At 46.3% G+C, this 135,360-nt stretch overlaps 2 protein-coding genes, 2 long non-coding RNA genes and 3 other non-coding genes across 9 annotated transcripts; 4 read left to right on the top strand and 3 right to left on the bottom strand.

The window, feature by feature from the left end:
- Positions 1–23,454: 23,454 nt before the first annotated feature.
- On the bottom strand, positions 23,455–29,910 carry LOC122697849. Of its 2 annotated transcripts, none has more exons than XR_006342184.1 (3): positions 29,692–29,910; positions 28,734–28,860; positions 23,455–26,414 (listed from the first exon to the last, which is right to left on the bottom strand). It is a non-coding gene; the product is annotated as an uncharacterized LOC122697849 (long non-coding RNA). The 2 variants fall into 2 exon arrangements; XR_006342185.1 differs by having other exon boundaries at positions 23,455–25,063.
- A 19,679-nt stretch (positions 29,911–49,589) lies between these two features.
- LOC122697622 lies at positions 49,590–59,192 on the bottom strand. The gene is made up of 3 exons (XR_006342120.1): positions 58,888–59,192; positions 52,862–52,982; positions 49,590–49,995 (listed from the first exon to the last, which is right to left on the bottom strand). It is a non-coding gene; the product is annotated as an uncharacterized LOC122697622 (long non-coding RNA).
- LOC122697621 (desmoplakin) lies at positions 57,324–101,455 on the top strand. Of its 2 annotated transcripts, none has more exons than XM_043908591.1 (24): positions 57,324–57,898; positions 69,870–69,972; positions 71,215–71,363; positions 72,835–73,009; positions 76,329–76,457; positions 77,347–77,397; positions 78,289–78,450; positions 79,188–79,292; positions 80,979–81,074; positions 81,393–81,518; positions 82,058–82,210; positions 83,325–83,479; positions 84,638–84,764; positions 85,555–85,756; positions 86,143–86,369; positions 87,047–87,213; positions 87,646–87,784; positions 88,783–88,976; positions 90,518–90,680; positions 91,787–91,870; positions 92,433–92,540; positions 93,130–93,228; positions 94,226–96,520; positions 97,501–101,455. In XM_043908591.1, the coding sequence occupies exons 1-24, from the start codon at positions 57,705–57,707 to the stop codon at positions 100,735–100,737; spliced, it is 8,640 nt and encodes a 2,879-aa protein (XP_043764526.1). In that variant the 5' UTR covers positions 57,324–57,704; the 3' UTR covers positions 100,738–101,455. The 2 variants fall into 2 exon arrangements, with proteins under 2 accessions (XP_043764526.1, XP_043764527.1); XM_043908592.1 differs by having other exon boundaries at positions 57,330–57,898; positions 94,226–94,723.
- TRNAE-UUC lies at positions 80,690–80,762 on the bottom strand. Its single transcript has one exon. It is a non-coding gene; the product is annotated as a tRNA-Glu (tRNA).
- Positions 89,697–89,769, top strand: TRNAG-UCC. Its single transcript has one exon. It is a non-coding gene; the product is annotated as a tRNA-Gly (tRNA).
- LOC122697896 lies at positions 91,927–92,029 on the top strand. The gene has a single exon (XR_006342226.1). It is a non-coding gene; the product is annotated as a U6 spliceosomal RNA (small nuclear RNA).
- A 3,402-nt stretch (positions 101,456–104,857) lies between the features above and the next one.
- SNRNP48 (small nuclear ribonucleoprotein U11/U12 subunit 48) lies at positions 104,858–119,113 on the top strand. The gene is made up of 9 exons (XM_043908590.1): positions 104,858–105,061; positions 108,188–108,301; positions 108,561–108,621; positions 109,429–109,503; positions 113,994–114,182; positions 114,665–114,786; positions 116,362–116,450; positions 116,754–116,918; positions 118,913–119,113. Exons 1-9 carry the CDS (start codon positions 104,903–104,905, stop codon positions 118,959–118,961), a joined length of 1,023 nt encoding a protein of 340 aa, XP_043764525.1. The 5' UTR covers positions 104,858–104,902; the 3' UTR covers positions 118,962–119,113.
- The last annotated feature ends 16,247 nt before the right edge of the window (positions 119,114–135,360 follow it).

Genomic DNA, 135,360 nt, shown 5'->3' with positions numbered 1-135,360 from the left:
CTACAGTCCATGGCGTCGCACAGAGTCAGACATAACTGGGTGACTGACTCACCTGAGATCCCAGAGCTGCCATTTCCCGCATCTTTTAAGGATCCCAGGCTAGAAGTCAAGCTGTGCTCAGCTTCCCTCATTGGTAACATTCAGCCCTTTCAGGTCAGCCAAGTTGCTTACCACTGGTCCATCGTTTCCAGCTTCCGAAGTTTTATTTTGTCTCCTCTCTCATTCTCCCTGGCCCTGCGCCAGTTTTGTTTCTTTGGTTTTTAGCATTTCAGGAGGAATGAAATGAGCTAGGTTTGCTCGTCATGTGTCTTTATCCAGAACCGCATCTCAGACTCTAGCAGGACTGTCTGCTTAAGGAAGGATATACAAACACAGCAGAGGTGGCCTGGCCATCTCTAACTTCGTTGGTGTGAGCTCCTAAGAGAAAATGAAGCAAAAATATTATATTTGGATGAATGGGTAATTCTTTATTGCTATGTTATTCTAAGAGTCTTTTCAAAGCCAGCCAAGGAAAGTGAAGGAGAGGTAGAAATAACATCACGGACAGATTTCAGGTCTCTCTCTCTCTCTTATTGATAAAGCTTTGAAGATCATACATATCTTCACTTATAATAACAAAGACAGAAACATGAGAAGACAGGCTTACATGGTGGGCAGAGGACCGACAGAATTTTATTATTCACATTGTTTAGAATTGCCAGCACATGGTGAAAATAAAAAGCAGTTTTTGTTGCTGTTTGGTTGATCAGTCATGTCTGACTCTTTGCAGCCCCTTGGACTAGTAGCCTGCCAGGCTTCTCTGTCCATGGGATTTCCCAGGCAAGAATACTGGAATGGGTTGCCATTCCCATGACTGCAGCCTCCCAGGCTCCTCTATCCATGGGATTCTCCAAGCAAGAACACTGGAGTGGGTTGCTATTTCCTTCTCCCAGGGATCTTTCCGACCCAGGGATTGAACCTGCGTCTTTTGCATCTCCTGCATTGACAGGCGGATTCTTTACCAGAGAAGTCCCAATAAAAAGCAGAGGGAGTTTTAATTGGCTTACTACTGTCTTTAAAATCATTGCAGACAGAGCTATCCCTTACTGTCTGCACCTGAGCTGACGTCTCCCTCTCCTAAGACAGCGCTGCTTGGAGGTTCTGGTTGAGGATCCTGGGGAAAGAAAATCTGTTGTGATGATGTGGAGATGTCAGACTTCAGGCAGAAACTGGCAAGTTTCTGGGCTTTCAGAAATTTTAAAATTTCAGAAACTGTAAAAATTATCGGTGGTTCTTCATATTATTTCATCTCTGTAAAATCCTGGGGGTGGAAAGAATGTGTTCACCTTCACTTAGCCCTGCATTTGATACCTACTTATTGAGCCCCGATTGTGTGCCAGCTCTGTGCTGAGACTTGAGGGGGGCAAAGCTATTTAAGACTTGCCTCATGGCCCAGCTGGAGAGAGGGGCATCTTTTTAAAAAACGCCCTAGAGGTACGATATGGTATGTGAAGGTTTTCTCCGCTACAAGGTCTAGAAGAGACCCAGGGAAGAACGGCATTGATTTCGCCTGGGGGCGCAGGTCGCCTTCAGCTGGAGAGGGCGTTGAGTGAGCCCAGGGCTCCGGGCAGAGATGGGCTGTCCCTGTGGGAAATGAGATCATTCAGGACGGCTACTCAGGACAGGTGTCGGAGCCGAGGTGCGTCAAAAGGATTTAAAGTAGATTTTTAAGGCGAGTGATTTTCAAAACCAGGCCCAGGGCAGGGGCTACCCTCTCACTACTCACTGGAGATCCCAACACAGCCGTTCTTTGGTCCTCTGAATCTCCAATTTTTTTTTTTTTAAAGCTCTCAGGTCCAATGACATACACACACTACCAGGTGTAAAATAGATGGCGAGTGGGGAGCTGCGGTAAGACATGGGGAGCTCAGCTCGGGGCTCTGGGACGACCTAGCGGGCTGGGGTCGGGAGGAGAGGAGATGTAATACACACACAGCCGATCACACTGTCGCTCAGCAGAAACAGTTAACCTGCAAAGCAGCTATGCTCCAATTAAAAAATAAATAACATTTTAAAACGCTCTCAGCTCTGTTAACCAGGCTTAGGAACCACTGGTTTAGGCAGTACAGTCCCACCAAAGGAATTTACACGGTCAGAGAACATAATCGGATTGTCATCTGAGAAATATCCCTTTGACCAACATGTGGAATTCGGACTGGGCAAGAGCCACTCTGGAAACGAAGGAGCCGCTTTGGAAGCTGACAAGGAAGTGGGCCATGCGGAGGCAGTGGGGCTCAGGATGCAGAGAGTCCCGCTTGACAGCACGTAGAGATGCAGCTGTAGAGACAGGAGCAGAGGTGGAGCATCTCGCTGACTCCCAGGACCCCGGCCCTGGTGGCAGGTAGCAGGGGAGACAGCAGTTCAAGCCATCAAGATAGAAAAGGAGGGCGGGATCAGGTTTTGGGGGAGAGAATGAGATGCTTTGGGGGATTAATGAGTTTGCAAGTGTGTGAAGGGATGTGAAGATCCGGGAGTTGCCACTTGGGGGTAGGGGCAGGAGGGGGGTTTGACATTATAGGAAAAACTGGGGTTGCCTGACAGAGCGTGAGGAGTCAAGACAGGAAGGGAACACTGCCTTCAACCTTGAAGGCAGGTGGGACAGTGCCCAGGAGCAGTCCGCAGGACTGGAGGAAGACTCCAGCTGCGTCACCCAGACGGAGTGAGTGAGTGTTGGTGGTTCAGTCACGTCCGACCTTTTGCAATCCCATGGACTATAGTCCTTTTGCAGCCCCATGGACTGTAGCCCGCCAGATTCCTCCATCCTTGGAATTCTCCAGGCAAGAATACTGGAGTGGGTTGCCATGCCCTTCTCCAGGGATCGAACCCTGGTCTCCTACATTGCAGGCAGATTTTTTACCAACTAAACCACTAGAGAAGTAAAGAGATGGAGGGCAGCCTGAAAGAAGGGGGTGGTCTCCCCAGGGCCGCCTCCCACTGAAGGCATCCCGGGAGCAGGGAGCCGCAGGTGCCCAGAGGAGAAGGGTGGGGAGCAGAGCTTTGGGTCTCCCTCAATTACTTTTAATCTCCTTGCACATTCAGTTAGGACTCAGCAGCGTTTTCTCCCAGAGACAAAAGCTGGCGAGTGCTTGGGGCCTGGGTGGAGCGTCCCCAGCCCTTTGCTGAGTGCGAAGCTGCTCCAAGACTTCAGTGTCCTGGCTTTGAAGGAGCTGGGCTCTCCAGCCTCTGGGAAGAGGCCAGCCCTGAGCTGGGCAAGGCTGCGTACGTGTCTTGTGATTCTGGCAGCACCGCCCAGTGCTCAGAAATCACCGCATGCGTGCATACTCAGAAATCACTGCGCATGCGTGCACGCGAAGTCGCCTCAGTCGTGTCCTGCTCTGTGTGACCCCCATGAACGGTAGCCCGCCCGGCTCCTCTGTCCATGGGGATTCTCCAGGCAAGAACATTGCAGCGGGTTGCTATGCCCTCCTCCAGGGGATCTCCCCAACCCAGGGATCGAACCAGCGTCTCTTATTTCTCCTGAGTTGGCAGGTGGGTCCTTTATCACTTAGAGCCACCTGGGAAACCTCCGGAAATCACTGCCGACCCTGCAAAAGAGAGAAATGACATGTAAAAGGGGAACATGCGTTTTTACCCTTATCCTATGCGCTCCACTTTGTGTGTTTTCAGTGTAAATGAGACTTTATGGTTATTAAGGAAGGGTAATCAGGCCCCCTTTTATGAGATAAAATAAATTCTATTTTATGAAAATTTTTCCAACCACCAATATATGGTGGGTTTTGTTCTTAATCATATATCAGGTTTGCCAAGGAGTTCATTTGGGTAACTCGTTGGCCAACCCAGTATGTGTATTTCTATTGAAGTATAGTTGCTGTGCAATATCATGTAAGTTACATGTGTACACTATAGTGATCCACAATTTTCTTTAGTGATTCACAGTTTTAATAGGCCAATCTGTGGCTCAGATGGTAAAGAATCTGCTTGCAATGAGGGAGACCTGGGTTCGATCCCTGGGTTGGGAAGATCCCCAGGAGGAGGAAATAGCAACCCACTCCAGTATTCTTGCCTGGAGAGTTCCATGGACAGAGGAGCCAGGCAGGCTGCAGTCCATGGGGTTGCAAACAGTCAGACACAACGGAACAACTAACACTTTCCCTTTTTTTAACCTCATTTATAGTTATTATAAAATATTGGTTATGTGGCTTCCCTGGTGGCTCAGTGGTATAGAATCCACCTTCCATTGCAGGAGACGTGAGTTCGATCCCTGATCCAGGACGATCCCCTGGAGAAGGAAATGGCAGCCCACTCCAGTATTCTTGCCTGGAAAATCCCATGGACAGTGGAGACTGCAGGCTACAGTCCCTGGGGTCACAAAAGAGCTGGACACGTAGCGACTAAACAACAATGTCTCCCATGTTGTGTGACATGTCCCTGTAGCTGGTTTTGTATATAGTAGTTTGTCCTCTCAATCTGCTAGCTCTGCGTTGCTCCTCCCCTTCCCTCTCCCGACTGGAAACCACAGCTTGTTCTCTAGGTCAGTGAGCCTGCTAAAGATTTAGCGGTTCTGATCAGAAGAATGCAGGCCTCATTAAGGTCACAGATGAATGACTCTATTCAGCATTCCCTGTAAAACAGGGAAAAGCAATCCTCTGTGCTTTATGGAGCTATTTTTTGGATGGATTTTGGATAGATAGGCAGGAGCTAGGAGGACACAGTCTTCCCTGGCAGCTCAGCTGGTAAAGCATCTGCCTGCAATGAGAAGACCCCGGTTTGATTTCTGGCTTGGGAAGATCCCCTGGAGAAGGGATAGGCTACCCAGTCCAGTATTCCTAGGCTTCCCTGGTAGCTCAGCTGGTAAAGAATCCACCTGTAATGAGGGAGACCTGGATTCGATCCCTGGGTCCAGAAGAGCCCCTGGAGGAGGGGATGGCAGTCCACTCCAGTATCCTTGCCTGGGAAATCCCATGGACAGAGGAGCCTGGAGGGCTACAGTCCACGGGGTCGCATTCCCCGACATGCATTCACTTACTCATTCAGCAGGTATTTATTGGCTGCTTACTCTGTACAAAACAGCGTGTATGGAACTCCACCCTGCCCACAGGGACATGGAGAGCTGGGGAGGCAAGACGAGACACGCACACCAAGTTTAAAAAAGCCACCCAGAACAAGGCTTAGGCAGTGACTCCCCAGATGAAAGGCAGGGGGCAGGAGCTTCCGTCCTCAGGTCCGTCTGGTCTGGGGAGGCTGGGGGAGGAGGCAGCCTTGCAGGGTGGTGGCCGGCCGCTCATGAGCTCGCCACGAGCTCGGTGTCCACCGCCTCTGCTCTAGGATGGCAGGGACCGCATCTCCCTAACAGTTGCTGACGGCAAGCAGTTCGATGTGCCTGGTTTTCTTCCCTGTCCCCTCCACCCCAGTGATTTCTGCCCCCCAAGAGCCCTGCTCCCGACACCCTCTGCGTGCTGCATTTGAACGGGCTGTGTCTTTACACCATCTGCACTGGCTGTGTCGCCCCATGAGGACGTGGTGGGGACTTTGTAAATATTTGCTGAACAGGGAAATAAAGAGCATCATGGTCAGAGAGTAGAGTGTGGTCTGAGCGGAGGCTGGGAAGAGCCTGGGATGCTCAGAGGAGAGGGAGTCAGCCCGCTCGGCTGGGGTGGAGGTGTGAGCGGAGAACGGTGAAGGCAGACGGGACGTCGTCGGGGTACGTCGTACAAGTCTGTGCGTCAGGCTCAGGGTCGGGACGTTGTCCTGCTGGTCCCGGGAACGCGTGAGAGCTGGGGGTGACTGACGGGGAGGGCGGAGATCAAGCTGGGTCTCCGTGCAGGGTGGACCGCGCCGGGCACCGGCAGCAGTGAGCCCTGTGGTGGGAGACCCGGAGAGGCAGGGTGCTGGCCGCTCCCGGCAGACGGGGATACAGAGGCCGTGATACACAGCTGAAAGAGGTGTGTTTCTGTGTTCCCATAAAGAGCACGTTAGCCACGGAAAGGGCAATGACATAATTTAAAAATCCGGCAGGTTTTATTCAGGCCGTACCAGCATGACCTGAAAGCCTGACCTTTGGCCCCCAAGGACCTGTCTCCGGTCAACCAGGCCTGCCCTCCTTGGAAGTCTCTCCGGAGGCCGGATGGACGCGATGGCATCAGACTCGGAAGCGCCTGAGCCCTTATCTTTCGTGTTTACTCTGACTCCCAGGGAAGACTCCAGGCAGAGAGGTCACTCTGAAGGGAGCCTGTGGGGTGTGTGTGTGTGTGAGACAGAGCCTGCCCTCCTGCTTCTCCAGATCTTATCTGCAGCTGCATACAGTCTAGTTGCTGCTGATCCTAACCTCCATTGAGAGAGTCTCCGGAGCCCAGTGAATCTGGGCTTGAACAGACCACAGTTTCAGGCTCGTGGGAGCCGCGGGGCAGGCGGGTTTCAACAGACCTCTTGGCCTGCCGGTAAACAGCGAATGGTAAATGTGACTATTCAAAGACAGCTCCCGAGTGCCAGCTTTTAATTTTCTTTTTTCCAGGATGAATTAGTTTGGAAATAATGATTACATATGTTGGCAAACAGAAGCAGAATGAAAAAATGCCGGGTAAAGGAGAAAATGATTAGGGACTCCCCTGGTCGTCCAGTGACTGAGACACCGAGCTCCCGATGCAGGAGTCCTGGGTTTGGTCCCTGGTTAGGGAACTGGATCCCACATGCTGCAACTAAGACCTCGCATAGCCAAATAAATAAGTAAATATTTGTTAATAGAGGAAGAAAATTTAGTTATTTTGTTGGGGATGGGGGAGACGGGGAGGGACTGGGCTTTTGGAGAGAGAGAGGGTGCAGAAGACCGAGAAGGCAGGAAGGGATAGAAGAAACGCAGCAGGTGGGTGACAGTGCGTGGGACAGAAAAGCAAAGATTTGACTTAAGTGAAATTTTGACCTTTTCACATTTGCACTAGAATTTATTTTAAATGTGTATTAAAACGTGTACAGAAAACATTCATTTTGTAGCTGGACATGCTGCCCAGTTTTGATATTGAGTGTTAGGAAATCTGACTCAGCTTGCGCCAGAATTTTGCATTTCTACAGTGTTATTCATGACACGAGATGGTTGGATGGCATCACCAACTCAATGGACATAAATCTGAGCAAACTCTGGGAGATGGTGAAGGCTGGCGTGCTGCAGTCCATGGGGTTGGCAAGGAGTCAGACACAACTGAGCGACTGAACAACATTCATGACATCCCCGAAGTGGAAAAAAACCCAGCTGTCCATCAGCAGGTAAACAAAGCAAGTATATCCGTAGCATCGAATTTTTTTCAGCGATAAAAGGAAATGAAATTCTGACACATGCTACCACATGGGTGAACCTGGATATTTTGCTGAGTGAAAGAAGCCAATAAAAAAGAACCACGTGTTGTATGATCCCATTTACACAAAATGTCCAGAGTTGACAGATCCATAGAGACAGAAAGCAGGTTAGTGGTTCCCGAGGACTCAGGGGAAGGGACCCGGGAGTGCTAACAGCTAACGGGTTTTCCTTCTGATGAAAATATTCCAGAACCAGACAGTGGTGATGGTTGTACAACTCTCAGTCTATACTAAACATCACTGAATTGTACACTTTAAAATGGTGAATTTTATGATATGTGAATTACACCTCAACTAAAAAGACAAAAGAATCCTGCAATTCTGCAACTTCACTTCTGTTTTGGCCCTACTCTTCTTGTTTTGTTGCTATGTAAATCTTTTCCACCTGGAAACAGTATCAGTCACATGTTTCAAAATTCAAAAGACTCAGAAGAATATCTTACTCCCCTTCAATCCACCCCCAGCTACTCAGTTCCCCTCTCCAAAAGTTAACTTAAAAAAAGCCTTTATTGCCAGGAATTCCCTGGTGGTCCAGTGGTCAGGACTCCATGCTTCCAATGCAGGGGCCGTGAGTGTGATCCCTGGTCGAGGAATTAAGATCCTTCATGCCGAGGTGCAACCAAGAATTAATAAATAAATGAATAAAGTGGCAACTTTTTTTTTTTTTAAAGGGCAGCATTACCAGTTTCTTATGTGACTTTCGCAGGTTTTATGTACACAGGCAAATATGTATGTAAACCTTGCCCCTCCCCACTTTAAACAAATATTGATATCCTGTGGCTCTGTGCCTGGCTTCTTTCACTAGACAGCGCATCTGGTTGAACTCTTTCCCACCTCAGGGGGAAATAGCTGAGCTCCTTCTGAACTGCCAGAGGTGACTGGGCACCGTCAAGGGAGAACGGCAGCGGGAAAGAGCGGCAGGCAGGGCTCAAGCAGAGACAGGGAAATTAAACCTTACAAAACGCTGATGAGAGGGCTGGTCAGTAGAAATGCCATCAGGCCCGCTGTGTTCACTAGCTGGCATTTCTCAGCGAGGCTTCTCCCCTCCCCCAGACACTGGGGGTCGGTCAGAGGCCCTGTTCTTCTTGGTGATGACACTTAAAAGGAATGGCTTTCAGGTCTTTGAGAAAAATCGTCCTGGGTTGTAATAGAAACACCTGCATCTCAGAAGGACAGGGGAAAGATTTACAATTGTAAGCTTTTCTGTTTTGTTTTGATGTTTTCAGTAAATTCCCCAAGAAAGAGAGATCATAAGCCTATCAATAAGGGGTTGGCTGGGTAAATGGTAAATTTCTTTGGGCAGCTTTGAGCTTTTCTAGAGAACAGCAGGGGGGTGGGTGGGGGCGGTGGGGTCTTTCCAGGGATGGGGCCTGAGACTGCCATAGCCAGCTAAAGTTTGGGCAGGTCTCTGAGAGAGGGAGTTGAATGGAGTCTTTGCAGTTCTCAGGTCAGTGGCGTTAGGTACCTTCACACTGTTGTGCAACCACCACCGTCACCTCCAGAACTTTCTCATCTTCCCAAATGAACCTCTGTCCCCATCAAACACTAAATGCCCATTCCGTCCTCTCCACCGTCTCTGACAACCACCCTTCAGCTTTCTGTCTCTATGAATTTGACCACTCTAGGCTCCTCATTTAGGTGGAATCATATAGTATTCATCCTTTTGTAACAGTGTGCTTCACTCGGTATAATTGCCTCCAGATTCATCCATTTTGTAGAATATGGCAGATTTTCATTTCGTTTTGTTTTTCTATTTCTTTGGCTGTGCTGTGTGGCATGCTGGATCTTAGTTCCCTGACCAGGGATCAAACCGGAGCCCCTTGCACTGGAAGCATGGAAACCTAACCACTGGGCCGCCAGGAAGTCCTGAGTTTTCCTCTCTTAAGGCCAACTAATTCCGCATTGTGCATATAGACTACATTCTGTTATCCACTCATCCATTGATGGACTCTTGGGTTACTTCCACCTTCTGGCTTTTGTGAATAGTACTGCTGTGAACATAGGTTTGAGACTTCGATTTCAATTGGTTTGTTTGTTTATTTTGCATTTTCAGGGCTGGCCACCTGTTAGCTCCTCAATACACACTTGCTTAACATATTTTTTGAGGGAGTTCTCTGGCCGTCCAGTGGTTAGGGCACTGCACTTCCACAGGAGGGCTCTGGGTTCGATCCCTGATCCCTGGTTGAGGAACTAAGATCCTGCAAGCCACGCAGCTCAGCCAAGAAAAAAAAAAAAAAGAAAAAAACCTCTTCCTGTTGGGATGGAATGATGCAGAGTGTGAGGGCTGTGAAAGTGCCCCTTCTGGCCTCCCGATTCTATTTTAGTTTGCTTTCCTTTTCTTGATTTAATTTTCACATAAAAAAGGCAGAATGAATAATGGTCAGTTTTGTTTCATGAAGAACGTTAAGTACCTCTGATTGTAGTCTAAACGGCGCTGGGGAAGAAGCAGTGACCCTCCCCCAAGACTCAGGCCATCTAAGACCTCCCTGGCCTGCAAGAGGTTCTGAAAGAACCTGGAGCAAGCCGCCTAGTAGGTTCAGGCAATCCGATGACGGGGGGCGGGGCGGTATGGGGAGGGTGTGGGGAATCAGGCACAGATGCCACGAGGCCCCAGGCTCTGGGACTGGGTTCAGGCACAAGGCTGTTCATTAGAACCACCAATGAGAGTGGGCAGGACTCAGCCGAGAGGAGCCAGACTGAGGCTGGAGCTGTGAGTCGGGGGTTGGGTCCAAGGGGAGCAGACGGAAGAGCCTGGACAGTGGGTCCAGGGGGTCAGGTTGGAGTGAATCAGCCAGCGAGCCCTGACTGCTTGGGTTTGAGCAGGTTGGCTTAGAGCCAGAGTTAGGTGTGAACAGCCTCCACGTTATCATTTTAGGACAACAGGAACCAGAGATAGGCAGGCCACTGCAGCAAGCGTGATAAATAAAAAAATCGTGTTTCGTGGGATAAAAAACAAAAAAGCACAGGCCATACAGGAAAGAGTAAAAAAAATGAATGAGTTAAAACTTAAAAAAAGAGAAAAGAAGAAGGAACTTACCTGGCGGTCCAACGGTTAAGACTGCACTTCCAATGAGGAGTTCGATCCCTGGTCAGGGAACTAAGATCCTAAATACCATGCAGTGAGACCAAAAAAATAAAAAAGCTAAAAGACAGCATAAACAAGCAGAGACTCAAACAGATATCTGTGCACCATGTTCACAGAGGATTATTCATATTAGGCAGAAGCTGGGGACACCCCAAGTGTCCAGGGACAGAGAAATGGGTAAAGAAAATGTGCTGTATGCACACAGTGAATACAATAGGATTCAGCCTTGAAAAGGGAGGAATGGAAAGTTATTGTTTAATGGATATTCAGAGCTTCAGTTCTGCAAAATGGGATGAGTTCTGGGTTGGATGTATAATAGTTATACAACAATGCGACTCTTACTTTCCTTGCAGTGTACACTTACAAATGATTAGAATGGTAAATTCTCTATTATATATATTTTACCACGATTTGAAAAACAGGAAGGAAGGAAATTTAGACATATGCCTCAACACAGGTGAACCTTGAAGACCTTTTGCTGAATGAAATATGCCAGTCACAGAGGGACAAATGCTGTTTGATTCCACTTATGTGAGGTCCCAGAGTAACCAAATTCGTGGAGACAGAAATAGATCAGTGCTTGCCAGGGACTGAGGGAGGGAGGAGGGGGACTTCGTGTTCAGCAGGTGAAGACCTTCAGTTTGGGAAGATGGAAAGCATCTAGGAATGGATAGTTTTGAGAGTTGATAGTTGCATAACACTGAATATATTGATGCCATTGAAACCTACACTAAAAAATGGTTAAAGGGGTCAATTTTATGTATGTCTATTTACTACAATGAAAAAAGAAAGGATAACAAAAACAAGGGGAAAAGATAAGCTCCAGACCAGGAGAAGATGTTGGTTAAGTTTTTTTTTTAGTTAAAGTATGTATTATTTATTTATTTATCTTGACTGGGCCAGGTCTTAGTTGCAGCACTTGGGATCTTCCCGGTGTTGGGACACATGGAATCTAGTTCCCTGACCAGAGGTGGAACCTGGGCCCCCTGCATTGGGAGCACAGAGTCTTAGTCACTGGACCAGCAGGGAAGTCCCTTGGTTAAGTTTTTATATCTGTCTTCATTTAGTATCCTGACTGGAAGCATGAGGTTTCTGGATCAGAGAAGAGACCGATGATTTGCTGACATTGTCAGTCTTACTGCCAACTCCCAGCAGGCAACACGCCGAGGGCAGATGGGCCCGGGAGGGGCTGGTACCACTGGGAGGAGCTGGAGATCCAGGGCTCTCAGAGCTGTAGATGCCAAGGGCTCACCCGTCCCTCCTTCCCACTCTGGACACAGAGGGAGAGACCTTTGCTCTCTGACCTAAAGCATTCCACTCTGGGGAGAGGAGAGGATGCTCTCTGGGATTTTACAACCACTTGGAATGTAAACAAATGGCTCTGGGCTTATCACCTTTAGAAAACGAAGAGAAAATGAGTCTGGGGAGAAGGGAGCCTTTTCTACCCTCATAACATGTTGCTCAGAAAGCTCCAGACACTGCAGGGAACCCTGAGAAATCCAGGGAGCATTGTCTTCCGACAATATCAGCAGTATATAGAGTCGAAGAGGATCCCTGTGCAGGATATGGAGGGGCTTCCCCGGGGGCTCAGTGGTAAAGAACCCGCCTGTTAATGCAGGAGACGAGGGTTCCATCCCTGATCTGGGACCATCCCCTGGAGAAGGAATGGCAACCCACCCCAGTATTCTTGCCTGGGGAATCCCGTGGACAGAGGAACTTGGTAGGCCACAGTCTATGGGGTCACAGAAGAGTCAGACACAACTCATCAACTGAGCACACACATTAACACAGAATGTTGAAGTAAGTCCTGCAAATGAACAAGGAGAAGGGAAGCAATCCTATTTAAAAATGTATAAAACAATGTAAATATGCAATTTCAAGAAGAAGAATCCCAAATAGCCAATAAGCCTATGAAGACGTTGTCTGAATTACTAGCAATTAGAAAATACAAATTAAAATGGGCACCAACCACATGTTGATATCTTCCCCCAAATTAAAGAAAAACACTAAGCAAAACGTTGTGTGGTCAAGTTGTAGGAATCTGTGAAAAGAGTGAAAGTGTGGTCCCACTCATATGAAAGGTCCAGACCAGGCAAATCTACAGGGAGGGAAAGCAGGTCGGTGGTTGCCTAGGCCTGGGGAGATGGGGAGGAGGGAGGTATGGGGGGACAGCTAAAAGGAACCGGATTTCTTTCTGGGGTAATAAAAATATTTCACAGGTTTTTTTTTTTTATTGTTGTTATTGTTGTTTGGTTATGCTATGAGGCTTGTGGGATCTTAGTTCCCCGACCAGGGATGGAACCTGTGACCCCTGCAGTGGAAGCACAGAGTCCTAACCACTTGACTGCCAGAAAAACCCCCCAAATATTTTACAATTGACTGTAATGATGGATGCACAGCTCTGTGAGTAACCTCAAAGCCATTAAATTGCACACGTTAAATGTATGATTTGTATGGTCTCTGAATATATATGTCAATGAGGCTGTTTTTAAAGAGGGAGGAAGATTCCATTTTCTTCCAACTAGATGGGCAGAAACTGTAAAGTCTGACTATTCAAAGTGTTGGTAAAGACGTGGAGAGATAGGAGGCCTCCCCTCTGCCTGTAGAAGCATAAGCTGGTTCACTTTGGAAAGAAAGCTATGCCATTCTGTGTCCCAGCAACTCTGCTTCTAGGTAATGAATCTAGGACTTGCGCATAAGGGGACTTCACAAATATGTTCATGGCATCCTCATTTGCAAGAGTGAAAATTGTAATTGACTTTAGTGCCCTTGGCCAGGAGAGTGGGTAAATAATTGTTTTTAATTCATGCAATGGAATACTGTACAGCAGATTAAATGAATGAACACACATGTCAACATGGATACATCTCATAAACATAATTTTCAGTGAAATAAAGTTTTTTAAGAAACTGCATACAGTGGCATGCATTTATACAAAGCCAAGCAAAAGATAACATATATGTATTATCACTAACAACTGAAGTCACAGGATAAAATATGCAGGGGAACGACAACTAGCAAAAGTCATGGTCATAGTTAGCTCTGGAAAAAAGAAGAGAAAAGGGATTGGTAGCGAATACTCAGGGAATACTAACTCTACCTGGACATTGGTTTCTTTTGAAAACATTTCATGTCAATATTTGATAAAGCTAGTACCTACATATTAGCAAAATCACCTGCACTTTTCAGTACATTTGAAATATCTCTCAATATTAAAGAAAAAGGTGAGTGAAGTTTTATGTTGGTGGGCTGTAGGCATCTGTGGACAGAGTGAAAGTTTGCTGTCTAGGGGAAGTCAGCGCTGGGGAGGTTGCCCCCTAACCCTCCAAGCCAGCCCCTTCATCCAGCTGGGGAGGGGGCAGTGGAGTGTGTTGGGGGCAACATCAGCTCCATCTCCACCATCCTCCCCTCGCCAAGGCCGGGGGGTGGGGGGTGGGGAGAGGCAGGGGGTGCAGGGAGGGGCAGGGGGGCGGGGAGAGGGGCTGGTGGGCAGTAGATGTTAGCAGACCCATGTTTGTCCCCGTTCTTGCTTTCGGGCCAGTATAGCCCAGGCAGGGTTCCTCCTGCGGTGACTGTCTCCTGTTCCTGGAGGCTGGGGGTTGAGGTTTTAGGCTTGGGAAGGTCCTAGACTCAGCAATACACCTAATTACTAAGAAACTGTCCTAGAGCCTCAGCTGTCCTTTAGTTTATAGCGTGACTGGCTGGAAGGCTTCAAACTGAGTCTGTTACGATCCCTCCAGCATTCCATGGACGTTGAGAAGTCACTGCTGGTTATCAGCGTTGCCTTGACAACCACTGGGTGCATGAATAACTTGGCAGAGGTGAAGGGTCATGTCAGACACTGATAAACATACACAGTAAAATTTCCTATGTGTGTGGACTCTGTTCTTGAGATGCATGGATGGTTGGTTTGAAAGGTAGTTTCTTTTCACTTAAGTGACCTCCTACTAATTTTATTCTCTTTTTCAGTCTATTACATTGCTTAGCAGACCATTTTACCTGGTAGTACTCTTTGAAGGAGCATGTCTTTTAACTCTAAGTACAATCGGAGATAAAACCACCTCCCTAGTGTATATAGGCTTTAAACAACTACATCATCATCATCCCAGTACTGTGCTAACATGAGCATGGTTTGCAAATCAGACTCTAAAGAGGCAGAATAATTAAACTCAGAATAATTAAAAAGCAAAAGTGAAAGTCGATCAGTTATGTCCAACTCTTTGCAACCCCATGGACTATACAGTCCTGGAATTCTCCAGGCAGAATACTGGAGTGGGTAGCCTTTCCCTTCTCCAGGGAATCGTCCCAACCCAGGGATCAAACCCAGGTCTCCTGTATTGCAGGAGGATTCTTTACCAGCTGAGCCACAAGGGAAGCCCCAGAATAATTAAAGGCTCAGATAATTAAGCTCCCAGAAAGGTGTTGAGGGCAGCAATGGATGGGCTCCATGTCTGATTGTTCGAGATATGCAGTGTCCACGAGTGGCTGTCCCGGCTGGCTCCCTGCTATTCAAAGTGTGGTCTCTGGACCACCAGCAGCAATTAAGAGTTTACTAGAAATCCAGAGGCTCAGCCCTCTCCCAGGCCTGTTGGATCAGAGTCTGCATTTTTAGTACGATCTCTGGGTCATTTTTCTGAGTGTTAAGTTCTGAGAAACACCCCATCTTATAACCTGAGGAGCCTGCCTTCTGAAAAGACACTGATATTGTAAGAAATAAAGCTTTCAGAAGAGGACACTCCTGGGAGAGTGTAGGAAGCAAAGCTATTCTATTTCTTAAGGGGTTTTTTGGTTTGCTTTTTTTTTTCTCTTACTGTGGACTGTTTCAAAAATCTTTATTGAATTTGTCACAATACTGCTTCTGCTGTTTATGTTCTGATTTTTTGGCCATGAGGCACGTGGGGTCTTAGCTCCCGGACCACATATCGAACCCACGCCCCCTGCATTGGAAGGTGAAGTCCTAAGCACTGGTCAACCTGGCAAGTCCCAGAGCTGTCCTAAAAGCCACGCAAACCAAAATTCTCCAGGCTCTCCTCAAGCTTTGGGTGGCTATTTATATATTTTGTACAAAGTTGTTATTCCCTTTCCCCTCCATTGAGAATATGAAAGAATGTTAGTCACTCAGTCGTGTCCGACTCTTTGCAACCCCGTGGACTATGGCCCGCCAGGCTCCTCTGTTCATGGGATTTCCCAGTCGAGGATACTGGAGTGGGTTGCTATTTCCTTCTCCAGGAGATCTTCCTGACCCTGGAATCGAACCCGGGTCTTCTGCATGGCAGGCAGATTCTTTACCGTCGGAACAACCAGGGAAGCCCCTGAGAATATGAAGCCGATTCCAAAAAATAGCCGGAAAAAGGGTGAGAGAGGAAGGATTAAACATAATGTGAAAGTCTCACATCCTTGTTTTTCATAATTTTACTTATTTATTTGTGGCTGTGCTGGAGCTTTGTTGCTGCGCCGGAGCTTTCCCTGGTCGCAGGGCACGGGCTTCCAATTGCGGTGGCTCCTCTTTTGCAGGGCATAGGCGCTAGGGCACACGGGCTTCAGTAGTTATGGCACATGGGCTTCGTTGCCCCGCGGCATGTGGGCTATCCCTGGGCCTGAGATCGAACCTGTGTCTCCTGCGTCGGCAGGCAAATTCTTAACCACTGAGCCCCCAGGGAAGCCCCCGAGTTCTTACTGAAGCGTCTTCTTACGTGATGCCCGTCACGACCGTGATCCTCACTGTGCCTCAGCTTCCCCGACTTTGAGAATAGCCCAGTCATTTCCCAGGGCCTTGCTTGGACTCAGAAGCCAGTGTTTAAGGCCTTTGTGGTCCCCGGTGAGAGGCGTGGCCCCAGCTGGAAGCATCACTGGGGCCTTTGTGGCTGGCGCCTCGCTCAGCAGCCTCCTTGCTCTCTGGCCCGGACTGCCCACTTTTATCTCTGTCCCTGGCTTGTCTGGGAAAAGACCTGCAGGCCACGAGGGTGGGGCGAGGGGGATAAAGCAGCTTCCAGCATGGATGAGTCAGAAGAAGCTTCATTTGTGGCTGGCAGATCCTTGTTACTCACAGACCCGTGGGTGAAAGGAGCAGGAATTTTTCCCTGTGCTTCCGTGATGAGAGGGGGCCCACGGCCTCTGGGCCCCAGCCCCCGGGGGTGGGGCAGATACACAGTGACGTGGTCAGGCAGCAGATTGGTCTTCACACATCTGACAACACACAGCGATGGAGGTGAATAAATGGCCATGACTCGCAAAGTGGGTTTTAGACACAAGCATGCAATGAAAGGTCTGTACATCAGGGGCTTCCATAGAATCTCCTGGAAGAAGTGATGGCAAACGGGCAGCTCCCAGAGCAAAACACATCCCAGGTGTGCCTGGCTTCAGAGAATTCGGTATATGTAATCTAAGCATCTCAGATTAGTGAGGGGGAGGTGGTGTGATGCCTGACGTCATTCAAGAGACTTTGCTTTACAGCAGGACTCAACTATGGCTCTTTTTTCAATTGTGGAAAACATGCAATAACACAAACCAGCGGCATGAAGTCCCTTCACATTGCTGCCACCGTCACCACCATCCATCTCCAGAGCTTTTCCATCTTCCCAACTGAACCTTGGGGCTTCCCAGGTGGCTCAGTGATAGAGAATCCACCTGCAATGCAGGAGACCCAGGTTCGATCCCTGGGTCTGGAAGATTCCCTTGGAGAAGGAAACGGCAACCCACTCCAGTATTCTTGCCGGGAAAATCCCATGGACAGAGGAGTCCGGCGGGCTACAGTCCACGGGGTCGTAGAGAGTCAGACATGTCTTAGCGACTGAACAGCAACAAAAAACTGAACCTCTGTCCGCATTAATCACAAACTCCATCCCTCCCTCCCTCCCCCAGCTTCTAGCGACGTCCCTGCTTCTTTCTTCCTATGAATCTGACGACGCAAAAAACTCATACCTGTGGAATCATACAGTGGTTGTCCTTCTGCGACCAGCTTATTTCTCTGAGTATAATATCCTCAGGGTTCAGCCATGTTGTGACATGTGTCAGAATTGCGTTCCTCTTTAAGGCCAAATAATATTATATTCCTTTATGTGGATAGACCACAACTTGCTTATCCATTCGCCTGTTGGTGGACACGTGCGTTGTTTCCACCTTTCGACTCTTGAGAATAATGCTGCTGGGAACATGAGTGGGCTTCCTGGTGGCTCAGTGGTAAAGAACTCGCCTGCCAGTGCAGGAGAGGCAGGTTCGATCCCTGGGTCAAGAAGATCCCTTGGAGAAGGAAATGGCAACCCACTCCAGTATTCTTGCCTAGACAATCCCATGGACGGAGGAGCCTGGCGGGCTACAGTCCACGGGGTCTCAAAAGAGTCGGACACGACTTAGTGACTAAACAACAACAAAGGAACATGAGTATCCAAATAACTCTCCAAGTCCCTGCTTTCGATTCTTTGGGGGGTAATGCTCGGCAGTGGAATTGTTGCATCATCTGGAATTTCTATGTTAAAATGTTTGAGAAACCTCCATATCGTTTTGGTTTCAATTTATCCACATCCTTGTGCTCAGTCGCTCAGTCGTGTCCGACTCTTTGCGACCCCGTGGACAGCAGCCCCCCAGGCTCCTCTGTCCATGAGATTCTCCAGGCAAGAATACTGGAGTGGGTCTCCCATATCCTTCTCCAGGGGATCTTCCCCATCCAGGGATCAAACTCCCATTTCCTGCATTGCAGGAGGATTCTTTACCACGGAGTCAACCGGGGGCTTCCAGCTCCTTGCCAACACTTATTTTCTGTTTTGGGTTGTTTTTTTTTTTAACGGATCATCCTACTGAGTATGAAGTGTCTGGGTTCTTTTAAATAGCAACATTCTAAAATATAATTTTGTTTTTCAAAAACATCGATACCCAAGTTTTAGACAATTGGAGAAGATAGAAGAATATAGTAAAATCAGTAGAATTTGCTACCTAAACTTTAAAGGTGGGTTGAAGTTTAAGGTACAGAAAGTGAAGCTAATCACTCTTCTTGCTGTGTGATCACATTCGTTACTGTTGCTTGTATTAATCTCAAGCTTTGATTCCATTCCCTCCAGAGAGGAAGCCAGAGTCTGACAAATGTCATTTAAGTGTTTGTGGACATTCGTTGAGCACTTGATAAGGTCCACATGCTGATACATGTGGAATGGGGCAAGGTGCCTGCTCTCTGGTATCATCTCCTGTCTTTGGAAGAAAGAAAGAAAAGAAAGAGAAGTCGCTCAGTTGTGTCCAACTCTTTGCGACTCCATGGACTGTAGCCTACCAGGCTCCTCTGTCCATGGGATTTTCCAGGCAAGAATACTGGAGTGGGTTGCCATTTCCTTTTCCAGGAGATCTTCCCGACCCAGGGATTGAACCCGGGTCTCCCACATTGTAGGCAGACACTTTACCGTCTGAGCCACCTGGGAAGCCCCTGTCTTTGGAAACGTTGCCATTTAAAAGAGGCAGAGTAAAACTCTAGATCAATTTCTAAAGCATCAAAAACAGTAAAGCATGTCGATTTAGGAAAGCCTTACTTGCTTTTTGTTATGTTAGGTGCAAAGTTGAAGAGTTGCTTTTTCAGTCCTTGTTCCCCAGGTCCAAGGGGTCAAACAGCACTGAAAACAAGTATTCAAAACCCCAGCCTGCAGTCCTGTGGGGTCCTGGCCCAGGAGCTGGGGTCAGGTGGCTGGACCACACCACAGGCTGTGATGGGAGCACCCGGGCTGGTGGCATGTGGGACAAGCTGGCCACCAGGCCCAGTCGTGTTATCCCACGTGGATGTGGGTCAAGAATGAGAAATCTGCTTTTGATTTATCTGCTAGGCGGCTTTTGGGGGGAGGGAAAATGATTTTACATAAAAACTCTAAAGAGAAGTTCACCAAAACTGATATTGGCAATTACATTATCTATTTTTTAAAGATCTTTCTTGATGTGGACCATTTTTGAGGTCATTACTGAACCTGTTACAATACTGCTTTTGTTGTTTACGTTCTGGTTTCTTGGCCGTGGGACATGTGGTCCATCTTAGCTCCCTGACCAGGCATGAACCCGCACCCCCTGCATTGGAAGGTGAAGTCTTAACCACTGGACTGCCAGGGAATTTCCTAAATTATCTCTTGGTAGAGGGATTGATATGTTTCATAACTTCTTCATATTTTAGAATTTTGTAATGAACAGTACTAATTTTATAATCTGAAAAAGATGCTGTTTTTAAGCATAAAAGGAAATATCAAAAAAAGGCAGAATAATGAGATGATTATTGCTTCATTCAAAAAGATAATAGAAAATAGAATACTGGCAGGCTTAACATTCAGAAATGACCGTGGAGAGCCAGGATCACACACCACGCTTAATTCTGTCACAAACTGGGGACGGTCCTCGGCATTTTCTGTAATCCATCATAAACTCGAGGAAGAAAGGATCTGAAAGAGTCCCTGTGATAGCGTGCTGGCCCTGCACATACCGTCTCAGGAAGAGGACAATGACGTGCTCAGACTCACTCAGAGTTATGTTTTTCCTACTGTGTGAGCTGTCCTTCTATCTTGAAAGTTTTGCAAGTCTCAGGTAGGAAGTGGCATATGAGGGCAGATAAATGTTGAGTTGTAATTCCTAGCTGTGACATTTTAATTCATAAAAAGAGAAAGATTTAATGCCTCTGATGGGAGTATGACACATTCTAAAAGAAAGGAAGTCACTAAGACCTGAAGTAGACGCTGGAGGTTTGGTTGGTTTGACTGGGAGGAAGCTAATCTTCTAAAAGACACGCATGGCTGCTCTGAAATTCAACTTCCATGAGTATTTGTGGGTAGGTAGGGAGAGAGGTGGAAATTGTGTTTGGGGTATATATTCTTGTTTTTAACACAATTTCTTCTTCATCTTTTTTTTTTCCTATGTTCCTGAATTGAAATGTTCCTTCCTCAAATAAAAGATGCTATTTTTCTATGGCCATACCTCATGGCCTGTAGGATCTTACTTCCCGAACCAGGGATCAAACTCATGGCCCCTGCAGGGGAAGCACAGAGACTTAACCACTGGACCACCAGGGAAGCCTCTAATGCAATTTCTTTATATGGGCCTCATGAGAAGGGGGCCTGATTGTCTGAAATCTCTAGACAAGAGAAGTGAAGTGTTGATCCTGCAAGCTGCGGCTTGTGTTGGCAGGTGAATGAATGTGCTGCCGCAGGTGGGGGTCAGAAGCTTGCTGTGTCCCACACCCATTCCTGATTTGCAAGAAAAAAGCCAACCCAGAAGCTGGAAGGAATCCAGAAGACATGGACCAACCCACAGCTGCTCCCTAGAGACAGGTGTGCCCGCTCGCTTCTCAGGCTTACTAAGTCTTAAGATTAATGAGGGGTTGCTGGCCCAGGAGGCCATTCACGGAGGCAGGCTTGGTCCTGACCAGCAGCGTTGCCAGGCCGTCAGGACACACACACAGAGCAATCCCTTGTGAAATCCCCTACATCACCTTTGCTGACTTAGAACGGTGTAGACCCTCTCGGTCTTTTCAGGCCAAAGGGACTCAGGAGCAAACACTCCCAGGGGGATCTTCCTTTCCTCGTCAAATCTTCAGAATAAATTGTGTGTGTGTGTGCTCAGTTGGGTCTGACACTTTGTGACCCCATGGACTGTGGCCCACCAGGCTCCTCTGTCCATGGGATTCTCCAGGCAAGAATACTGGAGTGGTAAAGTCAAAAGGGACCTTGAGATTAGCCAGATTAGTGAAAACATTCACCTTAATTTACTTTGAGGGGCTTCCCAGATGGCACTAGTGGTAAAGAATCTGCCTGCCAATGCAGGAGAGGCAGGTTTGATCCCTGAGTCGGGAAGATCCCTTGGAGTAGGAAATGGCAACCCACTCCAAGCTTCGAGATGATTTATTGTGTGTGTGTATGTGTGTTAGTTGCTCAGTCGGTGTCTGACTCTTTGCAACCCCATGGACTGTAGCCTGATGATTTGTTACATGGCCACAAATAATGTTACTGAAAAAGTGTATGTGCTGGGGTCTGGCTGCTCGCCACCCAGAAAGCCAATAAACAGGCCGGGTTGGTGGAAAAGAAAGTTTATTTTCAGAAGCCGGCACCCAGGAGAGGGAGGTGGACATCTGTCCAAAGGCCAGCTCTTCCCGCCCATTCTGGCAACCAGTGGGGCAAGAGCTCTCACAGACGGAAGGAGGGGCCACGTGCAGGAACAGACGGTCGGCTCTGCCAGTCATCTTCAGGTTGGTCAGCGGTGGCGGACCAGGGTCATCTTGTTGTTTTAGGTACATTTAATCTTCGGATCCAGGGTCCATGGGTTCCCATTTCTTTGAGGCCAAGTCTCAGAATTGTGGCAGCTTGTGTCGTGGGTACGGTCTGGTCACCATGTAGCTAACTGCTTCCACCTGGGGTTTTAGTATCGATAAGACAGCTCCCTGGTTATGGTTCTGAGTATTATTCGTAGTCCTTGAGAAAGAACTGAAGGTCCTTGATGATGCTTAACGACTACATTATTACTATTTGATCTCCTTTGACTGTTTTCCTTTGTTTCTGCATTTCTCATTTCTCTGATTAAACTTATTTTTCGACTAAAGTTTTCCACAGACAAAAGGCAGGCAGAGGACGTGGAGGGGTGAGGGCAAGGACCATAGGGTCCTGCTCCATTTCAATAACTGCGACAATCTCTGTATCTCAGCTGAGAAAAAGTGGAAGTTGCTTAGTTGTGGGGTCTTCGCTTAGTCATGGGGTCTTTGCAACCCCATGGACTACACAGTCCATGGAATTCTCCAGGCTAGAATACTGGAGTGGGTGGCCTTTCCCTTCTCCAGGGCATCTTCCCAACCCAGAGATCGAACCCAGGTCTCCCGAATCACAGGTGGATTCTTTACCAGCTGAGCCACAAGGGAAGCCCAAGAATACTGGAGTGGGCAGCCTATCCCTTCTCTAGGAGATCTTCCCATCCCAGGAATCGAACTGGGGTCTCCTGTATTATAGGCGGATTCTTTACCAACTGAGCTATCAGGGAAGCTCATCTCAGCTGAGAACCTCTTTGTTAAACTTTACCACAGGGTTTTGCTTTTGCTCTAGGAACAGAGGATATAGTTTCTACTCTATCATGAGTGGGGTGGGTGGAAGATGATTTGAAATTGGATATGAGGTATTTAGGTATCTCTTTTAGAACCAAATTTTTGTTTTTATTTATTTTTTGTCATTTATTTTTTTGGGGGGTTGTGCTGGGTCTTCATTGCTAGGGGGGCATTGAAAACGGGAATACCTGTTTTCAGGGGACCCGGTTTCCCCCTTTGTGTTGGGGGATGATAACAGCGAGACTGTCACCTCCTGGAGGCAGAGATAGCAGCAGCATCCATTGCCCTGTCGTGATTTCCTGATGTAGCTGCACTGGACATCCGTGTATCTTTAGCTGTGGCGGGCGGGATTCTCCCAGCAGTGGCTTCTCTTGTTCCAGAGCACGGTCTGTATGGCGCGGGCTCAGTGCTCGCAACACACAGGCTTACTTGCTGCGCAGCCTGTGGGATCTTCCGGGATCAGGCATCTTAACTGCTGGACCAGCAGGGAAGTCTGCCACGTTTTGATCAGAGGGAAATAGGAAGTGAGAGGCAGAGTGCCCCGCCCCCACCCCGTGTGGCCCCCATCAACCCGGGGCAGCTCTGGGTGGTCTCAGCTCTGTGCCGCCTTGAGTAGCAGAGATAGCAGAAGGCGTCAGGAGAGGGAGTATTGATAGATTCCAAGGCGGGGAGGTGGTCAGGGGTGCGAAGAGCATTGCCAGCAGCAGCTCCTTGGAGGCGGGGAGCCATCCCCCCTGCAGGGGCCTGGACTCTGGTCTAAGAACTGCCCGTCCTCCAGACTGCTTTACCAAGGGGCACGTCCTACCTGCCACACACTGCTTCCACATCTTCTCCTTCTAGACCCAGGACACCAGCCGCCCACAGCAGGGCCCAGGGTCTTTCAGCTCCACCTCTGACTGGCCCTCTTCTGCCTGGCTTACTTGTGACAAACAGAACTTTTAAGTTGGGGCTGGGGGAGTGGCAAGAGAGACTCTTGTTTTAAATGATCAATTATTAATTAATTTATTTGGTGGTGCCAGGTCTTAGTTGGGGCCCGCAGGATCTTTGGTCTTTGTTGTGGCCTGCAGGATTTTTGGTTGCAGCTGGTGAACTTTTAGTTGCGGCATGCGGAATCTAGTTCCCTGAGCAGGGATCGAACCCGGTTCCTCTGCATTGAAAGCAGGGAGTCTTAGCCACTGGACCACCAGGGGGAGTCCTGAGAGACTCTTATTTTGATACTACTGGTTCTCTGAAGAGTATCCCTGAGCATTAAAAGTCTCAGTTCAGTTCCTCTTGGGACCGCTCATTCGAACGCTATTGTCTTTTACAATCCAATAACTCAACTTAACGTTGTGTATGTAAAGATGAAGATGAATTACCTGTTATTACGTTTGATGATAAAATATAGAAAGCCCTGGCCCTATCGTGTATTTTCAGTCTCACCTGCCATGAATTCGCACTCACCTTCATAGCAAGATAGATCTACAGAGTTGTCCCAAGCCCACTACTCCTCATTCTGTTTTGGGTTTCTTTGCACATGCTTTTTGCTCTTTCTGGAGTGTTTGCTTGACTTTTGTAAGCCATGAAAATGCCTATTCATTCTTCAGCATTTGGTTTTGATTTTTCCAACCCCCATGAAGACCATCACCATCCTTCAACCCCTCTCTTCTTTTTGTGTCTTTATCAGACTTTATTTTAATGACCTACATAAATGCCAGTCTCCCATGCTACCTTATGAGCTCCTTGAATACAGGATTGTATCCTTTATTGTTTATATTTGTTTTTCCAACACAGGACTGTCCTTTGTTCATGTGAGTGTGATCAACATTTCTGCAATTTTACACTGAAAGACAAAAAAAATTAATGAGGGGAATTCCTGAACTTCTTTTACTCCAACAGGTTAATGATCTTCTCCTGGGGTTGTTTCCATCTTAGTTATTGGTTAGAATGGAAATTACACCCTTTTGGGGACACTCCCAGAAAAGCTAGTAAATGTTCTCAAAGTCTTTGTTTATCTATAGGATGGCATAATGCCATAAATGAATAATTACATGTGTGAAGTATATAATATGTTGTGTAATTAAAGACGTGATGCTAATAGAATCTACCTACCTACAAAAGCTGCCTCTTAGCAAGTCATCTTTAGGGCCAGTTGTGCAACGTTTCTGCGGAGTATATTCCAAGTAGAACAGAGAAACCATAATAAAGGACCATCGAGACTTCCCTGGTGGTCCAGTGGTTAAGACTCTGCGCTTCCACTTCTGGGGGCATGGTTTTGATCCCTGGTCAGGAAACTAAGATCCTGCATGCTGTGCAGAGTGGCCAGATAAACCAAATCAAACAAAATAAAGGAAAATCAAGCAAAGTAATGAAATCTACACCACATGAAATCTAACCAAACGTCACTTATGCAGAAGGATGTGTGTCTATTTTCATACTCACACGAAAGGCTCTCTTTTCATTTTTCATTTGTGCTTTTCAGGAGGACCTTTATCACTTAGGAGGTTTAAATATTCAAGGACATGTCTGATTTGCAGGCAGCTCACTCTTAAATTCAATCATACAGATCCCTGAAAATCAGCTTCCTGATCCAGTTGAAGGTTTAGCATCATCTAAATAAAACCACAGAGATATTCCAAGAGGCTGGAAGTACATAAGGGCCATACATGCTCTCTTTTAAATGTGTCTCTCTTTGAAAGCTGAATGTAAACTTCAGTATCTGGGATGCCATTTTCTTTCCTCCTCACCATCCCCTCTTCACACTTCTTTGTCCGTCTCACAGGGAGCTGGAATTCTCTGTATTTCACAGACACATTTTGAGCATCTACAGTGTGCCAAGCACTGCCTTGTACATCACCTCAATACTCATGCTTTTCTAGAGATGGGTCAGAAAACGGCAGCCCCAGACCAGTGTCGGGGGCAGGGGGCAGACGAGGGTGCAGGCAGTGCTGTCCTGGTGCGAGCTCAGTCGCTCAGTCCTGTCCGACTCTTTACGACCTCATGGACTCTAAGCCGCCAGGCTCCTCTGTCCCAGGCAAGAGTACTGAAGTGGGTTGCCATTTCCTACGTACAGATGGTGAATCCCAGAAGAGGAGGAGGGTTTGAAATCAGATCCCTGTGCAGAGGTAGCACAACTCTATGTAGCTTTCTCTCTCTCTTGTTTTTTAAAAATATCGGTTTATTTATTTAGTGTTGGCTGTGCTGGGTCTTCATTGCTGTGAGCAGGCGTTCTCCGGTTGCGGTGAGTGCAGGTTACTCTATGCTGTGATGCACGGGCTTCTCACAGTGGTGACTTTTTTGGTGGAGTCTGGGTTCTATGGTGTGTGCGCTCAGTATCTGTGGCTCACGGGCTTAGCTGCCCTATGGCACGTGGGATCTTCCCGGACCAGGGATCAAACCTGTGTCTCCTGCATTGGCAGGCGGACTCTTTACCACTGAGCCACCAGGGAAACCCTGCCAACTCTTCTTTTATTTTAAAAAATGTGTTGGTGTCAAATATATTTACCAGAAAATTTGCCATGTTAAATCATTTTAAGCATACAGGTCAGTTGCATTAAGTACATTCTCTATGTTGAACAAGGATCACTGCTGTTTTCAAAGCTCTTTCACCACCCTCAGCAGAAACTCTGTAAGCATCAAGGGCAGAGTGCTACCTGAAAAGTAGCAGTCACCGAGGGCTGTGTGGACAAGGCTGTGTGTAACCCGGGGCTTCAAAGATGGACAGGATTTCCACAAACAGGGAAGAGGAGAGAGGCAGCCTGGTAGGTGTATAAATGGTGTGATGAGGGATTGTCGTTCAGTCGCTAAGTCATGTCCGACCCTTTGAGACCTCAGGGACTGCAGCACGCCAGGCTTCCCCGTCCTTCACCGTCTTCCGGAATTTGCTCCAACTTGTATCCATTGAGTTAACAATGCCATACAACTGTCTCATCCTCCAAGACTCAGTGGGAGTGAGTTTAACGCCTGTGTGAACCAAGAAGAATCTGTTTTGGGGTAACTCACGTATCTGGGAGAGAAGAGAGGACCCAGCTACAGAGCCAGGACGGGGCTGAGTTGAAACAGCCTTGAAGCAAAAGGGATTGTCTGGAATCACTGATGTCCGTGGACCTACATGCCCCCCTTACACAGCTTCCCAGGTGGCACTAGTGGTAAACAGCCCACCTGCCCGTCCGTGCAGGAGACGTGAGACGCGGGTTCCAACCCTGGTCGGGAAGATGCCCTGGAGGAGAGCATGGCAGCCCCCTCCAGTATTCTTGCCTGGAGAACCCCTTGGACAGAGGAGGAGCATGGTGGGCTGTAGCACACAGGGTCACAAAGAGTCAGACACTCCTGACGAGACCTAGCACGCATGCGCGCACGCAGCTTTGGTGAGCACCGCCTTTCCCGTTTCCAGAGGACTCACTGTTCTCCAGTTGGAGCTGGAATGTGGTCCCCAGAGAGGCTTCGGCTGGGGCAGGTGCCCGGAACAACCACGAGGCACACCCCTTCGTCTCCTGCTTTTATTCTGTGGCCTCCACCCTGGTCAAGGCCCCCGTCACCCCGCACCTGGAATGACTGCATCAGCCTCTCATCTGACCTCCCTGCCTCCAGCCTCACCTCTGCGCCAGCCCACGGGCAGCCCCACGCCATCTGCTGAGCCTGAAGCAGCATCGCCCACAGGGCGTCCCTTCGCACCAGCATCTTAGTGCTGGAGCGGGAGGTCTCTCTCCTGCAGTGAGCGTCCCAGAACTCCCCGCAAACAGAGCAACTGCATTTGCCTCACTCATTTGGTTCTTCAACTGTTTTCTCACCATTCATCACACCTCAGGTGTAGCCAGAGTGGTGGCTGATTTGTGCCCCTTCTAAATCCATAAAGTCTTTTTAAAAAATAGATGTTAATCACTCAGTCGTGTTCGACTCTTTGCAACTGCAGGGACTGTAGCCCGCCAGGCTCCTCTGTCCATGGGATTCTCCAGGAAAGAATACTGGAGTGGGTTGCCATGCCCTTCTCCAGGGGATCTTCCCCACCCAGGGATCGAACCCAGGTTTCCCACAGTGCAGGCAGATTCTTTACTGTCTGACTCATCAGGGGAGCCCCTAATGTTAGGTCCATGAATCAAGGTATATTTTTAAATATATACATATCTTTTAAAAATATTAATGTTTTTAAAAATATTTATTCATTTATTTATTTGGCTGCATCGGGTCTTAGCTGTGGCAAGTGGGATCTTTCAGTTGTAGCATGTGGGATCTAGTTCCCTGACCAGGGGTTGAACCCAGGTCCCTGCATTGGGAGTGCAGCGTCTTAGCCACTGGACCACCAAGGCAGTCCCTGGAACTCACACTTTCTGTGGGAAGGACCACAGGCGCCACCTACTAGAACTGCCAGGTTTTAGAAATGCAAAAACAGAGGCCTGTAGGATTTAATGACCCCTAGGGTTGGCTCAGATGGTGAAGCATCTGTCTACAATGCGGGAGACCTGGGTTCGATCCCTGGGTCAGGAAGATCCCCTAGAGAAGGAAATGGCAACCCACTCTAGTACTCCTGCCTAGAAAATCCCATGGACGGAGGAGCCTGGTGTCCATGGGGTCACAAAGAGTTGGACACGGCTGACTGACTTCACTCACTTTCACTAAGATCATTCCCAGGGATCAGATTTGACCTCTGGATTGGGAAGATGCCCTGGAGGAGGACACGGTAACCCACTGCAGTATTCTTTCCTGGGAAATCCCATGGGCCGAGGAACCTGGCCTCTGGTTCATGGGGTGGAGAAAGAGTTGGACATGACTGAGTGACTGAACACACATGTGCTCGCACACACACACGACTTAGCGACTAAACAAGAAGATCATTCCCAAGGTAAATGCTCAAACTAACAGAAGAATTCAAACCTCCAGGTTTATCCTCATTCTATCTCAGCACTGCTGAAACGGAGGGATCACCAGCCCCGCCCCCCCCCCCCCCCCCGCCCCGGTTACATGGGTTCTCTTCTGTCCAGTCATTTTATTAATAAGGAATCAAGAGTCAGAACTAAGTGTAACCGTGGAGGTCAGTTGATCTAACCTCATCTTATAGTTGAGAAAACCGAGGGCCAGCGTTGCCTGGAAGTGTTCTGCCCGCGATCAACGTTTCCTGTACCTGAAGTCACACAACATGCAGCCTTCTGTGTCTGACTGTTTGTAAAACATCACTCACAGTGTCTCCTTCAGTCCCCCTTACGCCCGCAGTGACGCACACACTCCTTCCCACGGCCTCAGAGCTCCTCCCAGCTGCCCCCCAGGCTCGTCCTCTCCCCTGCTCACCACGCTTCTGTCGCTTGTATCCAGTTTTAGATCCCACTTCTCTTATCACATGGGACTTCTTTTTCTCGAAGTTCCCTTAGTTTGATGATCTCCAGGTCCATCCACATTGCTGACCTCTGTGCTATTGCTTAAACAAACCACATAATTTTTTTGTTTTAAATTTATTTTTATCGTATAGTACATACAACTTATTTTGTCTTAGTTTAACTTAGCTTATTGAAGTATAGTTGGTTTACAGTGATTCAGGTATACAGCAAAGTGATGCAATTACACCTACAAATACATATTCATTTTCAGCTTCGTTTCCATTATAGGTGATTGCGAGATTGAGTGTCGTCCCCTGTGCTATAGAGCAGCTCCTTGCTGTTGATCTGTTTTATACAGTAATGTGTATCTGTTAATACCAAGCTCCTAATTTATCCTTCCTCCCTCAGCCCTGCCTTTCCTCCTTGGTAACCATAAATCTGTTTTCTGTGTCTGTGCATCTTTTTGTTCTGTACATAAGTTCATTTGTATCATTTTTTTAGATTCCACATATAAAGGATATCAAATGGTACTTGTCTTTGTCTGACTTATTTTGCTTGGTATGATCATCTCTAAGTCCATGGCAAATAGCATTATTTCATTCTTTTTAAGGCTGTTATTCCATTGTGTATATGTACTACATCTTTTTTTACTCATTCATCTGTCTATGGGCATTTAGGTTGTCTTCATATCTTGACTATTGTAAACAGAGCTGCGATAAACATAGGGGTGCATTTTTTTTTTAATTATAGTTTAGTCTGGATATATGCCCAGGAGCGGGATTGCCAGAGCATATGAGCATAAGCTGACTTTGGTTTTTACGGTACCTCCAGGCTGCTGCCCACAATGGCTGCACCAGTTTGCATTCCCACCAACCAACAACAGGCAACTTTAACGCGTCAGCATTTGCCCAAACCCAGCTGACCGCCCTCACCGAGCACACAGTCCTTCGGCATCCTGATTACAGCTGGCCTCGCTCCAGGTCGGGAGAGGCCCTCCCTCCGAGAGGGGCAGCTCTGTCCAGCAGGCCTTTGGACTAGAGCTTGCTCTGAGACTGTCATGGCTTCTGAGCCCGGAGCCCAGGTCCGGATGCTCCCGGAGTCCTGGTGGAGCTGCGGCTGGCTCACCTGCAGGGCTCCAGGGGGCCGTGACTCATCACCACATAATTCCAGCCCCAGCTTCCCAGGGAGGCTGGAAGCAGGGAAGGCCTGAGAGGCTGAAGCAGACGGAGGGGAAAGCGGCACGCCCAGGGTGGGGCCCTGCGGGGAGGTGCCCGGCCTGACTCACCCCCGGCTTTCTGCAGGGGCAGCCACGCCTTGTGCCCAGGTTCCGAATGCCAGGTGGGGGATGTGCCTGCACCAGGCTCCCTCGATCAAGTTGCAACAGGTCTCCTGAAAAGAGCATTCCCATTAAAGTGAATGGAGTCAAAACAGGCTGACCTCTCTGGAAACACAATTTACTTTCTTTTCTAAATGTTTCCTAAGTGCTCGGGAGACCCAGGTTCAATCCCTGGGTAGGGAAGAGTTCCTGGAGAAGGAAATGGCAACCTGCTCCATACTCTTGCTTGGAAAATTCCATGGACAGAGGAGCCTGATAGGCTACAGTCCATGGGGTTGAAAAAAGTTGGACACGACTGAGCAACTTCATTTGCAGAGATGCCTGAGAGTGTAGAAGAGAGAGAAAAAAAAAAAGCAGACCTTGACATCAAGGAAGCTGGGAGCTAGAGCGATGGTGAGGTTTTATATGATCCATCCTGGCAACCTAAAGAAACCAAGTTGAGTGCAGAGAGGAGGGGAATGGGTATGAAGCCTCACAAGTTCCTGCACTGTGATCAAGATCTTTCCATTGTGTGTACTCATGAGCACAGCTGCTACTGACTTAAGAAGAAAAGTTCTGGAAGGGAAAGGCTTGCTATATAATTAATTTTGAAAACCTGAGGGGTGGCTGCTATTAAAAAAAAAACCCTCCCAACCTTGAAAGCAAGTGGGACCGGCATGTGGACAGATTGGAACCCTCTTGCCTTGGTGGTGGGAGTGTAAAATGATTCAGCCCCTGTGGAAAATACTTTGACAGTTCCTCAAAAAATTAAGCATGGAATTATCATATGACCCAGCAATTCCACTGCTGGATATATACTCCAAAATAAAGCAGGATCTTAAAGAGATGCTTGTACACCCATGATCATAGTAGCATTTTTCACAGTAGTCAGAAACTAGATATATCCCGTGTATTAATAGGTGAATGGATAAACAACATGTAGTCTGTACATACAGTGGAATATTTTGTGTGTACTCAGTTGCTCAGCTGTGTCTGACTCTTTGAGACCCCCATGGACTGTAGCCTGCCAGGCTCCTCTGTCCGTGGAATTTCTCAGTCAAGAATCCTGGAGTGGGTTGCCATTTACTTGTCCAGGGGATCTTTCCGACCCAAGGATCAAACCCACGTCTTCTGCATTGGCAGGTAGATTCTTTACTACTTAGCCACCTGGGGAGGCACCATGGGATATTATTTGCCTTAAAAAGGGAGAATATTCTGACATATGCCATGACATAGATGGGCCTTGAAGACATTCTTCGAAGTGAAATAAGCCAGTCGCAAAAAGATAAATACTGCACAATTCCATTTGTATGAAGTACTCAGGGTAGTCATATTCATAGAGACAGAAAGTAGAAGGGCTGGGGGAGGGGAAATGGGGAGTTGGTGTTTGGTGGGACAGAGTTTCAGTTTGGGAAGATGAAAAGTTCTGGAGATGATGGCTGCATACCAATGTGAATGTGCTCAATGCCACTGAACTGTACACCTAAGGATGGGTGCAATGGGCGACTTGATGATACGTGTATTCTACCATCATTAATCTATACACACACACCTTGGGGACAAACCTTCAGGATTTGAATCCCTGTTTCAAGGTTTGCCAGAAAGATGAGCTTGGTCAGATTACTCAACGAGCATGAGGTTTTTGCCATCTGTGGAATGGGCTGTTTCAAGGTCTGAGTGAGACACTCAGGCGGGGCTCTTCGCACAGACCTTGGCCGACCCTAGAGGCTCAGTAGCAGTGGCTATTGTCCTGTTGAGGCTTCGGGCATCGTGGCTGAAGGTCAGTGAGAAGCTGGCCATGGGCAGTCTTGTTTAACGTGTCCTTTTGAGTTTGATCCCCCAAAGAAAACAATAAACTCCCACCACATCTATGTACACCTCTGAATACACGCACCACAAAGACGCACGTGGAGTACAGACGAGCCAACGTCTCTAGTCAGCGCGTTTATTGCATGTATTCTGTCTTCTCTGCTGATGTATCAGAGTCTTGCTTTACCCTTAGGTACATGTGTGTAAGGCAGAGAGAAGCCTTGCGATTATGGACCCCACTGGACATTCGTTTTCTAGGAGGAACAGCTGGAGTCGTGTCGGACGGGTTAAGGCGCCGTCCGCATAAGTCTCAGAGCGAGGCCTGCAAGAATGAGCCGGTGTGCAGTTACGGTGGCCACAAGGGCAGAACCCCACCCAGCCCCTAGCCCCCAGAATCACACTCTCGGAGCCCCTAAGGCCTTCATGTGCTCTCTGGTGCTGGAGGCCCAAGAAAGTCAGACAAGGAGAAGAGCAGGGAAGATGCTGAGGAGATGCGCCTGTGCACCCGAGGTTTTTGAGACAGTATTTGGGCTGAAGTATGAACACGTGCATGTGTGATTTTGCAATTCCAGTAACTATTTCCGGAACAGTGGTTCTTACTTGGGCTCGGGGGGCATGTTATGTGGGGACTCTCTCCTTCTGCTCTGCACCTCCAGGGGACACGCAGCCAGATCTGAAGTCATTTTTGTTTGTCACAGTTGGTGTCAGTGGTGAGGGTGACAGGGTCTTGGGGGTCTAGGGGAGGATGGGGGTGCCCCTGGGTGGGGGTGCCCCGGCATCTAGTGGGTAGACCAGTCTGTTGCTGTTCAGTCACTAAGTTGTGTCCGACTCTTTGCAACCCCATGGGCTGCAGCACGCCAGGCTCCCCTGTCCTTCATTATCTCCCGGGGTTCGCTGAAACTCATGTCCACTGATGACGAGATGAGAAGTGAAGGTGCTCAGTCGTGTCTGACTCCTTTCAACCTCATGGACTGTAGCCTACTGGGCTCCTTCATCCATGGGAATTTACAGGCAAGAGTACTTGAGTGGGTTGCCATTTCCTTCTCCAGGGGATCTTCCCCACCCCACCCCACCCCCGCCACCCCGGGATCGAACCCAGGGCTCCTGCATTGCCGGCAGACACTTTACCCTCTGAGCCATCAGGGAAGCCCAAGAGAAAGGCCTCGCTGGGATTCAAACCCAGGATCTCCTGTTTACCAGACAGGCGCTTTAACCTACGAAGCCAGGAAGCCCCCATTGAGTCGGTGATTCTGTCCAACCGCTTCATGCTCTGTCATCCCCTTCTCCTCCTGCCCTCCGTCTTTCCCAGCATCAGGGTCTTTTCCAATGGGTCGGCTCTTCGCATCAGGTGGCCAAAGGCCTGGGGCCCCAGCGTCAGCATTAATCTTTCCTGTGAGTATCCCTGGTTGACTAGAGATGCTGCTGAAAACCATACAGTGTTGAGGCTTCTCCACACTACATTGTCAGCAGGTCCCAGGTTGGGAAATCCTGCTCTGCAACAGCCAGAAGGGATTAAAAGAAATCATTTCCTAGCTGAGAGGAGGATAGAAAAGAGCTATTAAAATTGGATGGTTAAAGGGCATTCCATCCCAGATCAGCTGTTAGGACTCTGACATTTCATTGCTGAGGGCCTGGCTTCCATCCCTGCTGGGGAAACTAACATCCCGAAAGTCAGGAGGTGCAGGCAAAAAAAGAAGAAAAAAAAATTCAATGGTTATAGAGGAGGCCCAGAGACAAAGAATGCCTTTTTTATACAATTTGGTGTTTTTAAAAGTTCTCACCTTTTTCTTAACACACACACACACACACACACACACACACACACTGCTGACCAGAGGCTATGTATTACATTGATTTATCTTTTATTCTTCAATAGAGATATTAACATTTAAAACTGCATTTGGTTAGGAGGGGAAATTTTCTTTATAAACTATTCAGGGCTTCTTTATTTAGACTTTCATTGTATTAGTCAGAACTTGTTTCTTATCTTGCTCAACCTTCAAAAGAAATTTGTCCAAACATGAAAGCCTTTTAAGCTTCACAGTGAGTTATACCTGGGAAACTGCTTTATAAGCCACAGATTAAAGTGTGAAAAAGGTTCGGAAAAAGATGAACTAAAACATCGTGGAAAATGATGACAGAATATGAGGCTCCCCCGTGGGGTGGAATGCGAAGACATGTCTTCACACGTCCCCCCAAACACCACCTTCGACAGAACAAACAGCAAATCAGAGGCAGGTCCTCAGTCTGACTGCCTGGGTTTCTATGCTGTTGTCAGAAGACAAGCTGGGTGTCGCTGGGCAAGTTACTGAACTTTTCTGGGCCACTATTTTCACGTCAAAAAATAGGGATAACAATAAGATGTTCCTCAGGACTTCCTTGGAAGTCCAGTGGATAGGACTCCACACTTCCACTGCAGGGGTCGGGGAACCAAGACCCTGCAGGCTGCATGGGGTGTCAAAACAAAGAGCAAAGCCCCCAAAAGCAAAACAAACAAAAAAGCCACAACAGAATGTGTCTCATAGGGCTGTTGGGTAGATTAAGTGAGACAGCTAACACAGGAATGCGCTGAGCCCAGCGCCATGGCCAGCGCAAGGCCTCTACAAGAGTTAGCTGTTATAGACGGGATCTGAAGGCAGGACAATGATACCTTTATAAAGGCTGGGGAACAGAAGTGATTTGCTTTTAAATATAATCAGTTTTTGATGTCTCTCTGGTTCAAAACAATTCTTAAATTGGTTTTTTTTTTTTCTAACCCCATTTTATTTTTTAAAATGTAATTTATTGATTTGGCTGAGCTGGGTCTTCACTGCTTTTGTGTGGGCTTTCTCTGGGTGTGGCGCGCGGGAGAGCCTCTCTCGTTGGGGTGCTCGGGATTCTCACTGCAGGGGCTTCTCTTATTGCAGAGCAAGGGCTCCAGACCACGGGTTCAGTAGTTGGGGCACAGGGGCTGAGGTGCTCCGAGGCATGTGGAATCTTCCCAGGCCAGGGATCAAACCCATGTCCTCTGCCCTGCCAGGTAGATTCTTAACCACTGGACCACCAGGGAAGTCCTGTTCCTTTTATTTTACTTGATTTTATTGACTTTTACTTTATTGATTTTTACTTGATTTTTTATTGATTTATTGATAGTTGAGTTACAATGTTGGTAGCTTCAGGTATATAGCATAGTGATTCAGTTATATATATATATATGTAATTTTTCATGTTCTTCTCTCTTAATAGCTATTATAGAATAGCGAGTCTGCTCATTATCTGCTGATTTTGTAGTGTGTATATGCTCAAGTAGTTTTAAAACTGGGCAAAAGGTAATTAATTTTCTTTCCCTCTCTCAGAAAATAATAAGCCATCGTGATAGTGGCAACAATGAATGCTTACAAAATTAGAAAAGAGGATTCACAAAAAAAGAGCCTGAGAAAGAGTATTTAGATAATTTACTGCAAAAGGAAGTTTAAGAACAGGTTTTGTGTTTATGCAAATTCCAGGTGCTCAGTAAACATTTATGGGCAAATAAAGCTAGGAGGTACTTCTTGGAAGAGGAGAAGCAATATGATACGGGAAGGCTGGGTAGTGAAAATGGACAAGTCACTGGGTAGGAGAGATGCTGACGGACAACGTCCTGCAAGAGTGTTAATGCGCTCCGGCAAGGATGCTGAGGGAGTGGTTTTTACCCCTGGCTGCACACTGCGGGCATTTTTAAGAATCCTAAATCCCAGACTGATAACATCAGACTCTTGGGGGCTCGAACCTGGGGAATCTGTATTCTGGAGTCCCTATCAATTTCAACCTGCAGCCACGGCTGGGAGACAATGCTCTAGACAATTTTTTCTCAAACTTGAATGACATGATAGTTGCCTGTAGATTTTAATTAGAACTTTCATTAAAACTGGTTCAGCGGGGTGTGTGTAAGGGGAGGGAGCAGAGGGAGGAAGCAGGAGGCCACGGTGCCACATTTTTAAGAAATTCCCGGGAGAGGTCCATTCTGCAGTTCTGGGGATCCCATCTGGAGCTGCAAGTCTCAGAGGCTTTGAAAATGAATCCATGTAAACTCAAGTATGTTATCATTCTAAACTGCCTCCGTTCTTCTTTGAGAGGAAATTCATTCCTTCAACAAACGTGTGAAAACCTCGTGTATCCTCGTGCTTTTGGAGGGCAAGCTGTTTACCTTTCGTCTTATAACAGACGGCATTTAAGTTAGGAAGAAAAGAAAACCTCCTGATTGTGTTGTTTTCTGATGGCAGTGAAATGGGGTGGATATTGACGGGTATTCGGGTTGGAGAATATTAGGAGCAGGAATTTCATTTCAGAAAAGTACCGAATGAAGAATATCTGTGCGAAGCAATAGCAGAGGCGAGAACATTCAGGAATGAGGCGGAGGCAATGGACAGGTGAGGAGACTGAGTATTTAGGTTTTTTAAAAGGAGTCTGTAGATGGTGCTGAAGATTTGGAGGTATCCGAGGGAAGAGACCTTACATTTGAGGTTTTACTTGGACACCTCCGTTGGCCCCTTTTATTCATGGGGCTTAGCAGGTAAACCAAACACAGAAGCTCAACCGTAGAATTTCTCTAAAATCTCATCCCAGTGTCATTTGCATCTTCTGACTTTCAAACCACGTGCTATTTGCATCTGATTTACAAACGTTGTGGCCAACTCAGTCACGGCCAGTGCCCGGGAAAGCCAGAGTGTGAATCTTTCTAAGCGATCTTCCCCTCACATCCCCACATATTTAACATTATCAAACAAATGATGGCTGCCCAGCATGAAGGATGCTTAATTCAGGGACTTGCCTGGTGGTGCAGCAGTTAAGACTTGGCCTTTCAGTGCAAGGGGTTTGATCCCATCCCTGGTCTGGAGGCTAAGATCCCACATGCCTGGCAGCCAAAAAACTAAAACATGAAAGAGAAACTATATTGTAATGAATTCAATAAAGACTTAAAAAATGGTCCACATCAAAAAAAAAAAAAGTGCTTCATTTATCCCCATGTCAGAATTAGCAGCAAATGGATGGATGGCCTAGTTATAGGAGCTTCATGTTCATCGGTCACGCGTCTGATACCAACTTTGCTGAGCCTGGCAAGCACATCCCCAGGACTGCCAAATCCCCAGCTGCTTATGAAAGCACCAGACCTGCTGGATCTTCATAAAGCAGGACAAACCTGCTGTTCCTGACCGCGTGCCAACAGGTACAGGAGTGCCTTGGACCATCACTGCCCCAAGCTTGAGAGCAATTACATTTTTAAAAAGGAGGCTGTGTTCCTTTATCTCATGAAAAAAGTAATACTTGGATGAGACTTCCCTGGCCGTCCAGTGGTTAAGACGTCACCTCCAGTGCAGCGGGTGTGAGTTCAATCCCTGGTTGGGGAGCTAAGATGGCACAATAAGCCTTGTGGCCAAGAAACCAAGACATAAACAGAGGCAATATTGAAGCAAATTCAATAAAGGCTTTATAGGTCCTGTTAATATGGTGACAAATTCCTTCCCTGTCGTGCATGTTCCAGATGTGGGATTATGCAGCCTAGACAGCTTGGCTAGCCTACTTGTTCGCTTATTCTTGTTCAATAACGTAGAAGGGGAAAATTGTTTTTCTTAGTCATCTTCCCTGATGCTGGGAAAGATTGAGGGCAGAAGGAGAAGAGGGCATCAGAGGATGAGATGGCTGGATGGCATCACCGATGCAATGGACCTGATCTTGGGCAAACTTTTGGAGATGGTGAGGGACAGGGAGGCCTGCTGCAGTCCATGGGGTCACAAAGAGTTGGACACAATTGGGCAACTGAACAACAAGTCTTCTCAAATCCGTTCAGGAAAATAGCTCTCCTTGGGTATGAACTCCAACCGGTGGGCCATATTCTCCATGATCACATCCTCAGTTTCTCCCCTACAGACCACAGCGTCTGGTAAGTTAGTTGTCCTGTTCTCCAGAGCCTTGAGCCTGAATCACTGTTAGACTCAGTCAAGAGTGATTCTGTCTGTGATAGGAATTAGTTAAGGTTGGTAGAATTTGTTCATTCCCACTCTCGAAACATCTTTGGGACTATGGAGATCCCAGGCTTAGGAGGGGTAGCCTCTACTGCTCCAAAAGGGCCACCTGGGCGTTTGTAAATAAGGTAACATTTGCTTGACTGACTATCTTCCACCCTCGGGAACTTTTCATGCTAAATGCTCGTTATTTCTTAGGCTCGCCCTTCCCTTCTCACCTGTCCATTAACACTAAGCCTCATCAGCCAAGTCTATCAGCAAGCCTTTATTATCCGTGGTCAGCTCTGGAATTTTAAGAATGGCCATGAGCAGGTCCCTGAAGTTTCCCTGGGAGGTGACTGATACAGAGATTCAAGGTTCATGGAGCCCATGAGCAGTGGTTCTCATCTGTGGTGACAGGCTGGAGTCACCAGCTTTTGTGCTGAGGCTGAGCCTCAGACCAGGTGAATCCACACCTGTGAAGATGGGATTCCGGCTTGTAGCTTTTGAAGCTCCCCCGAGTGATTCCAGTGGGTACCTGGCTTGGAGAACCAGAGCCGTGGAGAACTGATTTTCATCTAACTGGCTTCACCTGGGGATAGTATTAAAACATTTAAATGCCTAGGCCCCACCCTGGAATGAATGAGTCGAAATCCATGGAAAAGGAGTCCAGGAAACGCGTATGTTTTCCCAGCTCCTTCAGATGACCTGATACAGAGCGTGTGGTGGGAATCACTGCCATCAGCAATCTAGCGAATGAGAAAATCTAGATTTGAACCCATTTTGGGCTCTTTGGCTTTGCAAGCCATGCATGACTGTAAGATGATGAGTTAGCTCCAGGAGGCCACATGGGGGAGCGGACACAGCCCTGGGCTGGGTGGGAAGGACCCTGAAGACCATGACTCACGTCTTGCTGTGTGATGTCGGATAAGTTCCAGAACCTCTCTGGTCAGGAGCCCAGATCTGCCTTCCTGTGATTTCTCCCACGCCTTGTGTTTTCAGACTTTCTTTTTTTTTTTAATTGATGTCCTATTGGTTTTCATTTGGGAGCAGCATATAGCATGATGATCAATTTCTATATGGTTCTTAATATAAGTATTGATACATTATAAGGTGATGTAAGTATAATTCTTCCAGTTTTTCTATTGACTTTCCAGCTTAAAGTTCAGCAATAAATTGTTCTTTAAAAGAGGCTCTTGGGACTTCCCTGATGGTCCAGTGGTTAAGAATCCTCTCTGAAGGGCAGGCGACTTGGGTTCAGTCCCTGGTCGGGAACTAAGATCCCATATGTCACAGAGCAACTTAACCCGAGCACGCCACAAGTAGAGAGTCTGTGGGCCCCAAGGAAAGACCCGCGTGATGCAAGGAAGATCCTGCCTGCCAAACCTGAGACCCAGCGCAATCAAAACAGACACACATACACACAAAACAAAAAGGAGGCTCTCAAAGGACCTTGAGGGCGTTCTGCTAAGTGCAATAAGTCAGACAATATTGTATCATCTGGCTTATCTGTGGGATCTTAAAAAACAAACTCAGAGAAGCAGAGTAGCGTGGTGGTTCCCGGGACTGAGGAGTGGGGGAAATGGGGAGCTTTTACTCTGAGGGTACAAACCCCAGGTACAAGATGAATAAATTCTGGGCATCTAACATACAGCTTGGTGACGACAGGTACCAGTCCTGTATTATAGGTCTATTAGCGACAGAGATGGGATTGTCTCTGGGCAGGCAGTGGGGTGTCCTGTTGTGGAATTCAGGTACATTTAACTTGAAAACCTCACTGCTTTTTCATGCAGTGATGCAAAGACTTTTAGTGCGGAGTATGAAAAAATGACAAAAAGCCTTTAAGAGTTTTTTTTTTGTTTTTTTTCCTAAATGGGAATGACTTGTCCCTTCTGCCAATTCTTGGAATTGGAGAAAACAAGGTTGAGGGCGGATGCTGGAAGAGAAGGCTTTGGGAGCTACTGGTTCTTACGGTCCTGCCCCTGCCGCTGGGGGGTGGTGGGGATTAGGAGAGGGGTGGCAGCCCCAGTAGCAGGGACCTGAGCGCCCCCCGCCCCCCGGCCCGTGTTCAAACGTGGTCTGCCGTCTTCCTCCAGGAGTGCCGGTGGGGAAGGAGAGGGGCGTTTCCTTCTGAGCAAGAACGTGGTGGGGAGGCAGCTGTGTTCCGCCAGGTCACCCCGCCGAACCACCAGGCGCTCAGCCCCATAGACACACCCACTGAGCCACCCTCTTAGGTGACCCATGACCTTGACTAATGGCCACTATTCTGTATTCACTGTTTACCAGCAGGTGAATAAGGCCTTTAATCACACCAGAGAAGAAAACAATTAGCAAAGTACTGGCTAGATGACTGTGAGACCTGCAGAGCCTAGACGTTTATCTGGCCGATCGGTTTGGGCTCCACAGAAAGTGTAGCTCCACTTTAATAAGGCAGGCCGTGTTCCCTCCTCTCCTCCTGGGGACGCGCCAAACACTTGCCTCATGAAGACGCACTCTACTCTTGACTGTTGGTTTCTAACCACCAGTCACCTTCTTTAGAGAGAATGTATATAGTTTTGAAATTGCTTCTTCTTTTATTCAGATTCAATTGCCAATGAAATAGCCTTGACATTTCTCTGTAGGCATTTTCAGTAAATTTTCGAGTATAATATACATACATTGTGCGTGCACACTAAGTCACTCAGTCGTGTCTGACTCTTTGTGACCCCATGGACCGTAGCCCACCAGGCTCCTCGGCCCAAGGGATTCTCCAGGCAGGAATACTGGAGTGGGCTGCCAAGCCCTCCTCCAGGGGATCTTCCTGACCCAGGGATTGAACTTGCATCTCTTAAGTCTCTTGCATTTGCAAGCAGGTTCCTTACCACTAGCGCCACCTGGGAAGTCCCCATATAAGCATCAATACATGCAAATCATGAGTATACAGGTGTATGAATTTTTATACCCAGGTACACACTGTGTCTCCAGGCTGAGACATGGAACCTCACCTTCACCCCAGAAAGCCGCTGGTTACTTCCCACCCAAGGTAAGCACCACCACTCTTAACACCAAACCACTGTGCTGCGCTCAGGCGCGTCCGACTCTCTGCGACCCCGTGGACTGCAGCCCGCCAGGCTCCTCTGTCCATGGGGAGTCTCCAGGCAAGAATACTGCAGTGGGTTGCCATGCCCTCCTCCAGGGGATCTTCCCAACCCAGGGGTTGAACCAGGGTCTCCTGCACTACAGAAGGATTTTTTTTTTACCAGCTGAGCTACCAGGGAAGCCCACCAAACCACTAGTATGGTCTAGTTTTGAACTTTCCCATTTTCACAGTTAACCAGTTTAAACTGGTCCAGTGGATAGAGCTTCCTTGGTAATATTTTTATGTCTGCTGTTCTTAGTCGCTCAGTTGTGTCTGACTCTTCTGACTCCATGGACTGTAGCCTGCCAGGCTCCTCTGTCCGTGGGATTCTCCAGGCAAGAATACTGGAGAGGGTTGCCATGCCCTCCTCCAGGGGATCTTCCCAATCCAGGAATAGAACCCAGGTCTCCCACATTATAGGCAGATTCTTTATCATCTGTGCCACCAGGGAAGCACCCCCGCCTTTTTTTTTAATGTCAGCCATCATAATTCTAAAGATGCTATTTTGCTTCAGCGTGTCCCACCGGCCTGATGCAAAGCCATGGAGCTCACAGGATGAAGCATCTTTCCCATAGGTGAAGTCAGTCTTTTTGTTTAATCCTTTTGTCACGGAGGAAGCAAGATGTGCTGTGAACATCTCCAGGCAGCTGGTGCCTTTCATGGATTATTTGTGGGTCAACTTCAAGCCAAATATGTTTGCAAATTTTGTGCGCTTGTAGACTATGCATGCGAGTGTGCACACAAATGCACTGGCATTGAGGGTGCACAAATACCCTTTTTCTGTTTTGATCTCTTGTTTTCCTTTTTCTGTTTTGATCTCTTGTTTTCCTTTTTCTGTCCTCAGAAGACCACCTTCTCCACTCCATGCTCTCCTAGCACACAGACACTCCTCAACAAATCCTACTCTCCAGTATTCATCACCACGGCACACACTGCCTTGAACTGGTTTTACCGTTTATCACCAAAAGGCATAACTTTTATCACACATAAGTTATCACACATAACTTCAGAGGATACCTTTTTCACTTGTGCTTTTGATATAAACACCAGGAAATCCAGACCCGGGAGGGGAAAAACAGATAGCAAAACCAACCATCAGCATGTGTGACTTTTTGATGACCAGCCTGAGGGTCAGGCCTGAGTTTTCCATGAATGAGGGGATCTGTGGTTATGCATTTGTTTGTTGAAGGCACAGGCGCCATGTTTATTAACTCATTTATTCATTTCCTGAGCCCTTTTATGTGCCAGGCTTTGTGTTAGAGGCTGGATTTTCCAAGGAGGAGCTCTGTGCTTTACACTCAGGGAGACCTCGCCATAGATAATGCATCTGACCATGGATCAGAAGATTCTAGGTTCAGCTTCTGGCTGGCTCAAAACCCTTTGCTCTTTCCTGGTAGCTCAGCGGTAAAGCATCTGCCTGCAATGCAAGGAGAGGCAGGAAATATGGATTCGATCTCTGAGTTGGGAAGATCCCCTGGAGGAGGGCACAGCGACCCACTCCAGCGTTCTTGCCTGGGTAATCCCAGGGACAGAGGAGCCTGGTGGGTTACACTCCACGGGGTTGCCCAGAGTCGGACAAGACACAGCACGCACGTGTGCACAGACTGACGTGTGATCTGTGTCAGGAAATTCGGTGTACAAGAAACTCTTGATTTCCTAAAATAGAATATTGGTGCTTTTAATGATGCCCTGTATATTATAGCACTCTAAATGCATTTTCGGATAAAGATAAGAGTATTGTGCATGTTTCTCTATAATAAATCAGGACAAATTCTGGATTGGTTAGATTGTCATAAATCCAGTTGATTATTACTTTATAAATTAAACCCAATCTCTTTGCTGGTTAATTAACAACAATGCGTTATAGTCCTCCAGGGCTTGCCTCCCTGGAGGTAACGGCTGGCTCACACTTAGCCGACCTCTGTCCTTTTAGCTCTACAGCAAGAGTGAGAATCACCCATGGACATCTCCGTGTTGCTGTGAGATTTGAAGTCTCATGTAGGTGGTCCAGTGGTTAAGACTCTGTACTTCCAATGCAGAGGTCGTGGGTTCAATCCCCGGGTAGGGTGCTAAGATTCCATATGCTTATGGCTCCGCCAAAACAAAGACAAGTTTCTGGTTTAAAAAAAAAAAAAAAAAGGTCTCATGTCAGAAGAATACCTAGACCTCTTCAAGGAAGTACTCAGTAAGTGTATGAAAAACATGTTGAATAGTCTTTTCGAGTTGTGCAATAAGTTGTCAGTTGTGTGTGTCAAATGATTTCCTGCAGGTCCGTGGCCACAAAGAAGAGTGACAATAAGAGGTTGCCCAAGGGCGCGGGGTGGAGGGTGATTCTCTTCTTCCAGAGGCACACATCTTGTCAGCAGCTGACCATTGGATCATTTCCAGCTGACAGAACTCATACCTGTCAGCTCGGCTTCCTCTGAGGCCTGGAATGCAGCGAGGAAAGAGGCAGGCCAAATGAACTCGCTCAATGGGATTTAAGTTTATCTGACGGAACTCACTGCTGGAAATCCCTTTAACACCTGCAGTAATTATGCTGTGTCCTCTGTGGGCTGAGATACCACGCCCAATCCCGCAAGGCCCCATTTTGTATCCTTGTTGAATACGGAAGAGACATCAGTATCGGAGTTCAGCCCCAAATTAACATTCCTCCCCATAGAGAATTCTAGACCCAGAAGCGACGCATGCCCCTTTCCAAGGTGCCTTCACCCTGCCCACTCTCCGCTCAGGGTCAGCAGACTCACAGATCAATGCTTTCTAGTCTCTGGGACGGGACGCCTGAGAAGGAGAGGGCTTCTGTCACGGGTTTTCCAATGTTGTCTGTAGCTGCGTAAATCGCGCTTTCCACCTATGCATTGTTGTTTAACCGCTCAGTCATGTCCGACTCCTTGCAACCCCAGGGACTGTAGCCCACCAGATTCTGCTGTCCATGGGATTTCCTGGCAAGAATACTGGAGTGGGTTGCCATTTCCTTCTCCAGGGGATCTTCCCAACCCAGGGATTGAACCTGGGTCTTCTGCGTCTCCTACATTGGCAGACGGATTCTTTACCACTGAGCCCTAGGGAAGCCCACATCTATCTGTACTATTTTTCAAAAGTAGGAAGATGTGATTGTGATTCATAAAACATAAATTTGTTTCAAAACCTCATTATATGCATGGAGTGTTTCTCATTATGTACTTCCTCCGTCGGTTGCTAAAAGAAGCATGATTTTGCTTATGTGCAGATTTGCAATTTTTAATAATAAAGTAGTCCTCATAATTTAAGAGTTTGGGGGTCACTGTTTGAGAGTGTTAGCAGTCTATGTTTAACTCACGGACGACTTCCTCCAAGCTGCATAAAACGTTGAGGTGTCGTCATTGCAAAGCTGCTGTCACTGGGATCTTTGAGTCCTTTTCTGTAAAAGTCAAAATATTCTTTTTTTGTGGCACTCTAGCTCAGTAGTTGAAGCATGTGGGCTTAGTTGCTCCACAGCATGTAGGCTCTTAGTTCCCCGACCAGGGATGGAACCCATATCCTCTGTGTCACAAGGGTGATTCTTAACCACTGGACCATGGGGGAAATCCCCATTGCATTATTCTTGACTGCATCCTTTCCTGACTCCTTCTGTCTAGCTGGGGAAATACAATTTAAGCACATGAGAGATTAAAAGTTCTGAAAATGCAGAGAGAAAACATGTGGTATTTGATCAATTATCAAAAGCTTTGAGCTCAGAGAAAAGAGTGGGAAGAGGGGAAGGAGACAGAAAGAGCTGAGACACAATGTCACCCAGGAGTTCAGACATTAGGGCAGGTTTTTATAGACTCTGCTGATTACCGTTGGAGTGACCATGATCAGATTGCCTGACCCCAGTGAGCCTCTGTTCTACTGTCAATAAAATCAGGATTATAATACCTCCCTCACAGTGTTATTGTGAAGATGGCTTATGACAATGTGTTCTAAATGCTTTGTACTCCACCTGGGACCTGGTATGTGCAAGCTAAACGGTGGCTATTATTTGTTTTATTGGATTGTCAATCCCATCAGCATTGAAAGGATGACATTTATTTATGCTTCCCCAGAACCCGGCACAAGGCCTGACTCATAATAGGTACTAAAAGAAAATGTTTGCTGAATGAAAGGATGGAAAGATTGTAGGATGAATTTTATTAATGAGCCATGTGAGCTGGGAGGGTCTCATGGAGAAGCGAGACTTAAGGTGACTCGAGCAGAATGCAGAGAGAAGGTGGGTGAGTGTTGCCCTGGGGGGTGGGCAGGAACCGAGGCACAGAAGCAGAGAAGTGCAGCGTGGGTAGAGGGTCTGCAGGTTGTGCAGGGCTCTGGGTGCTGAGGCTGGGGGTGTGCGTTTTGTCTGCTGCCAGCAGGGAGTCAGTGTGATCTCGAGATGGTGAATAAGGTGAGGAGGGAAACTTTCAGAAGGTTAGTCTGGAGCAGGAAACTGATATCCACACCACGTGTCCATTCCGAGCAGACGGAGTCCCTGACCAGTATAGTCAGTCAGTTTAGTCACTCAGTCATGTCCGACTCTTTGCGACCCCATGGACTGCAGCACGCCGGGCCTCCCTGTCCATCACCAACTCCCGGAGCTTATTCAAACTCTTGTCCATTGAGTCAGTGATGTCATCCAACCATCTCATCCTCTGTCGTCCCCTTCTCCTCCTGCCTTCAATCTTTCCCAGCATCAGGGTCTTTTCCAATGAGTCAGTTCTTCACATCAGGTGGCCAAAGTATTGGAGTTTCAGCTTTGGCAACAGACCCTCCAATGAATATTCAGGACTGATTTCCTTTAGGATGGACTTGTTGGATCTCCTTGTGACCCGAGGGACTCTCAAGAGTCTTCTCCAACACCACAGTTCAAAAATATCAATTCTTCAGCACTCAGCTTTCTTTATAGTCCAACTCTCACATCCATCCATGACTACTGGAAAAACAATAGCTTTGACTAGATGGACATTTGTTGGCAAAATAATGTCTCTGATTTTTAATATGCTGTCCAGGTTGGTCATAGCTTTTCTTCCAAGGAGGAAGCGTCTTTTAATTTCATGGCTGCAGTTACCATCTGCAGTGATTTTGGAGCCCCTCAAAATAAAGTCACTCACTGTTTCCATTGTTTCCCCCTCTATCTGCCATGAAGTGATTGGACCACGTGCCGTGATCTTAGTACAACTATGGAAATAGGGAGAGACAGTTTAATAACATAATAAAAGAGATAATGGGGCTTCCTTGGTGGCTCAGTGTTAAGGAACCTGCTTGCCAATGCAGGAAACACAGGTTTGATCCCTGGGTCTGGAAGATCCCCTGGAGAAGGAAATGGCAACCCCCTCCAGTATTCTTGCCTGGGAAATCCCATGGACAGAGGAGCCTGGTGGGCTATGGTCCATGATAATGCAAGAGTCAGACATGACGTAGCAATAAACAACAAAGGAAAAAATAAAGCAGAGATTAGGGAGAGCCTAGCTGTCTCTGTGTCTTACCTAGTCTCTATGAATTCTTCATGTGGTCATTTAAACCATTTGCCAACATGCATACTGATGATTCTGAGATGTACGAGATGACATTTTAAAAACCATGGCAGGTGAATGTTTAGCTACAGAGGTGACATTGAAATTGGAGGGTCGGATTCCCGAGGAACATGGAAAACGTGGCATCAACAGAGTCAAGGAAGAGAGGTGATCTGAGGTCCAGGCGGGGCTTTTCCATCTTGGAGACTTGGGAAGATAAAACAGTACTTCGATTAGGGTGGGTAGTGGAAATGGGTTACTCCTAGAGAGGAAAAACTGAACCGAGCAGGTAAATGGCCAAGAGAGGCTCAGCTGCAAGGAGGAAGGTGAACTGGTTGCCGAGCAGGGGGAGCCGGCTGGGGTGGGGACACAGGGTTGACGGACAGAGGGGTGAACAAGAGCCGGGAGGCGGGTGGGAGGAGCCAGCTAAGGCCCCGCCTCCTTCTGCCGTCACCCGGGCTGGCCTGGGCCCGCCCCTCCTCACTCACATCCCCTGAGGAGGAGGAAGCAGGTGGAGCCTGGAGGTGGCGCTGGAGCGGGCTCCCTGCCTGTGTTTCGTTTTCAGGAAGGAGGTCTGTGTGTCTGTGGAGGAAGTTACTCTTCCCGATGAAGGAACCATTTCTGGAAAGGGATACAGGTGAAAGAGAGAAAGAAAGAAGAAAGGAGAGAAAAGAAAGAAAGAAAAGGGCCTTCCTTTCCCCTATTCTTAAGGGGAGTCCATTCATTCATGGACCATATTTATTAAATTGAAAAAGCCTCACTTTCATTTTCGTCCTATAACTGCCATGTTTACTGACTGCTGATTTTTATTGCCACAAAACTCTCTGCCAGCCACAATATACTTGTTTTCTCCGGCATTGGGGGAATGCAAGAAGGATGTTTAGGTGGAACCCGCCTCCCCTGCAAGTTTTTTTAAAAAAAATAATTTTATTTATTTATTTTTACTTTTGGCTCATTAGAAAAGACCCTAATGCTGGGAAGGATCGAAGGCAGGAGGAGAAGGGGACGACAGAGGATGGGATGGTTGGATGGCATCACCGACTCAATGGACGTCAGTTGGAGCAAGCCCTGGGAGTTGGTGATGGACAGAGAGGCCTGGCATGCTGCGGTTCATGGGGTCGCAAAGAGTCGGACACGACTGAGTGACTGAACTGAACTGATTTTTGGCTGTGCTGGGCCCTTGTTGCCGCGCAGGCTTCTCTCTAGTTGCAGCGAGCAGGGCCTACTCTCTTGTCGAGGAGCACCGGCTCCAGGGTGTGTGGGCCTCAGAAGTTGTGGCTCCCAAGCTCTAGAGCATAGGCTAGGGAGTTGTGCCCCATAGGCTTGTTTGCTCGAGGCATGTGGGGTCTTCCCGGGTCAAACCTGTGTCAGATGGATTCTTTACCACACAGCCAACCAGAAGCATTCCTGCCAGTTTTGTGTTTGAAAAATGATAGAACATCCTGATAACTGAAGGTTTCATAAAATGTACAAAGAACCCAAGTGGCTTTGGACCTCTTGACCACAGTTCCACAAACAGCAGATGGTGGAGCAAGACTTCCAACAATCAGAGGGGAAATTATTTCTGTTCTAGATTTCCATATACCCAACCAAATTATCAGCTAGGTATGTGCAGCAGTGGGAAAAAGAATGCTTTGGGACACACAAATTCTCAAAAAATTTGTCTCCCAGGCACTTCTAAGTAAAGTAGGTGGAAGATGTGTGCAATCAAAATGAGGGAGTGAACTAAGAGAGGGAAAGACACGGGAATCCAGAACACAGGGTCCTGCCTGCCAACACTCAACAGGCAACGAGGACCCTTAGGGGGAGGATGGAACTTCCCCTCAACAGTGGAGGAGCAGGTCTGGAGAGCAGTGGACCCAAATTAGAGCAAGTCAGAAAATTCCAGGAAGGATTTCTCCCTTTCTTTCTCTTGTTATCTCCTTTTTAAAAAATATATTTTGAGGCTGCAATATCTTTTTGGAAAAAAAAATTGTAATACTTTTATTGAGGTGTAATTGACACAGAACATTATATTAGTTTCAGGCATGTAACATAATGATTCAATATTTGTATATACTCTGAAATGTTCACTGCACATAGTAGGTCTAGTCAACATCTGTCACCGTACATAGCTACAAAAACAATTTTTTTTCCTGTGATGAGGACTTTTACTTTTTTATCAACTTTTTAAATTGCAGTATAGTTGGATTTATAGTATTAGTTCCAGGTATATAGCAACGCTGTGATTCAGTTATATATATATGTGTGTTTCTCGGATTCTTTTTCATTATAGGTTCGTATAAGATAATGAATGTAGTTTTCTGTGCCGTAGATCCTGTTGCTTATCTGTTTTATGTATAGCAGTGTGTTATCTGTTAATCCCACTGTTATTGTTTTTCAGTTGCTAAGTGTCCGACTGTTTGCGACCCCAGTCCACCAGGCTTCCCTGTCATTCACCCAGGTCCATTGAGCCGGTGATGCCATCCAACCGCCTCATCCTCTGTCACCCGCTTCACACTCCTAATTTATTCCCCCTCCTTCCCCTTTGGTAGCCGTAAGTTTGTTTTCCGTGTATGAGGACCGTCTCTGTGTGAGAAGATGGGAGAATCCTGGAGATGGATGCTGGTGATAGTCGAACACCTTTGTGAATGTACTAAATGCCACTGAACTATACACTTAAAAACGGTTTAAAGGGTGAATTTTATGTTACTGTATTTTTAAACGATTTTTTAAAATAAAAACTATAAGTGCTGCACAAATGAATTGAGTTATAATTATTTTTCGCATACTGATAAATATCAGACTTTTAAGACTCAAGTATTAAAGGACCTCACTTTTATTTTATTTTCAAAACCAGGTACAAAGGCTACGCTTTTCTTTTAAAATTGCACGTTTATTTAAAAGATCTATGACTAGAAATGTATATTCTAACAAGAAGATCTTTCAGTGATAACATCTATGTTTTAAGTTTATATGTCTTGTAATCATATTTTTAATGTAAAAAATTATCATTTTAATTTAAAAATCTGACCATATGACTTAAAAATTGCCTTTTTTACTTTACATTTTCCCTCCAGTCTATGCAAGTACTCTCATTTTCTTCAAACTTTTAAAAAATTTTAGATTTACACAACCATTTTCTTAACATTTATTTTTAATGATAACTCTGAGATCAAAGTGTATTTAATATTAATATAAGTGCCTCTTACAAGTCAAGTCCCTCTGTAGTTAAAAAGGAGGTTTTAAAACCCTCCTTTTGTGTATTACATATTTTCTCAGGAATACATTAAATAGGAATACTGACTTTTGTTTTAGGAATACAGTAATTCGGATTTTAAATTGAGAGATTATTTTTTGCCTTATTCAGTAAAGAATAACAAAAGCTTGTTCAGAGATGACAGATGACATCTCTTCTGAGGGCCAGGGTGGGAAAGGACTCCAGATGCTTTGCTTGATTCCACCGGGAGCCAAATTGCTAAGTGGTTACAACTCCCAGGGGCCGTCAGACAGGTTTCACGGGAATGACGCGTAGCTCTCCACACCCACCTCTGCAAGACAGAACAGCTTCAGGGGTTGCTGAAACTGCCTCAGAACTGTGCTATAACTTTTTCCTGAATGTGAAACGTTTCTGGCTGATGTCAGCAAGGTTTAAATGTTTCAGGTTAAATTCTGCAAATCAGTAAAAAGAAAAGCACAAATTAAGTTAGACTGGATGTCAAGGGCATTGATTTATGGCAGTAGAAACACTCCTCCATAGTCTCCTCTCGATTTTGGATGACTTTTTGTTGAGCCCAGCTCTTGCTAAAGGGAAGCCGGGCTAAGGAAGGATCGCTGGGAAGACCCTCCAAGCACTTCCCTGCGTCCCTCGGGCAGGACTGTTTCCCTAACACGCCTTTGGGGATGGTCATAACCACCTCCCTTGGATTGCTCCTTGCTCCAGCCCTGCCTCACCCTCTCTGTTTCTCATCCACAGGGAATGCTGTTTGCCATTAATGTGAAAGTTCTAGAACAGAGGTGTGTTGTATAGAAAGCTCGAGCAATTGCCCCTTACCACTTTTAAGAAGCCTTTTTAAAACAACAACAAAATAATACCCTTAAAAAAAAAAAAAAAAACGATACTAACAAGACATTTTAAATGAGGTTGGAAAATGCTCATGACATAATGCTAAATTAAGAAATTGGAAATGAATCTGTATAGGGAATCTGACATCAGTTTGGTTAAAAAAAAATTATTGGAAAAAAAAACTAGAAGGACATCTACAAAAATTGTTTAGCTTGATTGCTTTGGTCTGGATTGTATATTTTAGGTGAAATTTTCTTGCCTGTTCTATGTTCCCTTCTACTGTCTCTGAGTATCCTACAGCAAACATACACACTGTTACAATCGAAGGGTGGGGGAATCCCAACTTTAGCCTCATCCTTCTAAGCAAGCCTCTTGCTTGATCTGCTAGCAAACTTTCCGCTCACATTGAGGTCTGCCCTCACAGGCTGAGAGCTGGGCAAGAAGTGTAAATTCTCACGGCCTCTTTCCACTGTGTACAACCAGGAGTTCGGAGTGTTTCTTCCTGATGGTCTGTAATCTTTCCAAGTCTGTGACAAAATTAAACTATCATAAACTTAGATGTTAGGAGAGTCAGTCAAAGCCTAAGATGTTTTTTTATTTCCCTCCCCTAGCTCCTGCTCTATTTAGATTCCCACTTTCTGTGATTTTGTAATACTACCAGTTGATTTCTGTTTCATATTCTGTCTCCTGCTTTAGCTGCTTTAGTTGTCAACATAACTGAAGACAGGAATTTTTAAAAATTTATTTTGTAATATTAATTTTTTAGTTTTAAAATTTTATTGAAATTTTTATTTGAAAAAAATAAAATTTTATTGAATGCTGCTTTATAATGTTATGTTAATTTCTTCTATACAGCCAAATGACTCAGCTATACATATGTATTCTTTTTCATATTCTTTTCTAGTATAGTTAGTCACAGGACATTGAATGTAGCTCCCTGTGTGTTTTCCTATTATCATTTTAAGGAACTTATTCTTTAAACTTCCTTATGTGGACACTTCTCTCTGCAGCAGAGAAACAAGGTGTAGGCAATAAATTCTTCATGATGATAAAGTGATAATGGTTGGCTTGCCTGTGAATGTCTACAGTTTGGAAAGATGATCACTTCAGACAGTAGGTGACATTTGGTTTGCCCTAGACTCTACCCAAAGTTAGGTGTCAGGTCATTTATGGCTTCATTTCCATTCTGACTTAACGTTGTTAGTGTATGAATCTCTAGTTTCACTTTTCCTGAAAGATGGAGGCTATATTAAAAACCAACAACAGTACAACCAAACCAAAACGAAAATATGCCCTGTGACTTGAGGATGTCAGGAAAGACAACCAGCTCACCTATAGGAATATGGTTAAAAATGATGAGTAGTCTTTTTGATGTCGCTTCTGCAAAGCATGCTGATTACTTTATTGTCACTGTCCTACCAAACATCCTATGTCTAGTGTAGGAAAATAACAGCTGATGGTTTTTGGTTTCAAAGTAACACCAATCATTGCTCAGAAAGATATTCTTTCATGCCTGAATTTTGACCTTGTGGAAAGTGCAGAGACTGGAAACAGAATGCTGACATTTTACGTATTAAGTAACTCAAGGAGACTTCTCAGCCCCTCTGGGACTCACTCTTCCCTGTCCCTAACTTGCGGTTTTTGGTTTATAGGCTCTCGTGTTGAGGGAACGCAGTGGGTAGGACTGTGATCCCAGCAGGCTACGGCCAGCCTGGCCCCACCACGACCCAGCCAGCTGCTGGCTCTCCTCACAGGGTTTCTTTGACAGAGAGAGCTCTGAGGCTCTCAAAGTTTTGAAAGCACCTGGGATAAACGTTCTTCAAAGCAGATTTCATTTCTGAAATCCTCTGTGGAATATACATTTTGAATTCTTTCAGTAAAGGCTGAGTGTTGCTGTTGTTTAGTGGCTGAGTCATGGCCAACTCTTTGCGACCCCAGGGACTGCAGCAGGCCAGGCTCCTCTGTCCTCCACTGTCTCCTGGAGTTTGCTCAGATTCACATCCACTGAACTGGTGATATTGAGCAGCTTTTCATAATTTTCTTCATGGACCTGTTAGCACATTATATATCCGTGTGGTGCTAATGGCTGACAACAGGGCTTAGTATCTGTATCTTGACTCTGCAGACCTTTGAGGAAGCGCTCCAGCCCCAGTATGGTAGAATGGTAGTCCCTCACAAGGGTGAGCTTAGAAAACTCCTTTGAGAGCGTATTTTGAAGACTAGCTTATTTGGCTCCTGTGTCCTATTCAGTGACTGTATGCTTCCCCAAGAAAATCAATGTGAGTTATTGTTTAGCTTGGTGGTTAGAAGTCACTTGGCCAAGGGTGTAGGTGTCTTCTATGGAGCCATACCTGTGCATGTCGTCAGCCATGCCTTTAACTTCCAGCCTCCTGATCTTGCAACCTTGGGCTCTTAATGAAAGAAGATTAGGCAGGAAAGGGCAGATGAATCTCCAGTATCTGTGCTATCCAGCTAAAGGGAGTCAAAAAAACATGCTCAAAACACGCAATTTATCAGATATCATCTGTCCCCAAACCAAGGGGCAAGTCCTCGGTACAGAAACAGAAAGTGTATTTGAGATGTTTCTTTCAGCTCTGCAATTTCTGAAAAGTTAATCCCCCTCCTCTGGCAAAAACGAAAAACCACTACAAACAGAAAAATTCTTCTGTTCCTGGACCCTTGAACCAAGGAAAAGAGAGTTCTGGGCTAATTTATATATTTCACAAACATTTTCCCATTTCTGAAATGGAATTTCTGTGGGTTTATGAGACTGCTTTCTTCATTTAAAGCTTTGAATAGCTTCAACAACTTTAGGAGAGATTGGTCTTATTTTTTATAATACTGAGAACACAGATTTATGATTTCTGGAGGAGTCTAACTTATTCATAAAAATGGAAAAATAAGATAGCTATATATATATATACACACACACACAATTCCAATCCTAGTTTCTGTAGTTCTAATTTGTTAAACAATCCTCCTTCCCTGGGAATTCCCCAGGGGTCCAGTTAGGACTTGGCGCTTTCACCGCTGGTATCTGGGTTTGATCCCTGCTCAGGGAACTAAGATCTCTCAAGCCTCATGGTGAGGCCAAAAAAGAAGAAAAGGATACTACTTCTGTGGCAGGCAGGAAGAACAGCTATTTTAACTCACAAGTTGTAAATCTTTTCTGTGGTAAAGGATTATCATTTATCCCCAAAGAGATAGGAGATAGGTCCCATGGATTTTGAGCAAGTAAATGGTTCCGCTTAATCTCATTGAAATCAAGGGGCTCTGTTTCATTTGAAAAATATGTTCAGGATACGACTGATGCCTCTTTCCTAACCGCAAGGTCATTTTTAAGGTCGGCTAGAGAGAAAGTGACTTGTCAGTGATGTGTCTCTAACAGTACAAGGGGACCTATCTACAAGTGGAAGGGAAAAAATAGCTGACCTTACTCAGGTCAGCTAGTGAGGACTGTGCCAGACATTGGATTCTAAACTTCAGCAACCTAGTTGTAAGAAAAAAAGCTACTTTTTAACCCCTTTCCTGTGCCCCAGAAATTCTGAAGACATACCATATAACAGCAGACCTAATATTGTATTGCAATTATTTGTTTTCCTGCTGCAGATGAAATCCTACCGTGAGTGACCAGCAGTGAGCCTACAGTAGATGCTTCATAACTGCTTTCTAAATGTGTGTGTGTGTGTGTGTGTGTGTTCATGTCAGTCTCTCAGTCGTGTCCGACTCTTTGCCACCCCATAGACTGTAACCCCTCAGGCTCCGCTGTCCATGGGATTCTCCAGGCAAGAATACTGCAGTGGGTTGCCATTCCCTTCTCCAGGGGATCTTCCCTGGATCGAACCCGCATCTCTTGTGACTCCTGCATTGCAGGTGGATTCTTTACATCTGAACCACCAGGGAAGCCCTGGTTTTTTAAATGAATGCTAAATGTCTCCAAGAGGGAGTTTTACTGAGTCACATGTGGGGTAAAGAGAGAAGGACTAAAGTTTCACACAGTAAAATTTCATACCCAGTGAAGAGCTTTTGGTTTAATGAGTGTTACCTTTGCTTTCTATGTTTTTCAAGAATGTTCACATATTTTAATCTTTCCTTTGATCCTCACTGTAGGTCTGGAAGGGCTTCCCAGGTGGCTCAGTGGTTAAGATTCTGCGCTGCCAATGCAGGAGATGCAGGAGACGTGGGTTCCATCCATGGGTTCGGAAGATCCCCTGGAGAAGGAAATGGCAACCCACTCCAGTATTCTTGCCTGGAGAATCCCATGGACAGAGGAGCCTGGTGGGCTACAGTCCACAGGGTTGCAAAGATTCGGACACAACTGAGCGACTGAACACCCACATACGTAGGTCTGGAAAGTTGGAGGGCAGGTGTTAATTCCCCCTGGCACCTGAGGAGACAGAGTTGTTACCAAGTAAATTGGAGCCCTCAGATCAGGAGGGCGGTCTTCTGACCCCCAGCCTTCACCGTGAGCCTCCGGTGAGACAGCCCATTTAGACAACAAATGTGTGCATGTCTGGCTCCACTGGTCATGTCCATCTTTTATTTCCTCCTCCTGTCTTCCTTAGAGAAAGGTAAATGAACATCATTGTCTTCCCAGGCCCGGCATGTTTGGCCACCTGGCCGTCAGTGGCATTCTTGGGAACATCAGAAGGAACGCAGGAGGCAGTCAGGTGAGCCAGGACACAACGGGCAGCCAGCCCTGTGTAACTGCTGGGCTGCTCTGCGAGTCTGGGTGACACTGGGTCCAGACTCTGTGTGTGTGTACACGCTCAGTTGGGTCTGACTGTTACCCCATGGACTGTAGCCCTCCAGGCTCCTCTGTCCATGGGATTCTCCAGGCACGAACACTGGAGTGGGTTGCCATGGCCTCCTCCAGGCGACCTTGCCCATCCAGGGATTGAACCCACATCTCTTGTGTCTCCTGCTTTGGCAGGTGGGTTCTTCACCACGGTGCCATGGACTACCCAGTGTGAATTCTGAGAGGGACCCCCCTCCACTACCCTGCCTCCCTCCCCCAGTTGAGCAGAGCTTTCACCACACTGGGAGCTGGTTCACAGATGAGTGTTGTGGTTAAGGAGACTTCTACTGTGACCTTCTTACTACACATTATGGACTGATACCCTGGAAAGGTTTCTCCCCTCCCACCCATGGATATCAGCCACTTGTACTGATGCTGACTTCCAGCCACTGATTCAGTTTCAGAAGAAACACTGTTCTTGTCACTGTGTGTGTGTGCTCACTCAGTTGTGTCTGACTCTTTTGCGACCCCGTGGACTGTAGTCTGCCAGGCTTCACTGTCCATGGACTTTTCCAGGCAAGAATACTGGAGCAGGTTGCAATTTCCTTCTCCAGGGGAACGTTGTTGTCTATATATCTGTGTTTGTGAAATCTTTTGAACACTTATCACATTTGCCTTTATTAGAAGAGGAAATTGAGAAAATGTTGGGAATTACTGAGTGTGCTAACTGGTAAACTTTTATCTCATGATATCTTTAACTGCTTGGACTTGGGCTGGTGAACTCTGCAGTTCATGGTGGAGAAGAAGGATATGCTGTCTGAGATTTGTGCCTAAAAATTGAGGGGAAATTGAGAGTGCTATAAAATGGAATCTTTAGAGAACTTCCATTCTCTTTACAACATGCAAATATACATACAAAGATAGCTTGATTTTTGATTCTTTTAAGTTAATACATACACATACAAATATAGTTTCAGTTTATACATATACATACAAATACACTTTGATTTTTGTTCTTTTCAGTTGATAAACACTGCAGAAATATATTGTATAAGAAGATGAGTTAACTGTCATTGTTTAGAGAGACGACACGTATTTATTATAAAGATCTTTAAATGGTGTTTATTACAGAGTAACTGAACACTGTTTCCGAAGTATAAAAACAGCTTTTTATGGACGGTGTGACAGAGACCGCGGTGTGGGTCACACTCAGGCACTAACTGGGCGGGGCCCTAGATGAAGTCGCTGGAATGTTCCGCCTGACTCATCTGTAGCCAGTGGACAATCTCTGTCCAGGGTTCTCTGCTGCTCTCAGGGAGGCTGAAGCTCCCTGGCTTGTGGGAAAAGCTGTTTCTAAAAGGATGGGTCCAGGGAGCTGCTGCCCAGGGGCGCGCAAGACAGGAGTGGTCCCCGAGTTCTTTTATACAATTTGGAAACGGTCTCAGGGTGGCAATCTTTGCAATTTCTCGTTTAAGATGACTGATCATCATCAGGCAGAATGAAAGAAACTGCAGTTTATAGTTTCATGGTGCCCTATGGAAACCGTAGTGTTTTCCTTTTTTATCATCATACCAAAGAAATTAGTTATTTACGGTGAACACTTCCCCGGAAAGCAGTGATTCTGGCTAAGGACTTGTTTCACGCGTCGGAAAACGGACTTCTTCAATATTTTGAATTACCAGACTAAAAGAAAATTTTTAAAAAGCCTCCAAACATAACCTCATCATCTAAGCGTTCTCTCCTCAATAGTTCCTAGCCCGCACCGTTTCCAGGGATAATCAAAAGTAAATGTTTAATAAGTAACTGTGCAATAGAATGACTTATTTTTCAGCTTATTTCCGCCCCGGGGGCCCTAAAATCCTCAAAAAAAAAGGGGCGGGGGGCGTCTCCCTCCCCGCCACTCCAGCTCGGGGCGGCGCGCACGCCCTGCCCTCGGCCCGCCGCGCGCCCCGGGCGCTCGGGTCCCGGGCCCCCGCCCTGTCGAGTTACTCAGGCCCCGCGCGCAGGGCGGAGCCGCGGGCCGGCGGCGCAGGTGGGGAGGGGCGGCCGGGGCGCGTCGGTGACACCCGCGGCGGGGCGGGGAGGCGCGGCGGCCGCACCCCGCCCTGGGAAGAAACCGGCCAGGTGTGGCTTCGGCGCCCGGCGCCAGCGGGGAGGAGACTCGCGCCCCCGCCGACCAACACCACCACCCGCCCGCGACCCGGCTCCTCTGCGCCCGCGCCGCGCTGCGAGCCGCAGCTCCCGCTCCCGGCCCGTCCCCGGCGCCCGACCCCCGCCCGTCTGCCGCGCTCGCAGCGGCCGGGCCGGCCCCAGTGGAGAGGCGCGTCCTCGCGATCCTTCTGCGTCCCCGGTTCAGCCCCGGCGTGGGGCGTCTCCCGGGAGCCCCTCGCCCTCTCCGAGCCGGCCGGCCCTCGCGTCCGCCCCGGCGCTGAGCGGCACTCCGAGTACCCGCCGACATGAGCTGCAACGGAGGCTCGCACCCGCGCATCAACACGCTGGGCCGCATGACCCGCGCCGAGTCCGGCCCAGACCTGCGCTACGAGATGACCTGCGGCGGGGGCGGCGGCGGCGGCGGCGGCGGCGGGGGCACCAGCAGGATGTACTACTCGCGGCGCTGCACCGTCACCGACCAGAACTCGGACGGCTACGGGTGGGTACTCGGCCGGCCCAGGGCGCGCGGGTGCGCGGGCCGGGGCCGCCACCCTCCTCTCGTACCCTGGGACCGGGAGGGACCCGTGACCGACCGGGAAACTCAGGTCCCGAAATGGGACGGTCGGTCAGTCCGAGGTCCTGTGCACATTTCTCGGTCGCGCTGGGGCCGGATCGGCTGTCCAGCGCGCGCAGCGCCGACGGGGGTGGGCGCGTGCGCCCGGGGAAGGGAGCAGCTCCTACGCTCCCGCGGCCGGCCGGCGAGGGTGCCGGCGGGGCGCCGGTGTCCCGGCTGCCCCCCGGGACTATCCCTAGCGCGGCGTCGCCTTAGTCTAGGGCCGCAGATGGGTGGTCAGGAGGACGGGGCTGCGACCCCCAAAGCCAACCTCTCTAACTGTAACCAAAAGTAAATCAGTATAGAAGCGGGGGCTCCGGCCTACGGGCTGGCCGGGGTGGTGGACTCGGCGGGCGCTACTGCTCTTCGCCAACTCGTGGTCACCCCGAGACCCCGTCCGGAGCGGCGCCTGGGCAGCTCGGCCACCCGGGGAGCTTTTGTGTAGAGCTGCGCGTCCCGGTCGCTCGGGGTCCCGGGTCGAGAAAGCTCCGCCTCATCGGCCTCTCCTGCTACCTAGACCGAGTTTCCTGGCGGGGGCGGCGACCTGTTTCCGCGCCTCTCGGCCCCCCAGCCCGAATCGGCCGCGCCGCAGCCCCGGCTGGGGAGCACACCTGTGGCTCCGCGCCTGCGCCCTTTGTTTCCTGGTTTTTAAAATGCACCGGAGAAACAACTTCGGTGGCGGGGGGCGGGCGCAGACTCCTGCGCTCGGAGCCGGGGCGCCGCGTCCCACCCCCGCCGACCCCCCACGCCGGGGGTGCTCTGGTCCGGGTGCCCCGGGGAGGGCCGTGGGAAGAGGGCCAGGTCTGCCTCCGAGTCAGCGGGGAAATCAGCTAGGGGGTCACTCGGGTGGGGGCGGAGAAAGATAACAAACCTACATTTACCCGGTTCCTGGAGCCGGGGTCGCCCACGTGAATCGTGAGAATTTCTCGGCCCTCACTCGCCTTTCCGCCCCCTTCAAGTCCTTGCCTTGTAGGGCTTTGGGGGAAAGAGGCCTGGGTTCCAGGACTTTGCCGACCTTGCTCTGTGGCCTTAGGCTGGGGAGGAGCAAATTGAAACCACTCCCGGGGGTTTTGTTTTGCCAGCAGTTTTGGAGGCGGGACGGACTCCAGTTGCAACGTGCTTTCGGCTTCGATTTATTCATTTCTTTATCTTCCCGGAGCATCTTGAAATTTTATTTGCCCTTTTTGAGTGACCAAAGAACCGTCTCAATCTTGGCGCTCTTTCTTTTCTTACTAATTTTCTTTTAAAAGATTGGATGCAGCTCTTTCTTTAATGAGCAAAATGCGCCTGGGGGTTTCCAGGAAGAATGTGTCAAGCCACTCGGGAGGCTGGGAAGAAACTTTTGCTCATTTTCACTTAGGTTTTTAAGTTAGTTTGAAAACTTGGCCAGCCATTAAATCCGAAACTTTACTTCTCCCTCCAAGTCGTCCAGTATTTGGGAAGCACATGCTTTTAAATCCCTCCATGCTTTTAAAGCCATTTAAACCCAAGTCAGAATTAGCAAGGCCACTTCTTTCTTGCATTTTATGAACCAAGTTGTTTTTCTTCTTTTTTTAATACTCCTGTTATTCTATGTTTTAAATTGACAACACGCGTTTTTGTTAATGGACTATTTCACTCCCTTGGCTTCTTGTAGAAGTAAATTTGTAATTAATATCTTGGTTAATGAACTGCATAAAAAGACACCTGGTTTTTAAGAATTCTTCACTGAAACCTTAAATTTCGGCGAGGTTCAGCGTTTTCGCATAGTAGAGCATCATTTTTGTGTGTTTGGTTTTTCCAACTCGAAGGCTGTTTGTAAATCTCAAGTTTTACATCTCTGCGGGAAGGGAAAACTGACTCAAGTGAAAAATGACCTAACTTGGAGGGAGGTGGTTTTTCTGCTCTTTGCTGTGGAGCTGCCCGCGGAGGGGCAGCAGGGGGGTGAGGGGTGAGTGGGGGGCCTCAGTCGGCATGTGGCCAGGGGTCTACATGGATCCAGGGACTGGAGTTTCCCCTGGCCTGCCGCTGCCTGGCGGGTGCTGTTGCCCTTAGAGGCCAAGCATTATTAGCCACACACAAAAGCCCACAGAAGCCAAGGTCTGCATTTTACTAAAACCTCGACTGACTGCAGCCAGTCCCTGCCCACACCGCACCTGTTTTCCAGGGATTTTTTTTTTTTGCGGTCTTGTGTTGAGGGAGTTTATTAGTCCCTGGCAGGGACTTTGCAGAAGCAAGATGCAATCTCTCACCCACCTGCCCTCCGCCAGATGAATGTTGAGGAAGGATTTAAAAAGCACTTTTCTGACCGGATGTTTTTCTAAATTGAGGTGCTTTGTTTTTAAAGTAAAAAAACAAGAGAAAAACAAGAAGCCCCCCCTAAAAACCAGCATGAGAGCGACTGGTTGAATCTAAACTCCTTTGTTTCTGAAGCTCCCACTTTATTGACTGAATTGGATTGGTGATTTTTTTTTTTTTGCATGATCAATGTTTGCATGTAGCCCTTTCCTAAATACATTGATTTGAGTGTGAACAGAGCCCAAATCTTATTTTTCCTTTGACCGTGGCTTTACAGTCTCTTGTCTTTGTCGGTCCTTTTCTTAGTAACACTTGTCACTGTTTAGGACCTGATGGTGCTCACTCTGACAATCCCTCCTTCCCTCGTTGTCTTTTTCATCTTTGTTTTAGGCTGCATGGAGTCTGCAACGACTTTATTTACTTCTGCTGCTCTAACTTAATATTTTCAAGTTTAGTGCATATCACATGCTTAATAATTAAAGAGGTTTATTTTTGAAAATTTAAACTTTGGATTTTTCCTGTGTAGGACGTTACTGTTTTCAATGAAGGCAGAATTACTCTAGTCGTTTTCCTGTAGAAATCACAAATCTGTAGTGAAATTTGGTGGCCAAGTAACCAAGTCCTCCAGTTAGATCTTCTGCTGATGAAAGTATGGAATTTGTAGGAGGATTACCAGCCAAATACAGTCACTAAGGGTTTCCCTTGTGTCTCAACTGGTAAAGAATCCGCCTGCAATGCGGGAGACCTGGGTTCAATCCCTGGGTTGGGAAGATCCCCTGGAGAAGGGAACGGCTACCCACTCCATCTGGCCTGGGGAATTCCATGGACTGCATAGTCCATGGCGTTGCAAAGAGTCGGACACGTCTGAGCGATTTTCACTTCACACTCACTAAGCCACAGAAATATGTGCATAAAATGGTAATGCTTTTCTCCAGAACTCAGCGAATTCCAAACCAGAACGTGTGTGGTCACTGCTCTGCTGTGCTCAGACGCTCTGTTCTGACTGACTCTTTGCGACCCCATGGACTGGAGTCTGCCGGGCTCCTCTGTCCATGGGGTTCTCCAGGCATTGCAGGCGGATTCTTTACTGTCTGAGGGAAGGGAAGCCTCCCTCTTTGATACCTATTTTAAACTACCTTTTAAAAGAAGCCTGTTTCTTAGCATGAGATGAAACAGGCATATTTACATTTAATTTTAGAGTGGGAAGGGGATGCTGGGGAGGACATAAACCTCACTTTCCCACTTGAGAGATAAAGAGATTAAGACTTGCCCCGAATCCCAGAGTCCACTCAGGGCTCGTCCGCCTGCCCTCTGCCCTCTTGTACCTTCAGGCCGGGAGCTGAAGTCTAGGAGACTGGACAGCCCTGTCCTTCCAGGATGAAAGCTCAAGGGCATGTGTGTGTCCCCTCAGCCAGTGCTTCCTGGGCATCTGCTGTGTGTTAGGTGTCCGGCAGATTCAAAGGTGGAGATACAAGGGCTTCTGGAAGGGAGCAGATGCTCCTTAAGGGAAGATAAGGACATAAGTACTCTGTTACACCGGAGGGGCGCCGGTGACTCAGGCTTCACAAGGGACACGATAACATCTATATTGGCGGCACTTGGAAGACTTCATTATAAAGGCAGTGGTTGAATTGGACTTTGGGGAATTTCAGCTGGTAAAGACAGGTGGGCAGAGAGTGCTCCAGCGGGAGGGAAGAACAGGAGAAAAATGTGAGAGGTGGAAAACCGGGAGCAAGTTCAAGGGCTAGAGAGTGGTGGTCTCCTGATGGAGCATTTGCTGAAGTGGGGAAATAGTAAAGAGGTAAGGAGGAGGCTCTGCTGGGACAGAGCCTGGGAGAGCTTGACTCCGTGGTGGAGAGGTTTGGGTAGGCACAGGAGACCCACTTCAGGTTTCATCCAAGCCAGTCAAGATCTCCGTTGAAGGAGCAGAGAGATGAGACTGTCCCAGAGCGCTCTAGGACTATTTTCACGGCAGCACTGTTTGGGGGGGGGGGGGTGCCTTAAGGAAGCAGTTGTACCAGCGAAGGGGGGCAGTGATGAAAGTCTGGTCCAGTTTGGTGGCAGTGGGACAGGAGGTGGATATGATGGAGTGGCAGCTTCAGCTCAGAGTTGGATCGGAGAGGCAGGGGAGAATCTGAGGAAACAGGCTCAGGGGTGGGTGACCCATAGAATGATCTTTCCAAATGTTTTTCTGGGAAACGATGGCAAAGTGAGATTCAGTGTCGCTTAATATAAGGCAGATGATACCACTTACATAGTGACTAAGTTTAAGTAATATATTTGATACAAATATCACACCCGTGGTTAATAATAGTTACATCATCACAGGACAAACACCCACGATATTGTTATCTCAAGCCTCACGACAAACTTCCCATTTCACAGATGGAAAACTGAGGATAACGTAGTTAGACGACTTGGCCTGGGTCACACAGCGAGTTAGTAGTTAAGCTGCCTTTGAGTCCAGTATACCACCATGGCTCAAGAAAAGATCAAACTTTTCACATCTCTTCTCCTTGTAAACGCTTTTATCCAATGAGTTTTCACTTCTTTTTAAATTGCTGCATTCCTGGGATGTATTTGGTAACCACTGTGTTCTTCCCTTCACACTCCTGTAGAGTTTCCATCTGCGGAGGAATGCAGTTAAGCCCACTAATTGCTGGGCAGATCTACAGAACAGCTTCCAACAAGTAGTTAATTTTTCCTCTAAATATGGGCATCATTTCATTCTTGTTCAGGTGGCTGAAATGTCCTGGGAAAGGCAAAAACTGCTGATGCCTCCACGCCGACTTCTTGGGGTGGATCCCAGGAGGGCTTGGGTGTGTCTTGGGGAGTCTAACTCTCAGCCAACCAGTCTTTCCGGACTTCTCAGAGGTTCTGGAAGGAGTGGCAGAGTCCTGAGGCCTTGGTGCCCGGGGCCCTGCTCCCCGCCCTCTGCTTTTCTCTGTCTCCCTCTTGCAATCCTGGGAAAATGGGCAGGTGTGGTTCTGATGTGGAAACCACTGCCCTACAGACCCCGGGATTCCGAGAGACAGCATCTCGTAAAATGCCAGCATGCCCCATCGTCACGGGGACCTTATCACCAACACCCTGGGCTGGGGAGGATCCAGGACCTTCAGAGACCCCAGGAATGCGAAATCTGGATTTCATGGAGATGATGACCCGGGAGTGGGAGGCTGTAGCCCATAGGCCTAAGCTTTTGCTTGGAATTCAGAGTCTTGACATGGGGTGGTAAAGAGTCAGACATAGCTGAGAGACTAACAACTTCAGTTTTTTCACTTCTTGGTGGATAACTAGATAACTTCTACATGACTTTTTAAAAAAATTTTTTACAGACATCAGAAGGAATGTAAGTTTTCATATAGGGACAGAATTCAAAATACAAATCCCTATTTTGGCTTTGAATTTTTAAGGGTCAAATACTCATCCCTTCTTAATACAGGAAAAGGAAGCATATTTTTCTGATCCTTTCAAAAAATGTCTTTCATGCAGTTAAAACATATCACTCTCTTTGAAGTGTCTCAAATTTTATTTTAGATCTTATAGATAATTTTAGGAATTAAAAATTACTTGAAAAAGTCTGAAATGCCTCACACTTAATACTCAGTCATCATTTCTTCTTTTTTTTTTTTGCTTCTCACTCTACCCTCAATTTGCTGCAAGATATCCTTAAAATTAGGAACTGGGCAAAGTTCAAGATTATAAATTGGGGCAAAAACCACAAAGTGAAAAATCAAAGGGAAATCTGAGAATCATTTCACGACAGCAGTCGCTGCTCCCATGTAAGAGCGACCCAGCAGGAGGATTTCGTCTCCGCGGGGCTTGCAGCCTCGGAGGCTCCTCTAAGCATCAGGCCAGCCCCGGGAGGTGGCTGTGATCTTCCAGTCTAACTAACTTGCTCCAAGTCACAGGCTGTCCTGCCGGAAGCGGCTGAGCAGGGGTGGCCCCCAAACTCTTTTCTGAAGTTAATGATCTGTGATCGGGTTGCCCTCCCCGCCCCGCCCCCACCGTTCACCAACAAACTGTGAAAATAGTAAGCATGGGGAGGAAGTGGGCCTTGATTAGAGCCCTGATTCCGAAGATTCTGGGGGAGGACAAAAGGAAGGCTCAGAGGAAGCCTTCTTTCTAAAATTGATAGGAAAAAAGAAAAGCATTTTTTGCCCACTATTCGGGTGAGGTAAATGTGCTACCTGATGGATCTTTGGAAATACCAGCCTTTGATTTGCCTTTGTTTTTCTTCCCCTTTCCTGAACCAAACAAACATGCATTAGAGATCTTCTGTGTGCACAGCCCTTTGTTGTCAGGTGCGTGTAGGAGTTGAAAGTGGCTGAGATGTGGGACTTTGCTCTCCAGGAGCAGGCCAGACAGGTGTGTAAATAACTCGTGCAGAATGGGGGCAGAGGTGTGCCAGGAAGCTGTGCATGCAGGCCGCAGCCCTGGGAGGGTAACTAATGATATGTGATATTTCCACTGACATGTGTTTAGTGAGTCTTAAAGGTAGGGTATTTTCCTTAGATGCAGTAAACAATTTTTTAAAAAACAAACTCCATGGATGTTTTTCTTTTTAGTTAAGCTCTTTTAAAGAAACTCAAACAAGGTAATGTATGGAACGAGCTTTGAACCTTGTAAGGAGCTAAGCAAATAGACTTTAAGTCCATGTTAGTGAAAGTTAAGTTTCAAGAGCGTTATGTAATCATCATAATTTCCATCAAATATTTATTGAGTTTTTCCAAGGTCACTATTCTGTGAATCTAAATACACATAAGACATCATTTCTGGCACATGTCTGGGGTCCTGTGTTGGTGGAATGAATAAAAAGGAGAGAGAGACAGAGAAGAGACCGAGCAAAGGAGGAAGAAACGAAAGAAGGAACCGAGTGGGAGAGAAAATATATACACAAGAAGACATACAGAGCCGGGGGCTCCGGTCAAGTGTCTAATGAACAGCATGAAAGACTGTAAAAGACTTTCATAAAACAAAGTATCAAAAAAAGGTCTTAATCTTGTAATGTTGCACTCCCCTTTTCAAAATATTTTTCTTGTTTTTTTTTCCTATAATCTTGGGAAAAGTGCTAAACTAATGACTTCACAGTTAATTTTGGAATTTTTTTTTTTTTAAAGAAATGACTGTTATTTGTAGGTAGTAAAATAAAACAGAAAGCTCTATAATACCGGTTATGCTTTCATGTGGCCCACTTAGATGAAAATCCTGACCATGTTTTCCATTTAGCCTCTGATGAAGGGAGCTTTATGTAAACCTGCTGCAACCCTTACTTGTTTAAACAAGTTTTAGGAAGGATTTTCCAAAAAAGTGTAGGCAGGCCCTTTGTTGTATGAATCATTTGTCTTTGTGAGTTTGAAGATAATAAGGATTTCAGAGATGTTAAAAACTTTTAAGGACACATGTTATGTTTTCAAGGCAAGCTATTAATTTTGGTCAAAATTATTTTTTTATTGGTTTGACCCAAATGAGTTTTTTTTTTTTTTCTTTTTTTTTTTTGCATGACATCCTTCATCCTCCATGTCACTGAAATAAAACTTAAAAATTGAACTTTGACGTCTTTAGTTCAATTTCTAATATGGTTTAAAATCTCTGCACCCCTAACACCAGTTCGTACTGGTTCTGAAAATTTCTTTGAGGCTAAGGATTTGTAAAGTCCTTATGTGCTTGTTAGATACGTATTTACTTAAAGGTGATTTCTTCCTGTCTGATGGAATTTCACATTTTCCCCAAATGCACTATATGAAGAGGAAACTTTATTATCTTTAAACAGAACATAGACTTCTGAATTATTTTCAATAGGAGTAGTGCATTTGTTGGCTTCATAAAATAAAGTTACAGAACAAATGAGCTAAGGAAATTTTAGACAGAATCTAGCCTAACAGATGAATTAACTGAGATCTAAAAAATTTCAGATATTAACTAAAAAATCTAAAATTATGTGAAAAAATATGCTTTTGACTTAAAAAATTTTGAATGACAAAAAACCACTGGTGTTCCCTGAAGCAAGCTCTCCTGGCTCCTCTGCTGTAGGGTCCAGCCTTGCGAAGCATCTGGGTGTCTGGTGAGTCAGAATCCTCTGAGCAGACACAGCCTCCTAGATTTAAGTACAGCCAGCTCTGTGTGGATCCGTCACTGGGCGGAAACAGGACCGCTGAAATGTGAAGGTGGATTCTCTTTCCTCCAGTAAACCTCAGGGGGCCTGGGTCTCCCTTCCTCCCGTCTCATTTTGATGGTGTTTCCCAAGGATGTTCCGACTGAAGTGAAATTTTACAGACGACAGACGGGATCTGTAGGTCTTGCTTTAAGGACCAGTCTTGAAAGGTTGTGTCTAAGAGAAGATTTGCTTCATCAGATCATACTTTCCTATAGACCAGTCCCAGTACCAAAGGCTCTTCATTACACTGTGCTTACAGTTTAGCTTTTCATTTTTCTTTTTTATACTTTTAAAGAGATTAGATTTTGGTGCATGACAGCTGTTAATCTGTTTCCTGACCTGCCAAGGCAAACACAGAGGGATTTAGCGGCTGTCAAGGGTGTGTATAGTGAACATAAGCATGTCCTTTAGTAAAACATGAATAATTCTTTTTAGTATTATTAATACTATGGAGTTACTTTTTTTTTAAAGTGCAAATTCACAATATTTTAAACCAACATTTAATTGCTTTTCCTCTAAGTGTCATGTAACTAACTACTCTAGTAGTTGGATAAAGAGAGCTGATGAGTTTATTTTGTTGTCAAAGGAATCTAGTGGCATCAAGTCACTTTAAAAAGACCTTATAGGGACTTGCCTGGCGGCCCAGTGGTTAGGACTCTGCCTACGCTGCAAGGGGCATGGTTTCAATCCTGTGTCCGAGAACTAAGATCCCACATGCCCCGAGGCAAGGCCAAAAAAATTTGCATATACACTTAAGAGACCTTCATTCACAAGTTTGGCCTCTCTGCTTTTTTTTAATTTTTTTAATGTTTAATATCTTAATTTTTTTACGATACGGAAAAACCCAAGCGAACATTTTGGCCAAGCGCTTCCCTCACCCAGCGTCCCCATCGGCACCTGCCTAGGAGCTCACTGTGCTAAGCAGTTTTTATAGTCGCACACATTATTAAGTCATTGAAGAAACTCTGACTTTGCGCTGCGCTGAGAGCGCCCTGTCTATGTGGGAGGGACTGGCATTCTTTGTGGGAATCACCTTCTGAACCCACTGGTAGATCAGAATGACCCAATGTTTCAGAAGAAAGGTCCTCTCATGCCTCTTCAGCTAGGAAAACAAATTCACAGGACCTCCCTAATTGCCTGCCCATCCTCGGTCTCTCAATGACGTTTCTGTGCTTCTTAATGTCTCTCTTTGTCTCCTGAAGGTCTTTCCTCCCTATTACAATAGGTGCCTTTTGGAAAGTGTTCTAAGTCAATTGGAATTTTGCACAGGTTTTGACAAGGGCTGGAGTCCTGTTTATATCTCAGCACTCCCCGAGGTGTGCCAGGTCCCCTGCCTGATTCTGAGTGGGAGGCGGAGAAGGGCGGCATTCATGCGGGGAGGGTGGGGCGCCCTGGTTTTGTTGGGTGGGCGGTGCCCGGCCTGCCTGGAGCAGCCCTGGCCCCACCTGGCACCGGTTCCCAGGGGAGCTGGTTTCTCACCCACGCACTCTCAGCGGGTGCTGGCATGTCGGGAGCCCGGCTGGCCGGGACAGGCTGCCAACGGGTGGCAGCAGGAGAAAGTGCCTCTCGGATGTGAGATGAGGCAGAATCAGGAGCGGAGGGGGAGCGTCCCACATTCTTGTGACCTTACCCCATCTCTGCCTGGTACAGCCTGTGCTTTTCAAAGTTGTTTCTTTTTTTTTTTTTTTTTTAAAGGTGAAATTCTTCCTTTAAAGTGCACAGACACCCTTCCCGACACAGACACACATAAAAGAAAGTCCAGTATATTGAGCCGGCGTCAGTTTTATCTGAAAGCTTGGGCTGGCCTGACGTGGCTTTGAACGCTGGGAGAAGCTCAGGTTTCTTGTAGGACGGACACTCGTAAAGTCTTTCCTGAACAGTAATACTTTAGCGAGCTTTAAATCTCTCTTAAGCTAAGCCGTGGTGGGCTGTGCTGTGGCATAAGGTATCTGGGCAAATTAAAAAAAATAAGACTTGTTTTATTATAGATGACTCTTTTAATGTATATCTGGAACAGACTGAATTTCTTTAATTTCTTTCTTTAAAATGTAGAATATCTAGGACTTCCTTTGTGGTCCAGTGGCTAAGACTGGGCTCCCAATGCAGGGGGTGGAGGTTCAATGCCTGTCTGGGAATGCCGCAACTAGGAATTCACTTGTGCAATTAAGACCTTACACAGCCAAACAAATGAATAACAAATAAAATATTTTTTTAAAGTGTAGGGTATCTACAGCATTCTCCTTAAACACCACCCTTGTTTTAAGGTTTCTGCCACTCGTCTTCCAGTAAAGTGCTGCGTTTGCCATACGCTTGTGGCTGAGCATCGTACAGGGTAATACTCCACCGTCATCTTGAAAGTAAAAGTGCCTTGTTTTTGCATTAAAGATACTTAAACTTGCCATCACTTTCTTCACCCCATTTTTTCTTTTTTTACCATTATTGTCTATGATTGCCGGAAATATTTTTGCAGAATAAGCTTTTCTTTCGTCTCCTACAAGTGCCCTCACAGACTGGTCAGGGAAGCCCTGCAACTCTGGGCTGAAGCCCCCTTTTCCAGAGGGACTTTTGGTGGCACTGACGTGGGATGAGTGACAGAGAAGTTGCTAGAAATGCATTTCCAGGACTCAAAAGACTATTTCCAGATTAGATCTTGTGCTGTGCTTAGTCACTCAGTCATGTCCAGCTCTTTGCCACCCTATGGACTGTAGCCCAGCAGGCTCCTCTGTCCGTGGAGTTTCTCCAGGCAAGAATCCTGGAGTGGGTTGCCATGCCCTCCTCCAGGGGATCTTCCTGACCCAGGGATCGAACCCAGGTCTGCTGCATTGCAGGCTGATTCTTTACGTTCTGAGCCACCAGGGAAGCCCAATTAGATCTTAGACCTGGGTGGGGAAAAAAAAGTGGTGTGAAGAACATTACTGGGCTAATTAGTACAATTTGAAAATGTTCTGTAGATTAGAAAATGGTGTCCCGTCAGTTTTAAATGTCCTGATTTTGATGATTCTGCTGTGGTTATATATTTGAATGCCTTTATTCTTAGGAAAAACGTGCTGAAACCTTTTGGGATAAAAGAGCGAGATGGTTCTCAAATGGTCAGAAAGATGTATCGTTTGTTGTTTAGTCATTCAGTTGTGTCCAGCTCCTTTGCAACCCCACAGACTACAGCCCACCAGGTTCCTCTGTCCGTGGAATTCCCCAGGCAAGAATACTGAAGTGGGTTGCCAGGGGATCTTCCTGACCCAGGGATCACATCTGCATCTACTGGAACAGCATACAAAAGCGGGAGGGGGACCCAGAGACCCAGCCACTGTGAAAAACTGAGAGACCTGGGTGAAGCGTTTTTGCATCTTTTCTGAAAGTTTACAGTCTTTCAAAATGGAAAAGAAAAAAAATTTACCATCTGCCTTCTCTGTGATTTCTCTGCAGTCAAACGGGAACAATGTCCAGGCACCAGAACCAGAACACCATCCAGGAGCTCCTGCAGAACTGCTCCGACTGCCTGATGAGGGCGGAGCTCATCGTGCAGCCCGTAAGCTCGGTTTCCCCGCTCAGAGCCGTCCGCAGCTGCTTCTGTTCCTGGGCTTGCTCGTGCTGACATAGACTCGTGGACCTCTGCCATCTCATCCCTCACCTCCTTCACATCCTTAGCATGTAGCGATGCTTTGTCTCAGAACAGACTTCCCCGGCTACCTGCAGTGTTGATTTAACCATGGGAGCTAGTTTTCACACTGTTTTCCCAACAAATGCGTAGTCTGTGGATTGCCATCCTTTTGGGATTGCGATCACCTGTGGTCGTTTGTGTGATTTGGTAACACTTTCTCTTCCTAGAGATGCACTCTGACGTGTTTATGTCACTGGGTTGTCGTGGATTGTGATGTACACCATCAATTTAATGTCATTTTTTCAGGAAAGTTTACCATCTTGTGAGAACAGTTCTACAGGAGAAACATTACACAGTATGGGAAAATGAGCTATTAAAAATTGAGGGGCGATGGTAACATTGGTGAAGGCCTCATGCTCCTTGAGATAGCGTCGGATCTCACTGAATCAGGCGTGGCAGTCAAGAGATCCGTGATTTTATCTGAGTACCCATCACTCAGCTCCCTCCAAAAGTGGCATTTCACTAAGTATCACTCATCATCAAAACCAGAAAAGTTACTAGTTCAATACAACCAACCAGACAGCTTTCTAAGAACTGAAAAGTTACTTCCCACAAGATGCAGGAAAAACTCAGTTTGTGTTAAAAAAAAAGATCTTATCTGGCATAATGGTACAGGATTCTTAGCACAACAGAATTCCAGTTAGGTGAATGTCTTGTGTAAATAAGAAAGGTAGGCATTTAACACTGAAGCAGGGCGAGATCAGCAATCCTTGGATGTGCTTTTAAAGGCCTCTCAGACTTTAAAATGCAGTCTACAATTCTGGTTTGTGACAATGAAAGTCCCTTAGTTGTGTCTAACTGTTTTTGACCGCGTGGACTGTAGCCTGCCAGGCTCCTCTCTCCATGGAATTCCCCAGGCAAGAAGAGGGGGTAGCCATTCCCTTCTCCGGAGGATCTTCCCGACCCAGGGATTGATCCCAGGTCTCCTGCATTGCAGACAGTTTCTTCAAATTAATAAGATAATTTTCAGTTAAAGATTTTTTTGCAGTTACATAGAATGGGGGGGGTACTTATTTAAGTTTATAGCAGAAACTTTTACTTCCAGTTTGCACACATGAAGCTTTTCTTTCCAGTATCGTGTGCTCCCTTCATATGACTTCTTTCTTGCAGGAACTGAAGTATGGAGATGGAATTCAGCTGGCCCGGAGCAGGGAGCTGGACGAGTGTTTCGCCCAGGCCAACGATCAGATGGAAATCACCGACAGCTTGATCAGAGAGATGCGGCAGATGGGCCAGCCCTGTGATGCTTATCAGAAAAGGTACTGCGGGGACTTCCCTGGTGGCCCAGTGGCTAAGCCTCCCCTGCTGCCAACGCAGGGGGCCCAGGTTCGATCCCTGGTCAGGGAACTAGATCACACATGCCGCAACTAAAGATCCCACACGTGGTGACTAAAACATCCTGAATGCCACAACAAAGATACTGAGTGCCAGCTAAGACACAGCAAAGCCAAATAGACATTTTTTAAAAAGAGAGAAAGGAAAGGTATTGTCCGAAGAGTGAGCATGGTGCAGACAGGCCTGTAGACGTGCAGGAGTTACGCTCAGTCCCCTGACCCAGGTCTTCCCTTGAGGGAAGCACAGACGTTCTCCGGGAAAGGCTCCCTTGCTTGATAATTTCACCCCTTTTTTGGGTCTCTAATACAAATCACCTAAACCCACTACCTTCATCTTTTGTGGAATCACGAAGCGGCCGAGCAGTGAGTTAAACAGACCTGCCCAGGAGGGTGTGCTCCTTTTGAAGAGTCGAGTTTGCTGTGAGATGTTCACTGTGCTTCCACTTAGTGGGCAGCAAAAGCCTTGGGTGCGGTTGCTGACTTTTGAGTCTGAGATTAAGTTGAGGACTTCCCTGGTGTCCCAGCGGCTAAGATTGGGCGCTCCCACTGCTGGAGGCCTGGGTGGCATCCCTGGTCAGGGAACTAGGGCCCACATGCCCCAAGTAAGAGTTTACCCCGCAGTGAAGATTGAAGATCCTGCGTGCTGCAGCTGAGACCTGCTGCAGCCAAGTGAATAAATGTTTTTAAAAGAATGAATAAAATAGAGTCCAGCTAAGTTTATTGCATACAGCAATGAGACTCATAGAGTTGAAGATGCCGTTGAATGCAGAGGTGTGTAGTCTGATTTTTTGTGATCATGGTATTCAGTGCGTGGGGTCCTAGGAGATCCCCGGGCTGGAACTCGTGAGAAAGTACAAGATGCTACCAGGTTGGGCAAAGGCAGTTACCCTTGCTGTGATGCTTCAGGCTTGGAGCAGCGGAATACTTAAGGTTTTGTCTGTGACTAAGGTATATATTTTTTTAAAAAAAGCCTATAAATAAGATATTTGTGGGCTTCCTTGGTGGCTCAGAGAATCCACCTGCCAGTGCAGGAGGTGAGGGTTTGATGCGGGAAGATCCCACATGTCTCAGAGCAGCTAAGCCCGTGCCGATTCTACTGAGCCTGTGCCCAGGAGCCTGGGAGCTGCAGCTAGTGAAGCCTGCCCGGGTGCCCTAGAGCCTGTGAGAAGCCCCCGCGTTGCCACGAAGAGTAGCCCTCACTCTCTGCAACGAGAGAAAAGCCCCTGCAGCAATGAAGACCCAGCGCAGACAAAATAAATAAAATCATAAAAGAAAAAGGAAGTCATAGGAAAAAAGAGCATGTGTGGTCCCTGAACTGACCCAGAGGGGGAGGTTGCCCGGGACGGGTCTTCGGGGCTGTCTCCCTGCCGCGCTGTGACGGCCCCTCTCCTTTCAGGCTGCTGCAGCTGCAGGAGCAGATGCGAGCCCTCTACAAAGCCATCAGCGCCCCCCGCGTCCGCAGGGCCAGCTCCAAGGGCGGCGGAGGGTACACCTGCCAGAGCGGCTCCGGCTGGGACGAGTTCACCAAGCGCCTCACCAGCGAGTGTCTGGGGTGGATGAGGCAGCAGAGGGTAAGCGGCTTCCGGCGGGCGGGCGGGGGTCGCTGCTCAGAGTTCCCGGCCCCTTTCCTCATCGGCTTTTATTTTGGAATGAAGGCTTTTATTTAGAAAGAAATGAAACTCCAGGGATTTGTTTTTTCCTTCCTCATGTGGCTTAGGGAACCAGCCTCATGTCTTTACAGTCGTACTTTATCACTCGAGTAATATTTAACAGGTATGATTGAATTGGTAGATTGTGAAAATCTAGCTCTTACCGGAACCTCTGTTATGAGAGTTTATGGGCTAAAAACACTTCATTCTCTGAGCTCATCAGGTGTTACCGAGAGGTCCGTAAGAGAAAGAAGGAGAATGTTGTGGAGGTTCATTTAAAATGGCAAGCAAAAAATAAATAAAATGGCAAGCAATTGGAGGAGCTGCCCAGGCAGGGAAACTGGGTCTTCCGGTTTGGGCTCATGGGTTGTTTCGCCTTGTATTTTTGAAGTGTCAGGCGTCTTGGGCAAGCGTGATATCACTGATGTGGGAGCGAAGTGAGATCCTGGCACCTGACGTGCTGAGCCCCAAGAACTGGAGTGTCTACAAAGGATTTTTCACCACTAATGATTGTTTTGTTGTTTTATGTAGTAATTAGGGGCTGTAATGAACAGGTGGCAGGAGGAATGTGCCATCATCATGTAGATGGGAATTTTATAGTGAGAACCGACCCTGACGAACCGTCCTTCTCTTGAGAAGGTGGGCGTGTTAGAACGATCAGTCGTGCAGAGGGGTGATCGCGGTTGTCAGAAAGAGTGGTTTTATGACTTGTTCTTGGACCAGTCCGGCAGTGGTTCTGACGTTTCTCAATCTTTTTTTGTGGGTGTTCTTTCGCAAGTGTGAGGGCTTATGGGACTAAACAGTCATTCATTCATTCAGTTAACCTTTTCTCCCATGTCTTACCAAAGACTTTGTAACACTCTTACAAGAAGGTGGGGCTTATAGAAGAGCAAAGTTGTAATTCCAGAAACGTAAATACAAACCTATCTGCAGGTTTCCCAACTCCTTTTAAATCTTTGAACACACATTTCTGACGCGTGTTGTTGTATGTGTTGACTCCATTCCAGAAAATGAGGGTTCCAAAGTTGTGTCCCATAGCCCTGAAAGGGGAGATTATTGAAGAAAAAAAAGATATATGTATATATACACCCAAGTGCCAAATTTCTATGCAGAGCAGTGTGGGGTTGATAGCTGGGTTTGAGCTGTAATAAAACCGTGCTCAGATAGGACTGGGGAGGGGGGTGGGCACGCCTGTCCCTGCGGGATGGAGCCAGCAGAGAAGGCTGGGCAGAGCTCCTGGAGCCTGGACTATGTCGGGAGGATCAGTGACATTAGGTGAAACAACCTTTGAACCAGATGACTTCTAAAATGGCAGATCCTCTCATTTCTTCTTAGTCACTATGACAGTTCTATAAAATGACAGCTCATACTTCGTCACTTTCTGAATTCATGTTGGGTGTAGCTTTGTGAGAATCTTTTGTAGCAAAGGCTCAACTTTTTTTTTTTTTTAATCTGTAAACATAGCATTTTATTAACAAAATGTTTACACTCTCCCTACAGTACAATAAATTTTTTAGTGACTTAGCATGGTATCCTGTAGAAAAGTTTAGTATAGAATATTCAAGCTAAAACAATAGTTTAAAAGTATGCCAAGGCTCAACGTTTTTGTTTAGTCGATAACTGGTGTCCGACTCTTTGTGACCCCATGGACTGTAATCCCACAGACTCCTCCGTCCATGGGATTTCCCAGGCAAGAATACTGGAGTAGGTTGCCATTTCCTTCTCTGGGGAATATTCCCAACCCAGGGGCTGGCAGATTCTTTACCACTGAACCACCAGGGTAGCCCCAAGGCTCAACATTTTCAAATTTTGGAAAATAGCATTAGCACATGGACTCAATTTTCCATCGTGGTGAGAGAGGGGGCGTCTTCTAATAGATGCAATTGATGAGGGTTTCAAAGGAACTGCGAGCTGTTTTATCCCTCACTGCCGGTTTGCTCTGAGGTTCTCCGGCCCGTTCCTCTTGTCCCCGCTTCCTCCACGGCTGCATTCTTCCTGTGACTCCCGGGGGACTGAGCCGCAGGGCCAGCTGATAAGTGAGAGGTGTCTCCAGCAGCATAATCGGCACACAGTCACACAACTCCCGGGCCACGGTCTTGCTTCCCTGATTTGTGTTTCTGCTGATGAACAGGGCAGATATCGCACACCTGGCTGGTAATGAAGGCGGGGTTGGTCATTTCATTAACTTCCCGGTACACTCACTTGTTTTTGCTTTAAAGTTGAAGGGAGCCACGGGAGGGAAAGGTCAGAATCCTGGGTGACTTACAGTTGTCTGGTGGGCTGCCTTTTCTGAAGGCTCGTCAAGTACATGAGAACACGGATGTGGCTCAGAACAGTGTGTGTTGTTCTGCTGCAGTACCGTTCTGGAATGTTTGCCCTCCCCATGTCCGAGAGATTTGGCAATTTACGTGAGCTCATGCCAAAGAAAGATGAGATGATAGACTCGCCCCAGTATGCAGCTTGTGAAATAATATGTTTGATTCTTATTATTTGGCACTCTTAAATTGAAGTAATGGAGATGCAAATTAGAAAGTTAGGTTTAATTTTTAGAAAGCTAACATAAATCCGTAATCTTAATATCGCCAATATTCATTGAACTGAAGGTGTTGGATATATATTGTCACTTCTCTTTGAAATGGGTTTGAAATGGGCAACCCAAAAGGCAGTGCTAAATTCTGGATTTAAAGAGTCAACAACTGCATTACTCAAAACAAGTTAAAGAAATAAACAATGAAAAATTGTCTTAGGTCAACTGTTGATCTTGGGAAGTAGTACTTGATTGAGCTTAATGAAATATTTTTGATGCACATTTAAAAACGACTGAATATAGAAACCTCTGTCAGTATCTTGTGACATTGTGTCATACATAGATCTGCACTCACAGGGGTATATATACACAGGTCACTTGGACGTGCACAGGTAGATTTTTTTTTTCCCTTCAGAGCATATGGTCTAGGTTTCAAGGATCTCATTACAGAATTGTCTCTGCTCAGCCCATCTTGAGATGGGGGCAGATAAGTTGAGGGAACCCCCAACTTTTACTGTATTGGGCAATCCCCATGAGCTGTTTGGGATTCCCAAGCCTTTACAAACTTTTTTTTTTGGTTTCAAAAATATTGATTATTTACAGCTTCATTTGTATCTGAGTGCAAGCTTCACAAGCCCCGCGGCCACCTGGCCGCTGGGGGTGCTGTAGATGAGGGAATCGGAAATGAAGGGCCCCCTGTGTCTCCCGTGGCAGGCGGAGATGGACATGATGACCTGGGGCGTGGACCTGGCCTCGGTGGAGCAGCACATCACCAGCCACAGGAGCATCCACAACGCCATCGGGGACTACCGCTGGCAGCTGGACAAGATCAAAGCCGACCTGGTACTTCGGAACTCTGCCTTGTAGCTGCTTCCAACGGTGTGCTGAGGGTGCTGTAGTTACACCATCCCAGGCAGTTTGGGCTCAAACATGAGTCTGTGATTTCTTCCCCAATAGATTGGGAATTTTTTTTTATCTTGGCCGTTGGGCATTTTTTTGAATATTGAAGTATAGTTGATTTACGATGTTGTGGTTACTGTCTGCTGTGCAGCAAAGGGATTCAGTTACACATGTATACATTATTTTTCACATTCTTTTCCACGATTATTTATCACAGGATACTGAACACAGTTCCCTGTGCTATACACTAGGAACTTGTTGTCTATCCATCCTGTATATACTAGTTTACGTCTGCTGATCGAAACCCCCAATCCACCCCCCGACCCCACTCCCCACTGGCAGCAACAGTCTGTTGTCTATATAGAGTCTGTTTCTACTTCATTGATGAGTTCATTTGTACCATTTACATCACTGACTTTTGTTCTTAGCCCGAGATGCTCATTCTTACTTCTTCCACTCTTTTCTTTGTTTGTTTTAACCTACTTCCGTCTACCTGAGTATCTGATCAGGTCTCTCCCTCTTTTCTCTAAGTTCTGAGGAGTCCTAAATGATATTTTCAAACTTTTAAAAGTTTGTGTAACAGTGAGTCTGTAAGTGACAGTGATGAGCCCTTAACTTTGTAGAGGTGCCACCGCCAGGCCAGTGGACTTTGCCTCCAGACCGACTGGGAAAGGTCCCTGTGGGTAAAAGTTTCCATAGAGCAGCTACTTCTTGCTACTGGGGGATCGGAAGTTAGTATGTGTTTGACAGAAGGAGATTTAGAAGGGCTGTTCTTTCTATGTAAACTCTCAGGGGGAATTAAATAATTAACTCGCTGTTTGTCTTCTTCTAGCGGGAGAAATCTGCAATCTACCAGTTGGAGGAGGAGTATGAAAACCTACTGGTAAGACGACTTATTTCTAAAAGCTCTGTGTCCAGTGCAGTTCGGTTTTGTAAATGTGGACCTGGGGATTAAAGCACCTCCTTGGCTCTATCCCTAAGGACTCTGAAAGTACCTGGAAGTATATGAGGGACTTGCAGATGCCAATTTCATTTCTGCTGCTGTGTTTTCTTTACAAGGGAGTTTTAAAATATTTTTTTCTGAAGACAGTTCTTAAGGCTGTTCTATTTGCAAGTTGAAGGGTCCCGTCAATAGCCCTTGTTAAATACTTCCAGTTAAAGCCATGAAGCTTTTCCACTTGTGAACTGCAGCCTTTTTATAAAATGTAAGCAAAAATAAGACTTGTTTTCTTTAGAGAGAGGTTTACCAGACCATCATTACTATTTTATGACAAGCTGAATCAATTCCTTGACTCGTAAAAAGAGATATTTCTGTTCTTCTGCCTATTTGTATCATCCTGTCTTCACTTTTCCAGTGTTTCCCTGTTGGCAATGATACTATTTAAATAACATGGCTAGTGGCGACACAGCTATTTTCCAACGTGATGACACCTTGAATTTCAGGGACATTGGAGAGGGCAGAAAGAGCTTGATTTATCTTTTTAAGAATCTGTTTTCTCTTTATAGTCCAAAACTAATTAGTGAAGCCAAACATCAGTGTATGAATCGAGACGCATCTGGATGAAGCTAGTTCATTGAATCTAAAATTGTCCCCTTGTTCCTAAGTTTGGGTGGGTCCTTTCCACCTCGCGGCTGATCACTGAATACAACATTTGACTGATTCTTGGGATTTTTGTTGTAAAAGGAACCAGCCAGGGTTTATCTGTGAAACCTGCAGGGAGCTCCATTCATCTGCATCTTGTTGTCCTAACGCTGCTCTGACCGTCCTGTGCAGAAAGCATCCTTCGAGAGGATGGACCACCTGCGGCAGCTGCAGAACATCATCCAGGCCACGTCCCGCGAGATCATGTGGATCAACGACTGCGAGGAGGAGGAGCTGCTCTATGACTGGAGCGACAGGAACACCAACATCGCTCAGAAGCAGGAGGCCTTCTCGGTAAGCCCCCGGGAGCCCCCGGGAGTCGCGGGGTGGCGATGGGCGCGTTTGTCGTCATTTAATTGGCCACCTGTGGTTCAGCCTCGGTGGAGAGACCATGAAAAACCATTTTTTCTGAAGGCTTTCCAGTGACTTAAGGCGGGCAGTGCGGTGCTTAGCATCTCAGAAGACAGTGGACAGAGGAGTGAGGTAGTTCAGTCCGGTATCCCCAAGTGTGCCCCGAAGAACGTGGTGGCTTAGACCTGAGAAGTAGACAGTCTCAGTATGTGTTGTGGGCTTCCCAGGTGACTCAGTGGCAAAGAATCTGCCTGCAAAGCAGGAGACCTGGGTTCGATCCCTGGGTCGGGAAGCTCCCCTGGAGAAGGAAATGGCAACCCACTCCAGTACCCTTGCCTGGAGAAACCCATAGACAGAGGAGCCTGGCGGGCTACAGTCCGTGGGGTCACAAAGACTTGGACACAACCTAGGGACTGAACCACAAGTATGTGTTGTGACTCTATCACATCACCTATGTGAATTCAGAGATGTGTCACCCGTCTGGCCTCAGACACATACTGGATCTCAGCATCCTTTCTGGTCTTAACAATGCTACGATTCTTGAGGAACACATCACGCAGTTCTCTGGCATTGTTCATTTCCAAGATGCAGTTTTGTATTTGATTCCTCTGAGGACGGTGGGAGGGGTGGGAAGCTGCCGGTGACTTGCTCTAAAGGATTTGCTTTTCTTTCACTCACAGATACGCATGAGTCAGCTGGAAGTTAAGGAGAAAGAGCTCAATAAGCTTAAACAAGAAAGTGACCAACTTGTCCTCAATCAACATCCAGCTTCAGATAAAATTGAGGTGGGTTTCATGAGATTTATATTTTTATCAGGGGAAGAGACGGGACACTTCAAAAAATAAGACTATCCAAAAAACAAAAGACTGTACAAATAAGCAGTTTTTGCCCATTGCAAAGCCATGACAAGTTTATTTATCAACACCCTAGACCAGGGATTGGCAAACTTTTTCTGGAAAGAATCAAACGATATTTTAGACTGACAGGCCATTTAGTCTTTGTTGAAATTAACTCTGCCATTGTAGTGTGAAAGCAACTGTAGCAACATGTAACTGAACGAATGTGGCTGTTTGCCAATAAAACTTTATTTATAAATGCAAGTAGTGGGCCGGATATGGCCCTTGAGCTGTAGTTTGCTGACTTCTGTCCTAGACTGTGATCTGTGGGATGTGCTCAAGGCAGACTCCTTGTCCAAAGGCTGACTCCCTCTACTGACAATCAGTGGGCAAGAGCTTTTATGGACGGTGGGAAGGGCTATGTGCAGAAATAGCAGAGTCAGCTCTGATAGTCATCTCAAAATTAGTCATGCAGTGATGATTGGTGTCATCTTGATGCTTTTAAGTAGTTAGTCTCTAGTTTCAGGATCGGTTTGTTCACACTTATTTGAGGCCAGTTCTCAAATTGCGGTAGCTTATGTCATGGCTACAGTCTAGTCATCATGTAGATAACTTCTTCCACCTGGTTGAAGTTTCAGTATGGACAGGACAACTCACAGGATATAGCCCTTGAGGAGGAACTAAAGATCCTTGACTTTGCTTAATGACTAAACTATTAACGTTTAGTCATGTTGGACTGTACTCCTTTGTTTCTGCATTTTCTCACTTCTCTGATTAAGCTCATTCTTTGGCTAAAGTTTTTCCACAGACAAAAGGCAGGTTGAGGACATGGGTGGGGGGGGCATGGACCACAGATAGGGTCCTGCTCCTTCTCCTTGGACCTCCCCATGATCTAACAGCTGAATAGGAATAGGACTTGCTGCTGCTGCTGCTAAGTCACTTCAGTCGTGTCTGACCCCATAAACAGCAGCCTACCAGGCTCCACCATCCCTGGGATTCTCCAGGCAAGAACACTGGAGTGGGTTGCCATTTCCTTCTCCAGTGCATGAAAGTGAAAAGTGAAAGTGAAGTCCCTCAGTCATGTCTGACTCTTCTCGACCCCATGGACTGCAGCCCACCAGGCTCCTCTGTCCATGGGATTTTCCAGGCAAGAGTACCGGAGTGGGTTGCCATTGCCTTCTCCGGAATAGGACTCGATGCCCCTGCTTTATCCTTGTTCTGACTGGTCTGTTTTGATTGGTCAGGAGTTATGTCATTGGGATGAATATTTTAACTAATACTTGTAAGGATACCCACTTGTTAACACTAGGTCTTTTTTTTTGACTGCACAGCTTACAGGATCTTAGTTCCCTGACCAGGGATTGAACCTGGGGCCACAGCAGTGAAAGTGCCAAGTCCTAACCATTGGACCACCAGGGAATTTCCAAAATTGGCCTTAAAATTTAATTTCTACCATACCAAAAGGTTCCTGTTGGGAGATTCTAGTTTCAGTTTTTAGAAAAAAACTCTACTTGATTTGGAATTAGGTTTTAAAAACTGCTTCATACTTTTCCTTGAGGCTCACCCATCTGTGGATTGACGGATGCCTCTATACGGCTGAGTGGTGGAGAGACGGTTGCTATTCTCTTGTTTCAGGCCTACATGGACACCCTGCAGACCCAGTGGAGCTGGATCCTTCAGATCACCAAATGCATTGATGTTCATCTCAAAGAAAATGCTGCCTACTTTCAGGTTTTTATCCTTAGTAACCATTTAACTGTCTTTTGGGTCTTAATGCCTTCTCTTTTGAATGTGTTTGAAAACACCCTGAAAACAGTGTTTACAATATTGCATAAATACTATTCGTTGGGGTTTAGCTTAGAGGAGCGCAGACGGGTCACAGTTTTTCAGATAGTCTCGTGCTCTCCTGTAAGTTTCTGCTCTCATCTTTTCCTTTAACCACCTGTCAGATAGATTCGTAGGGAAGATGCTCCTGCAAGGTGAAGTACTAGGTGATGCTGCCTGTTCAGTTGCTTTTCACTGACATGGAGTCACCCCCGTCCTTCACAGTTTTTTGAAGAGGCTCAGTCGACGGAAGCCTACTTGAAGGGTCTGCAAGACTCCATCAGGAAGAAGTACCCTTGTGACAAGAGCACGCCCCTGCAGCGCCTGCTGGAGCAGATCAAGGAGCTGGAGGTAGCGTCTCAGATGCAGGCCCTTTCCTGGGAATAAAATAAATGCACGCACCAATGCAATTCAGACTGCTGTTTGGATTTGTGTTGTTCTGCAGAGCAGTGAGTGCTCCAAGCTCAAGCAAACCTTGTCTTCACCGTGGCTTTTCTCAAATCCATTTCTCTGAATGCTTAGCTACTGTTGCAGATTACTTCTGCTTCAGTAGTTACCATTGCTCTAAACAAAACTGGAGAGAGCATGGATGACTTAACATGAAGATCCCTTTGGAAAAGCATATGTCACATCTTAGCAGCAGAGTCCTCTCACACAGTGATATGCTTTCCCGCTCCCCTGATTCATGGCTGTGTTGCCTCTGTAGTGGCTTCTTATGAAAGATACCCATGGTCCCTGCACACGAAGGAATGGGTGGCTTTTTACAGCTAATGCAACTGCAGTGGGGTCTAATTTGTATTGTCATGATACCTATAGGAATGCCCTTTCAAGATCTCACCTAGTTTTCAGAGAGTATCTACGTTCAAGGATGATTTTATTTGCAATTGCAGAAAGAACGGGAGAAAATCCTTGAATACAAGCGCCAGGTGCAGAACTTGGTAAACAAGTCCAAGAAGATTGTGCAGCTGAAACCGCGTAACCCGGACTACAGAAGCAACAAACCCATCATTCTCAGGGCTCTCTGTGACTACAAACAGGACCAGGTGTGTGCTGCGGAAGTTTTCCCCTTCTCCGTGGGTGGATGTCTGTCCATCAGGAGAGCAGAACTGAATTCAGGCTTTGGGGAACACCCTAGTAAATGTCTTTCTTTTATATACAGAGGGGAAGCTGTTGAAAGAATGGAGTGATTTTGTTCTGAGTCATGTGATAATTATCAATAAGTAGGACAGTAGGAATTTTAAAACTATTCTAATTCTGTTTTAAGGCTTAAGACTTCTGAGGTTAAAAGCAAACAAGATACATGGCCATTATGCTGCATATAAAGGGAACATCGTTGCGGGTTTTATGTATTAAATGGACACATCAGTTCTGCAGGTTCTACTGTCAATACAAACATTTATATGGAAAGATGACTCCATTTTAGCAAGTTTTCATGAAATTCCCATACCTCTATTTTCTTATAAAAATTATGGAGGACTTAACAAATAAAAATGTGACTAGCTGGTGAGATGAATGTTATAAAACAATGGAGTTTGTTCTACCATGCAGAAATGGTTTTAGAACTTGGCTGGAGAGAAGAAAGAAATCAAAATGGAGGTCAAAATACCTACTTGTCAAACTTGTTACGTTAATAATTATAGATGTCATAATTTAAGTACCCATTTTAAGAAGCTATCTAGTTAATTTAGAAAAGAAGCAATTTAGATGCTGGACTTAATTTAGAAAGTTGTTTTTCTGGGTACCTGATACCAGAAATTTTTTGTTTTTGTTTAAAAATTTTAACAAATGAATGAGATGTGATGCCCACACACTGAAATCTACTATATGAAACAAAAACTCACAAGTGTGGAAAAGTCAGGGGGTGAGTTTTTGCTTTATAAAAGGATTTATCACTTCACCGGAGGACTCCCCTGGCTGTCTCTTGGAAAGTCACTCCTCCTAATTCCCTTCAGACATACCTTGTAGACTCACTTGTTGTATTTAAAGCATCAGTCCTGTTGGGTTGTGTCAAGGTCAGCTTGAATGGAGGAGAAATTAAGTGTTTCAAAGCTGAAACACTTTGCATGTGGTCCTTGTGGCTGCTTCTGTTTTTTGAGCAAAAAGATAAAAATGTGGGCCTGTGGATCAAGCCAAAACACGGTGCTGCTTGCCTTGCAGAAAATTGTCCACAAAGGGGACGAATGTATCCTGAAGGACAACAATGAGCGGAGCAAGTGGTACGTGACCGGCCCGGGCGGCGTGGACATGCTCGTGCCCTCCGTGGGCCTCATCATCCCCCCGCCCAACCCTCTGGCCGTGGACCTCTCGAGCAAGTACGTAGTTCAAGTTCCTGCTGGCCGGGGTGTGCACACGGGTGGGGAAAAGTGCGGCCGACCCCGGTACAAACACTCAGACACACCGCTCCACACTGCTGTCTCCTCCCCCAAAGTGGGATCCGGTGAAGGTCCCTTTGCCTTGCCTTGCAGTTTTATGTGGCAGATACTGTACTTATCATTGGAGGATGAAAAAGAATATTTGACAGTAGAGGAACTCATCTTGACCGTGCACTTGAAAGGCGTGGTTTCAAAATTCTTCCTCCTTTTAGGCCATCGATAGTCTGACATATTGCAGAAGGGAATGGCATCCCACCAGTATTCTTGCCTGGAGAATCCCATGGACAGTCCATGGCGTCCCAAAGAGTTGAACACGGCTGAGCAACTGAGCGTGCACACACACAGTCTGACTTGTAGCCACAAATAGAATATGTGGCTACACATTCCACATGAACATTTGGCCCATCAGGAAGTAGCTGGAACATTCGCTTGACAGGTTGTCCAGGGCAGATTCTTCCAAATGTTTTATAAAGGAAATCTTCAGCCCATTTAAGGTGCGGTGAGCTTAGCCCAAAGAATATTTCCAAACCCCGGAAGCCATCAGAGTTCTGTGACCTGAGACTCATTTCTCCCTGCCAGCGTGCATGGAGTCAGACCTCCATCAATTAAAAAGTTGCTGAGAAATAAGCCAACCACCCCAAACTGTACTGTGTGTTTCAACGAAAATGATTCCAGTGTATCTAAACCCATGTTGTGTCACTGAGAGCTTTCTTTTGGGTATCAGTTCAAATCTATCGAAATGTTGTTGTTTAGTTGCTAAGTCACGTCTGACTCTTTGCAACCCCATGGACTGTAGCCCACCAGGCTTCTCTGTCCACGGGATTTCCCAGGCAAGAATACTGGAGTGGGTTGCCATTTCCTTCTCCAGGGGATCTTCCCGACCCAGGGATCCAACCCGAGTCTGCTGCATTGCAGGCGGATCCTTTACTGCTGAGCCGCCAGGGACGTCCTTACAGAAATGCTGGATGTTTTGTAGATGTTCCCTTTGCCCGTTGCTCTGTTAGTTCTCCTTTGAACTTTCTGTGCCATCGGGCCAGGTTTCCCCTTCGGGATGAACTTGGAGAGCCAGACCCACGTATTTCCCCTTGTGCCTCCTAGGATCGAACAGTACTACGAAGCCATCCTGGCCCTGTGGAACCAACTCTACATCAACATGAAGAGCCTGGTGTCCTGGCACTACTGCATGATCGATATCGAGAAGATCAAGGCCATGACCATCGCCAAGGTACGTCCTCAGGACCCACTCGCTGCCCAGAGGGGCTGCCCAGCCACTGCCCGCACTGCGATTTCTGCCAGGCAAACCTCGCTGTGCGGCTAATGCCTTCGTGGGTCAGCAAGAGAGTCAGCTGAGCCTTCCTTAGACGTTCTAGTTCATCCAACACAATTGGGAGGAATTGCACCGGGCTGCTTATGAGACAGAGGACTAATTAAAGTTACCCGACAAGCCAGAAGTCCCCGTGGCAAAGGCATGTGGTCCTGTGATCCTCTGGGTCCCCTTCTTAGAAGACATAATGGAAAATGAGGTCATAATTATTGACTGGATAGCACAGAAGTAAAAGCTGGGGTAGGATTCTTGGAATCCAAAGCATTAGCTACCCTAGACCAGTAATTTTCAGATTGTGGTCCAAGAACCTCAGGGGGAGAGGTCCTCTGGGAGGACAGGGGCATGGAACAGTAAGTCTGGGGGCTTCCCTTCACTCTTCTTAGTCAGAGCAGCTTTGCTGTGATCCGCTTGATTCTTGGGGTTTCTGAGTCCTGTTTCCTTTGAAGAAGAACATTTCATAGGAAGGAAAAAAATTGACAACCCACTGCTGTGGTTCTCAGGAGCAAGGTCTAAATCCTCAAAGACCTTTTCTGTCTTAATGGGTCTTTGAGGGGCGATGCCTCAGGCCACTACCCTCCGCCCCCCCACCCACCTTCCCTCCCACCGCCCCCAGCATGGTGCGTTTCCCAGCAAACTCCCCTTGGCCACTCTGTGGGGCCGTCAGAAACACCTCCACTGGGTTTATTTCCAGCTGAAAACGATGCGGCAGGAAGATTACATGAAGACCATATCTGACCTCGAGTTACATTACCAAGAGTTTATCAGAAACAGCCAAGGCTCGGAGATGTTCGGAGATGACGACAAGCGGAAGATGCAGACCCAGTTCACAGACGCCCAGAAGCACTACCAGACCCTGGTCATCCAGCTGCCCGGCCACCCCCAGCACCAGACAGGTTGGTTCAGAGCCCCTCTCTCTCTGCAGCCACCATACATGCAGTTTGCAAAAGAAAGGACGCAGTTGGCCCAGATCTTGTTTTGGAATCGCTTCTTTGAAAGATCACGCTTCAAAAGTCATTTAGGTTGGAATAGAATGGATACAGGTATATGTATGGCAAGGTCCCTTTGCTATTCACCTGAAGCTATTAGTATCACGACATTGTTAATCGACTATACCCCAATACACAATAAAAAGTTCAAAAAGAAAGAAAAAGACACTTAAGTTTTCAGAACCCAATCAAAGGAAGTAGCGACACTCTCATGCAGCCTGGCTGTTTTCTTGAGGCCTCGCCCCCTTCTAGCTGGCAATTCTCTGATTTTTGTGGTCCTAATATTTTTACAGTAACCACGACTGAAATCACTCATCTTGGTACCTGCCAAGACGTCAACCATAATAAAGTAATTGAAACCAATAGAGAAAATGACAAACAAGAAACATGGATGTTGATAGAGCTCCAGAAGATACGCCGGCAGATGGAGCTCTGTGAGAGCAGGATGGCCCTTAAGAACATCCTTCTGGCAGATCAGGGGTCTTCCCACCACATCACAGTGAAAATAAATGAGCTCAAGGTAGGTGCTCGCTATTATTTTGCTTGATCCCAGGTATATTTATATTTAACTGAGAACTAATAAAAAACCCCTCCTGGTTTAAACATTTTTAGGTTTAAACCTATTGAAACCTTTGTTTTCAATAAAAGGCTTCTGGCCCAACTTCCTTTTTCCTTTCCCATGCTTCCAAATTTGTTGAACAATTCCAGGCTGGGGATTAAACCGTCTTTGCTGTTAGATGATGGGTTGCTGAATCAGGCTACCGTGTTCTTCCTTTTCTGCAACGTAGCACTTTGTAGATTTCCTAAGTTTTCACAAACATGAATTTGGCTTCTGCCTGAAACAGTGTATGATGTGGGTTAGACAGGTAGAATGATGTTCTTTGCAAACAGGGAATGGACATGGAGAGACTTGGTTGGGGAGGGGGTGTCAGAGCCACGGAGCTGGAACTGCAGGCTAGGTGCTCCGTTATCAGGCTCCTTCTGCCCAGCCAGGCCTGGGCACGGCATAAGAATGTCCGAGGTGTACTTTCTAAGGAAGAGAGTTGATCAACCCAGTGCTGGTAAGGCCTCCCTGATGAAGGACAGGAAGGGTCAACTCTGTCTTGAATCATTCACATTTTGGGGGCTTTTTGTGGGCACAAATGACGGTGAGAGGCATACAGCTAGATCAAAGGTGCTTTCTTTCTTTCTGGACAGAGCGTACAGAATGATTCTCAAGCCATTGCTCAAGTTCTCAACCAGCTGAAGGACATGCTAGCCAACTTCAGAGGTTCAGAAAAATATTGCTATTTGCAGAATGAGGTATTTGGATTGTTTCAGAAACTGGAAAATATCAACGGCGTGACGGACGGCTACTTAAATAGGTAAACGCGACTGACACTGACCTCAGATATTCGGCTTTTCTCAAGCTTCATTTTGTGAGACTTCATTTGCTTTATGTGCTGGTTGCTGGAGCCGTTGCCTGTGGTTTGTCTTTTCGTGGGGGACTCACTCTCATTTTCTGTGCTTCCGGGAGAGGCTCCTCCAGCCTAGGGTGCTAGTCCCACTGTTCGGAACTCCAGTGTCTCTTCTAACCAACGCAGCCCCTTCAGGCCAGAGCTTAGAATTCTTCCATTAATGCGAAGTGGTGTTCTGAGTCATGAAAGTGGGGGGGAAAATGCATTGCTGCACTGCTTCTAAAATAAGCAAAATCAGTGTTTCTCTGCTTTAATATTGTTCTCTTTTATGAAGCGTGGCAAGAGCCAAAGTCTAACTGTGCCATTGGCAATTTTACCTGCCTCTTTGCCTCCTGACAGCTTGTGCACCGTGAGAGCCCTCCTGCAGGCCATTCTGCAGACAGAAGACATGCTGAAGGTTTACGAGGCCAGACTTACGGAAGAGGAGACCGTGTGCCTGGATCTGGACAAAGTGGAGGCTTACCGCTGTGGACTCAAGGTGATGAGAGGAGATTTAACAGCGGCCCGCTTTATTTTGAAAAAAACACCGGAATACTCAGTCCCCAGTGATAAAGCTTCACTACGTCTTCATGACTTTCCAGGATTGCTGGATTTTGTTGGCCACACGTGGTTGACATCAGCTGTTGTCAGGACCAGAACGCTGTTGTCCAGAGCACACAGGCAGGACTTAACCTGAGAAGGTCGTTTATAGTGAGATTAGCCTGGGGGCTGTGAGTTCAGCCTAGTTAAGCTGGTACTATGGTACTGGGGTGGGCTTCCCCAGTGCCTCGGCGGTAAGGAATCTGCCCTCAGTGCAAGAGCCGCAGGAGACTCAGGTTTGGTCCCTGGGTCGAGAAGATCCCCTGGAGAAGGAAATGGCGACCCACTCCGGTATTCTTGCTGGGAAATTTCAAGGACAAAGGAGCCTGGCGAGCTACAGTCCCTGGGGTCATAGAGAGTGGACATGACTTAGCAACTGAGCCTAGTACTGTAGCACTTCTCAGAGCCTGAGATACCATATTAAATACATTAATGTGCGTGTGTGCTCAGTCGTGTCTGACCCTGTGACCCCCATGGACTGTAGCCTGCCAGGCCCCTCTGTCCATGGGGTTTCCCAGGCAAGGATACTGGAGTGGGCTGCCATTTCCTTCTCCAGGGGATCTTCCCAACCCAGGATTGAACGTGCATCTCTTGCATCTCCTGCATTGGCTGGAGAATTCTTTAATGCTGTGCCACTTGGGAAGCCCAAATACATTAATATTAATAGATTTTATAATTTTCCAGGAATGGAATGGAGTGTGATATGTAGCACTCCTTAAACTGATTTACACATCAATTTTTTTTTTCAAAAAATTTGTTTTTTCTTGGATTAGCACAAAGGACTAGGTCATTAGCACAAATGTTAGGAAATACAGTCTGTAAAGATATTTTCCTTGCAGTGTAGCATCGAGTGGGAATGAGGTTAATTTGTACTCTTTTTTTTTTTTCCTGTGACAGAAAATTAAAAATGACTTGAACTTGAAGAAGTCCTTGCTGGCCACCATGAAGACAGAACTGCAGAAAGCCCAGCAGATCCACTCCCAGACTTCACAGCAGTATCCATTGTATGACCTGGACCTGGGCAAGTTCAGCGAAAAGGTCACCCAGCTGACAGATCGCTGGCAAAGAATCGATAAACAGATAGACTACAGGTGTGCCAGCCTCCTCCCACCCTCTCTGCCCGTTTGGTGGTTCCCGATACAATGTCACTTGAAGTCATCATCACTAAAGAGAACAGTGGTTCTGGAGACTTCCCTGGTGATCCAGTGTTTAAGACTCTGTGCTTCCAATGCAGGGGATGTAGGTTCGATCCCTGGTTGGGGAACGGAAATCCTATACGCCTTGTGGCCTGGCCAAAATCTAAAACAAGAGACCAGTGGTCTTGTTCTGTGTATCAGTTCAGCACCCTGGGCGCTCTCTTTACACCCTGGCAGCTTTGTGGGGAGTGGGAAGAGGGTTTCATCCCAGTAGCTAGGCTTGAACTCACTTATGTCAGATGCCCTCCAGGTTCATAGGGAAATAAGGGAAGCCATTGATCAAGCTCTTCTGTGCCCTCTAAACTCCTGTTATGACCGTTTGTTGGAAGGAGTAGTGACTCTGAGGGAGCATTCTCCAAAATTTTGTGAAAATTAAATCTTATATTTAGTACAAAAGAAATGCCTTACTGCAAATGAGGATTTGAAAACATCTCCTGAAAACACCTCCTAAAAACATCTCTATTGATGTATAATTCACATTCCGTACAATTCACTTTCAATTCGCAATTGAAAGTATACAATTCAGTTGTTTCTAGTAAGTTCAGAATGTGTAACCATCACCACATTCTGAGTTTAGAACATTCTCATCACTCTAAAAAAGAAACCTTGTCGACTTCCCTGGTTGTCCAGTGGTTAAGACGCTGCACTTCCACTGCAGGGGGCACAGGTTTGATCCCTGGTCAGGGAACTAAGGGCTTCCCCGTGGCTCAGTTGTTAAAGAATCTGCCTGCAATGTGGGAGACCTGGGTTCAGCCCCTGGGTTGGGAAGATCCCCTGGAAAAGGAAAAGGCTACCCACTCCAGTATTATGGCCTGGAGAATTCCATGGATTCTGTAGTCCATGGGGTCGCAGAGTTGGACACGACTGAGCAACTTTCACTCACTCTTCACTCACACTCACAAGGAACTAAGATCCCACATCTGCGTGGCATGGCCAAAAACAAAACACCTTGGACCCACTGGCAGTTTGCCCCATTCCTTCCCAGCCCTCCAGCCCCAAACAACCACCGTTGTATTTGCTGTCTATAGATTTGCCTATTCTAGATATTTCATGTAAATGGAAAGATATAATATGTGGTCCTTATGTGACTGTTCTATTTTTTCATTTAGCATATCGTTTTCCAGGTTCACCCATGGTGTAGCTCATGTCAGTACTTCACTTCTTTTTTCTGACTGTATAATATTCCATTGTATGGCTCTACCACATTCTGTTTATTCTTCCATCAGTGGATGTGTATTTGGGTTGCTCCCAGTTTCTGGCTCTCGTGACGTGCTGCTGCAAACATTCACGTGTCAACTTTTGTGTGGATGTATGTTTTCAGTTCTCTTGAGTGTGTGCCCGGTGGCATTGCTGGGTCATCTGGTAACTCTGTGTTAAATACTATCACAGAGCAATAGTGATGCTTTAATAATTTTATTATCTCTTATTTTCACCAGATTATGGGACCTGGAGAAACAAATCAAGCAACTGAGGAATTACCGTGATAACTATCAGACTTTCTGCAAATGGCTCTACGATGCCAAACGCCGCCAGGATAGCTTAGAATCCATGAAGTTTGGAGATTCCAACACGGTCATGAGATTTTTGAATGAGCAGAAGGTATAAGCAGATTTGTCATTATATGAATTTCACTGGGTATAAGCTGTATTTTCCTCTGGCTTTCATAGCAGTAGCGAGGTTTAAAGTGATAAGTTTTTTTAAAAATGCATTTTATTGGCATATAGTTGATTTACACTGTTGTGTTAGTTTCAGATGTACAGCAAAGTGATTCAGTTATACATAAATATACATTCTTTTTCATATTCTTTTCCATTATGGTTTATTAGAGGATATTGAATATAGTGTCCTATGCTATACAGTAGGACATGTTGTTTTTCCATTCTATATGTAAAAGTTTGCATCTGCTAATCCCAAATTCCCAGTCTATGTCTCCCCACCCACACACACACTCAGCAACCGCAAGTCTGTTCTCTATGTCTGTGAATCTATTTTATTTCATAGATAAATTCATCTGTGTCATATTTGAGATTGCACATATAAGTGATATTATATGGTATTTGTCTTTCTCTTTCTGACTTCACTTAGTATAACAATCTCTTGGTCCATCCATGTTGCTGCAAATGGCATTATTTCATTTGTTTTTTTATGGCTGAACAATATTCCATTGTGTATATATACCATATCTTCCTTATCCATTCATCTGTTGATGGACATTAGATTGTTTCCATTTCTTGGAAATAATGCTGGAATAATGCTTGGAAATAAATAATGCTGCTGTGAACATAGGGGTGTGTATATTTTTTCATGAAATGATAAATCTTGAATATTACTAGTTCATTTTGGGAATGCTTAAATAATGCCCAGAGGAAAAGCACTTGAGATGTTTACAAATAAATGCAATTATGAACATAGAAATAATGTTATGTTGTAGTAAAGTATCTTTACAAATTGAGTTACCAGGACCAGAAAAGAGTGCTGACCAGATAGTAACCTCTTAGGTCATAAGAAGTTGAAGATCTTCCTTCTATTTTCTCAATAGAAAACATACTCATCTCCTGAGGTTTAATTGTGAGACTATGGGGTCAGAACAGGTCTTAAGCTGAGGAGGGGAAAAAAACAAATAACAGTGGTTAAAGAATGAAAAAACATTTATTTAAAAATATGTGTACACTTTAACATTTGTAAATATTTTCTTTTCTGTATAGAACTTGCACAGTGAGATAAGTGGCAAACGAGACAAATCAGAAGAAGTACAAAAAATTGCTGAACTTTGTGCAAATTCAATTAAGGTATGTTGGTTTCAGAAAGCATGTTGGTGTTCCATCAAGAATATTATGAATGGTGTTTGCTGTGGCGGCATGTATATTAAAATGGGAACCACACAAAGAAGATCAGCCCAGCCCTTCTTCAAGGATGACATGCAAATTCATGAAGTGTTCTGTGTTTTTTTATTAAAAAAGAACGTTATTGACTACATTATTTTCTGATTCACTTTAAAGATGATAAACTTCTTGAGGACAGCGATTATGGCTTTTGTGTATTCTCTTCTGAGCAAACCATAAACGCTTTTGATCCATTAGCTTGAATTCATTATACACTGGCAGTATCTATGGCAGTGGGCTGGTCTTCATCTTTAGACTGGTGGTGTGTGCGGAAATCTCTGTTTAGCTTATAAAGATGTGCCATTTGGTTTAATACTATTGTATGACGCTTGGACGCTAGCAGCACATTATAGCCTTTGGGATTGGACATCAGAAGTACAGCGTGGTGATTTAAAACTGGAATTGTAGCTGCCAGTGACTCCTTTTAAGTCACTTAGGTATGTTTTTCTGAAACGTCGTTATCCTGCAGGATTATGAACTGCAGCTGGCATCATACACCTCAGGCCTGGAAACTCTTCTGAGTATCCCTATCAAGAGAACCGTGATCCAGTCACCTTCTGGGGTGATTCTGCAAGAGGTAGATAAGTCATTACCTCTCTCTGAGAGCCCACCCCTCTGTCTGCATCTTCTTTCTTCCCTGGCCCCTTCCTGTCTTCCCCACCCTCCCCAAATTCATTTCTTGCTATAGGGAGGGTATCCGTTCAAAAAGGTTTAGTAGGTTATCCTCTCTAGTGTAAATCATCAGCATAAGGTGCGTTTTAGGAAATGATCTGTGAGAAGTCTGCGTCTATTTATACATTAGGCTCTCTGCAGAAACCGGGCTTAAATGCTGGGTTTATTGAGGGAGACATTTAAAAAGTGGAAAATATCTAGTCAGTTTCTAAAGACAACTTCTCAAAGATTCCAGAGAGCATCACCCATATCAGATGGTTTAGGGGGCATACCCTAGAGGGATGAGGCTAAAATGCACGGTTTTAGGCCCTTCATTTTATTGCACTTTATTGTTTTATTGGATTTTGGAATTAGCACAGATGAAAAAAAGGGAATTCACTCTTTAAGTTATAATTTCACTACTGGTTTGTTTTAGAAACAGAACTGGTCAGCTTGTATAGGACTTCTTTTGAATGCAATGTCATTGACTAGTCCTTGTGTATCTTTCCTCCAAGGCTGCAGATATGCATGCTCGGTACATAGAGCTTCTTACAAGGTCCGGAGACTATTACAGATTCTTAAGTGAGATGCTGAAGAGTTTGGAAGATCTGAAGGTAACCTACTCACTTTATTTCCATGGACGATTGAAAAGAAAATAGAATGGAACTTAAATTATTACAGCCTCGTTGGGTGTTTTTCTTTTGCACTGGGGTACAGCCGATTCGCACACAGTGTTGTGATAGTTTCACATGAACAGTGAAGGGACTCAGCCATACACACACAGGTACCTTTTTCCCCCCAAGGCCTCCTCCCATCCTGCCACATAACATGGAGCAGAGTTCCATGTGCTCTACAGTAGGTCCCTGTTGGTTATCCATTTTAAATATAGCACTGTATACAGGCCCAATTTTTTTTTTCCCCCACTGCCTCATTTTAACACGGATACTCCTTGGTAAAACTGTATCTCCTCTAAATAGTTAGTATAATGCAGTTCCTTCATAAATCAGGTGTCAGTCCTATTCTCCAGTTCACTGCTCGGAATGGACTGAAGTCATGTTTTCAAAAGTATAGCTATTTTACTTTGTCAAAACCCCCAGGAATTTCAATTTAATATTTGGTCAAGGAATTAGCTTTATTTCTTTGTGTTAAATTAAGAAGAACACCCAGCACTCGCTGGATTTGAATTTTTCACGTCAGGTGATTGTTGAATTTAAATCTCACTTCTAATGCTCATGCTCTGAGTTTATGTGGAAACTTACTTTATGCCTGGAAATTAAGGACGCATAATTTAGGAAATCATAAGCTTTTGGTCTTGAAAGAAATTCCTTCGTTTATAGATATGAAGGAAGCTGAAATTCAAAGAAGATAGGTCCCTTACTAAGATCATGCAAGCACCCGATGGAAGAATAACAAGAATACAGATTTCTTGAATTTTTTTGCCTGGTAGCTTTTGCCTTATATCACTCTTTACGTGCTTGTCTGTGTGTGCGTGTGCAGTTGTGCAACAAGAAGTGAAGAAGGCACATGGGTCTGCGGGGAGGAAGTACCACTTCTTTCTTATGATGTCGAGGTATGTTTCTTTCAACACCCTCTCTGATTTCCCTTCCACAGCTGAAAAATACCAAGATCGAGGTTCTGGAAGAGGAGCTCAGGCTGGCCCGAGACGCCAACTCTGAGAACTGCAATAAGAACAAATTCCTGGATCAGAACCTGCAGAAATACCAGGCCGAGTGCTCCCAGTTCAAAGCTAAGCTCGTGAGCCTGGAGGAGCTGAAGAGACAGGCTGAGCTGGACGGCAAGTCGGCCAAACAAAACCTAGACAAGTGCTACGGGCAGATCAAGGAACTCAACGAGAAGATCACCCGGCTGACGTACGAGATCGAGGATGAGAAGCGCAGGAGAAAGGCCGTGGAGGACAGGTTTGACCAGCAGAAGAGTGACTACGACCAGCTGCAGAAAGCGCGGCAGAACGAGAAGGAGAGCCTCGGCTGGCAGAAAATGGAGTCTGAGAAGGCCATCAAGGAGAAGGAGTTCGAGATAGAGAGGTTGAGAGTGCTGCTGCAAGAGGAGGGTGCCCGGAAGAGAGAATATGAAAATGAGCTGGCAAAGGTAAGAAACCACTATAATGAGGAGATGAGTAATTTAAGGAACAAGTATGAAACAGAGATTAACATCACCAAGACTACCATCAAAGAGATATCCATGCAGAAAGAGGATGATTCCAAAAACCTCCGCAACCAGCTCGATAGACTCTCGAGGGAGAACCGAGACCTGAAGGAGGAGATCGTCCGCCTCAATGACAGCATCCTGCAGACCACGGAGCAGCGGAGGCGGGCCGAGGAGGACGCCCTGCAGCAGAAGGCCTGCGGCTCGGAGGTGCTGCAGAAGAAGCAGCACCTGGAGATAGAGCTGAAGCAGGTCATCCAGCAGCGCTCCGAGGACAACGCCAGGCACAAGCAGTCCCTGGAGGAGGCGGCCAAGACCATCCAGGACAAAAACAAGGAGATCGAAAGACTCAAAGCTGAGTTCCAGGAGGAGGCCAAGCGCCGCTGGGAATATGAGAGTGAACTGGCTAAGGTAAGGGCCAATTACGACGAGGAAATCATCAGCTTAAAGAACCAGTTCGAGACGGAGATCAACATCACCAAGACGACCATCCACCAGCTCACCCTGCAGAAGGAAGAGGACACCGGTGGCTACCGGGCCCAGATAGACACCCTCACCAGGGAAAACCGCAGCCTCTCGGAAGAGGTCAAGAGGCTGAAGAACACTCTGGCCCAGACCACGGAGACCCTCAGGAGGGTCGAAGAGAACGTCCAACAGCAGAAGGCCACTGGCTCGGAGATGTCACAGCGGAAACAGCAGCTGGAGATTGAGCTGAGGCAGGTGACGCAGATGCGGACGGAAGAGAGTGCCCGGTACAAGCAGTCTCTGGACGACGCTGCCAAGACAATCCAGGACAAAAACAAGGAGATTGACAGGTTGAAGCAGCTGATCGAGACGGAAACCAGCCAGAGGAAGTGCCTGGAGGATGAAAACGCCAGGCTGCAGAGGGCCCAGGGCGAGCTGCAGAAAGCTCACAGCAGCGCCACGGAGACCATCAGCAAGCTGAAGGTGCAAGAACAGGAGCTGCTGCGCCTGAGGCTGGACTATGAGCGGGTGTCCCAGGAGAGGACCGTCCGGGACCAGGACATCGCTCGCTTCCAGACCTCCCTGAAGGAGCTGCAGCTGCAGAAGCAGAAGGCGGAGGAGGAGCTGGCCAGGCTGAAGAGGGCGGCCTCCGAGGACTCCTCCAAGAGGAAGAAGCTGGAGGAGGAGCTGGAGGGCCTGCGGAGGACCCTGAAAGAGCAGGCGATCAAGGTCACCAGCCTGACCCAGCAGCTGGAGCAGGCGTCCATCGTGAAGAAGCGGAGCGAGGATGAGTTGCGGCAGCAGCGGGACACGCTGGACGGCCACCTGCGGGAGAAACAGAGGACCCAGGACGAGCTGCGGAGGCTGGCCTCCGAGGCTGAGGCCCTGCGGCGGCAGCTGCTACAGGAGCAGGAGAGCGTCAGGCAGGCGCAGGTGCGCAACGAGCACTTCCAGAAGGCCATCGAGGACAAGAGCCGCAGCCTGAACGAGAGCAAGATCGAGATCGAGCGGCTGCAGTCGTTGACCGAGAGCCTCACCAAGGAGCACCTGATGCTGGAGGAGGAGCTCCGCCAGCTGCGGCTGGAGTACGACGACCTCCGGCGGGGCCGCAGCGAGGCCGACCTCGACAAGAACGCCACCATCGCGGAGCTCCGGAGCCAGCTGCAGATCAGCAACAACCGCACGCTGGAGCTGCAGGGCCTGATTAACGATTTACAGAGAGAGAGGGAAAACTTGAGACAGGAAATTGAGAGATTCCAAAAGCAGGCCTTAGAGGTATTCACAAATATTTGATCGCTGCTTGTTGCCGCTCCACTAATCCCCGCCGCGGTCCTCTCCTCCGGGCTGGAGGCTTGCAGCCCTCTCACGTTTTCTCTTTGCCGCTGTCTGTCCTCATCAGACCTGCGGTGGAGTGATTGCGGTGCGGTTGGCCCGTCTCTTCTCTCACCGGTTTTCTCTGTGTAACCCACGCTGGCTCCGCCTTTAGAACCTCCGCCGGGTGTAAGACCTGACATCACTCCCTCTCAATGTGCCACTCTGTTTTCGAGAAGACAGCTCTTACTTTGTGAGCTGTGACCTACATTTGTAGTTAAAATCTTCCTAAATAAAAGCCACGTTAAAGGGGCTTTTTGAGCCACGTTAAATTACACGCTTTCTGCACAATTTTTAAATCGCTTTTTCTTGCTTGCTTCTCATGATTTTTCTGCATGCATTATTCTGTGCTCTTTTCATCCTGGCCCTAATATGTTTCTTTTTGTTTGGCTTCTCTTTTAACCCCTAATTTTAACACTTCTTTAACCTCTAACACGTTTGACTTCTGTAAACAATATTTGTGTGGGGCTGGGGGTGGGGGGTGGATATGTCCATAGATATGTGTAGCTTTATTAAACACGTCATTATAGCTGTGACAGGTGGCATGTAGGTACAGCAGGTGTGATAACCTGGAACAAAATTCGCCATATTTGTTCAAACCATAATTACTATTAAGAGTAAACCAGGTCTACAACTGCTCGTATCTCCTGTGGAAAAGTATAGTAAGTATAGAAGCCATTTATCAAAGTGGCAACGTGTATGTACAGATTTTTTTTTTCCATGAACTTGTAAGATAAAATAACAGTACAACTAAGGAAAGAGGGAAAGGGCAAATAAGTAACTATATGTTGTAAAAATACAGGAAAAGAGGTGAAATGGTGATAGTCCTATGATATGATGAAATCATTTTTTTTTTTTTCCATTTCTTTCTTTTTGCATTCTAGGCATCTAATAGGATTCAGGAGTCCAAGAATCAATGCACTCAGGTGGTGCAGGAGAGGGAGAGCCTGCTGGTGAAAATCAAAGTCCTGGAACAAGACAAGGCCAGGCTGCAGAGGCTGGAGGAGGAGCTGAGTCGCGCCAAAACGACCCTGGAGGCGGAAAGCAGGGTGAAGCAACGCCTGGAGTGTGAGAAACAGCAGATCCAGAATGACCTGAACCAGTGGAAGACGCAGTACTCCCGCAAGGAGGAGGCCATCAGGAAGATCGAGTCGGAGCGAGAGAAGAGCGAGAGAGAGAAGAACAGCCTCCGGAGCGAGATCGAAAGGCTGCAGGCGGAGATCAAGCGGATCGAGGAGCGGTGCCGGCGGAAGCTGGAGGACTCCAGCCGGGAGACGCAGTCCCAGCTGGAGACGGAGCGCTGCCGGCTGCAGAGGGAGATCGACAGGCTCAAGCAGCGCCCCTACGGGTCCCACCGAGAGACCCAGACCGAGTACGAGTGGTCCGTGGACTCCTCCAAGCTGGTGTTCGACGGCCTGAGGAAGAAGGTGACGGCCATGCAATTGTATGAGTGCCAGCTGATCGACAAGGCGACCCTGGACAAGCTGCTGAAGGGGAAGAAGTCCGTGGAGGAAGTCGCTTCTGAGATCCAGCCTTTCCTCCGGGGAGCGGGAGCCATCGCTGGGGCGTCCGCTTCCCCGAAGGAGAAGTACTCCTTGGTGGAGGCCAAGAGAAAGAAGTTGATCACCCCGGAATCCACAGTCATGCTCCTGGAAGCCCAGGCAGCCACGGGCGGCATAATCGATCCCCACAGGAACGAGAAGCTGACAGTGGACAACGCCATAGCACGGGACCTCATCGACTTCGATGACCGGCAGCAGATATACACAGCGGAGAAGGCCATCACTGGCTTCGATGACCCGTTTTCAGGCAAGACCGTGTCTGTGTCAGAGGCCATCAAGAAAAATCTGATTGATCGAGAGACCGGAATGCGTCTGCTGGAAGCCCAGATCGCTTCAGGGGGTGTGGTGGACCCCGTGAACAGCGTCTTTTTGCCGAAAGATGTGGCCTTGGCCCGCGGGCTGATTGACAGAGATCTGTATCGTTCCCTGAACGACCCCCGGGATAGTCAGAAGAACTTCGTGGATCCAATCACCAAAAAGAAGGTCAGTTACATGCAGCTGAGGGAGCGGTGCAGAATCGAACCACACACGGGACTGCTCCTGCTGTCGGTACAGAAAAGAAGCATGTCCTTCCAAGGAATCAGACAGCCCGTGACCGTCTCCGAGCTGGTCGACTCTGGCATATTGAGACCGTCCACTGTCAATGAACTGGAGTCGGGTCAGATTTCTTACGACGAGGTTGGTGAGAGAATTAAGGACTTCCTCCAGGGTTCAAGTTGCATTGCGGGCATCTACAATGAGACCACGAAACAGAAGCTTGGCATCTACGAGGCCATGAAAATTGGCTTGGTCCGCCCCGGCACCGCCCTGGAGCTGCTGGAAGCACAGGCAGCGACTGGCTTCATCGTGGATCCCGTGAGCAACTTGAGGTTACCGGTGGAGGAAGCCTACAAACGGGGCCTGGTTGGCATCGAGTTCAAGGAGAAGCTCCTGTCTGCAGAACGAGCTGTCACCGGGTACAATGACCCTGAAACAGGAAACATCATCTCCTTGTTCCAAGCCATGAACAAGGAGCTCATCGAAAAGGGCCATGGCATCCGCCTGCTGGAAGCGCAGATTGCAACCGGCGGGATCATCGACCCGAAGGAGAGTCATCGTCTGCCCGTCGACATCGCCTACAAGAGGGGCTACTTCAATGAGGAGCTCAGCGAGATTCTCTCGGATCCAAGTGACGATACCAAAGGCTTCTTTGACCCGAACACTGAAGAAAACCTTACGTATCTGCAGCTGAAAGAAAGATGCATCAAAGACGAAGAAACTGGCCTCTGTCTCCTGCCCCTGAAAGAGAAGAAGAAACAGGTGCAGACCTCCCAGAAGAACACCCTCAGGAAGCGCAGAGTGGTCATCGTGGACCCGGAAACCAACAAGGAGATGTCTGTGCAGGAGGCCTACAAGAAGGGCCTCATAGATTATGACACCTTCAAAGAACTGTGTGAGCAGGAGTGCGAGTGGGAGGAAATAACCATCACCGGCTCTGACGGCTCCACTCGGGTGGTCCTGGTGGACAGGAAGACAGGCAGTCAGTACGACATCCAAGACACGATCGACAAGGGCCTCATTGACAGGAAGTTCTTCGACCAGTACCGGTCCGGCAGCCTCAGCCTCACTCAGTTCGCCGATATGATCTCCTTGAAGAACGGCGTGGGCAGTAGCAGCGGCACCGGGGGCGGCCTCAGCGATGATGTCTTTGGCGGCTCCCGACACGAGACCGTCAGTAAGATCTCCACCATCTCCAGCGTCAGGAATTTAACCATCAGGAGCAGCTCCCTGTCCGAGCCCCTGGAAGAGTCCAGCCCCATCGCAGCCATCTTCGACACGGAAAACCTGGAAAAGATCTCCATTTCGGAAGGGATAGAGCGGGGCATCGTTGACAGCATCAGTGGGCAGCGGCTCTTGGAGGCTCAGGCCTGCACGGGCGGCATCATCCACCCGACCACGGGCCAGAAGCTATCTCTCCAGGATGCGGTCTCCCAGGGCCTGATTGACCAGGATATGGCCACCAGGCTGAAGCCCGCTCAGAAAGCCTTCATTGGCTTTGAAGGAGTGAAGGGCAAGAAGAAGATGTCGGCGGCAGAGGCCGTGAAGGAAAAGTGGCTTCCCTACGAGGCTGGCCAGCGCTTCCTGGAGTTCCAGTACCTCACGGGGGGCCTGGTGGACCCCGAAGTACAAGGGAGGATAAGCACGGAGGAGGCCATCAGGAAGGGGTACATCGACGGCCGGGCAGCTCAGAGGCTGCAGGACACCAGCACCTACGGCAAGATCCTGACCTGCCCCAAAACCAAGCTGAAAATATCCTACAAGGATGCCATCAACCGCTCCATGGTGGAAGACGTCACCGGCCTGCGCCTGCTGGAGGCCGCCTCTGTGTCCTCCAAGGGCTTGCCTAGCCCCTACAACATGTCCTCTGCCCCGGGCTCCCGCTCCGGGTCCCGCTCCGGGTCCCGCTCTGGGTCCCGCTCCGGCTCCCGCTCGGGGTCCCGGAGAGGAAGCTTCGATGCCACAGGGAACTCCTCCTACTCTTACTCCTACTCCTTTAGCAGCAGCTCGATCGGGCACTAATGATCAGTGGGAAAGGTGGCTAGACCTTGGCGCTCATTTATATGAATTTTCACTGTATTCAATCATAGAAAAAGCAAACTCGTGCTTGCGGGATAGTGATAGAACTTTCTAGGCTTAAGGAAACACAGCCAAGGGGAGGGGGGGCGGAAATACGTAGTAGAGGCTGTTCTGGCTTTTTATCTTCTTAGCTCGTCTGAACTAATGTAATACACTGGATGTAGTATCTATGAAGTAGTAGTTGGTTATAAGGATAGCACAGATTGAATCTAGAGTTTCTTTCCTCTCTTCTGTGTTTAGATTTTTGATCACTGCTTCTCGAACATCTTTTGGCCAATAATCCAGATTTCTATGCTTGGAGATGAAAATAAAATTGATCTTACAGTCATCAGTCTGCTTCTCATCTAAATATATCTATTTTATGTATTAGGAAGAAATTACTCTACCCCCCCACCCCCCACCCCACCCCAAAAAAAGAACCCCTCTGAAACCGAAACGATAGGAATAAGTCTCCTTGGATTGCATGACCCATGATCCCATATACTCTTCAATGTTCCTGTTTGGTTTGGTATTAGTTTGACTGTATGTGCATGATAGTAACAATCTTTGCTTTTCTTCTATCAAAGTTTCCTGTTTATTTTGCTTGTCATTGTCTATGTACTTTTAAAAGGTGTCTTTATGAAGTTTGCTATTCCAGCAATAAAGTTTTAAATGTTTGAAATTTTTGCGTTTTGATTTCATAATATGTTCATACACACAAGAGCACTTAGCAGAAGCTTTCTGTTTATTGTAAAATACGTCTAAAATTGTTTACCAAGTACCTATTAGGCTCCCCCAGTGGCTCAGTGGTAAAGAATCTGCCCGCAGTGCAGGAGACCCAGATTCAATATGAAAGACCATTAAAAAGCTGCTTTAGTTCTGAATTCTTGTTAGAAGTTGGTCTTCTGAAGGTAGTTTTTTCAACATTTCTGTACTAGGTGGTGTCTTGGAAAGAAGCCTGTGTAAAGAGACCAGGTCAGAGGCCTGCACATACTTCTGGTTTATTCTGGGCAGTGAATAACATAGGCTAATTCATGGTTATACCCTTTAAAAACATGAAGTGGCTAAGATTCCATTTTGGGTAGCCTTAAACTACATGGTTGCATTTTTGTCCCCTAAGAGGAAAGAATTGATTTTGAATCTGTGAAACGGATTCCAGAAGAGTTCTTGGTTCTCTGTTGAAGCCTATTCTTCAGATCAAAGAAAACTAGTTCTATCACATTAGGGGCCCTATGGTTATGACCGCATTTAAACTTAATTTACTCTGTAAACACCTTGTCTCCAAATACAGTCACGTTGGAGGTTTCGGCTTCAACCTATGAATTTTGGAGGGGACACAGTTGAGTCCATCCTGAAGGCCTAACCTAGAACAGGGGTCAGGAGACCTCTTTAGGAAATGGTAATGAACAGAGCATCCAGAAGCAGTGTAAAGGAGTTCTTTGGGTTGAAATGTCACATCTGCTCCAAGCTGCTGCCAGAGCTGCATTAAGTTCTGAGCTGAGAGGGTCGGGTCCTGGAGAGTGGACATACTTGACCTGGGCTGAGGTTTGATCTGGTTCACATACGCTGTACATCCACAGGAAAGGGAAATTTTCAATGACCGTCATCACTTCACATCCAAAAATAGCCTCCATTTTCCAGGAGACTTGGCAAACTATGTAAATGCAAATGAAAAGGATGCTGTGGGCCGAGTGTGAACAGAGTGCTTCTTACAGCACAGCCACTTGCAGCTACCGGACTATTTCCATATTATTAACTTTATTTGTGTGTGTGTGTGTGTGCAAGAGAGAGAGAACTCTGCTATTTACCTTTGAAAATAGTTGTTCACAAAAGTATCCTCCACTGTTTCTTTGCCTCATGGAAACAAGTGCAAAGGAAAGCAAAGATTTGGCATCAGGCTTGGGGAAAAGAAAAAAATAAAGAAGGATTAGATTGTAGGAGTTATTAAAACTATCTGGGGAAACCAAAAGGGCTGATAAAGTGAACGTGGGTTAATCAAAAGAGGAGAGTACTTGAGGGCTAACAGGATGTGTCAGAGAGACAGGTGGTTATAGTGGTTTCCACTGGCCAAACTTGGGACCATTTGAGCCTCAATAAAAATTATGATGGTTAAAAAAAAAAAGCCAGATTACGCACAGGATATAAATGGACATTGATTATTAATGGCCTGAATCAATATGACAAGTTCTCCTTATCCTTTAGTAAATGCCTCCTGCATTGCTCACTTATGTTGACAGCATCATTATGACTGTCAATTATCAATGATTTACTTATTCAAAAGAAGTCCATGGAACCATGGGAGAATTTTTAATTATTGATTTACCCAACTTAGTTTTCTCAAAAATATCAATATTTTGTATTGGTTATAATTTCCGCAAATACATTTCTGCTTAAAAACTAGAATTATGGTAATGGAGTTTGTAATAATTTTAAAATCCTTAATAATTTTAAAAACCTGGATTTCATAGTGAAACAACAGAGAAAAATGAAGGTGTGGTAAGAATGGCAGCTAATAAATGTAGGAGCCAAGATAGAGAATCATCGTTTATAACTGCTGATGTAATCAGATTCAGGGAAGGATTGTGTGAGTGTTGGGAATAGGAAGTTCATATGGCTTCAGAGTATCATCCTTCAGGTTACTTACCAAATACCAAAAGGAAAATGTACAGTTACATTTCTAAAATGTAGAAATGGAGTGATGCCCCACCCCTACCAAGTGATCAAATTTAGCTTTACTAACAGCAGGGAAATCTATGTGTCCTTTATAAAGTGTAATAAAGAGGTACACACATCTAACAAAAAATGCTTAAACTGAATCTAATCATAAAGGAAAAAAATCTGAAAAATCCAGAAAGAGGAATGTTCTACAAGATGACTGAGTCCTGACAAAATTCAATGACTTAATTTGGACATCCTGGTTGGGGAAATGAGATCCCTACTGGCCATTGTGTGTGTGTGTTAGTCACTCAGCTGCGTTCGACTCTGCGACTCCATGGACTTTAGCCCACCAGGCTCCTCTGTCCATGGAATCTTCTGGGCAAGAATACTGGAATGGGTTGCCATTTCCTTCTTCCACGGATCTCCCCCACCCAGGGATCAAACAGATTCTTTCCTGTCTGAACCACTGTAGTGCAGCTTAAAAAATAAAAATTAAAAAGGAAAGTGAGGGAGGCTTTTCTGGAATAGCTCATGGTTTGAAAAAAATGATGAAATGGTTATAAAAGGAATTTGGGGGACAACTGGATAGATAGATATGAATATTATTATATATTATTAATTCTCTTGGGTTTGATCATATATTGTGCTTATGTAGGAGAATGTCCTTACTTTTTTTTTTTCTAAATTTTAAAAAAATTTTGGCCATACCTCCTGGCATACAGGGTGTCTTAATTCCCCGACCAAAGACGGAACCCCGGCCCCCTGCAGTGGAAGCACCAGAGTCTTATTAATCACTGAACCGCCAGGAAAGTTCCCTCAGTTGTTCTTAGGAGATGCATAGGGCAGCAAAAATCAGTGTGCGGGGCCGTGTGTACGGAGAGAGTGGGAGAAAGGCCAAATATTAGCAATTAATAAGTGGAGGACGGCTACGGGAATGTTCATTGTACAATTCTTTAAAACTTACCTGTTGATATAAGCCTTTTTTTTTTTTTAATGGGGAGGGGGGTTGTTGATTGGATAACACCGTTCGGGGAAGGCCAAGGGCAAATGCATACACAGTGAGTGAAAGTCACTCAGTCCTGTCAGACTCTTTGGGACCCCAAGGACTGTAGAGCCTGCCAGGCTCCTCTGTCCATGGAATTCTCCAGGTAAGAATATGGAGTGGGCAGCCATGCCCTCCTCCAGGGGATCTTCCTGACAGGGTCGAACCCGGGTCTCCCGCACTGCAGGCGGATTCTTTACCGTCTGAGCCCTCAAGGAAGCCCAACGCATCCAGAAACCCGGCGAAAACAGCCACTTCAGGAAAAAGCCGGAAGAGACCTCTCAAACGCACCCACCCTTCCCGGGCCGCTTCCCTATTGGCGGTTCCAGTCACGTGGCGGCGTGGCCCTGCCCCCGCCCCAGAAGCCCGCGCGCGCGCCGCCCGCAGTCCAGCAGCTTCTTCCGGGATCGCGCACTGGCGGCGGAGGCCATGGAGGCCGATCCTCCCCCGATGGAGGAGCGCAGGCGGCTGCGGGAGGAGCTGAGCGAGTTCGTGGAGAGCTGCCGCCGGACGCTGGAGGAGATGACGGCGTCGCTGGGCTGGAGCCTTGACCGTCTGGAGCCGGGGGAGGAGGCGGCGGCAGCTGAGGTGAGAGGCCCACGGGGCCATGGGCGGCGGGCAGGGCGCGGCGTCTGCAGGGCCGAGGGGGGCGCGCGGGACTCGGGGACTGCAGCCTCCCGGGAGCTCGCACCGCTCCCGGGGAAGCAGAGGAATCGCGGCGGGGCTACAGTGAGATAAACGGGCGGGCCTGGGGTGCTGCTTGGCGTCTTGCCGTGTCCTCTGCGCGTGGATACCGCTTTGGCACCAGGTTCGGGGTCGGGAGAACTGGGGAGTTGATGGGAAACAGTGGAAACAGTGACAGACTTTATTTTGGGGTGCTCCAAAATCACTGCAGACGGTGACTGCTGCCATGAAATTAAAAGACGCTTGCTCCTTGGAAGAAAAGCTATGGCCAGCCTAGACAGCATGTTAAAAAGCAAAGACTTTGCCAACAAAGGTCCGTCTAGTCAAAGCTATGGTTTTTTCAGTAGTCATGTATGAATGTGAGAGTTGAACCATAAAGAAAGCTGAGTGCTGAAGAATTGATGCTTTTGAACTGTGGTGTTGAAGACTCTTGAGAGTTCCTTGGACTGCAGGGAGATCCAATCAGTCCATCCTAAAGGAAATCAGTCCTGAATATTCATTGGAAGGACTGATGTTGAAGCTGAAGCTCCAATACTTTGGCCACCTGATGCGAAGAACTGACTCATTGGAAAAGACCCTGATGCTGGGAAAGATTGAAGGCGGGAGGAGAAGGGGACGGAAAACAGAGGATGAGATGGTTGGATGGCATTACTGAGTCGGTGGACATGACTTTGCGTCAACTCTGGGAGTCGGTGATGGACAGGAAGGCCTGGTGTGCTGCAGTCCATGGGGTGGCAAAGAGTTGGACACAACTGAGGGACTGAACTGAACTCAAGCAGGTTCCATGTTGGGAGAACTGGGGAGTTGCAGGTCGCCTTCCTCTGCCACAAGATAGTGCATTTCTGACGGCACTGGCAGCATTCCAGGACTGTTAAAGGAGTCGGTACCTGCAGCTCTCCTGGATGTTAGGATTGCTTTGGGAAGAGATGTAGGCAAGTGTGTTAGGGTCAGCAATCTGATCTTTTTTTTTGTTTTTTAAATTATATACTCATTTGGCTGCAGCGGGTCCTAGTTGGCGGCACGCAAGCTCTTAGTTGCAGCATGTGGGATCTAGTTTCCAAGCCAGGGATCGAACCCAGGCTGCCTGAATTGGGAGCACAGAGTCTTAGCCATGGGGATGACCAGGCAAGTCCCCAGATTTTTTTTTTTTAATGAGGTGAAAGGAAGTGCTCAGGTGGCATCATACTTTATGAGACCTACTATGCTTTACGGGTTTATAATTTTTTTAAAAAACCCTTTCATTGTTCGGAGGTATAGTTGAAGCTGTGAATTCCATTGAGCAGAGCCTCCCAGGCCTTTCCACGACACTGTGCACCCAGCAATGTAGTAAATTTAGATTTCTTTTATTAACAGTTAAGTAGCTCTTTGTTTATGCCACTTACTATATATTATCTTCTTTAATACTCATAATGACCTTTTGAGGTAGGTACCCTCAGCCACCTTTTACAGATGAGAAAACGAACCGAGAGAGGTGAGCATTCATCCCAGGACTCATTGCTGTTGAGTGGTAGTCAGGCTGTGAACCCGGGCATTCTGCCCCTGAGAGTGCCTCTCTAAAACTCCGCTCTAAAAGTGCAGAATTCTTGGGAGTTCTGCAGTGGTTCAGTGGCTAAGGCTGCCTTCCAGTGCAGGGAACATGAGTTCAATCTCTGGGTGAGGAACTAAGGTTTCACATGCTGTGGAGTGTGGCCAGAAGTTAAAAATAAAATTCTGAAATTCTGATAATCAGTTGTGGGTATGCATCACATGTTTGCAAAACCAACACCTGATTGATATTCAGGAGAGTGACCGGCATAAACATCCTGGAAAGTGGCATTGATAATTCCTAGACCACGTGCAGTACAGAAAGGCAGTGAAGGTTCACTTCTCTGCTGGAATGCTTTCATCCTGTAATTGAGTGAACCGCAGTCAGTTTCTGCCCTCCAATGACTGGTGGTGGTGAGGGGGAATACAGAGTAGCCACGTTGTGTTACAACGTGAAAAAGTCTGTGAAGGGTGAGTCCGAATTGCTGTAGTGCGTGCGGCTGTGGGGGTGGGTGGCCAAGACTTCCTTTGTAAAGTGAATTCTAAACTGACCAATGAAAGGAGCTAAATTAACTAGGTGCAGCACAGAGAAAGCATCAACAGCATGGGTAGAAATCCAGAGATAAGGCTGTGCACAGATCAGGGAACCTCTGAAAGTTAAGCTTAGGTAAGCGCTTGGGATGTGGGGGGGAGAGGGGGATGGTGGTCGGTAGGGGCCAGAGCTTAAAGGTCCTTGGACCAACTGTGTTAAAGAATGTGTGTATATATATATATTTATATATATATATTTTTTCTCTTAATGAGAACAGTAGGGGGAGACATGAAAATACTTGAAGCCAAAGTGTTAGTTGCTCAGGCAACTAAATTTTAATTTAATTAAGTTATAGTTGCTTATGTTTATTGACTGTGTGCCGTTTACCAGGCCCTGTCTGAATTGCTTTATGTGTATGAATTCAGGTATAGTTTATTTAATCTTTACAGTAGCTCTGTGTGAGTGGTCCTGCCATTAGACCCATTTTACAGGTGAAGAAACTGAGAGAAAGGAAGGCTCCTGACCGTGACTGAGTTGGTACAGTCATTAAGTGGCAGGCCTCGGATGCACACTCGCTCGGATGCACACTCGCTCGGGGTGGAGAACGGAGGCGGGGGAGCGGTTGGGAGGGGCTGGTGTTACCTCAGACGAAGACGGTGTCCTGCGGGGGCTGGGAGAGGGCGCAGGGGTTATGTGTAAGGACCTCCGAGTTCCTCAGAGGGAGATGGTCGGTGAGGTGGTCCAGGCAGTGAGCATACATACATCTTTGAGGAGGTGGGCTTTGAAGGGTTGGAGGGGGACATAGGCTATAAGGGGTAAAGAGAACCAGGGAGGTTATTTTTTAACGTGTACGTACACTCACACGGGAAGTGGGGTGGAAAGGCTTACAGAAGAGGATATAAAAACATTTAATGGTATAGTTATTTCTTGAAAAATGATGTACCCTTTCCTTTGCTTCTGTTTGATCTTTATAGGATGAAGTTGCGATTTGCCCGTACGATTCCAATCACCACATGCCTAAGTCGTCTTTAGCAAAGCACATGGTGTCTTGTAGATTGAGGAAACTGGGCTACACCAAAGAGGAGGAGGTACCATATATTTATTGTGTATATGTCGTGTGATTTATGCGTTAATAAATCCTCACAGTATTTGGAAGGCGTAGTGTGAGGTTTTCTGGGAAAATAATAGTCATTTGTGAGGTGCAGTGGTATTTGCCTCGTTTTGCAAATGATTGCAAGAAATGCTTAGATGATACTAAACCTATTGTTGGTTTATGTCAAATATTAAAATAGTCATCTGATACTGGAGGACATTAAGATTTATTTATTTATTTTTTTTACTGTTTAGGATAAAATGTATAATTCTGACTTTTTCTATGAGAATGCGAACATACCTTCAATTACTTTGAGTAAGTATGAAATATAATTTTTAAATATCTTAGTGAAGCTGTATGTATATAGGTACTGATATTTCATTTTCGAATTATCAGAAGAATGGGTTTTGTAAGTTCCTTATGATTGATTAAGAAGGGTATTGCTTATAGTGACACTAGTTTACTCAATTTGAAATTTAGAGACCAGGTTTATAATGCACACCAGAAATCCTCTAGAGCGTCCTACAATAGGGCACATACCTTGCTTCTTGGTTATAACAAAAACCTGGCCACACACATAAGTTGAAGATAGAGCTGAGTGTGGAAATGTGTTCTGCGTGTTCACAGATTACATAGAGGTTAAAATCTTGGGCTCTGGAATCAGAATGCCTCATTTAACTAATTTTGTCACTAATAGTGTGTGGCTTTCAATAAGGTAATTAACCGATTTTTTTTGCCTAAATTTCTTTGTAAAATAGGAATGACGCTCATAACACCTGTAAGGAGGATTAAATATCACATACGTTATATGGTTAGAATACTGCCTGACACTTAGCTGGGATTCACTAAATGTTAGATATTGGTTGCTAACGTTTGCAGCAGCAATTGCTGCATGCTTGATTATATTAATAGTGTTTTCTGAACTGCTCGAAGTCTGGTTACTTATTGGATTCTGGTGGATTGGAAAGAATTCTGCATTCAGGTTACCTCAGCAGCAAGGTGGGTTGTTAAGGTTCTGGAAGGTTTCTCAGAGTGCCCAGAAAGCTTGGATTATTGGAACCTAGTTAATAATTCCATTGTGGACACTGATTCATATTGTGTTTATGGATTTTTTTTTGACAGATAAGGACTCACAATTCCAGATAATTAAACAAGCTAGAGCTGCAGTTGGAAATGATGGTGATTATTATAATCAAAGTAAGTGGCATCATAGTTTGAGCTAATTAGTTAGACTGTCTTTCCTCCATAGCGCATATCACTAATTTTCAAGAGAAATCTTGTGAACACAGTTATATGAAATAGGTTAAGCTTTCCATCTGACATTAGACTAAGTACTTGGTGTCAAATAAATCCCCCTGAGTAGACTGTCTCACTCTGAGATTTCCTTCCTTGTGAGCATTGTTATTGTTGTTAGCTGTTTAGTCACTCAGTTGTGTCTGACTCTTTGAGACTGCACGGATTCTGGCCCACCAGGCTCCTCTGTCCGTGAGATTTCCCAGGCAAGAATACTGGAGTGGGTTGCCATTTCCTTCTCCAGGGGATCTTCCCGACCCAGGCCTCAAACCCCCATTTCCTGCGTTGCAGGCAGGTTCTTTTCCACCAAGCCACCTGGGAAGCCCCTCTGGAGAATCAGCCCGATGTTACATGTAAGCATGTTGAGGTGCAATGTGAGAGGAGAGGCTCGGGCTGAAGAAGACCCAGCACCGTCCCTGCTCCTTGTAGTGAAGCAAGGACAGTGTTACATACCATTTCAGAGGGTGGTGGGAAGCTGGGGTAAGAGATGCTACCTGGGACTTCACTTTAGCAGAGACAAGCTTAGAATTTTAGGTTTGAGCTTTTAGGAAATTGGAAGAAAACTTCATCCTTCAAAATCATAGAAGTAAGTGGGTAAATGGAGTTAATAGATTTCTGACTCTAGGTAGGACATCCAGCCAAACCCCGACTGGCTCCTCTGATAAAGGTTCTCAGTTGTCTTTGAGCTTTCTGAAGGCACGTTTCTCTGAGCACCTAACCTTCTTCTCCCTCACTGATGTTTAGGGTCATGACCCTGTTGTTGTGAGCCAGTGTCTGGGCTGTTCTCCCTCGATCGTGTTGTGACTTTGGAAGGAGGAAGTCTGTTGGTCTCAGTCTGCATTATATTGTAGCAGCCAGAAGCATGTTTCTTGTGTTTGCTGTTTTGAAGGATCCAGGTGTTACTCTTTGACAGGGATGTTTGACTCTCATCTTACTCAAAGAGATACTGAGCTGTGGTCAGTCAAGCTTTCTTTGGCCCCTCTTCAGTTAAGACACAGTTAAAAAGTAGAGGATTTTGTTTTTGTGTTTTGGGAGAAGTTACTAGTTTTAACTTTATTTGACCTTAGCTAGTGAGATTTACTGAATTTATTTTATCTACTCCAGCATCTGTTTTTTTCAGATAAGGAAATAAACCCTGTCCAGCAGAGGTGATGAAATTCTGGGGTGCTTGTTCTAAAGTTCCTCCATACTTTTCTATTTTAGAAGAGATTCTTTTTGTTTTTTTCCAAAACTCTCTTGTGTATTTCATTTCTCTTTGACATCACAGTTGTGATAAGTTAGACAAGTATTTTCTCTTCCATATTAGGTGAAGAAATAGAGGAACACAGAAGTGAGCTAACACTTTAGTGCTTTAATATAAGCTGGATTGAAAACCTAGCTCTGAATTTTGTGGATTTGAACATTGAATTTGGTTCTTTACAAAAGCAAACAATTACTTTAAATGAATAGTTCTTTCAGTAGGTAAAAGGAACTTTGATTTTGGATTTTTGTACTGTCTTAATATTTAATTGCTAAGGACAACTTGTTACATCATCTATAATCCTCTTTTTAAAACTTTTTTTCATCTTATGTACAGCTCTGCAATTTCTCAATAGAGATGATTTTTTGTGGCCCACTTAGGTCTTAACACATTTAAAACTTTTTACCCCAGGACAAAAGTCTCTTTAATATCTTCTTATGATGTTTACTTTGAAGGAATGACTAACACGAACAGCTTTACATTTTCCATATAATTAATATTTTGTTGGTTACGTACTAAATTTTAAGTTTCTTGTATTTTCATTTCATTGGTCATATCAGACCCAAACTCAAAGTATAGAATTCTCAGCCTGTTAATCTTTGTCAAAGCTTGAACAGCCATTAGATCTACTTATTTACTTTCAGATGTAGTTATGTTGGAATAAACAATCATTTTATATTTCATGATCTTTTCCCTTCAATATTAAAAATTCAAGTCGCCGTACTTGAATTTCATGGCACCTGTGTGGCTGGTGGCCGTGATTTGAACATGAGTGTACTGGGCTAAAGCATCCTAAAAGATGGGAGATGACGGTTCTAACCCTGATCTTTTCCTCCCACTCGTGAGACTTCAGTGAATCATTTTATCTGTAAGGGCCTCATTTCTGCATCTCGTGTTAGGAAATTGACTTGGTATGAGTTCTTCACAAAATTCTGAATTCGTATCTTTGACACAAGTTAACATTTAATGTTGTTAAATATATTAGTTAATGTTAATATTATTAATATTTACTGTTGTATCTAACACGTTTGAGATGCCCTGTGATGGCCAAAAGGACTAACAGAGAAGAAGGAGAGTTCCGGTTCCTGAGAAAGTAGCTTGGCGTTCCAGTTTGGGTGACGGCAGAGCTCTGGAGCTGGGCAGAGCTGCAGGGTGCACAGTCGTGCGCTGCCGCTGAGCTATCCACCCGAAAATGGGTCAAATGGCAGATTCTGTGTCGTGTCTATTTTACGACAGTTTTTTAAAGCTATTATTAAAAAAAGTACATAGAGGGTCACAGTTAGTATGATGACAGTTCATTCAGATAGATCTCCAAATCATATAGAAACTTGCATTTGAATTTTTACGTTTTGTGGAAATGTAAGCTTCTTTAAGTGTGTTTATCCATTTTTTTTCTTTTGTCAGAAATATCTGTGTTCTGAATGATTTGAATGCCATTTGTTGTTTAACTTTTCCTGTACTTTTTCTTTTTCAGTAATTGGGGTGAGTATAAAGAGGAATTAGGAACCTGAATGTACTCCTTATTTAAAGATATGCAGTATCCTTTTTGCAAATGATATCCTTTTAAAAGTATCATTCAAATTTCTAAACTTTATCTTAATCACTGTCACAACATTATAGTCTTGACTTGGAATTTTAGTTGAATTTCAAAGAATTTAAGTGTCAGGCTTGACCATACAGAAATTTAAGATGAATAAAGAAAACTCCAAAATATTTTAAGGAGGAAGTTACACTTCTTTGTTTACAAAGAACAGGCAAAGGTTTGTGTGGAACATGTTTTAAACTACATCAGTGTTCTTTTCATCTTTGTATTTTTCTTCCAAAATATGTAGCCTATAATCAGATAAATAGGTTTATCAAAGCTAACTCACTTTTATATTATAAACTGAAGGGTTCAAAATCTGGCTGCATAAAGGGGCTTTTCCTAGTGTTTGCCAGAATTACAGTGAGAGGGATTGACAGTGGGCAGCCCCTCCTGCCCACCAATTCCGAACCTTTTACTAGTACAGATTGTTATCCATCACTGTTACTTCAAGACTCGGATTCAGTGTAGCTCTCCTTGTAATTTATAGACCTGTAAAAGTCATCTCTTTTCTTGTGTTGTTATCCTTAGTTCATGGTATGCTCTCATTTGAATTTTTGTTTTGCCACTTTTATAAGTATCTGAGAAGAGCTACTGATTTTATATTGTCCTGTGAACCTGAGTGATTACTTCAGGGTAACCTAGCAAACATTAAAAGGATTCCTTTAGTAGCTGGTGTTCTTTGTTTGCATTCATGAATAATGAAGTCTAGAAAGAATCTTTTTAAATTGCTTTATTTACAGTTACAGTAATTTTTTATTTCTTTGAGAAAATTTGAATCTCAAAAATTTTCTTCAATGTTTAATACATCATATCAAGGTATTGTATTTACTCTTTTTCATTAATGAGCAGATGATAGAAAGTTCTGTGACTTTGGAGGGGGGGGGCTTGCTGTTGATAACTTTTCTCAGTTAGTTTGGTAAAACCAACATGCGCGGCTTCTGAAAATTAAGAGAAGTTTTAGTCTCAGTCTGTCTGTCTCTGATCTGAGAAAGAGAAAGTTTGGGATTTCTGCCCCTTGGTCCATAGCTCTAAGTCATTGCCCAAATGGGATGTATTTTGACTGTGAAACATCTCGCTTGGTGTCTCATAAACATTATGTTTTTAACACATTTTTCGTATTTCTATAATTTATTTTCAAGGGGGCTGTAATGTGTGTTGCCTATTAAAAACATTTTCCTTTACATTTTATGGGGAAAAGCGTATAGAGAGAAAATTAATATCTACTTTTACAGTATGGGGAGCCTTTTAAAAATTTTTTTTTTTTTAATGGGCAAATTGTCTCATGGTTATTACTACCTGCCTTCATGGGATCTATCTCAGCACTGTTGGGGATAATAGCCAACATCCACGTCCGTCCTTCCTGTGGATGCAGCATTCAGGATAGAGTCAGTGTTGACCATTATCACACAGGTGGCTGTTCTGTATATTTAGGGATTGCTATGAAAACAAATGGCTTGTGTTAATTAAGCATCACATTATTACCATGCATGTTTAAAGATAAGTACCATAGATTGTAAATCCACAGAGCTTCATGTATTATTTATCCTTGTGATCTTATTTTTACTCTAGGGGTGTATTCTTCATTGCCTGTTGAAGTTCCCCTGAATCACAAACGGTTTGTTTGTGATCTGACTCAAGCCGATCGTCTTGCCCTCTATGATTTTGTAGTCGAGGAAACAAAGAAAAAACGCTCAGATTCTCAAACTATCGAAAACGACAGTGATCTCTTTGTAGACTTGGCTGCCAAAGTCAATCAAGGTTTGAGATGAATATCTTAGTTTTCTATTTCTTAATTGTCGTTTCATCCTTTAAGTGTTAATAAGATGATCTGTCAGGCCATTTTGTGTTGGAAAAGGATGGTTTTGTATCATCTGATATTAACATATATGTTAAGGTGTTTACGTAGTACTTGAAATTTTGTTCACTGGTTGTTACATTAAGCATACCTTCGTTCCATAAGAATGTTACATAGGACTGGGCTGTTACTTTAATCTCTGTACTTAAAACACTCTTTACATTCAGCTATTGGCCAGAGAAAAGGAACGATATAGTATATGTGTTGCCGAAGCGAGCACGAGAAAAGGAATGATATAAAACAGTCCATTTATACAACATAGAATTTTTAGAGCGCTACATTAAAATGTGGTAAAATATCAGATGATTATGGTGTTCCTTCCCTCTGATTCATAAGAATTTACAGTTTCTGGTGATGTAATAATTCTATTTTGTTCTTTTATTAGATAATAGTCGAAAAAGTCCAAAATCTTACCTTGAAATCCTGGCAGAAGTGAGAGATTACAAAAGAAGACGCCAGTCCTATAGAGCTAAGAATGTTCACATAACCAAGAAGTCATACACTGAGGTAAGTCATAGATGATTTGTGTAGAGCCTTGTTGAACACAGAGGTTTCCCTTACACAGTCGTCGCCTGTCCCGTGGCTTCCACAGTTGCCTAGAGGTTTTCTGAGAGGACGTGGCTCTGGTGGCCACATCTGATTTGTATTTGTCCATCACGTTCAGACCCAGCCTTCACCAGACAAAGGCTCTTCAGGGTACCAAGATCTTAACGTAAAGAGGTTGTGCAGTCTTACAAAAGTACTGCTTTTGAGAAAGTGATACTGCATCATGCTGAGGACGTAGATTTTGACTTTAGACAGTCCCAGGCTTGAGTTTTGATCCTGCAGTTTATCACTGTCTGTTTGACCTGGGCAAATGATAAGAGCTTTTTAAGATTCAGATTTTTTTCATTTTATACTAGTACAGACTTTGCAGGGTTATTGTGAGAGGTAATTGAAATAATGCTTATGGACAAAGGAATTTTCAATAAATAGCTTTTTTTGACAGAAACTTAAGTGTCCTTTTATGTACTCTACTAAACATTTGGGCTTAAGCAGTGTTTTGGTATAAATTATGTGTAACTTACAGTATTATGTATATAATACAATTTAAGTGCATTGCTGCTGCTGCTGCTAAGTCACTTCAGTCGTGTCTGACTCTGTGCAACCCCGTAAACGGCAGCCCACCAGGCTCCCCTGTCCCTGGGCTTCTCCAGGCAAGAACACTGGAGTGGGTTGCCATTTCCTTCTCCAATGCAGGAAAGTGAAAAGTGAAAGTGAAGTCGCTCAGTCGTGTCTGACTCTTTGCGACCCCATGGACTGCAGCCTACCAGGCTCCTCCGTCCATGGGATTCTCCAGGCCAGAGTACTGGAGTGGGGTGCCATTGCCTTCTCCGTTAAGTGCATTAATCCCTGATTTAATTGCTAAGTTGTGTCCCTGACTCTTCGATCCCATGACCTATGGCCCGCCAGGCTCCTCTGTCCATGGGATTTCTCAGACGAGGATACTGGATTGCTGTTTCCTCCTCCAGGGCATCTTCCCAACCCAAGGAGTGAACCTGTCTCCTGCACTGGCAGGCGGGTTCTTTATCACTGAGCCACCAGGAAAACCATCATCTGCATATGGTCTCTGTTTATTTTACCCCCACTCATTCCCTCTCATCCTGCCCCGACAGTTGGTGGTTTGGGAGCAGATCCCCGATGTCTTTCGTCTGTAAAAACGTCCGTGCTTCCCACCCTTTTAGTGATTTCTTGTGTCTCGGTGAGATCTCCAACATGCGGATGAGTTGCACTACTGCAGACAGTACAGAGAACTCGCTCGTGTGTGTGCTCCAGATCACCCAGGGCTGACCACGTGCCGCTTTCCTGCGTCTGCTGTCTCTGCACGTGGTTTCTAAACTCTCAGGGCTGAGTTAACACGTGTCATGATCATGTGCCCCTGAGTCCTTGGTGTGTCTGTCGCCCGTCTGTGTTTCCTAAACCGCACACGTCCCACCGTCCACCGCGTCGTAGCTCTCGGGAGATGTCTGATCACGAGCGGTGATGTTTGCGCGTTTCTCGAGCAGCTTTCTCACCTGGCAGTTGGTTCCTCCCCGCCCGCAGGTGATCCGGGATGTGATCAGCGTGCACATGGAGGAGCTGAGCGGCCACTGGCAGGAGGAGCAGGAGAAGGACGCGGACGGGGCGGACAGGTGTGTCCTCGTGTCGTCGTGGGAGAGGTCCTCCGCTGAGTCTGTTACCGGGCACTGTCCAGCTGGGTTTTGGCACTTCTCAGACCACTCACAGCACACTGATTTACCCGGAGGCTCCTCCTCTTCCTGTCACCACAGTTGTAAAACATACTCTGCAGAGCTGTGTTTCTTTGCCTGCCCCCTTACTGGAGTGCAAGATGATGCATGTTTATTTGGTCTCTGCTATAGAATGCTGGGCTCGAGGCTGGTCTGTCGTGGAGACCAGTGGTTGAAACTAGCTGATGACCTTTCTTTCTGCCTCAGGAGCGAAGAAAGACGGTCGGCTTCAGTGGACTCAAGGCAGTCTGGGGGGAGCCATCTGGACGGTGAGTGTTCATGGCGTAGACGGGACCGAAGTCGGAGCCCACACAAACGGAAAAGAAATAAGGACAAGGATAGAAGCTGGGACTCCAGGAGAAGGAAGGAGAGGTAAGCCCGGTGGCATGTATCGTTCATTGCTGAGTTGTTTACTTCTGACATGGGGACAGTCCGTCTATCACAGGCCATGCTGAGAAAATGGAGTGTAAGCAACGTGAGGCAGGGGGATACACAGTGTGAAGGCCCTTCGCATGCGTCCTGTCTCAGGGCGGATAGCCACAGCTCTGCTGGCGTGGCTGGCTGCCTGCTCGCACCTGGCTTCCTTTTTTATTAACTTTTCTCTCCGAGACACAGGAAAGTAACGTCTGGGCAGAAAGCCCGCTGCGTCACAGAGCTGTTTGCCTGGGTCTCTCTCCCGTCCTTCAGTATCTGTCCCCGCCCCCGCTGTTTTCCTGCTGTCATTCTTTCTCTCTTTCACGAATCCCTCAGATAAAGGGCTTTACTAAGGCCCAGGCTTTACGGCAGTCAGCTCTGCCCTTGTTGGGATTCCTGATAGACGTTTGATCACTGGGGAGATATAAAGTAATACTGAAATAATCCAGGTTGACACAGGTCTGTTCGTGTATCCCAGCTGCTCAGTGGACCTCTGCCTGGACCTTAACTTCACCAGGCCTGCCCCCAGACTTGTCTGCCCCCGCACGCCTGTCCTGGTTCACGGTGACCGGCGTCTGTCCTCCTGAGCCGGAACGCGAGGCCCTGCTCGATGCCGTCTCTTGCTCCTTCCCAAAGGGTCCTGGCTGCCGTCAGTCCTGTGTGCAGACGGTCCCCCTCATGCTCCCCGCCCCCTGCCCTGGACGCTGTCCTCTGGTAGTTTTCCTGGCGGTTCTGTCTCTAAGCTGGTCCCGTATGGACCTGGGATCCCTACCCAGCTGCTGGAGTGAGCTTTCACCTCTTAAAACCCTTCAGTGGCCGAAGTCTCATGGTTTAGAACAGCTCTCGAGACCCCCGGGAGCAGGGCACTTGGCTCTCTACCTTGCGTTTTGCGCCTGCCCTGTGATTTCATAATGTCTGCCCTAGCCAGCCCAAGTTCCTCACTGTTCCTCGTCCCTGCTGTGCCTCATCCATGCCTTCGCACCTCCTGTTCTGCTGACTGTTTTTTATAAACTCCTCCTCAGCCTTTAAGATGCAGCTTAGCCATTTCCGCGAAGCCTTTTTCCCCATTTGTTGCCACTCTGCCCAGCACCTGCGATCCGTTTACCTTACTTCTCTCTGTCCTAGACTGAGCTCGCTGCAGGCAGGCTTAGTCTCGTTTGCACGGTGTTTGTCTAAAAGTGAGCTCTTAGATGGTGTCTCTCCAGGATCAGTGGTGACCAGGAGTCAGGCTTACTGGTTTACTAATTCTGCTCACCTTGATATCGTTCAGTTCGTAGGTTTAAAGCTAGCTCTCAGTTCAAATTATGAAGTAGTCTCTTAGTCATCCCTGTTGATCCATTTACTGAAGGATAACCTCTGGTCATTACGTGCACATTAACTCTTGATTGGCCGTCGGAAACTGTGCTCTCTCACTTTCCCTGGTTGGTTAGTTTTTCCTCCTCTTTAAGTAATTTTTGACATGTCCAATCAGTCCCTATTGATTGATGTATGTTAAATAGCCTCAGAACCTAAACATGGGTGATTTTCCTTCAGTGAGGATAAGTTGAGCGTCAGCAGGAAGTGCTCCTCCTTGAGACCCCCTGAGGTGGGATGCCCTGCAGGGAGCTGAGCTGGGGGCCGCGATGTGGAGCTCAGAGCTCTGAGTTCCTCCTGTGACTCCAGAGTCCTGTCTGACCTGAACTCTCAGGTCATCCACCTTGTACAGACATTCAGAGCGTAACTCCAAAGCAGAGCTTAAAAAAAAAAAAATCCGTTTACCTGTATCCTCATCTCAGTTTTGTCCTGTATTTTTAGTGACGCTTTTTTTTCTTTACTTTTTAAAAAAAACTAAAAGAACTGTTCCATTTTAAATGCATATTTTAACTTGCTCTGGTTTATATCTGATATAAGTGCATTGCTGTGAATTACTATTTTAAAGTTTTGGTCCTTTTTTTTCACCCCTTTGCTTTCAGGGATGGGGAAAGACATCACAGTCATAAAAGAAGAAAGCAAAAAATGTAAAGCGCAGTGTCTATGCACATGTTAATCGGGCCTGTGCCCCGGTAACCAGTATGCTGGTGTCTGTCATCGTTGCTTGCAGTGGGAGCATGTGCTTACGTCGGCTGTTCAGTGCTCACAGCATTATTTTTCAATAAATACCTCTCAAACCATGAGTACATGATGATGCTCTAGAGCTTTGTTTTCCTACCTGATTGCCTTCTGTTGCTGATTGTGTTTCATTGTCTTTTTTAAAAATATAATTTATGTATCAAAAAATTCTTTAAAGTGAATATTTAGGCTATGTAACTAATACATAAATGCATTCTTATTGTAATTAAGCTTACAGATAAATTAAAGCTTGCAGATAAGGCTAAACAACCCTTGGAGCACCATCTGTGCTGGCATCACCTGTAGCCACCCAAAGGGTAAGCACTGGTGAACTGTAACAGAGAAAACAACCCAAATATTCATCAGGAGAGGAAGGGCATACTCATGTGAGAGAGCAGTGTATCAGACTTGAGGAAATCAACTGGATCATCATGACTAGATCTAAGAGACATGATGCTAAAAGAAGAAAAAAGCAAGTTTCAGAAACACATCTAAGTTCTGTGTACAGAACAGCAGTGCACATTCTCTGTGACTTCTTATGTGTATGTTAGTCACTCAGTTATGTCTGACTCTTGTGACCCTATGGTTTGAAGCCCGCCAGGCCCCTCTGTCCATGGGGATTCTCCAGGCAAGAATACTGGAGTGGGTTGCCGTTCCCTTCTCCCGGGGAACTTCTCGACCCAGGGATTGAACCTGAATCTCCTGCATTGGTGGGCAGATATTTTTACCATCTGGCCGCCATATATGTATGTAAATATATTTTTAAAGGTTCAGAAGAACTTCCCAACTCAACAGTGGTTACTTGGGGGAGGAGGTATAGATGGGAGAAAGGATGGGAACCAGGATTGGAAGGTGCAGAGGGAAGTTTAGCTTTATCCATAATTAATTTTGATTATTATCCATGTTAATTTTTTAATAATGTATTTGTGTTTCACTTGTTAATTAAAAATACACTGTCCTTTTTTTTTTTTTTTTGTAAATCAGCTTTGTTGAGGAACTGCTTACATAAAATGAAATCCATTCATTTTAAGTTTCTTTAAGTTTTGATAGACTTATACCCCCTTCCATGTAACCTTCATCTCAATCAAAATAGAGAATGTTTCTGTCTGCCTCAGTTTCCCTTAGACCCCTTTCCCAGTCAGTTTCTCCACCAGCAGCCCTAGACAGACACGGCCCTGGTTTTTGTTACTGTTGATTAGAAGCATCTTTTCCGGGATTCATAGAAGTGGAATGCTCCTGCACCCTTCTCCCTGCCTCTCCACAGGTTGGTCTGAATTGTGTCAGTAGCCTATCCTACTCATGTTGTGCTGTATGCTGGATCATTCAGGGGAAAGTTTGGCCTGAAATGTTAAACCTCTCGTGCGTGAAGAGCAGTGTCTTGAATCCAGGGAACCCAGGTTAAAGATTCCCCAGTGAGTTCCAGATAGAAATTAAACCTTGATCATTTGAGTCTGTAACTGACAACGTCAGGAAGGTCAACTGTATTTAAATCTGATTGGCTGCTGGGCTCCGGGTGTGGAAGAAGTGCTCTGATTTATAAGGTGGGAATCACCCTACCAGTATGAAGCCCTGTTGGTGCCACTGTATGTAATTTCTAAGTGTAAAATTCATGTTTAAAAGTCTTAAAGACTTTGGAGTTGGCATAATTTTGAGCTATGTGAAATTTCTACTTTTGTAGGTCAGATCCATTTGAATGATCTAGTTTCACATAATGTAATAGTTTATAATATTGTTTTTTGTTATGATTTCAGTGACTTTACTAACTGGAAGACAGTTTACTGAAGAGTAAAACTGAAAGATGTACTTGGGCTTTTAGTGTGAGAGAGATGGGGAGGGAGCGGGGGAGGTGGGACTGGGGAGAAATAGAGTGTGTGTGTGTTAATGGCTTGCCCGAAGCACTTGTGTGCAAGAAATGGCCAGGTTTTTGTTCAGGTGACTGCTTATGAGGTGTATCAGTTCTGTAGTCTCCTTGTTTTTGGTTTTAGTGTCAAGATAATGATGGCTGGGAACGTTTGCTTTCTCTCATCTGGGATTGTGAAAAATCTGTATTATTCCTTCTTAGGTGTTCGGTAGAATTTATAAGTGAAGCCATTTGGAACTAGAGTTTTCTTTGTGGCAAAGTTTTATCTATGAATTTAACAAAATGAATCTATTTCAAGTATCTGTTTCTTCTTGAATAAACTTAAATAGAAAAAAAATTGCATTAAGGCCAAATTAAGCAGGAGGAAGATAACAAGAGCATAAATTAGTGAAATAGAAAACAGAAAAGCAATACAGAAAGAGAAACGGAAAGCTGGTTTTTCAGAAAGATGAATAAACTTGATAAGCCTCCAGGCTGAAGGATATGGCGGGGAGGCGGGAGGGGGACGACAAGTGGCTAATACCAAGAATGAAGTGGAGATGTTGCTATAGATTCTACAGACTTTTAAAATGGTGAAAAGGGAATATTATGAACAATATGCCAGTAAATTCAACAACTTAAATGAAATGGGTAAATTCTTTGAAATGCACACTGCCTGCAGTTGAAAGCATAGTGCCTTAACCCCTGGACAGCCAGGGAGATTATGAAGAAATTTAATAAAACGTGTAAGACCTGCATGCTGGAAACTACATACCTTGCTGAGTGAAATTTAAGACTCAAGAGATACTGAAGCCAAGGGTCATCGTCAGATCCATTAAACTAGCTAGCTTAATGGTGCCATGGGCTCAGTCGTGTCTGACTCTGCAACCCTGTGGTCTATAAGCCTGCCAGGCCCTTTTGTCTATGAAATTTTCCAGGCAAGAATACTGGAGTGGGTTGCCATTTCCTACTTGAAAGGATCTTCCTGACCCAGGGGTTGAACCCAAATCTGTATTGACTGGGGGATTCTTTACCCCTGAACCGCCTGGGAAGCTCAGCTTGCTTAGTAATAAACTGCCTCACCAATCAGGCTGGCTTTAGTTGGTTTTTTTTTTTTTTACAAAACTCTGCCTGTCCTCCAGGCCTCAGCACTGGCCTTTCAGATAGGTGGCATCAGCTGTATCCAGTTCCAGCTGGTTAGGACTGGTTGGAACCCTCAAGACCCTCCAGCTGGAGTTGAGTGCCCTTTTAATGCTGGGAAGCTGGAAACCCTGCCTTCAGAGCTTGCAGACACTAGTTTTCTGAGCGTTTAAGTCCGATGGAGGAGCCTGTAGCCTATTGGTACCTGCACTAAACCACTGTTACCTCGCCGTTTCCTTCTCTCCATCAGCTATTCCACGCTTCCCATGCCTCACCTTTATCCCGTAAGTATCCCAAGCCCCTGGCCTTCAGGGAGGCAGATTTGAATTGTTCTCCTGGCTCCTCTTGAATAAACAACCCCCTTCTCCGCTGCACACCTCAGCGTCTGGCTGGTTGCGTGTCAGACAAACAAATCTGCTTTAGTAACAGCATCGTACTCACAGACTGTTTTAAGTTACCAGTTCTCTCTAGATTGAACAACAGTTTCAATGCAATTTCAACGCATTTCCAGAGGCTTTTGCTTTTTAAAAGCTTGTTGAGGAACTTGTTCAGTCACTAAGTTGCTTCCGACTCTGCGACCCCATGGACTGCAGCACACCAGGCTTCCCTGCCCTTCAGCAGCGCCCAGAGTTTGCTCAAACTCATGTCCATTGAGTCGGTGATGCCCTCAAACCATCTCGTCCTCTGTTGTTCCTTTCTTCCTTCTGCCCTCGGTCTTTCCCAGCATCAGGGTCTTTTGGAATGAGTTGGTTCTTCATGTCAGGCGGCCAAAATATTGGAGCTTCAGCTTCAGTCCTTCCAATACATGTTCAGGGTTGATTTCCTTTGGGATTGCTTTGATCTTGCTGTGGGGTATACCACCTAAAGAGTTTGTGGGAATCTTCCTGCAGGTCACGGGTTTTGAGTCCACTGGAGGTGCAGCACCCAACCTAGGAGTTCTGATTCTAATCCCAAAGAGGCAAAAAGAGAGCAAGCCTGAGGGCAGCAGGAACAAGACGCACTGGAGATGGAGGCAGAGTCCTGGGAGGTGGAAGGGAAGGAGATGTCGGGGGGTGGTGGTGGGGGTCCTGTTTGAAGAAGAAACAACCACCACCATGACCCCCTCCCCCCCAAAAATAATTGTTGTCGGGATAGAGTTTATTTGATTCTTTGGAGAAAAAAATCTGGAGCCAAGAAGGCAAAATTACAGCTTTGTTGAGAAAAGGGTTTTTTTTTTTTAAAATCAAGAATAGATACATTTCCTGTAACTTTGTTGCCAGGTTAGAATCCGACTGTTAACTGGAGGCAATGATCCTATGGGGTTTGTGAAAAAAGATTCTGCCTCTTTGGACACTTCAATTTTTTAGGGGTGGTCATTTAAAAAAGGTCACTAAGCAGGCCCTGGACAGAGAGGCCGCGTGAAAGGGGAGAGGGCTGTCTGGGAACTTTCTGTACCTTCCTCTCAGTTTGGCTGGGAATCTAAAAAGTCCCCCACCCCGCCCCAAATAAAGTCTATTTTAAAAGTATTAACGAAAGTGCCTTTGTTTGCCAGCAGAAGAATTAAGACTTGAAATTTTCAAAAAATTCTAGGAGGTCAGGGGTTTCAGGGTAATATGTAAACAGAAATGAAACAATTTGTCATATTTTTCTGGCTTCTTTTGATGAAGTCACGTTAAAAGTCAAAATGGAGAAGCAAGTGTAAATCTCTGAGCCTCAGGCCTTCAGAATTGGGAGCAGTTGGCGAGCTGGATTCTCTGCTGAAGGGAAGCATTGCTTTGGGTGGGGGCACTCACCTTGCCCTTCTCAGCCGGGCACCCCGTCACCTGCCATCTTGCCCCAAACGACACGTGGCAGAAAGACAGGCCAGCACCCCTTGTAACACGGAGATCTTGGTTACACAGTCCTTACACAAGTGTTCGCGTGAGAACACTCTTTTGAAGAAACAAATTTCATGACTTGTCGAATGTATCATGCCATCCAGAAGTAAAACATTTCAGAATGTTTCTGAAACATCTAGGGCTTTACCTGTTTAATCATTAGGAAGGAGCAATGTATTTGTAGGACAAAACAGTTTTGCAGTGAAACTGGGGAGCGGGGAGAGGCAGCTGTCTTAGGTGGAGAGAACATTCTTTTATTGCTTTATGGAGGAATTTCACTTTCTCAGCTACTCTGCAAACCAACTACTTCAAAAAAAAAAAAAAACACGTATTACTGCTGGGTAGATAAGAATGGGAGGTGTTTCTGTCTGGGGACCAAAGTCAGGCAGGAGAAAAGAAACAGGCTAGCATTCCCCTTTGGTTTTTTTCCCCTAAGCTGAGCAGGAGAAAGTGAACCATCTTTCATGCTGTTTGCTTTAGCTGGAAGTGCACCAGGCGCGTCACAGGCGTGGCGCTGGTCTCAGAGAAGCGCCTCAGGGGCTCGAGGTGGATTGGCACTCGTCCCACCCTCCTCCTCGTGTGCGCTCCCGAACCGGGGAGGTTGCGGGCTCAAAGCCACATTTCAGCTCTGTCGCAGCAAGGGTTGCTGATGACACAGAGGATGAGCCGGCCGTGACCCGGCGGGCGTGTGCTGGCGCAGCTGCGAGCAGGTGCAGGAGTCGTTTCTGCGGCAGGAGCGGGAGCCCGAGACCCCGCAGGAGGTGGGGCAGGTCCTCTGCGGGTGTGCTTTTCGGGGAGGTTTCCCGGGCCTCCTGGAGCCACAGCAGCAGTGGCTTCCTTATTTTAGTGCCGTTACCTCTGCGAAGCTGTGTGAGCCCGGATCCGCGTCAGCTGGTCTTAATTTCCCCATTCCTGGTGTGGCAGAGGCGGCGGTGCTCTGGGCCGGCCGGTTCTGGGCACTGGTTCTGGGAGTTATTTCTGAAGGCCCCGCTTAGCGCCCACTCCTGCAGCCCACTCAGTGATTTCGTAAGCGCCCAACCCCTCATCTCATCACGCGCATTGTCTTAGCCCGTTCAGGCTGCTAGACTACCACAGAGTGGGTGGCTTAGACAGCAAACGTTTATTTCTCTTGGCTGGCCCGAGGGAAGTCCAGGATGAAGGCCCGCGCAGGCTCAGGGTCTGGTGAGGGCTTCCTGGTTCACAGCAGATCGCTTTCTCCTCATGTGCCCTCCATGGTGGGAGGGTTGCCGGAGATCTCTGAGGTCTCCGTCTATAATTCCGGTCATGGGGCCCCCATCCTTGTGACCTAGTCAGCTCCCAAAGTCCCCACCTCCAAATACCATCTCCCCGGGAATTGGGTCTCAACCTATGAGTTTTCGGGGGGACACAAACATTCAGTCTAGAGCCCGCATCGTAGGATTGGTGCCTCTCAGAAACACAAGGGCATCTCTTTACTAAGTACGTTCCGTGGATGTCTCAGGTTTCCTGGGACACAGACCACTGAGAAGGGTGGCTGGTTTCTCTCACCGTAGTGGATGCCCTGGTACGTTTGACCACCTCACCACCTAGGAAGCAGTCATCGCCAGTTCCAGTTCACAACTGAAGAAATGGGACTTGGGGGACTCAAATGACTTGCCCAGTGTCACTAGCCTATCAGCCAGGATGCAGGTCGCAAAACTGGGCACGTTCCCTCATAACCCTGCCCCCATTCCAGAAACCTGGCGTGGGTTACACGGTACCCTGGATTTTTGCTCATCCTGTGTGCTTGGGATCCAGGGCTCTGCTTTTGTGTTCCTGAAATTCTTCTTCTTCCTTTTTAGAAATGTTTGCATGTTTATTCGGCTGTGTTGGGGCTCAGGAGCAGCACCCAGGATCCTCACTGTGGCGTGTGAGATCTTTCCTTGCGGCCCACGGACTCTCTAGTTTTGGCATGTTGTCACATGTGGGGGCTGAGTTGCTTCGGAGTATGTGGGATCTTAGTTCCCTGACCAGAGATGGAACCTGAGTCCCCTGCATTGCAAGGTGGATTCTAAGCCACAGGGCCACCTGGGAAGTCCCCCATCTTGAAATCCTTAGTGACTTTATCTTTGAGTTTGCGTCTTGTGATGCAGTTGGATGGGATAACAGCACCCGTAATAGGGCTTCGCTCCTGGCTCTCTAAGTGGTCCCTCCTCTCTCCTTCTCCCAGGGCGGGGGGGGCGGGGGGGAGGCGGGGAGCTTGGGCACGCTCACCCTGGAGGAGAGGGTGTCCTGTGGGTGTCTGACACTCCACCTGTGACCGTGCCCATGCGAACATGGCATTGAAAACCAAACACCAGGACAGGTCAGGAGAGATCACGGAAGAAATGAAAGGTCTTTTTGTTTTCCCGCTTCTTGAACAAGGGGCCCTGCATTTTTATTTGGTGTGGGGCCCAGGGAATTGTGCAGCCGCTCTGCCCTTTGACTCATAGCCTGGTGCTTTTATTGAATAAATGCACAGACTTATTTGTCTGCATTACAGAGTGCTGTTAGCACATAAAAGAGGAGATAATGGCACTCGTCTTTGCTCTTTTATTTTCACTCCCAGTATTAGCATTCTAAGATCATCACTCTCTTGATGTACCAACATTCTTTAATATCTATTTGGCAAAGAAACAAGGCATTCATCCTGGAATTAAAGGTTAACGTGGTTAAAAGTTATGAATTTTCCTTTTGGTGCAGAGTTTAGCCATAGTACAGATTCTTAGTGTTTCTTTTTATGATCTTTCCATTTAAGGATGCCCAAGGGTTGGACGAATGTACTATTTTGAGGGAAAAAATGCATAGAGGTTTAAAAAATTCTTCGGACTTCCCTGATGGTCCAGAGGTTAAGACTCTGCACTTGAAGCACAGAGGGTGAAGGGTCAGTCCCTGGTGGGGGAAGTAAGATCACGTATGTCTCTTGGCATGGCCAAAAAGTTTTTTTGTTTTTTTTTTTTTTAAATTTTTTATTAGTTGGAGGCTAATTACTTCACAGCATTTCAGTGGGTTTTGTCATACATTGATATGAATCAGCCATAGATTTACACGTATTCCCCATCCCGATTCCCCCTCCCACCTCCCTCTCCACCCGATTCCTCTGGGTCTTCCCAGTGCACCAGGCCCGAGCACTTGTCTCATGCATCCCACCTGGGCTGGGGATCTGTTTCACCATAGATAGTATACATGCTGTTCTTTTGAAATATCCCACCCTCACATTCTCCCACAGAGTTCTAAAAAGTTAAAAAATTAAATAAAATAGAAAAAAAATTTTTTAATTAAAAGGTCACTTTTTCTGAAATAAATTATGCACACTTTGAAGGGTGATTGTTTTTTAATACTAATTTGATATATCACAGATCAAATGGAGTGCCCCAAATAGGCCACAGCACATTGACACATGTAGATAAATAAGTCCCCCAGGCTCGTGGTCATGGAGCCCCCACCAGGTGACTGAAGCCAAAGTGGTCCTAGCTCACAGACCAGCTTTGACAAACTCCTGCCCAATCCATTGGCTTAAGGCAACCGGGTTTTTACTATATTTCATCCTCTTTCAAGGGTCTTAAAATTCTGGTATTTGAGGCAGTTGTTTTGGGAAGATGAGGATGGAATTGTCTAGAAGAAATTTTATTTCATTTATTCCTTAGAGGGGAAGGGGATATAATGAGTAGAGATTTCTCTTGACGAAAGACCTACATTAAGGAAATGGTATATTTGTGCTTTTAAAAAACATGTGTTTTTTTTTTTTTAATAAAAACATGTTTAGATGGGTTCATTTTTGAATTATTTTGATATTGAGATTTATATTAGAAGTTCATATCTTTCTTTATTCATTGGTCTTCAGGGAAGAAGGCAATGACATATGAGGATTCTTGGTTATTCTTGCTTCTTAGGCAGCTGGGCAATAATTCTTGATGGTTAGGTAATTCAAAACCTTATGAGTGAACTTGCAGTTGATATACACCGCCTGCCTCTCCTCCCAGAGTCTGTTTCACTCTCCTAAACATCTCCTTCATCAGCAGGGGCAGGAGACTGGAAATGAAACGCGAGCCCATGCAGGGGCGCTGGGAGCCCCTCGCTGTGGGATCTGGGGGAGCTCTGAGGGCACTCAGTGCCCCCGTGGCTATTAGAGCTGTGACTTCACGGTGGCATGCAAGCAAGACCCGCGAGCAGAGAGCCGTCACGCACGCTAATGAGCCTTTGCACAAATAGATTCCCTCTGCTGGACTTTGAAAATCTGAAACGTTATCTCTGATAAAAGGAAAGGGTTTGTTTACCTTAGAGGAACTGAAAGTCTCAGATGATGAGGAGGGATTTTTGTTTTTTGAGGGCTTTTTATCTGATATCACAGTAATCACACTAGCCTTGTTTAGGCTGGCTCTGAGCCTGTGGTTGTCATTCTGGGGTTGGAGGAGGGTCTGAGGTTTCTCTCCTCCATCGTCTCTCTGCCTCCATGAAGAGACCAGGGTGGAAGCTGAGGGCGGGGGCCTCAGGAAATAGGGAGCTGGGACCCGGCAGTTGCCCTGCTGAGCACAAGGTCCCCTCCCTCCCTCACGATGCTTCAGCTTCATGTACTCAGTCGCTCAGTCGTGTCCGACTCTTTGTGACCCCACAGACTGTAGCCCCCCAGGCTCCTCTGTCCATGGGATCTCCCAGGCTCCTCTGTCCATGGGATTTCCCAGGCAAGAATACTGGAGTGGGTGGCCATTCCCTTCTCCAGGGGATCATCCTATCCAGGGGTCGAACCTGGGTCTCCTGCTTGGCAGGCAGATTCTTTACCCTCTGAGCCAGCAGGGAGGGTTCTTCAGCTTTAGGGAAGTACTGTGAGTCCAGCCTTCTGTCATCCCTGAGACTGAGACTGGATCTTGTTCCCACCCTGTGCCTGAGGGTGGCAACAGTCCCTTACTGGGCTTGCAGGCCAGTTAGTGTTGTAGCCACGCGTTCCGGGAAACAAACTCACTCAGAAGGACAATGTAGATGGTGGAGTGCAGTTTGTTACAGCGGCGGGCCCAAGACAGAGTCTCCTCTTAGCCAAGGACCCCAACCAGCTTTTGTGAAAAGCTTACATACCCTAAGTGTACCTGCTCAAACCCACCTCCCCAAATTCCCTGAAACTAGTCTAAACAAAGGAAAAGAAAGATACAAAGTTAACCCATGATTTGTATGCCTTAAACCCATGATTCGTATGCCTTAAGCCTAGGTAGTTGACAGTGGACAGTCATCAATAGGCCTGTGGTCATACCCCAATGAGCATAATAGAATTTATGATTCTATCTGGTTACACAGACAATTAGGGTATTCTTTTAGGCTATGGAGAGTCTAGGTATGAGCCCTGGGGTTCTTCCATCCGGCGGACCTGGTTTTCCAGTCTGTGTGTTCTTTCCATAAATACTGGGCATAGAGCTCCGAGTCCACAGTCTGGCCCAGGATGGAGTCCTGCTTTCAAGAGGGAGCCTGTTCCGTCTGCTTCCTCCTTCATTAGGACTGGAGGGTGGGGGGCTGGTGCCACGTGTGACCAAGAGAAGCTTGGCTTTGGGTTCTGGAGGCAGGTGTGTGGAGAACTTTGTATTGGAGGAGCTGAGTCCTTTCCAAAATCGCTAAGCGGCATTCAGAGATATTACGGTTGGGAATTCCCTGGGGGTCCCGTCGTTAGGATCAGTGCTTTCACTGCCATGGGCCCAGCTTCAATCCTGGGTCAGGAAACTAAGATCCCACAAGCTGCGAGTCTCGGCCAAAGAAAAAGAAATTATGGTTTACTGTAAAGTACACATTTCACAAAGAAGTTTTGGGATGTAATCGCTGTTCTTTCACCAACCAGCTAGGACTTTAGACAAGTAATGTAACTTCTCTGAGTCTTAGTTTCCTTATCTGTTAAAAAGGGGTTCTCTAAGCTTCTTCCCAATAATATAAATCTATGTCACTGGTTCTATTAGGAAAAAAGTCATTGTCATCGCCATTAGAGATACTATAGAACTAACAGAGCATGAAGAGAAAAATTGAAAATACAGTTTTGTGTGTCTGCTTGTGTGGTGTGATAAAGACTATACCTGGTTTTTATCCTCAGTCTCTGGCAGGACTTCAAAAACCCTTGGAATTTCCTGAGACAAGAGTGTTTTGTTATGCTAATGAAGCGGCTCTGGGTGGGCCCCCAGAAATCTTCCATAGCGGGACTGGTCACCAGAAAGCCCACACAGTTAGTGTTGGAACTTTGTAAGTTTAAGGTCTACAATGTGTTGATTTGATACATTTATATATTGCAAGATGATTACCGCCAGGGGTGTTAGCTGACATCTGTATCCCCTTATGTAGTTACCACTGCGTTTCTGTGATGAGAGCTTTTAAGACCCATCCACCGCAAGGAAGATACAGCAAGCCAAAAAGTATAAAAACTCTTCTCTCAGCAGCTTTCAAGTGAATTTCAGTATTGTTAGCTGTAATCATCCATGCTGCTCAGAAGAGGGACAGAAGGTAATCTTAACTAGAAACGTGTACCCTTTGACCCATAAAATCTCACCACTTCCCCCAGTTCCCAGCCCTTGGCAACTATCACTGTACACTCTGTTTCTCTTCCTAAAGCTTAACTATTTTTCTGTTAATTATATGTTCCCGTTTGTTTGACCCTATTTTCTATTACTATTTGTTGACTTTAAAAAATGCACAATGTGAGAGTTACAAGCTAAGTTGCATTTGGGGCAAAATGAGGACTGCAGCCCGGGAGACAGCACCTCAGATGGCTCTGGAGAGGCAGTGGGGAAGGTCAGTGTATATGTGTGATTTTGGTGAAGGGGAATCCATGCAATTAAGCACGTATTTGTCCAGAAGGTTTCTGCCGGTCTCTGAAACTTTGCTAGTCACGAGGAACAGTCGTCATGATGAAGGATTTTAGTGCTTTTCTAGATATGAGGAGATACAAGAACTGGGCTCATAAAAGCAGCTGCTGAAAATACCTATCTGAAGACCTGTCCTGCCAGTCCCCCCGCGGCTCCTGCCACCCCAGCAGAGTGTCTCATTTCTGATCTCCACCCCGAGCTTACTCCGGGGGGTGGTGCAGGTCAGCAGCTGTGGCAGCACATGATTGAAGCCTTGTCGAGGTAGATGGCAAGTGCCAGGCTGTAGTTGACACATCTTTTGAAAACGTCTTACCTGCTTGTCTCAGCCTTGCTAAGAATAAGCAAGGATCTTGCTGGTCTAGACCAGGGCAGCAGGGGCCGGTGATGGAGGCCCTTGTACCTGAAGAACAGATCTCCAAGGAGCAGGTGTACTTTCTCCGTCACCTGACCCATTCAGAAGCATCTGGGTTATTGGAACAGCAGAATTCCCACATGCACAGATAAAAGCATTTGTTTAAAAAAAAAAAAAAAGGGCTTTGGACAAATTGATGTACACTCATTTCTTCCAATCCACAGACATCCTCCCAGGCGAAGACCACAGTCTTGGGGAGCTCAGGGTGTGGGAACTTCCGGGGTACCCAATGGCTGTGGTACTTCTATTCCTCCTCCACTGACCCAGCATCACAGAAGCAGGGATCACCCGTTTTAAAAGCATTTTCAATCAACCATGGTGGGCTGCTCTCCCACTTAGAGCTTTGTACCATATTTGGCCAAGGACATAGTCATTAACCAAGGGAAGTGATGGTTGGCTATTTGGGGCAATATGGAGATTAATTTGTGGGAAGAGTCATCACGCTCCTAAGTGTTTGAAAGCAGGCAAATCACCAGCAGAGTCTTAGGAGGCAAACGGCAAAGGGAAGGCAGCTGCGTCTACCTGCAGGGGGCCACACCTTCCAGCTTTTTCCATCTGATAAAAGATGTGTAACTGAGTCACTGTGCTATAGAGTGGAAATCAACACAACGTTGTGAATCTGCTATAGATCAATAAAATACATCTTTAAAATAATTTTAAAATTATTATTTATTTTTGGCTGCTCTGGGTCTTCGCTGCTCCACACAGGCTTTCTCTGGTTGCAGAGAATGGGGGCTTCTCTTGCGGTAGCTCCTCTTGTTGCAGAGCATGTGCTCTAGATCTCAAGGGCCCAGAAGTTGTGGTGCATGGGAGGGAGGGCTTGGTTGCTCCAAGGCCTATGGGATCTTCCCGGAGCAGGGATTGAACCCTTGTCCCCTGCATTGGCAGGCGGATTCTTAACTACTAGACCACTAGGGAAGTCTGGTAAAATAAATTCTTTTAAGAAAAGCTTTTCCCATGTAAAAGTGAAGCATCACGTAAGACACGAGACCAGCTTAAACTGGCTTTGCCTCCCTCAGTAGGTCTGTTAATCAAACCTTGAGTTATTGTACGGAGACAGCCCTGCAAGGCGAGAACTCAGAAACCAGGAAGCTTCAGTCCGTGGAACTGGAAGGAAAGAAACGCTGCCACTGGGGCCATTTGCAAAGCGAGAGTTCTCTCAACAAGGAAAATCTGGCTTCCAACAGCAGGAGTACCTCGTATGGGAAACCTGACCAGTCAGCGTCCAAGTTTGAAATTCCACTGTCTCCTTAGATTTCACCACTGGATCCAGGAGCCCTGGATCCTGGATCTCGGAGACAGATTTGAGAGTCTTGTGGGTCAAGCTTATGAAAAGGCTCTTTTCTCAAAGTTGGTGCCATAGAGTTGGCTTTTATGCAAGTTGGGCAACGAGCCTTTGCTTCATCCATTCCAAAAAGTGGTAAGTGCTCAGGTTTTATCCTAGATGTCTTAAAACCCAAGAAAAAGGAGAGTTCCAGTTCAGTAAAGATGATAACTTTGATTGTACGTGTAAAGAAACGGAATGATCAGATTGTAAATCTGTGGTTTCTCTAGTGCCTCCCAAAAGGACTGAGTGCCTTAGAAGGAAATTTCTATTGTAGTTTTTGGGCGTTGAATGCTAAAAGGAGCTAAAGTGGAACCCCATCGCTGGAGTGCTACAGAATCAGATGGAAGCGTCAGCGCCAGCGGCTTTCTGCTCTCTTGCTGTGAGACCCTCTCCGCATGGCCTGCTGTGCTGGCGGTCCACACGGGCGGGGCAGCCCCTCTATCGAGGCCACGCCGACTCCTGTGACTACGGAAACTCAGGGCCATCCAACACCTCTGCCGGGTGGAAGAGAAAGAGGAGGCTGAAAGGAGATGACAGGTAAGAACAGCATTTATTAGTCTCTGAAAAGCTCCCCACCATGGCCTGGCCCTCGTGAAGGAACCGGCAGGCCTCCACCCCGCTCTGTGAACATCGCTCCCTTGGAGTTTTCCATCTGCCTCAGAGCCGCGTCCTAACCTGCAGGCTGAATGGTTCTGTCCCCGTGCAACAGGGGATACTGAGGTCATTGTGTGGCTAAGTGCTGACTGGGGTTGGAAGCGATATGCAGTTTGCTTTAAAAAAAAACAAAACAAAACAAAAAAACATGATTTGGAAGCAGCTAATGTAATTGATGGAGAGGGAAATAGCAACCCACTCCAGTACTCTTGCCTGGAAAATCCCATGGATGGAGAAGCCTGGTAGGCTACAGTCTATGGGGTCGCAAAGGGTCAGACACGACTAAATGACTTCACTAATGTAATGGAGCAGCTTTGTTCTGCCTGGTGAGTCTTGTGACAAATAAGGAGTCCTGGGAGTGCTGAAGAATTGATGCTTTTGAACTGTGGTGATGGAGAAGACTCTTGAGAGTCCCTTGACTGCAAGGAGATCCAACCAGTCCATCCTAAAGGAAATCAGTCCTGGGTGTTCATTGAAAGGACTGATGTTAAAGCTGAGACTCCAATACTTTGGCCACCTGATGTGAAGAACTGACTCATTTGAAAAGACCCTGATGCTGGGAAAGATTGAGGGCAGGAGGAGAAGGGGATGACAGAGGATGAGATGGTTGGATGGCATCACTGACTTGATGGACATGAGTTTGAGTAAACTCCGGGAGTAGGTGATGGACAGGGAGGCCTGGCGTGCTGCAGTCCAAGGGGTCACAAAGAGTCAGACATGCCTGAGCGACTGAACTGAACTGGGATCCATGCTGAAATGGGAGCGGTGGTCCAGACACAAGCAGATCTAAGATACCGTTCAGACCCCATGCCCCCAGCCTGCTCAGGAAGAGATTCCAAACACCTTTCACACGAAAAACACTTGAAGATCCACATCTTCCTTCTCTCATTTCACACCATCTTTTGTTAAACTCAGGATACCCCTGTCCCCTGTGGTCTCATTTAATTGTCTACTAGCTTTAGCACCAGCATCAGTAGCCTCCTGGGAGGGGTCTTCCCTGGTGATCCAGTGGCTGAGACTCTGTGCTCCATAGTGCAGAGGGCCTAGGTTCCTTTCCTGGTCCAGGAACTGGATCCCACATGCCGCAACTAAGAGTTTGCATGCCGTAACCAGGATCTTGCACAGCCAAATAACATTTAAAAAAAAAAAAAAAAAAAAGCAAAAAACAAAAAGAACCTTCTTGGGAGGCACAGAGTTCCCACAGCATTTGGGCTGTCCTTCTAAAAGATTTTTTTACATTGTGGTGAAATATAAATTTACTGTTTTAACCAGTTTGAAGTGCACAGTGCAATGGCAGAAGTGTAGTCACATTTCTGGGCAACCATCACCATCAACCATGTCCAGAGCTTTTTTCATCTTGCAAGATTGAAACTCTATATCTATTAAAAATAACTCTCCATTCCATCCTCCCCTCAGCCCCTGACAACCACCATTATACTCCGTCCCTGTGAATTTGCTCTGCATCCCTAACTTAAGTGGAATCAACAGTGCTTGTCCCTTGGGTGTGTGTACGTTGTTCAGTCATGCCTGACTCTTGCGACCCCATAGACTGTAGCTTCCCAGGCTCCTCTGTCCATGGGATTCTCCAGGCAAGGATATTGGAGTGGGTTGCCATTTCCTGCTCCAGGGGATCTTTGCAACTCAGGAATCGAACCTGGGTCTCCTGCATTGCAGGCAGACTCTTTACCGACTGAGCTGCGAGGGAAGCTGGTGGGTTTATCCCTTAGGTGGAGCTCATTTAGCATAATGGCCTCCAGGTGCATCTATGTGGTGGCCTGGGTCGGAATATCTTTTCTTTCCGAGGTCAGATCATACCCCATATGTATGTACCACATTCTGGGTGATACTTTTTGTCTGGCATTTGAGATCTGCTACTGCTTAGCTTGTAAGCTGCATGGGGATAAAAAGACACGAAGGATTCATATTTTAAATCTTCTCCGGGGATCCAGTGTATCGTTAAGTACATGCTGTTTTAACAGGCCTGTCAGTGCTCATATACACACACCCCCCAAAGTACATGTCCTGGTGAGGAGCGGGGCAGGACGGACTTGCTGTGAGTAAGAAGATAATTTGGTTCTGTCATACACTGATTGCTTGTCTGATGTGTTAATTAAATAATTCATTCACCCAACATGCTTTGTGTTCTCCTATCATATGTCAGGCGGTTTGGTAATGACTGAGGCCACAGGGCAGATCCAGCACTTGCCCCTCATGGAGTTTTCTTCCTTAATTAAAATATAGTTGATTTGCAATATG

The sequence above is a fragment of the Cervus elaphus genome, chromosome 7 (assembly GCF_910594005.1).
Source record: "Cervus elaphus chromosome 7, mCerEla1.1, whole genome shotgun sequence".
NCBI lineage: Eukaryota > Metazoa > Chordata > Mammalia > Artiodactyla > Cervidae > Cervus > Cervus elaphus.
Note: the sequence above shows the minus strand (reverse complement) of the source record. Positions and strands in the feature narration are given on the sequence as shown.

Excerpts from the sequence above, each read along its gene's own strand:
- LOC122697621 (XM_043908591.1), top strand. The coding sequence starts at position 57,705 with ATGAGCTGCAACGGAGGCTCGCACCCGCGCATCAACACGCTGGGCCGC. Across the intron at positions 78,451-79,187 it reads AGAAGCAGGAGGCCTTCTCG|ATACGCATGAGTCAGCTGGA; the intron begins GTAAGCCCCCGG and ends TTTCACTCACAG. Across the intron at positions 93,229-94,225 it reads AGAGTTTGGAAGATCTGAAG|CTGAAAAATACCAAGATCGA; the intron begins GTAACCTACTCA and ends TCCCTTCCACAG.
- SNRNP48 (XM_043908590.1), top strand. The coding sequence starts at position 104,903 with ATGGAGGCCGATCCTCCCCCGATGGAGGAGCGCAGGCGGCTGCGGGAG. Across the intron at positions 114,183-114,664 it reads GGCTGCCAAAGTCAATCAAG|ATAATAGTCGAAAAAGTCCA; the intron begins GTTTGAGATGAA and ends TTCTTTTATTAG. Across the intron at positions 114,787-116,361 it reads CCAAGAAGTCATACACTGAG|GTGATCCGGGATGTGATCAG; the intron begins GTAAGTCATAGA and ends CCCCGCCCGCAG.